This window comes from Diabrotica undecimpunctata, chromosome 10, assembly GCF_040954645.1.
Source record: "Diabrotica undecimpunctata isolate CICGRU chromosome 10, icDiaUnde3, whole genome shotgun sequence".
NCBI lineage: Eukaryota > Metazoa > Arthropoda > Insecta > Coleoptera > Chrysomelidae > Diabrotica > Diabrotica undecimpunctata.
In genome coordinates, this window is record NC_092812.1 from 75,843,262 (window position 1) to 75,987,440 (window position 144,179).

Below are 144,179 nucleotides of genomic sequence, written 5' to 3' on the forward strand. Positions count from 1 at the left end.
CCCCATTTATAAAAAGGGAGACAGAAAAGAATGCGGAAATTATAGAGGCATTAGCGTAACTAGCTCGCTGGGAAGGTTATATGGTCGTATATTGAAAAGAAGAATAGAAGAGGAGTATAAAGAAATTGAAGAACAAAGCGGCTTCAGAGCAGGAAGATCGTGCGTGGACAACACATTTACCCTTCAACAAGTAATTGAAAAACGAACAGCTCGAAACCTCCCTACGCATCTGGTATTTATAGATCTGGAGAAGGCTTATGATACAGTTCCTTTAAAACTCTTATTTAGTGTCTTGACGAAAACGGACCTTAGTAAAACATATCTAAAAGCAATACTGAACATCTATAAATGTCCTCAAAGCACTGTAAAAACAGGAAATACTTTCTCAAGGGTATTTACAGTAACGAAAGGCTTGAGACAAGGATGTTGTCTTTCCCCCACCCTATTCAAAATATATATCCAAGAAGCACTGCACCAGTGGAGACAAAAATGTGCGGGAATGGGGTTGAAGCTTAACAACCATTATCTGACAACGCTGTTCTTTGCAGATGATCAAGTACTAATTGCAAGCTGTGAAGAAGATGCAGATTATATGCTTAGAAAGCTCAAAGATGAATACGAAAAATGGGGGATGAGTATGAATATGTCTAAAACAGAATATATGCGAATAGGCAGTGAAGACGAAGACCCGGATTTGGAAATTAGACAAATGAAAAGGTGCTACGAATACAAATATTTGGGAAGTATTATCTGCAGTAAAGGAACAACGGAACGAGATATAGACTATAGAGTGCAACAAGGCAGGAAGAGTGTTCAAATTCTGAATTCGATACTTTGGTCCAACAAAGCTACTATGAAAACTAAAATGACTATCTACAAAGTAATTGTAGAGCCAATTCTTACATATGGAGCAGAATGTTGGAAAATGACAGCAAAAGGAAAGAAAAAAGTTGACATGGTTGAAATGGACTACCTAAGAAGAGCTTGCCGTATATCAAGAGTAGAACGTATACCTAATTCTGAAATTAGAAGAAAAACAGATAGAGTACCTACATACAACTTCTGAAAGAATAGAAACTAGACAGTTAATATGGTATGGACACGTACAGAGGATGGACGACAACAGATGGCCAAAAAGAGCTATGGAATACAATCCAAGTAACAGATGGCCAAAAAGAGCTATGGAATACAATCCAAGTAATAGAAGGAAACGAGGAAGACCAGCCAAGTCTTGGATACAAGGTGTTATGGAAACCATGAAAGACAGAGCCATTGATGAAGACACCTGGAGAGATAGAAAAAGATGGCGATCGAAATGCGGGAAGCGGCAGAAGCTGTAGGATCCCTGCTTATATATATATATATATATATATATATATATATATATATATATATCCATCTTGCTAAAAACATAGTTTTAAATTTAAAGAAAGATTTCTAAGCGCCGCGCGCCTGTATCGCCGAGACCGTATCATATAACTACAGCGATAGATTGCTGAAAATGCATATTCGAAATATTTGGTTCCATGTTTTGAATAAAATAAAATCCATTTATCCTTGTCAAAATATTCTTACTTGTACCTACTTGGTGTAAAGATTATCAAGCTTTTTACAGAATTGCAATTCATTCAGTAGTTGTTTAGAAACAAACAATCGCAAAAAATCACTAATTAAGGCATTTTTTCAACAAAAAATTGCAAATAACTCGAAAATTAAGGATTTTTCGAAAAATTGACAAGACATAAAAGTATTTATTTCGATGAGATACATCTAAAAAAATTACTCAAAGCGATTCGGGTAAATTTTTTTGTTATAAGTTATTTGTTAATAACAATTTCCGGTCCACTTGGATAAATTTAAAAAAAAATACATTTGAACTTGAAAAACTCTATAAAATCGAATAAAAAAGGTTTGGTTGGTGCGGTAGAAATGCAAAAAAAACTTAGTCGGTTTATGTTCTGTTTATAGCAATAAACCGCTCGCCCATAATAGAACACGGAAATAATCTGAAATTTTTGTTGTGTAGAGCGTTGCTACCAAGTAAACTGCTGTGGAGAACAATGGTGTCGCTAGCGTGATCTAAGCCGGGGCTAGGGCGAACATTTTATAGTTTCGCAAAGTGTATATTTAATCTTCACCAAGAAGCCAGAAAAATAGCGGAAAGTGTTAAACCGAGGATACTCACAGTTTGTTCTCAAGGAATTTATTGTTGACAACTAACAGCATTAATTAAAAAAATCATAAAACATGAAAACATATATAATCAAATACTAATCCTACTATTAAAAAAAAGGCGATGAAAGACAGCTAGAAATATACAGAAATCTTTACTTATTAAATACCACCCTGAAACTTACAACTAAAATTCTGCAAGAACAAATAAAACAGGATAAGTTAAAAGATGAACAAAGATGTTTTAGTACTGGACGATCATATACAGATGGCTCTATTCGTCATCAAGTAAAATACCAAGAAAACCATAACAACTATTGAAAACATCTACCGAGACAACACGATGGAAGTTAGTCGAAATATATGGATAATTTTCGGAATCTATAGATTTAGGGAACAAATAAGTTAGGAACTCAGTTGTGTTAAAGACGAAGTTATGAATGTTATTTCAAATTTTCACAACGTTAGTTATCAAGACTTTATTTTTTTTTTACGATAATGCAACTCCGCACCAGTCTCTCACTGTAATAGAAGCTTAGACAATATCAAGATATTTCTCATTTGACATTACTAAGGTCTCCCGATTTCAACTATATCAGATGCATAAGCATGCATCAGATCGACCTCAGAAAGTATTAGAAGCACAAAAACCACTCTGAAACATTTGCCGTTATGGCAAGCCTTAATATTGGATATAAATCGTGAAGATGTGATTAACAATTTAGTACCTTAACCTAAAGGAAAAATTATTTAAATGGCTCGAAAATTAAGGTTTAGATGTTAATGGTTTAGATAATTAATGGTTTAGAGTTGAAAAATAAGTTTCAAAACGAAGTTGAGACTATCAATCAATAAAACTTTTTAATTATGGTGCTAGATAACTACATTGAATATTTCCTGGAAAGGCCAAACTGTATTTCGAACAGTAGTTGAGAAATTCCAAAGCTATATATACAAATGTGTATGGGAGGCTGCAATTTTGAGTTTTAGTCTCTACAATTAACCTGGTATTCAGTGATCCATCAAAATAAACAGATTACGATGGAAAGAAATGTAGAGCAAAAAATTGTAGAGCAAAGAATAGTGATGATAATGAATATTCTAATGAGTCTGTGGTAAACGAAGTCAGAATTTCGAATTATATTCACTGCCACGTAAATGTCATTAAATAGTCCACAAATTGTACAAAGATTTTATTTACATTTTTTTGAGTAGACTGAGTTTCTGGTGTTCCGCCCATTTTATACATAAAAATATAATTACAACTAAAGAAATAATGGTAAATCCTGATTTATGTGGAGATCAAAGTCGATATTTTCACCTTAAACTGATTTTGAATTTATCCTAAACTTTACAAAAATAACAGAAAACACAAGCTTAATAACAGTCAAGATGTGGTTTACGGCTCTTATATATCAGCGACGGGACCTCCTGTGGTAGAAATGCTTGTTGTCATTGTCTTTCCAATGTTTCTGAAAAATCTTGGGTTAGGAAAATGTACAGATAAATACTTGTACAGTGTACTCAAAATTTTGCAACCAAAAAATGATTTTTAATGACATTTGTTAAAGTTTGTATAAAATATACAAGTGAAATGTATATTATCTATAAATTTATATTGTCATCGGGATTCAAATGGAGTAGTGATGCTCAAAATATAAAGCTGTATCCTGTTAGCGTCACTAGTCTCTCCTACTCAATTCCGACTTTCACCTTCACGTGGTGTCCACGTGGTGAACCTAGATACCCTGAGCAACTCTATGGAAGATTGTGGCAACCAACACCAGTGGGAAGGCAAACGAGAGGAAGAAATGGTCTTTCAAATATTAGATTGTTGGGCAAAAGGTTAACGACCTCTTCCCATAAAACTGTTATGAAAGTACAAATAGGAAAAGCAGGACTGTTTAATTCACGGCGAAATAGCAAACGACAAAGGAATAACGATTTTCGAATCTGTGCATGGAACGTACGAACCCTTTATGGTCCATGCGCTGTTAGGTTGTTAACACAAGAGCTGGATAAAATGAAAGCCGATGTAATAGGTATTCAAGAAATGAGATAAACGGGTTCAGGAATTACTGAGAGAAGAGACTGCAATATATACTATAGCGGACATATCACCCGACACGAGTTTGGCAGTGGGTTTCTAGTCAGTAAAAAAGCAAAGCAACTAGTCCTTAACTTTAAACCCATAAACAACAGAATATGTTATCCACGTCTTAAAGGAAAATTATTGAATTATATCTTAGTCGTGTAAACGCACTGACGGAACAAAAGGAAGACGACGAAAATAAAATGATACAAAAAGGAATATTGAAATTCCCTGACAACGAAACCGTTAATTAGATAGATCACAACCTGATAGATGCAAGGCATTCTTTCGATCTCATAGAGGTCAGAAGCTACCGAGGTCAAAACATATGATAGCAACTACTTTCTTCTAATGGCAAAAATCAAAGGCAGTAACCGTTGCGAAAAAGTATAGGAGATAAATGGATAAGGAAATGGAGATCCCGAAGGCGAGAGAAAATGTGGACAATATGTAGAAATACAATAACTGAGAAGGCAACGGAAATAGGAAAAACAAAACCAGTTAAGAAAACAAATAGTTTCATGAGGAGTGCCAAAAAACAACAGATGGAATACCTAAAGACAAATCAAGCAGGATGTACAAGAAGAGCAAATAAGAGGAATACCGGAACCTAAGAAGAAAAGAAAAAAAAAGCATTGAAAAAGAGGCAATTTGAAGAAAAGTAGTTAAAAAGCACAGAAGGACTAAGAAATCAAAATGAAACTCAATGGCCTCAATTTTGAACACATGGGTTAAATTTTTCGAAGCAAAATTTAATGGCCATCATTTCGAAGAAGCAGATGGACATGATTGGAATCTATTCAACCCAAACGAAAGACCACCTACCACTGAAGAAGTTTCCCAAGCCATTAAAAAGCTTAAAAATAATAAATCACCAGGAACCGATTAAATTTGCTACAAACTCTACAAGAATGATGGCAACGCCCTGCTACAGATACTGCACAAACTTTTACTTCTGGCAAAATAAGAGCATGCCCTGTGAATGGTCTCAACGCGTGATATGCCCTTTACATAAAAAAGGCGATCAGCTACAGTGTAACAACTACAGAGGTATAATCCTGTTAACAACTGCTTACAAAATATTAGCAAAAATTATGAAAGACTACAAGTTTACATAGTGGCCATAATAGGAAAATACCAGGCTAGATTCACTCTAGAAAAATCAACAATTTACCATATTTATTCAATAAGACAGATCCTCAAGAACACATTAGAATTTAACATTGAAACCCAAGGCCGCATACTACAGTGTCAAGAGTACTATTATACCAATCAGTGAGTGAGTGTGGTATACCAGAAAAACTTAACCGATTAACGATAATGACTATATTAAAAGTCAGTGTTAGGATACAGATAAAGAATTATAGAACTTTTGAGATAAAGGATGGACTCAGACAAAGGAATGCCCTGGCTTGCCTTCTTCTTCTTCTTCACGTGCCATCTCTGCGCTGGAGGTTGGCAATCATCATGGCTATTCTGATCTTAGATGCTGCTGCTCTGAATAGTTCAATTGATGTGCATCCGTACCATTCCCTCAAGTTAAGCAACCATGAGATTCTTCTTCTTCCTACACTTCTCTTGCCCTGGATTTTCCCTTGTATAATCAATTGAAGTAGGTTGTATCTCTCATTACGCATAACATGCCCCAGGTATTGCAGCTTTAGTGTCTTGATGGTTTCCAATACTTCCATTCTTTTGTTGATTCTTCTCATGACTTCGTTGTTTGTTACATGCTCGGTCCATGATATCTTCAGGATTCTTCTATACACCCACATTTCAAATGCTTCCAACTTTTTAGAAGTCGACGCGTTAAGTGTCCATGCTTCTATCCCATAAAGCAGAGTCGAGAAAATATAGCACCTTGCCAGCCTAACTCTCAAGTCCAATTTTAGTTCTCTTGCACAAAGTACCTTTCTCATTTTATTGAAGTTTGTACGTGCTTTCTCTATTCGAACTTTGATTTCTTTGGAGTAATCGTTTGTGTGATTAATTATTGTGCCAAGATAGTGGTAGTTTTCAACTTGTTCTAAAGCACTACCGTTAATTGTCAGGCTTTCGCCATTATTTTGGGTTTTTGATATCCTCATAAATTTGGCTTGCCTAGTTTTTAATATTGCATTGAAAAATGTAGTCCGAGACACACGAACTAGAAACGGCAGTACCATTTACAATAGATCAATACAAATCTTAGCATACGATGGTTACATTGACATAACAGGTCAAGTACTATAGACTCCAAAAACAAAAGTTTAGTCAAGAAATATCAAAAGAAGAACTAAAATTATATTATATACAAAGTGCTGTTGAAGCCGATCCTCAAATATGGGGTATAAACATAAACGCAGAAGGATAAAAACCTTTTGGGAATATTCGAGCGCGAAATACTCCGCTAAACATCTGGAGCTATAAATGACCAAGGTCTGTGGCCCAAAAGATATAACTTTGAATTAAACAAACTCTTTAATAAACCATACGGCGTAAAGTTCTTTAAAAGAGAGTGACTTAGATGGGCTGGATAAATAATACGAATGACAGACAATACGACTGCTAAAAAGCAAACCACAGGAACATCTGTAGGGAAAAGAAGCGGAGGCCAACCACGAATTATTTGGTTAGATGTAGTTGAGACCGACTTAGGGATATTCAAAATCAGAAGATGGCAACAAGTCGCCAGAAATCAAACAGAATGGTGACGAATCCTACATAGAGTAGGTCTTAGATAATCTGTCTTTCTCTATTTTTCAAACTTGACTATATACCGTTGACATTTACCTTTGGTTTTTTTTGGTTTCTTCTCTCTTATTTTTCTCAAAAAAAAAATTATTTATTCCTCAATTTGTCTCCTTCAAAATAATCTACCTCAGATATAATACTAGATCAGAGAAATAAGGATTTTTCCGTGACATTCGTTGATACAGGTATCTTACAACCGCTTTTGATAAATTTGGTGATAAAAATATGTACACAAAATATAATACACAAACTATGCAAAAGACTAAACATCATTTTTTACTTATAAACAATATATATATAAACAATGTAAGATCGCTATTTGATTTTAAATACTAAAGGTGAAGACCGGTAAATTATTTGGAAAAGTGACACAACTGTACTGAAAAAGCATAGACAGTCCTTTAAAATGAGGGTTTGTAAAGTTATTTTTGTTGATTTGATGCTTAATTAATGCAAAAACTTTTCTAAAAATGCACAAAAAGCTTTGATTTTGCTTAAGAATGGTGATTTCAAGAAGTTTCACTTAATAGTTATTGCAAAATTGAAATTGTTTATCCCAAAAAGATTTATCTACGTTATTATGCGTAAACAATTAGGTCTACATGATTTCTGAAACCACCAGATCGAAGGAAAAGGCTTATTTTATCAAATCAAATCATTTAATGATCAAAAAGTTTATGTTAAATAATAAAAATTAATTAAAAATTAATATAAAAGTAATCAAAATTAACTAAATATGTTGATGCGTCTGAGTTATTTTAAATGTTTATAAGCTTAAAATCCACAGTACTATTCTAAATCTATTTTACAATATTTAACATAAATTTTTTAATCATTAATTGATTTGATAGTATAAAATAAGCCTTTTTTTTCAATTTGGTGCTTTTAGAATTTATGCAGACTTAATAGTCTATATCATGTTGTAGACAAAAGCTTTCTGGAATAAACAATTTCAATTTTGCAATAACTGTTAAGTGACCATCGAGCAAAAAGACAAAAGAGGGAATCTAATCGTTATGAAAAGGAGACCAAAAAAGTGGCCTCTGATGGCGGACATATCCGGAAATGCGAATGCGCCAAATTTAAATTTTCCGACACTTATTAACAGTAGCTATAAAATAGTGTTTAGAATGTGTCTTAGACGAGAAAATTTTAATTAAATATTAACGATAACAGTCTAAAATGTGAAACAATTGTTAAAAAACTTCAATATAAATAAGATTTCATGTGACAGTTGGGACAAATAATAACATAACCCAACTAAATTTGATTTCTTAAACAAGGAAAGACTCTCTTTCCTTGTTTAATTTGGCCTCTCAAGATGGCACTTCCTGTCTAACAATATTTTTGCCCCCACTACCTTTACATTCCCTCTTTTGTCTTTTTGCTCGATGTAAGTGACTTAGCTGAATGAAAACTTCTTGAAATTTTTATAGCTCAATACATGTGATATTGTCCCTATTATCACGCAAAATTAAAGTTTTTTGTGCATTAATTAAAGATCAATAATTTTCAGAAAATCAAAGTCATTTAAATACAAAGTCTCATTTTAAAGGATAGCTTTTTACTAAAATTGAGTCACGTTTCAATATAATTTACCGGTATTCACATTTAGTATGTAAAATCAAATAGTGATCTTAAATTGTTTATATATTGTTTGTAAGTAAAAACTGACGTATAATATTTTGCGTATTTTGTTAATTACATATTGTTATCACCAAATTTATCAAAAGCAGTTTGCTAGACACCCGTATCAAAGAGTGTTTCAAAAAAGGTTTTTTATTTGCTAATTTCTCGTATATGCAGTTACTGTTTATAGCGATATCATTCATCGTTAGAACAAACATATCGGTTATATTCACTAATATCCAAGGTCCAGAATGCTACATATCTTATCAAATATATTTCTTTTTACGACATTACTGATTAAGCGACTAAATTTATGTCTTCGGAGAGTTACATAATAGAATGACCAGCTCAGTTATTATGTAAACAGTTTGAATGAGAACAATATCAGCTATAAAACAACAAGTAAATAAAAGTATTAAGTAAACAAAAACTGTTTGTTAACATTTTCAATTTAAATTTAAAAGAAAAACCAGATATTCTATCAGAGAACAGGAGAAATCATTGGTGATCAAGACCAGATACTAGAAAGATGGGCAGACAATTTTGAGGAGAGACTAAATCTAAGAAGTGAGATGAGGTTACAAGAAGCAGAAATCCAGCTGGAAGGCGTGGGAAATAGAAAGATAACATCCCAACAGGGGCAGAAGTCATCAAAGCAATACAACAATTGAAAGAAAAAAAAGCTCCTAAAACATGGTGCAAAAAATCTGACCTGTTATATAAGTAGGCTATTAAAACTAAGACTGGAACGTACCTATTCACAAGAAAGGGGATCAAACAATTTATGATAACTACAGACGAAATACCGCCCTCAACATGACCTACAAAATATTGGCCTACATTCATTACGATCGACTATCGGGATATTGTGAAAATATAATAGGTAAATACCAGTGTGGGTTTCGCAAAGAAACATCAACTATCCATCAAATATTTCTTCTAAGACAAGCTTTGGAAAAACATATAAGTATGGAATTGATACTTACCATTTATTTGTGGATTTTAGATGTGACTATGACAGTGTGGACAGAAGCGAACTATACACGGCCATTAGAGAATTAAATAAATTGGTAAAAGCAACCCTCTAAATATTCGAGTGTAAGGTGAGAGTACAGAACTGAGTATCAAGAATTTTCCAGACACAGATAGAACTTTGACAGGGAGATGTATCGTGCCTTCTATTCAACATTGCCCTAAAGAAAGCTATTAGAGAATCTGGAATAACAACAAGAAGAGATAACATATGCGCATGACATCGATATCATAGCAAGAAGGAAGGCGGACCTGGTCCAATCGTTCACGGCATTGGAAGCAGGAGCAAAAAGAATGGGGCTACACGTTAATACTAGTAAAACTAAGTATATGAACGTGAAAAATAATAGGTAAGTAGCAAAAACGAAGATCTAACGGTTGGAACATATACTTTCGAAGGAGTAAGAGAGTTCATATATCTAGGCTTACAAATCAATCAAAGTAATTAATAGACATATATATCTAGCAAATAGAGCATCCTATGGATTAAAGAAACTTTTAATAGCAAACAAAAAGAACGAAAATATCGATAATCGCCAGTCTTCACTTACGCGTTACGCGTTTTGAGCTTTACCACCTTTATAATAAACCTAGTATTGGTAAGTCCACCAAAATAAACAGGCTGCGGTGGCTAGGACACTTGAGAAAATGAACGAGATGGAGCCGTCGAAACACATTTATAACCAAAGACCGGATGGAGTGAGGAGAAGAGGCAGCTGTAAAGCACGATTTAAGGATTAGGTGAAAAACGACTTACGAGTGTTGAGATTACAAAATTGGAAAACCAAGGCGAACGATAGGAAGGAATGGATGCTGATCCTAGAGCAGGCCAAGATCCACTATGGGTTGTAGAGTCAATGATGATGATGAAATATCGACAAATCAACATGAAGACAAATAATGTCCCAATAAATGGATCAATTCTCCAACAAAAAGCAAACGATTTTACACAGCGTTCTGGTGAAGCTTTCGTTTACTGGTCTAGTTGGGTTAAACGTTTCCAAGCTCTGCACGATATTTTCGGCGGGAAAATGAGTGGTGAAACTGCCAGTGTTGATAGTAGTACTGTAGAAGAATGGATGAAGAGAAAGCGACCTACATTATAAGAAGGCTACCGATCAGATTTTTAACGTAGACGAAAGTTTACAATATGATACCAGACAGGGCTTTAAAGTTCAAAGATAATTGTTCTGGAGCAAAAATGTCGAGACGAGACTAACTAAGACGAGACTAACGATTATGTTTGCAGGAAATATGACAGGTTTCTATAAAAGCAAGCTTTTAGTTATTGGCAAAAAATCTAAAAAACTATAATTTGATCAACGGAAAAAACTAGCCTGCTATAGGCATATCAAAGGAGCAGACTCTGAGTAAACAAAATTACACAATGGAAATAAAAAAGAAGTATCGAAGAGGGTTGAGGGAAGACAGAGTAAAAACTATGGAAATCCTTATGGGTACTAGTCGTAGTACTAGAATCAGCAAGCTAACTTTGAAGTGGAAGATAGATATTCAAAGAAATAGAAATACTTGCGTCTTATCACCTTGTAAGTCATCTTGTAAGCAAGCGAAGGAATATCAGTCAAAGTGGATGTTATAAATAAAATAGATGATACCGAAGCTGTTGCACATAATCTGGATGATTTACAAATTTTAATGAATCGCATAACTCAAGTCAGAAATATATAGAGGATAGACATTAACATAAAAAGCCAAATTTATATTTGGAAAACTAAAAACTTGAGCAAGTTGATCAAATTGTTTACCATGGATATCAGATAAATTGTAACGCAGAGAGTCATGGTGAATTAGATCCAGAATTGAGCAGGCTAGAGCCGCTTTTAGAAGGATGTCTAAGATATTATGTACTTCGCTGCTACGTGTTGTCAGCCTTACTTTATGGTGTAGAGTCTTGAATGCTAGGACTGTGAATTAAAGTAATATAAATCACCTTGAGCCTTTCGAAATTTGGTGCTATAGAACAATTTTAAAAGATTCTTGGGTGGAAAAGATTGGAAACTCCAGAATAATAGTCTCAGCAAGACTACTGAGATTATAAAAAGCATCATGAAGAAAAAGCTGGAGTACTTCGGACATGTAATGAGAGGTCCCAAATATAGGTTGCTACAATATATTATGCAATGCAAAATAGCAGGCAAACGCATTTCGACATGGTACATGAAGAAGAAGAAGTCATGACTTTACTAGGGGTACTGTATGAATCTGTAATGCAGTGTGTGTATAAAGAAGAAGAAGCTGGATAAACGATCCGCGGAATAGCTCAGAGGCTACTTTTACTTTTAGGTACATTTGTAACTCTGTGTATAAAAAAGATTACAATATTCTCGTGATTCGGTAAAGATCCATAAACTTTATTTCTTGGCGTATTATTGATCAATCCAATTCATTGATAATTTCTTTGGATAAGGTTATTTTGATTGAAGTATTGAAATTACTTCGAAACCTTTACGAAAAATTAATATCACGTTACGAGGTCGTTGGTATACACTTTAAGACAATGTCAAGTAATTTAATTTATTATTTATTTGTATTGATGTTGCACCCTATATCAGTACATTCTCTTTATTGATTCCTTAAACATAAGTAGAAAGAACAATTCCGACTTATTTACCATATACATAAATAAAATTAAAAAGTTTATAGGAATAGAAGAAATATTTCTTATGTTCAAAATCACAAAAAAAGTAACTGTAAAATGACTAAACAAACATTTAAAAGGAAATATTTGGAATAAAAATAGATACGTCGTTGGTATAAGGTGGTTGGTTATAGGTGATTTAGGTCACGAAAATTTATAATTTATACAGCCCCAATAGTTCCGACTTAAATAACCTTTTTCGATTTGTTTTTCCCTCTCTCCCTCTTTTAGGTTTTTCTTTTCTACATGTAGGCATTAAGCACACATTTTTTGGTTTTTCTGTGTCCACACTTGCATAATTTTAGAGCGGCTTTTTCCAACATTTCAATATAATGGCCCCTTCAAAATGTCTTTTTTAGGCTACTATCATCCAGTGCCTTATTTGTTACATCAAATCAATAGATCTTTGGACGTTGCTAAAATTCTTTGTTTTGATTTTGATTATTTACACCATTTGCGGTTTATTCTACTGCATTCCATAGTTTTGCAGATTAAGTTACTAAGATCGTGCGATGAGTATCGACTGAGAAACATTTCATAATGTATTTTAATAAATGTTATCTTCCAGTCTAGCATCTTGAATGCTATTTAAATTACTATTGGCAAGTTTGGTGATATAGTTTGTAGTCCAGAGAAATAATTTCAAAAAGAACCCTGTTGGGGACTTTGACCCGATATGACAAGTTTTTTTTAAGTTTTATGTTCCTGCAGTAGGTTCGATCTTCTTCTTCTTCTTCAAGTGCCCTGTCCGTTGCGAACGTTGGCTATTAACATGGCAATTCTGATCTTATTTGCGGCGCTTCTGAATAGTTCGACCGATGTGAGCCCGAACCACTTCCTCAGATTTTGGAGCCACGAGTGTCTTCTCCTGCCTGGCCCTCGCTTACTGTCTATTTTTCCCTGGACAATCAATTGCAGTAGACGGTACTTATCGTGTCTCAATATGTGGCCTAGATATTCAAGCTTTCTTTGTTTAATTGTATTCACGATTTCTTTCTCCTTTCCGATTCTTTGGATTACCTCTGTGTTGGTGACATGTTCGGTCCAGGATATACGAAGAATGCGTCGGTACACCCACATTTCGAATGCTTCTAGTTTTCTCGTGAGCGTCTCCGTCAGCGTCCAGGCCTCCACACCATACAGTAAGATCGGAAAAATGTAGCATTTAACTAGACGTAGTTTTAGGGGAAGAGACAAATCCCTGCTTATGAGGAGCTTTTTCATATTGCTAAATGCTGCTCTAGCTCGTTCTAATCTCGCCTTAATTTCTGTGGCCTGTTCCCATTTTGCATTTACGTTGGTGCCAAGGTACACATAAGATTCTACATGGTCAATTAGCATGTTACTTATCCGTAACTGTCGAGCAGGCTGTTGCTTCCTGCTTATCAGCATCCACTTTGTCTTCTTGAAGTTGAGGCTCAGGCCGTATTCCTCACTAACTGAATACACTCTTTCCATTACCTGCTGTAATTCGTCTATGGTACTGGCAAGGATCACCGTGTCGTCGGCATATCTTATATTGTTTGTTAACTCGCCGTTTATTTTTATGCCCTCATTTGCATTTTCCATACATTTATTAAATATTTCTTCGGAATAAATATTGAATAGGAGTGGGGATAATATACAACCCTGACGGACACCTCTTTTGATCTGCACACTTTTAGTGAGTTCGTTGCCAATTTTTGCTCTTGCTGTTTGACCCCAGTATAGGTTTGCCACAATTCGAATGTCCTTGTCGTCAATACCTGTCTTTCGCAGAATATCTATCAATTGTTCATGATTGACATTGTCAAATGCTTTTCTAAAATCCACAAAGCACAAATACACGTCCTTATCAACGTCTCTACACCGCTGTATAAGCACCTGGAGAGCGAAAATTGCTTCTCTAGTTCCAAGTGCTTTCCGAAAGCCAAACTGCGATCTATCAATATTTGACTCACATTTATCATATATTCTTCTATGAATGATCTTAGTGAACGCTTTAGTGACATGATTAATCAAGCTTATAAGCCGGTAGTCATCACAGATCTGGGCCTTTGGTTTCTTCGGGATTGTAATAAATGTTGACTGCAGCCAGTTCTCCGGGATTTTACCGCTATTATATATGTTGTTAAAAAGTTCAACTAGATTATCAAGGAACTGTTTGTCTGATTTACATAGGATCTTTAATATTTCGCAGGGTACATTGTCCGGACCTGCTGACTTATTGTTTTTTAGTGCTGCAATGGCATCTTCTATCTCCGATTTAAGGATTGAAGGTCCTGTTTCTCCTTTTCCATATAGGTGATCATCAGTCCTGTCAGATGCAAATAATTTTTCTATGTATGATTTCCATGTTTCTAAGATCGCTGATGGCTCCGAGATAAGATTTCCATCGCCATCTTTTATGCTGTTGGGTGACTTATTGAATTTCCTCTTGTTTGTCATTGATTTTATTTTTTTGTGCATATTGTAACTGTCGTATTTTCGTTCGTATTGTTCTATTTCCCTGCATTCGTTGGAAAACCATTTTTCTTTGGCTTCTCGAATTTTCGTTCTTATGATTTTGTGGATCTGCTGGTATTTTTCTTCATTTTTATTCTTGAATTTACGTCTTTCATCCATCATATCCATTATCTCATCAGACATCCATTCGTTCTTCTTTCGTCTGTCACGCTTTAATAGAGTCGCGCATGTTGTTTGGATTGCTTCCCTCGATTTATCCCATCTCTCTATTATGTCCGACGTGTTCTCGTTAATGTCGTTTATTTTCTTTCCTAGTTGTTCTCGTACTTTTATTTCGGTTTTTGGGTTAGTGAGTTTCTTAATATCAATTGTGTTTAAATTAGATCTTTTCTCGAGCCGTTTTACTCTCATGACCATTCTGCATACCAACAGATTGTGGTCCGTAGGAACATCGGCACCTGGGTACGTTTTTGATGATTTTATCATGTTTTTATATCTTGTTGGTACTGCTATATAATCTATCTGATTCCTTATGATGTTGTCAGGTGAGTCAGCGGGGGATTTCCATGTGTAAAGTCGACGTTGAAGTAGGTTCGATGGACTTTTTAAATTCTTAACAATTTAAGGCCAAAATTGCACAATTTTAAGAATTTTGTTCCGCCAGTAAAAAGTAAACCGTTTTAAACGGATTTGGAAGTAATTATTTAATAAAACACGTTTAAAGCTTTAAAATGGCCATTTAAGAATTTTTAGTTTTCCGTAAATTTTAATAACTAATATAAAAATAAACCTACAACCTTGAGAAATACTTTATTTATAAGGAATATATATTTATAGGAATACCTTATTTCTCTGGATTATCGATAGATTTTAATACTTTCTGTAAGATTTTTATGCATATCAATGACGGATTTTGCTTGTTGGTAGATTATATAGATCAATATGACGTATTAGTTCAGCTAAAATTCTGTTAATACGGAACTTGCAATGGTTCTGACAAAAAGTAAAAGCCATCACAAGATTTTTTTTATATTAAATTAAAGATTTGATATTTAATAAAATGCACAAGACACGAATATCTGAATATCTGCTCGATCAATGAGAAAATAGAAAAATATAGAACAAAATAAAAACAAGATTTGCAAAAGTGTAGCTTCCCCATGAAATGATGGAACCATGAGAAAGGTTTGTTGTCGGAATAAACAACAAATCTCTAAACCCTGGATTGAAAAAAGGGGAAAATAAGATTGCCTTAGTTCTTATTAATGCTAGTTCGTTCCTATTTTTACCAAATAGGTACTACAAAATAAGGGCCTATCTACCAACCTCCTTTAAATTCTGCTTAAATCATTGATCAATTTACAGTGCATATTGAACACTGTAAGTTAATTCTTCTGTATTCTCCATTTTAAATATGTACTATTTTTCAGAGATTTCATAAAATAAAACTTTTGTCATGAGTTTGAATATGCGCACTATACGTAGTACTAAACTCTGTCCAGTGAAATTACAAGACATGGAAAATTATATGATCAACAAAGAGATTAAGAATTTTTTCCAAGAAGTCAAAGTCAATAAAGCTACAGGAAGCTACAGTAAGATGCTGCTGCAGAAGTAAAGAAGGCACGCTAATAGGTGACTTACCAAGAAAACTAGAGAGGTGAGCAGAATACTTTGAGAAACTGCTGAAACCGAAGGAAAATAGCAATGAAATATAATCACAAACCGGATCGGAGCAAAGCAATAATGAGGATGAAATAAACGAACCATCAGATCAGGAGATAGAGGAAATAATAAAGCAGCTAAAGAATAACAAGAGTCCAGCAGAAAATGGTATAACAGCAGAAATATTCAAGGAAGGTGGACAGCTATTTCTCAAACGGATAACCAACCTAATAAAATTTATAATAGAAATTTACCTAATAGAATTTGGAGTAATGAGAAATTACCACAAGGCTGGAACAATGCATCCATATGTCCTATCCACAAAAATGGAGATAAAAGCCTATGCCTATGATAAAAATTATAGAGGAATTGCTTTATTGGATATAACATATAAGATATTTATTAATAAGAAAAATCGACTAACAAAAAATAAATCTGAAATAATAGGTGAATTTCAGGAAGGGTTTGGAAGAGGAAGTTCTACAATTGATCAGATTTTTACGATGAAACAAATATTGCACAACAACTACGAACAAAATCTAGTTTTGCACATTCTGTTCAATACGAAGCAATAGATCTGTTAAAAGTACCTAATAAACCTATTAAGTTAGTGGAAATGGCCTTAAATAAAGTGATCCTGGAAGGAAGGTAAAGACTTTCACAGTAAGGATGGGTTTAAGACAAGGAGATCCACTGTCCACAACTTTATTTAACCTTATCCTAGAAGCTATCCTACGACAAAGTGGTGTAGAGTAGAGACAGATGATATAATATACTACAAGAGACAACAAGGGATCGCTTTTTCAGACGATATTGCATTGATTACGAAATCAAAATCAGAACTCATAAGAATATTCAAAAAAATGGAAACAATATTGAAAAAGTTCGGACTATGTTTAAACGAAAATAAAACAAAATACTTTAAAATGAGATCAAAGAAAATAGAGCCCGAAGTTAAACTAAAAATAAGTAGCGGAAGTCAAGAATATTATTTTGAAAAAGTGGATCAATTCGAATACATTGGAGTGACACTTAAAAATAGAGCCGCAGAAGATATTGAAATAGAAACAAAAATCACTAAAGGAAGTAAGGCTGTAGGAGCACTAAACAGACTGATTAAATCTAAGTTAATATCAATGAATACGAAAATTGGGATTTTCAAAACTATTGTGCAACCCTCGGTTATGTATGGCAGCGAAACCTAGGTATTAAGCCAGAAATTATAATGATGAGAAAGAAATATATTACGCAAGATATAAGGAAGGACAACTACGGCGTATGGGGAAGAAGAACAAATAAGGAAGTAATCGAGCTCTACAACCAGCCAAGCATCATACAAAAAGTAAAAGCACAAAGAGCACGTTGGATGGGACATGTTAATATTATATTCACAAACAGACATGCAAAAAAAGTATTAGCACATCAGAGGGTGGAAAGCGCAGAGGAGAAAGACCAAAAAAGAAGTGGTTAAAGCCGATGTAAGAAAAATAAGAATACCGGACTGGAACGAAAAGTCGAAAAACAGAGGTGAGGGAAAAAATAGTAAAGAAAATAGAAGCCATAGGCCTCATGGCCTAATGAGCTGTTATACCACGATAGGAAGAGAAATGGGTCTAAAATGTCCAGGATATGACGGTTTTCAGCTCAGAATTCTTTTTATATGCATGGATTTGTTCGAAATTTTGGCAGTAGGTAGAAAACCTACTGCCAACAGCAGTGGTGGTTACCGGCCCAACTCGTGGGTAAAAAAAGTTTATGAAACAAACATGGTAGTCGCTAAAATAGTAAATTCTAAGATAAAAATCCCCTTTCTTTCAAAATAACTCAACAGCTAAAAAATATACAGAGAAATACTAGAATACAAAAAACCGATTTTAAAAACCAAATTTAAAATTGAAGTAACTCGCACAAAGTTTCTAAAAATGAAATCATTCTTCTGTAACCACAGCTTAAACCTAAAATTACGTCAAAGAATGATCAAATGCTACATTTGGTCAGTGATGTTACATGACACCGAGATCTGAACTCTGAAAGCTGATACTATCAATCGCCTAGAGGCGTTTGAGATGTGGTTGCATAAAAGAATCCTCCGAATACTCCGGACAGCGGTGCAGACCAATGAAGCTGTGTGAAATAGAGCAAAGTCCGTTCGTGCGTTATTGAAAACTATTAAAATAAGAAAAAATTCATACCTAGGGCATGTTCTTAGAGGAGACCGGTACAGAATCCTTCCTTATCAATTAAGGTAAAATGGAGGGCCGCAGAGGAATTTAAAGGAAGCAGATGTAATGGCTCAAGAACATTCTTGATTGGACAGTAATACGCACTACCCAACAACTATTTCCAATAGCTGAAGACCGTGAACAACTCGTCAACGTTAGGGGGACCCAATATGGCATCGAAAGAAGAAGACAGACAATTTAAAAAAATTGGAAGTTTGCTGATATTTACTGCTTTACATAACATAAAAATAGAAACTTAGAGCAGGATGGACAAAATGTAAGGAAGTGATTTTTGCTTGTGTGCAAAATCCACGAAACTGAAATATAAATTTTGTAAGACGATGCTGACGTTATCCAAATGACCCAAGATAGAAACACATAAATATATGTGTAATATTTTATAAATCAAAAGTAAGGATATGATAAAATATTGCAGAATTGATATACATTCCTTGAACGGTATGTACAAAAAAATCTGGTTGGCCACGAAATAACAGAAAACTATATAAGCAGCATTGATATTCTCGATTGAATAATAAAGTACTGCCACGAACATAAAATAACAAAGTAGGAAAAATGCTTAACATGCTATTTAACGTTTATAATCATAAAACATTCGCGATAGTATGCAGAGTTCCCGTTGATTGGCTCACTTAATCGTAATAGCACAAATTCCTTTTATAAAATTTCTATTAGCCATTTTAAGAAAGATTTCTACGAGCAATTAAGAAAAATAAAAAGAAAATTGTTCGACAAATAGTCGGATCAGCAGAAATAACATTAATGTATTAAGTAACGAACAAAATAAGAGATAAACCAAACATATACAGTATATTCTGTAGTGTATGTTATCAACAAAATTAAAGTAGAATTATTGCTTTCAGTTCTAAAATCAATAGTGTCATTTTATTACGTACAAATATTTCTAGAGTCAAATTTTTAATTGTGTATTATCCAGTGATCTTTTATTTAATAAATATCATAAGTGGTTTGCAAAATTTTGAGTTGTTTTGTAAATTAAACTTTTTGCTTACCCTCCAACTGAAACTGAATTGATGACCCCATCTGCTAAATTTTCTCGACTTATATCATCTACCATAGCAACTTTAAGGTGGTGTCCGAAACTGGCTAAGTCTTCCCTAAAGGCTTCGCTTGCTGGTGTTAAGCCCCCACTAGCTGAGGGTATTAGTGTTCCATCTGGCCCGCTTTCTCCTTCCATATCAATATCTTCAGCATTTTTCTTTAAAGGGACCTCTTCTTCGTCTTCATTATAAATTTTGAAATAAGCTATAGCCAGATACACTACAGATATAATAAATGATGGAATAGGTATTGCCATGGCATACACCAAGTTCATATAAACTTGCCACATGTCCAGGTGGCTAATCACCAAATTGGGATCTACTCTACTATAGTAGCACGAAAAATTGGATCCAATTTCTTGGTAGGCTTTTAAAAAAATTGAACAGTTGAGCATTGGGGGATAACCACAACCCTTTACATTAGGAAAAAGTCTTGCTTCCTGGAAGGACCAACCGAGGTCATCATCTATACCCGTCGATTCGTCATCGTAATTATATTCTTCTACGATAGCTCTGGTTTCACGTTGACGCACTGGCTGTACAGTTGACGATACCGATATGTTGGAACGGATTGTAGCTTTATAATTTACAAAAATTTGAGTGCATGTATAAATATCTTTGGTGCAACCTTCTCTACAAGACGTCCAACTACAATTTGATGCACCTAAGCGTCTATCGGTTCTTACGGTCACACAATAAGCAGGTTCTTCGTCAAACTCCATGAAAATCGTTGTAAAAGCCGGGTCGATGACAAAAGGCACAAGGAATAAAAACGAAAACAAGCTAAAAATACCAAGCAGCACGAAGAAAGCTGTAGTATAAAATAGTAATTTTTGTTGCCAAGTTTGTTTGATTTCCTCTTGATCCATGGTCGCAATCTAAGGGCAATTTGGAGATTGGACCCCAACATTTGCGTCCACAGGCTAGCGCGAGCGGCTTGGGCCAGCTCACACCAAGGATGTCCTCTGCAACTTGGCAGCTATGAGGTTGTATGTAAATCCAATGACCTTTGGATCCATTTTTTCAACCAACACATATCTTTCCTTCTCCGTACGTAGAAGTGTGCACGACGCGACCTTTTACATTTTTATAGTCAATTTAAAAAATATAGTTAAGTATTAGAATCGTTTAAGGAAACACTTAGAATTAATCACAGACGTTACAGTTTTAAAACTTACTCCGCACAAACAGAACAAATTTTGTGGAATGTGTGCCTTCGACGGCAGGCATTGTGTTGTGAACACTGCAGTCCGTGTTTACGGTATCGATTTTGGCGCCGATTCCGCCAGATGACTGGAATAACGCTGTCATATCGCTCTCCATAAGAGGAGCCACTTGCAAGCCTCGCTCTACATATTTTCATCAAAGATTTCTGTGTTTGTACCTTTTTGTAAGTAATTTTTAAATAATTTTCCGTATATATGTTTAAATTATTTTTATATATTAATTTATAAATGCAATTTAGTAGTGTAGATTTTAGATTATTGTTGTGATAAATAAAAATGTGCGGGCAGGCAGTGCGCCTTCTATTATTAGCCTCGCCGCAGTAGAATATTGATCAGAAGACGTGCGCGTTACCATCTGACAATAACAGACTGCTTGTCGTTGTTCAGTATTCCACTAAACACAAGAACTGAATGGGGTGTACAATAATCACCCCCAATTTGTGTTGCCAGCAGTATGCAAAATAGTCATTCAATATGCCCAAAAAGAAGCCGACACCCGTTGAGGATCTTGTTATACCTCCTCAAAATACTAAAATTTGCGGAACGATTTGTTTATGTCAGTTAACTTTAATTCTCAGCAGTGTAGCTATAGTGTACCTAACAGTCGCAATTTATGTTCCTTCAACTCGTGCAATGAAGTCAGGAATCTCAGAAACGCCAGTGATGTGTACGACTACTCGGGCCGTTCAAGTGGAGTCTTGTGATTGGGGCTCGTGTGGGGAATGGTGTTTAAGCAAAACCTCAGGATCTTGTATGCAAATTTACGTTAATCTTAGAAGGAATGGTTCAAATTTATTATTAGTGAACTGTACAAGTATAGCGCAGAAAATTTGTTATGGTAAAGATCAAGAAAACGCTAAAAGAAGTAGATGCATTGCAGATGAATGTAAAAATTTGACAGGAACCTTCAACTGCTCAATGGGTATGTGCCTAGATTTGACAGATTCTTTTGAATGTATTTATAAATATACCGATCCACCTTTAAAATGTTCTGGTAGAAGGGGTAAAATTACTTGCATTGATTTAAATGGATTGTATAGCTGTAATCGAGGTACCTGTGAAAGAATTCGCACGCCGTACAACTGTGATCGTCATTGTGGAGGTGCGGATATCGTTACAAGAAACAAAAATGTTATAGTGCTTAGTGGAGATGAGGTATACTTATCGCAATGTCAAAGATGTATCGACAGTGATACAGGACAAGAAGTTTGGAATGAGTCCCAAGACAACGTTATGATGGCTTCTTGTCATTCCATTTTAAACACTTCAAGAGGCTTAGAAGCTACAGATTGCGTGAACGGTTCATTGTTAGCAAATAATATGCTACCAAATGTAACAAACTTTACGTACATTAGTTATTTGAGTATTTTTAGTACTGTTACTTTAGACGAACGACAAATAGTTGCTCCTCCTGAACCTGATTTATTGATTGCAAACGACAGTAGATTACTCATAAATCTAGAAGGTTGTGTTAATACTCTTAGAGATGAATGCAGAGACTTTTTAAAAGTTTACGGTAAAGACGGTACTGATCATTTTGCTAGAGCTCGGTTTCCTTGTTTCTATTCCCTGGATAATCCAAATGTAGTGGTAGCACGCTTCGATTTGGCAACAACAACAAAACAATTTTTAATAGCATCTGTCCTGCCCGTAGTACTATTGGTAGTATCTTGTTTAACACTTATTCTTTGCCAGCGTGCAGTTGTAGTGGGCGATGATGCTAGAATGCGATTCCAAGGTTGCGTAAAATCCGAAGCTCAGCCTCTCGAGAAAACTGCTTCGACAAACAATATTAATGACAGAGGTGGTGATAATTCAATTATGGCACTTTGAGATCAAGCACGTAAGTACTATATATATATATTTTTATTACTCTAGATGGTTTACTCTATAAGGCAATGTTTTATGTAATATAAATTTCAAAGGAAATAACTAGGATTATACAACATCTATCATATTTACAGGTAAGCTCGACATGTTGTACCATTTCTCAGTATCTATTATTTTCCTCTTTCTCTCTACTTCTATATATCCATATCACTATTTTTTTCTCAATGTCATCGATAATGGTTCCTTCAGTACACATAAGTTTTTATACTGTGACTTCAACTCTATCTGTTCTTAATAAATCCTGAGTGATCTTCTGATTGCGCCTATTTTAAGATCTTCTAATCTTTTTTATATATCTGTTAGTTTTTAATTATCAGATCTATATAATTTTTATTAAAGTTTCATATATATTAATTTTTTTCTTTGAGTATTTTTTTATCGCATCTTTAGAATGTGTCCTCTATACAGAGATATTTGTCTCTTGTATGCTGACCCTTAAGGCTTTGTTATTATTATGTATATTAATTTATATATCATCGTCATTATCATCCATCCTGTTACGTCCACTGTTGAACATAGGCATCCCTCAAAAATAATTATTCTCTCTTTGATTCTGAGCTGCTTAAATCCAGTTCGTTTTAACTCTGTTCAGATCACATATCTCTTTGTTTACTCAGTGGCTAGCCAGTAATTGTTTTTAAAACTTTGTAGCAATTTTATTTTAAGTGTTCTAGGGTAAGGCTATTTGGATCAAAATATGTCTATTGGACCAAATGTGCCTTATATATATATATATATATATATATATATATATATATATATATATATATATATATATATTGAATGTTTTTTTGCTGTTTTTTAACAATTTTACTGTATATTTATAAATTGTTATTCAATTTGGGACAAGCATAACTTGGCAAGGAATATTATTTTATACTTTTGGTGACAATCTGCCATCGTATTCTGAACTAATACTATGCTGACCTATATTCTAATAAGACTATTATATTTACTTGATAATACTTTTACTATTTATTAATTACTATTACTTAATAATAATTGGCAAGAAAAATATATCAGAAGGTCAACCTTCAGTACCAGAAAGCGTGGTACCTCCGCACCATAATAAATAAATAATGGACCAACAACCAGGAGATGAGATCGCGCATCGGAAAAGCTAGATCCACCTTCAACCGAATGGATGCCTTCTTCAAAAACAAGAATCTCTCGCTCTTCTCTGGAAGCATTAGATTTGTGGTTATATCGGAGAATACTTAAGATCCCGTGGATTGGCCAAGTCACAAATGCGGAGATCCTCAGAAGAATGAAGAAGAACCGAGTGGTACTAAACACATCAAATCTCGAAAGCTACAATACTTGGGACATATTATAAGAAATTAATCCAGATATGCCCTCGTACTAGGAAAAATATTTGGAAAGTAAGGTCCAGGAAGAAGAACATTCTGGTTAAGGAATCTCAGAACCTGGTTTAACACAATAAAGTTTATGCAAAATAATCTTAGTGACATTTTTAATAATCTGTCACTGGTTATAAGAAGAAAAATGTGGTTTATACAAGTAAGAAGTGATTTTAAATGCCCACCAAGACGTTCTGAGGATAACCCGCTTGATTTTTATGTTTGTGGTCATATAGAGTTCTCCAAAATACAAAATGCTGCTGCAAACATTATTTATCGTCGAAATAGAAGCTTTGAAATTTGAAAGTGCCGAGTTTGAAAATAATTTATAAATATATAGTAAAATTACTGAAAAATAAAACAAAAAAATCAATTTGTTTAATATAATTCAATTCCACAACATTTTATAAAGGCATAGTTAGTCAGTAGCCATATTTTTGTCCAAATAATCAAACCCTAATCTATTTCATAATAGTTGATTTGCTAGTCTAAAATTCTTAACTAATTTTCCAATTTTTTATATAAAAATGACAAGGTTACTCAAAATATACAGCAATTGTTTTAATTTTGATTTTTTATAGTCAAAAATATTGTATTATATGATAAAGTACGAATTAAAAATCCAGATTTTTTAAAATAAACAAAATATATCAGCGAAACGTAAGTTTCATAATCTCCATCTATTTTCCGCCTTTCTTTTCCACTGTGCTTTTAGTGCAGAGTGTGTGTTTACCAGTACCGTATTGGACAGTTTAGATGGGATTGTAAAAATCAATAAAGACGCGTACAAGGGGCTTGTCATAACTCCACTGTTTTTTTAGTAGGGTGTTCATGCTTTGTAGATGGGCGTTAGTTCCGTAATCTTTTCGGAATCCTCGCTGCTGATAAGATTTCAATTTGTTTTGACTCTCTTGAATATAATTTCTGATCTACATTCTATTTTTCTATTCAGTAGAACATAATTTAATATATATTTTGACCTTTGTTTGTAATTTATTTGCATTACACGTCCAATTTACAATTTTTACTGGGAATAAGCCACAATTTTGCTTTAAAATAAATTTTGGCGGCTCTAGGATTCTATTTCAAAACAATATTACATACATGACAGTAACATAAAATTTTGATTTATTGTAGTTGTGTTATAGTATTAAAAACATTTGCTGTTTTTTGTCCCTCATTTCTTCATTTGTTAGTGATTTTAGTAGTTCATATATATGCTATTATTAAATAGCCAACATCTACAACGTTTTTGTTTTTCTCCTTTATCGCCATTTGGATTCTGATCGATATAGCTTTTAGCTTCTTCGTCACCTATCAGTGAGTATTTCCTTTCTTATCTTTGATGTTGTTTTGTCAAATTTTATATTCACATTGGAAAAAAAGTTATTACACTTGATCTGTCAATAAATTTAGCTAGGTTGGTTTGTGTGTCTCAGGACATATTATCTCTCTTAAATTTTACTTTTAGGTCAGTCCATTTATGTGGTTGTTTTCTGTGCCTCTTGACATATTATCTGCCTTGAATGACAACGTATTTTCTTTGATTATTTCCTTTAGAAGTAATCACGATTTGTTTTACCTTCCCTGATCTTTGTTTATTTTTATCTGTTTAGCTATATTCTCCCTTTTGGTTTACAGTTATCGTGAACATAATTATTCTTATGTGTTTGTCTTGTATCTTATATAATTTCAATATTTTCCTTTCAATAGACCAATTAAGTTAGTTTTTTACTCGACACAACTGTATACGTAGATGGGTTTGACAGTAGAAATGTGTAGTATGAGATATTAAAAAATACTCTCATATAGGGATTCATCAATTTTTTAGTGGAACTATTTTTAAATAAATAATCAAAACTTATTATTTTGAGCATAACTTAAAAACTTGTCTATTTATAAATTTGACGTCAACAGACAACTTTTTCAGAAAAAAAGGTAAGTACGCAAAATGAGACATGCTAAATTAAGATCGGATAATAAACAAAAAACTTATTACAAAATGAACAACAAAATCGCTGTTTTTGAATATTATTAATAACTTTATTATTTATTAAAATTGGTTTAATTGTGCCTGAACTTGAGGATCTTATCGAGTTTACATTGTGTGCAAAAGATGAGCCAGATCGGTTGAATAGTTTTTGCAAAATTTAATTTGTTTATAAGATTTTATGAAAAATGAGCTAATCTCTAAGGCTGGTCCAGATAATTTGAAATTTATATATTTATAAAAAACACAACTTTTAAAACAAAAAAAAAAGTTGTACGGCCTTAGGAGCCAATATAGCCCCTATTTTAAATCATTGTTACGTTAATTAACAACATTAAGGGCTGAAATTAACTAATCTTTTATAAGAAAGAACAAAGTACTCTTTGTTTATAACACTCCTGTCTAAACAATTTTTAATAATTTTGCTTGCTAAAACTTTTGTTAAAAATTTTGACTTTTCTTATAAAAGATTGGTTAATTTCAGCCCTTAATGTTGTTAATTAACGTAACAGTGATTTTTTTTTAAAGTGGCTATCTTGGCTCCGAATGATCCTTGAACATTCATTTTTGGTTTAAAAAGTTGTGTTTTTTAACCAGGTTTCCAAATATACTTTAGCCATTCAATTTGAATTTAATTCTAAATTATCTATTTATTATTAAATAATTTTGTGTAGATAAATGTAATGTTTTTAAACTTATTTTCCATAGGTTATTGGTTACGTCTTAGAGAAGAAAATAACCCGGATTATTGAGATCAATTCAGTCAAATTATCTGGACCAGCCTTAGAAATTAGCTCATTTTTCAAAAAATATTATAAACAAATTAAATTTCGCAAAAACTATACAACCGATCTCTCCCATCTTTTGCATACAATTTAAACACGATAAGACCCCCAAATTTAGGTACATTTAAACAAATTTTAATAAATAATAAAAAAGTTATTAACAATATTCAAACACATCTATTTTTTTGTTCATTTTGCAATAATTCTTTTGTTTATTATCCGATTTTAATTTAGCATATCTCATTATGTGTGTCTTTTCTGAAAAAGTTATCTGTTGTCGTCAAATCTCTAAAGAGACAAGTTTTTAAGTTATGATCAAAATACTGAGTTTGACGTTTTGATTTTTTATTTAAAAATATTTCCACTAAAAAATTGATGAATCCCTAGTTGACAGTATTTTTGTAATATCTCACATTACATATTTCAACTGTCAAACCAGTCTATACCGTTGTGACGAAAAAAGGTTTATTTTTTACTAACTTGATCGATCTATCAAGGCATTATTTTCCTTCCAATACTATCTTAAACCTTTCCTTGCATAATAAATTGACATTGAAACGATATAGTATGTAACCGAAATGGCAAAACGCTTCTCCTACTGTGATACACAAAACTCTTATTGTAAGTACTCTTTCAAAAAATATAAATGGCAGTCTAAAACAAGAACATGACCTTTCAGTCCGAAGCACCCCTCAAATGATGAGAGGGTTTGAATAATACCCCTGTCGCCTACCATAAATTACGAACAACTCCTAGGAATCTAAATATAATCCAAATTTAGGCTCTAACAGGCGACCAGTGAAGTCAAAAATCGAAGAGTTTTGTAGTAAAATAGATGAAATAATGCTAATGACAAAGAGAGGTGTGGTAACAATACAGGTAATAGGATTCCAGCGATCTACATTTTGTGCCATACAGATCTATATTACTGAGATCTAGGAAGTAACTCTTTTATGCGTTTAGTCCACCAAGGATCATTGTGATGCTATATTTTCGAGAACATCCGCAATCTCTGTGCTGATCATCAGAATTATATTTGAAGCGATAATCTCCAGGGTTCGCTGGGCCACTCTGATTTTTTCCACCGATCTTTTGGTAACAGTTTCTACACCGTAAGTCAACAATAGGAACACATATAGTTCAAAAACGTTTCATTAGTTAGGATTTTCCTTAGATAATTATCATGTTTATCATTTACTTAACGATCATCAATGTTGATTATTTTTGTTGTTGTTTAAAATACCTTATATGTTTCAGGCATTCCCCTTCTATTGGACCGAGACTGAAACGCTTCATTAAACTTCGAAACCATCTTGTAGGGGAAAGCGTATTTTTTGGATTTTAGCACAGCTATTTATTGAATACTCGAAAACTTGTAATTATGAGCATCACAACAGAAAAAAACCAACTCACTCTTATTTCAATCGTGGAAAGCGCCAAATTTTATACGTCATTATGTCTCGGAACCACAGCTATTCTCTCGGTATTCGCTTTCTTATTTTTGATACCGTTTGTAGTTGACCCGGCTATTACAAGTCTTCTAGCTGATTATGAACCAGAGCCTGTGACGTGTATAGCTACTCAGCATATTTACGCTGAAGGGATATCGAACTGTTCCTGGTCGTCATGTCGTGAAGGCTGCACACGCGAAGCTACTAAATGTCATCAAATCTACGTCAATTACTCAAAAATACCTTTTCTAAAATATCAAAGTGAGATGATGGGGATGATACAATGGGACGTAGCGGATACTAGATTTTTAATCAATACAGAGGGTTGCGGTTACCCTCCATCTGTCAACTGCTCTGAGTTTGCTCATCAGTATGGATACAAAACTGCCGGTACTCCCTTCCCATGTTATTACAGCAGAGTTTATCCCGAAATGCAGGTCGTTGCGAGATATTCATGGGATGATACTCTGCGCCACTTGGTACTCTCTATCGCCATTCCAAACCTGTTATTTGCTGCTTCCATAGGGGTACTCAGCTACTGGTATTGTCCTGGATGCGGCAGATCCTGCCAGAAGTACATACATCATTTTCCAACGCAGTAAGTACCTTGATCCATGTTATTAATGTAAAACTCGAACATATAATGCCTATGTCAATTTATACATTTAGTCCAGAGAAATAAGCTAAAAAAGTTCTCTGCTGGTGACTTTGACCCGGAAGGATATCTGATAAGTTTTTTTGAGTTTTATGAATTTTACCAGTAAAAAGTAAAACATTTCGAACGGACTTGGAAGTATGCGGTTTACGCCTAAAAATACTCTTAAGAAACGGAATATAAAGACTATGATTTTATGTTCTAAAAACAATTTTTTAATGCTAAAAAACTTTGTTCAAATTTAATAAGAGTATATTAAAAAATAGTTTTTACATAATAATTTTATAATGTATATAAATACCATATATTTAATATAAGTAATTATATTTAAACAAATAAATAAAAATAATAATAAAAAGGCGGCTTAAGAAGAGATTTGTACATCCCCTAGTCATTAACTGCTTTGTTTTGGATAATTTTGTGCAATGAAAATAAGATAAATGTTATTAGTTTAACGTTGTACCCCAGTTTCAAAAAAGAAATAGCAAATTTGGTGCAGTAGAACCCGAGATATGTCATTTTTTTTTTCGAGCGCTATATTTTGAAACTGTGTTGGATTTTTTGAAGAGCGCTGCTGACCCTTCAGTGGCTACCATCACTCCTTTTACTATAGTCGAAATGTAAAGTCTCTTTGTTTGCAACATCCCTGTTTAAACAATTTTCAATAATTTTGTTTGCTAAAAGTTTTGTTAAAAACTTTCGAGTTTTCTTAAAAAAGATTGGTCAGTTTCATTGCTTAATGTTAAAAATGTTGAAACATTTTAGTGGAGACAGAACAAAAATTAGGAAGATGGAAAGAATATATAGAGGAATTATTCCATGACCAGAGACGGGAAAATATATATAAAGATAATCAGAGTAAAGACGAGGGACCTGAAATAACAAAGTCAGAAGTTATGCATACAGTAAAGTCCATGAAAAATAATAAAGCTGCTGGTCCCGATGAAATACCAAGTGAATTGCTAAAACTGGTCAATGAAAAAAACATAGATCTTTTAGTTCAACTACTGAACACAATCTATTCCACAGGAATCATTCCACGTGAAATGCTGACATCAACATTTATTTGTCTACCAAAGAAAGTAAATGCCAAAGAATGTAGTGATTATCGAACGATCAGTCTAATGTCACATACCTTAAAAACCCTGCTAAAAATCATCCATAATAGAATACACGCTAAGCTGGAGATGAATATTAGTGATTACCAATTTTGATTTCGGAATGGAGTGGGCACAAGAGAGGCACTATTTTCTTTTAACGTGCTGACCAAAAGATGTTTTGATGTTAATCGAGATCTTTATGTATGATTTATAGACTACAACAAGGCATTCGATAAGGTAAAACATGATCGACTTATAGAAGTACTCAAAAACAAGAATCTGGATGTGAGGGATGTAACATTGATATCAAATTTATACTACAGCCAACGATCAAATGTGAAAATTGGAAGAGAAGTGTCAGAAGAAGTGGAGATAAGGAGAGGGGTCAGGCAAGGTTGCATACTGTCGCCGTTATTGTTTAATGCTTATTCTGAAGAAATCATACAAGAAGCTTTGGTAAACGAGACAGTCGGCATAAAAGTGAACGGAAGTTTAATTAACAACATTAGGTATGCCGAAGATACAGTCATATTAGCCGACAACTTGGAAGACTCAGAAAGAATAATGAACAAAATATTAAGATACAGTGGAGAATACGGACTCTCTCTTAACATCAAAAAAACCAAATTCATGAAAATTAGCAAGAACAATACAAACGAAATATTAACGGTAGGCGGCCAGCAGATTGGGAGAGTAAAAAGATATACTTGCTTGGGAACGATAATCACAGAAAATAACGATTATACTGCAGAAATGAGAGTCAGAATTGAAAAAGCACGTGCCAACTTCGTGAAAATGAAAAAGATTTTATGCAGCAAAGATCTGACATTGGCCCTCAGAATAAGGCTAATTTAAATGCTATGTACATAGTGTACTCTACTATGGAGCTGAATCATGGACATTAAACCAGAATACAATAAATCGACTTAACGCGTTTGAAATGTGAACATTTAGAAGATTGTTAAGGATTCCATGGGTAGATAGAGTCACGAATGCAGAAGTGTTAAGGAGAATAGGCAGAGAGAGGGAAATGGAAAATATAATAAAAGAAAGGAAATTGCAATATCTCGTACATGTGATGAGAGGCGAAAGATACAACATCTTGAGACTCATAATTCAAGGAAAAGTAGAGGATAGGAGAAGCGTAGGAAGAAGACGCGTTTCCTGGTTGAAGAACCTGAGAGAGTGGTTTGGTTGCAGCTCAAGGCAATTGTTCAGAGCAGCTGCCTCGAAGGTCAGAATAGCCATGATGATTGCCAACCTTCGTCACGGAGATGGCACTTGTAACAGTGTTTAAAAAAAATGGGGATATCTTGGCTCCTAAGGGCAGTACAACCTTTTTTCTTTTTTAAAAAGTTTTGTTTTATAACCAGCTTTCCGAATATATTTTTGCCATTTACTTTTAACTAAATTCTATTTTGCGTACATAAATGCAATTTTTTAAAACTTTTTTTCCATAGGTTAATAGTATAAGTATGTCTTAATAAAGAAAATATGCCCCGGAATATTAAGATCCATATAGACAAATTATCTTGATCAGGCTTAGAAATTAGCTTTTTTCTAAAAATCTTATAAACAAAATAAATTTCGCAAAAATGATTTAACCAATCTGGCCCATCTTATGCACACAGTTCAAACACAGTAAGCCTCAAGTTTACGTACATTTAAACACGTTTTAATAAATAATAAAAAACAGCAATTTTGTTGTTTATTTTGCAATAACTTTTTTGTTTGTTAACTGTTGACGTCAAATCTCTAAACAGACAAGTTTTTAAGTTATGAGCAAAATAATGAATTTGACGTTTGATTATTTATTTAAAAATAGCTCCACTAAAAAATTAATGAATCACTAGATAAGATGTAATGTATTTCTATAATATCTCAAAATACTTATTTCAACTGTCAAACCCATACAGTTGTGTCAAGTAAAAACCTAACTTAATTAGCCCAATAGTGTGGAAACCACATATACAATAAAATATTTCTGTCCTTTTAAAAAATTTAAAAAAAGACCCGTCGACTTTTATATATAAATATTCGCTTTTTAAACGTAAATTTAAATGAACAGGGTGACACAAGCAATCTTAGCATAGTCCATAAGTTTTATTCTTAATGGAACATCCTGTATATTTTTAAAAACTTCATAACGACATCTCAAAAAACTATATCGTGTAGGGTCTATTACTCCTATGAATATTACAGGGTGAAATTTTGAAATTATACAATTTGGAAACTACATATTATGGTATAAAATTATTTGTGTCCTTTTAAATTCAAATATGCGCTTTTAAACATAAATTTTACATCATCTTTATTTTTAATGAAACACCCTGTATATTTTTATGTTTTTAAAGCTCCTGATCTTAACAAACTATATTAAGTAGGATCTCTTATGAATAATACAAAGTGAACTTTTGAAATTATGTATAAGTTTTGTCAAGATATTAAATACAGAACCCAATATGTTGATACTTAGTTTAGAAAATTGATGTCTGTATTTAGCTAAAAGTGGAAGTGAAAGTTGAAAATGAACTGACTGAGGATATCCAGATTCGCCGTGGGGTCCGCCAAGGGTGTATTTTATCACCCTTGTTATTTAATTTATACAGTGAAGCCATCTCAGAATTAGCGCTTGCCGAGGTCATTGAGGGCCTTATAATAAACGGTGAGCCATTTAATAACATAAGATATGCTGACGACACCGTCCTTCTGGCAGGAACAATAGAAGAACTGCAACACCTTGCTAAACAACTAAATATATATTGCAACGATTATGGACTAAAAATAAATTTGAAGAAAACCAAGTTCATGGTATTTACAAAAGCACAAAACATCAAAGTTAAGCTAGTACTAGATAATACAGAAATTGAACAAATATCTTCGTACAAATAACTTTTAGCATGGATCAGATACTGATCAGACAAAAGAAATTAGATGCCGCATTGAAATTGCACGGTCAACTTTTAATAGAATGAGACTTTTTTGTAATCGCGATATCAATATATCGCTCCGAATAAGAATGCTTCGATGTTATATTTTCTCTACCCTTTTGTATGGGGTTGAAGCTTGGACACTTAAAAAATCCAACATTAAAAACCTAAAAGCATTCGAAATGTGGTGTTACCGACGTATTTTGAAAATATCATGGATGGATCGCAAAACAAACGAACAAGTTCTAGAACAACTAGGAAAACAATGTAAAGTTTTAAATTCCATAAAAATCAGGAAATTAGAATACTTGGGGCACGTCATGAGAGGTGAAAAATACGAACTACTAAGGAATATAATGCAGGGAAAAATCAAAGGCAGAAGAAGCGTAGGAAGACGTAAAATCTCGTGGCTACGCAATCTCCGTGAATGGTTTTGATGCAGTTCAATTGAACTACTCAGGCGCGTAACCAAAAGAATTATAATTGCCAGAATGATTTCCAATCTCCGATAGGAGCGGAACTTGAAGAAGATTTAGTTAATTAAAAAAAAACATTATTTAAAGTGTGATAAATTATTATTTTCAATTTTTTATGTATTTAATGTCTCGACGAAAATTAGTGATGTAATAAAAAACGATTTTTCGTTGTTAGAAATATTCGTTACTTTTGGCAGATAACCATTATAGGAAACTAAGCGAAATACCCGGATGACGTCAACACAAAACAAAACAAATTCTTTAGCATATCAGTAATCAGCACTTCGAAAGATAAACCGAGGCGGCACCGGTGAAGCGGTGTAATATAAAAGACCAACGATAGAGTAGGTATGTTATATTATTATATATGTTATCAGTGGTAAAGCCTAATCTGCCGAAATGGGGGGCGGTTTCTTTGATATTTACACTATTTGTTACTTGCAACTGCAATAAAAAGAAACCTACTGTTTTTTAATCTAAATGAAAAGATATTGGCAGAAGGATGGCCTAGAAAAAGAATATATTTCACTTTGTTTGAAAGTTTGAAATATTTATTTGCTTTCTCGATTTAAGTTGAGAACTAGAACTGAGAGGCTTCGTTTTGCATTTAATTATTGGTCTTATATAATTTGTTTGGATTTATTTTTTCAAACTATACCTACTCAAAATCAAATGAAACCAGACGGAACCCCTTTAAAGTTGATTAATGATGTGACAACAAGGTGGAACTCGATATACTATATGCTTGAGAGACTAGTTACATTATCGGGATCTTTGGCTGCAACAGTTGGTCTTTTGCTCAATCCTATTAATCTTCTGAATATAGATATTTTAGGAATCAGCGATGTCCAATGGCCCGACCCAGGAAAGATAAAAATCAACAATAAAACAATATATTATTCAGGAAGTCAAGACGGTTCACACAGATATGGTGTCGGGATAATATTAAACAAAAACATTGATGAAGCTGTAATAAATTTCACTCCATACTCCAACAGAATTATACTCTTACAATTAAACCAGAACAAACCCAAAATAAACATCCTACAAGTTTATGCTCCAACTGCGGACAAACCAGAGAGAGATATTGAAACTTTCTACGAAGACCTAGACAACATTTTAAAATGCATTAAAATGCAAGGTGTAACAATTATAATGGGAGACTTTAACGCAAAGGTTGGGGAAGAAAAAGTAGAAGAATGTACAGGAAGATATGGTCTGGGCAACAGAAACGAAAGGGGTGACAGGCTTATCGAATTTTGCCAAAACAATAATTTTGTTATAGCTAATACATTATTCAAAATGTCAAAGAGAAGAATATAGACCTGGAAGTCACCAGCATATCAAGAAGAGAGAATTGTAAGAAACCAAATAGACTATGTATTAGTTAGACAAAGATACAGGAACGCAATTTTATCCGCAAAAACCTATCCAAGTGCCGACATAGGATCAGATCACAACCCAGTAGTGACCAGAATTAGGCTCAAAATGAAAATCATAAAACGAAGAACAACAAATGCAAAAATCGATACAAGTAAATTAAGGAACCCACACATAAGGCAACGCCTGGCAGATTAAATCAACAACGGATTAATGAATGTTAAAGAACAAATTCTACAAAATACTGAGACGGATAAAAAATGGTTATTAATAAAGACAGAAATAGACAACAGTCAAAAAGAAATTCTAATACCAACCAGATATAAAAAGAAGCAATGGAAGCAAAAGAAGAATACCCTAAGAATACGGAAGAAATTTTAGATTTAATGAAAGAAAGACGTCAATATAAAAACAAAGATAATCAGATGTACAAAAAAGTGGATAAACAAATAAAATACAGAATTAAGAAAGCGAAAGAACAATGGTTTAAAGAACAATGTGCAGAAATAGAAGAATACCAGAAAAGACATGATAGTTTTAATACACATAAAAAAATTAAAGAATTAACTCACAACAATAGAACAAGAAAACCAGGAATACTGAAAGATACAAATGGGAAACTTGTGTTGAATACTAACGACAAATTAAAGAGATGGGCAGAATACATCAATGAACTGTTCAAAGACAATAGAACAGAACAGATTTAGATAGAAGTAGAAGAGGATATGGTTTTAAAGATATTAAAAGGGGAAATTAAAATGGCATTAAAAAACAGCAAAAATGGTAAAGCAGTAGGTCCAGACCAAATCCCAATAGAAACCTTAAAATGTATAAATGATGAAACCTTAGACATTATAGTAGACTTATTTAACTCAGTATACAAAACAGGACACATACCGAAACAACGGTTACTCTTCACCTTTTGTGCTATCCCTAAAAATACAAACGCTAAATATTGCAGTGAATACAGAACAATATCACTAATAAGTCACATTCTCAAATTATTCCTGAAAATAATACATGGTCGTATAAATAAAAAACTGGAAGAAGGAATAGATGATAGTCAGTTTGGGTTCAGAAACGGACTAGGAACCAGAGAAGCGTTATTTGCTTTTAATGTGTTAGCTCAAAGATGCATGGATATGAATGTTGATGTGCATGTTTGTTACGTTGATTTAAAAAAGCATTTGACAAAGTAAGTTAGGCAGGGATGTATTATGTCCCCATTACTATTTAATGTATATAGTGAAGCAATTTTTGAAGAAGCATTACTATCTCAAAGTGAAGGAATAATAATTAATGGAAGATTTATTAACAACATAAGATATGCAGATGACACCGTGATTATGGCAAGCTCTGCTGAACAACTCCAATTACTGCTAAACAAAACAAACAGTTTCTGTGAAAAATATGGACTAAAAATGAATATAAAAAGACTAAATACATAATAAGAAAGAAAACAAATATACCAACAAACATACATTTGGGAAATAAGACTATAAAGTGTAAATGCATGCCAAAAATAGATCACTTGAGCAAGACACTCTGCAGAAACAGCTGTAGTGATAAGATTTTATATTAAATTTTGTGGAAGTTTTGAAAACAAGCTTTTCAGTGTTTTATTGTTACATAAAATGAATTTCTATCAAGTAACGGTCGAATCCATCAATCAAGAATTTATCATTGTGTAAAAAAGAATTTTGAAAACATTAACTGGATCTTTAACAAATTTGAAAACTACAAAGAAATAAGTCTATTGAAGGCAATATACAAAATCCACTATAAAATTATAAATAATAGACTAAAAAATATTACAAATGTCATTATAGGGTATGAACAAGGTTTTCTAAAACACTGGTCTACTAACAACATTGTTAGTACAATAGTTAAAAAATACATTTAGGCACAAGCTATTAAAGAGACAATATCAAAAGTATGTACACAAAAATACAAATACCATGATTGAAATGCAGTTAAACAAAAACAAGTTGAATAAAAGTAAACCAAGAAATAAAACAAGTTATGACATTTATTTACTACTTAGTTACTACTAAGTAAATATCCCATAAAAACAAAAATAGTGATTGACAGTAGTTCACTAAAAAAGTGAATAATTTCAATTACCTGGAGTGTGATACTAGTTACAAGAAAGATGTATACATTGACTATGAAATTGAGAGACGTCAGTAAATATGCGAACAACTATTCATTTTAATAGAAAATAATTTGGTACAGTCTCTCTACACTTCTTCAATTCTAATGACCTTTGAATTAAAATGTATAAGAATGTCATAGTACATGTCAAGAAAGTTATAGTAAATCTAAAGCTAAATACTGTATAAGAACCACAATTATCTATTAAAACAAGTGGTGAGTTTCGAAGATAGAGAAATTGATGAAACAAAAGACAGGTTTCAGTACATGGATGGTTCAGGTACATGGATATGAAAGTTGAGTAATGATATACAGAGATAATGAAGTCCCAACGAAATGAAGTTACAGTAAAACCAAAACAAGTTTAGAACAAAATATACTTGATTAATTAAGAATTAAAACAATACACAAATATAAAGATATATACAGATATGTATAGAATGGAATCGATCAAACTTTGATGTTCGAGCAGGCAACAAATCCCAAAGTCTACACAAAAACTCACCCTTCTGTCAATGTTGTAAAACTTTGTGTAAGAGATATTAGCACCTATTCTCTGAATAAACATTTCAAAAAAACAAACCTCATAGAGAAACACTGTGTTAAGGAGATCTTATTTTAGTTACATTTACACCATTGAAATCACTAGGTTTTGTAACTACTTATTTAAAACACTACAATAAAACACTGAAAACTTTGTTTTTAAAACTTCCACAAAATTTAATATAAAATCTTATCACTACAGCTGTTTTGGCAGAGTGCCTGCATGCAAATGTTGCATGACATATGCATGTGCATACACGATATCAACGAATAGAAAACTAACTTGAGTGGTCCAAATAAATATAAATCAATGTAGGTTGGAATCCAAAATAGCTAAAACAAGGCAAACAGCAGAATTTATCATTGTAACAATAAAACACTGAAAACTTTGTTTTCAAAACTTCCACAAAATTTAATATAAAATCTTATCACTACAGCTGTTTCGGCAGAGTGCCTTTCTCAAGTGAACTATTTTTGGCATGCGTTTACACTTTACAGTCTTCAATGAAATATGTTGAGGAGGGTAGAACTGTTTGTCTCAAGTTCGTCATTCAGAATTAAATCTGTGTTTTTTAATTTGTTAATTTCCATAAATTCTAACTTTATTAGAATCTATGGAAATTAACTCTGTTAGAATCTATGGAAATTAACAAATTAAAAAACACAGATATAATTCTGAAAGACCAACTTGAGACAAACAACAGTTCTTCCCTCCTTAAATAATTTCATTAAAGACTATAAAGTGTAAATTAATGCCAAAAATAGATTACTTAAGAAAGGCACTCTGCCGAAACAGCTGTAGTGATAAGATTTTATATTAAATTTCGTGGAAGTTTTAAAAACAAAGTTTTCAGTGTTTTATTGTAGTGTTTTAAATAAGTAGTTACAAAACCTAGTGATGTTTTTTCAATGGTGTAAACGTAACTAAAATAAGATCTCCTTAACACAGTGTTTCTCTATGAGGTTGTTTTTTTGAAATGTTTATTCAGCGAATAGGTGCTAATATCTCTTACACAAAGTTTTACAACATTGACAGAAGGGTGAGTTTTTGTGTAGACTTTGGGATTTGTTGAGTGTGCGAACATCAAGGTTTGATCCATTCCCTTCTATACATATCTGTATATATCTTTATATTTGTGTATTGTTTTAATTCTTTATTAATCAAGTATATTTTGTTCTAAACTTAAGTCTTCGTTTTACTGTAATTTCATTTCGTTGGTACTTCATTATCTCTGTATGTCATTACTCAACTTTCATATCCATGTATCTGAACCATCCATGTACTGAAACCTGTCTCTTGATTCATCAATTGCTCTATCTTTGAAACTCACCCACTTGTTCTAATAGACAATTGAGGTTCTTATACAGTATTTACCTTTAGATTTACTATAACTTTCTTGAAATGTACTTTGACATTCTTATACATTTTAATTCAAAGATCATTAGAATTGAAGAAGTGTAGAGAGACTGTACCAATTATTTTCTATTAAAATGAATAGTTGTTCGCATATTTACTGACGTCTCTCAATTTCATAGTCAATGTATACATCTTTCTTGTAACTAGTATCACACTCCAGGTAATTGAAATTATTCACTTTTTTAGTGAACTACTGTCAATCACTATTTTTGTTTTTATGTTTCAACATTGTTAGTACAATAGTTAAAAAATACATTTAGGCACAAGCTATTAAAGAGACAATATCAAAAGTATGTACACAAAAATACAAATACCATGATTGAAATGCAGTTAAACAAAAACAAGTTGAATAAAAGTAAACCAAGAAATAAAACAAGTTATGACATTTATTTACTACTTAGTTACTACTAAGTAAATATCCCATAAAAACAAATTTAAAACAATTTAAATTTGTTTAATTTAAATTTAAAACAATTATGAAATTGAGAGATGTCAGTAAATATGCGAACAACTATTCATTTTAATAGAAAATATTTGGAACAGTCTCTCTACACTTCTTCAATTCTAATGATCTTTGAATTAAAATGTATAAGAATGTCAAAGTACATTTCAAGAAAGTTATAGTAAATCTAAAGCTAAATACTGTATAAGCACCACATTTATCTATTAAAACAAGTGGTGAGTTTCGAAGGTAAAGAAATTGATGAAACAAAAGATGGGTTTCAGTACATGGATGGTTCAGGTACATGGATATGAACGTTGAGTAATGACATACAGAGATAATGAAGTCCCAGCGAAATGAAGTTACAGTAAAACGAAGACTTAAGTTTAGAACAAAATATACTTGATTAATGAAGAATTAAAACAATACACAAATATAAAGATATATACAGACATGTATAGAATGGAATTGATCAAACTTTGATGTTCGCACAGGCAACAAATCCCAAAGTCTACACAAAAACTCACCCTTCTGTCAATGTTGTAAAACTTTGTGTAAGAGATATTAGCACATATTCTCTGAATAAACATTTAAAAAAAAACAAACCTCATAGAGAAACACTGTGTTAAGGAGATCTTATTTTAGTTACATTTACACCATTGAAAAAACATCACTAGGTTTTGTAACTACTTATTTAAAACACTACAATGCTGATGACATTAGCATGGATAGTTGAAATAGTTTTTTTAAAACGTTGGCATAAGCAACATAACAAATTTATTGGTTGGGGTATTGCTGAAATTACTGTTTTTGGAGATGAACAGCTACAAAACTGCAGCTGTAGTTTTAAAAGATTGTTTATTCTCAGTATATCCATCAATTTTCCAATATCCCACATGGAATAACAGTACAATATATTATTTATTATTTTTGATTTTGTTCAAAGCAAAATACATTGACAATGTCATGTCATGTCATTCAGCAAAAATTTCTCTATAAAAAATTGAGCTGGAGTGAGTGGAGTGTCAGCACGGTGTGGAAGCCATAGAAATAAAAAAGAAGAAATCTATAGAAGTAGTCTAAAATTGAATTTATATACTCTTAAATTAAATAATTGGGTTATTATATTTAACTAGGCTCATTAGTCACTTCAGACAATTTTTGCAAAATATTTAAAAAGTGCTATATATGAATAAAAATTATGAAATTAAACACCTCAGATCTGATAACATTACAAGAAAAAACAAATGCCATCAGTCAAATACCACTAATATGATATTATCTAGACGATATAATCTGAATTCTAGACAGTACAAAAAGAACTGATATAAAGTTGTTAAAGGCATGAAATTAAAGTACCAAACAAAATAATAAAGTAGCTGTTTGTAGGAAGATCCAAACTTAAATAAGTACAGGAAAAAGTGAATAATGTCAACCACAAATACAATTAAAACATATTCATAAATTTTGGATGAAATCGAATATTGTGTTTCCCAGTTATAGTTTTTGACGCTAAACTACAAACTGAGATGTAACGTTTGATTTACACTGAAAACTATATAAATACATAATTATAAGTTTACTACGCGTAAATTTCACTAATCCCAGTGAAAAACCAAAAAAATACATAATATAATTTACCATTATGGTATTTATAACCACGATCTTACTAACATTTTATATAAAACTAATCAGTGCATATATAATTGTTATTAAAGTTCGTGCATAAATTTCTCTAATATTAAAAACCAAAGCAAAATATAATATCATGTTCCTTATTTAAACAAAAAAATTTTTAAGGTGACGCTGAATCATGTGATCGGTTGAAATCATGTGATCAGAATTGGCGCGTAATGTTAATATTAGTATATCAAAATGGCGCCAAAAGAGATTTAATATTCACATAATTTTATTATTATACTATTACCTATTAATAAACACGAAATATTGTTCTGAAACTTTATCCTATTGCTATTTTTAGTAACATTTTAAACAGGAATACTGTTTCAGAAATATATTTTTTGCCGCCAAGCTACGGACGGTTAAAACGTTTGATTTATACTAAAAACGACATAAATAATTATTATAAACATTTACACGTAAATTTTAGATCACAGTAAACACCATATTAGTAAATAATCATCTATATAATATATATTTATACAATAAAACACTTACCTTTTTGAAAGAATTTTTGTGCAGACGTCCATCCACTTACATCACCTACAGGTAACTGAAACTCTTTCTGCCCGCGCCCCTGCTTCTCCCTTCTCCTCTACAAACTTCTTTGTCTCAATTCTGAAACAAAAGAATTATCGGTTGCCGAGCAGAAACGATTGCTACAAATAAACCTTGAAACAGTGTTGCCGGTGGTAAAAATGGATGGTGTTATGTAAAAAGAACCACACAAGTCTGATTTTGAGCTTTAAAGTCTAAAATTTGTTGGAAATCACATATTTTATTATAGTATACCTATGATATACTATTATATAAGTAAAACTTTGAATTATATCTTATAGGCGAGCGGTTTACCCGTATAAACAGAGCAAAAACCGACTATTTAATTAATACATTAATACATACCCAAATTTTTTTTGTATTTCTACCGCAACAATCTTTTTTTATTTAATTATAATTATTTTTTCAAGTTCAAATGTATATTATTTAATTTTTCCAAGTGGGTCGGAAATTGTTATTAACAAATAACTTATAGCAAAAAAATAATTTCTTAAATAGATTCGAGTAAAAATTTTTTTATACGTAGCTCATCGAAATAAATACTTTTTCTATCTTAGTACTTTTTCGTTATTTGCAGTATTTTGTTCCAAAAATGCCTTAATTAGTGATTTTTTTCTAAAAACATACTAAATGAATTGGAATTCTATAAAAAGCTTTATAATCGTTAAACCTTCAAGTATAAATAAGAATATTTTGACAAGGATAATGGATTCTATCATGCTCAAAACATGGAACCAAATATTTCGAATATGTATTTCGAGCAATATACTGTGTATATGCAGAAGCCGGGCCCTTAGAAATGTTTACTTAAATTTAAAACTATATTTTGAGCAAGATATAAACCCCTTATCCTTGTCAAAATATTCTTACTTATACGTGAAGGTTTAAAGATTAAGCTTTTTGTAGAATTGTAATTTATTTAGCAGTTTTGTAGAAAAAAAAAAAACAAATCACTAATTAAGGCTAAAATCCAATATAGAAGGTTTGGAGCAGTAGAAATGCAAAAAATTTAGTTGGTTTATTCCGTTTCTAGCGTCTTTTTAGGGGTGAACATCTTGCCTCCCAACACAATTAAAACAAAATACCGTAAAAAAAATTGTTGGATAAACCCTTTTAGCTTTTTAGGTCATACAAGAAAGTAAGTTTTTTTGAAGTGAATACTTCTTATAGCTCGGTATGATGTTTTTGTCCGGGCCCGACAACATGTTTAGTAGTGTGCCTCGAAAAATAAGACGTGAGCCGTAACCTTGTGGTGTACATAATATACATATATATATATATATATATATATATATATATATATATATATATATATATATATATATATATAAGTAGATATAGTAACGTGACGTGTGTAAAAACAAAGATGGCGGCATTGCTAAATAAGCGCTATAACGTATCTTCGTCGCTATTCGCCTGATTTTGACGTATAGGGTGTCAAATGAAAGCGGTGGTGGTACACACAGAAGCCAACTGTTTGGCTTCTGTTAACGTTCAATATTAAGTGTCAATTCTTCTTCTTTTCCGTATAGCGCCTAACAGAACGTGGCATTCGACGCAGGACGTAACGTGAATGACGTGACATTCGACGTAGGACGTGACATTTATGTGACAGTCGACTGTCACATAAATGTCACGTCCTTCGTCGAATGTCACGTCATTTCACGTTCTGTGTCGACTGTCACATAAATGTCACTTCCTACATGAAATATCACGTCCTGCGTCGAATGTCGAACGACACCTCACACGTCATCCTACGTTAAGCCGTTTGGCATTTAAGAGCAGGGGTTGCGATTTTAGGGGTTGCGCTAGGAACCTGTACTATTGGCGATGTCAACGAACTATAGGGGGCGCTTTGGCAGATGATCAGCTGATCACGCACGTAGGAAAACAAAACAGAGCTTCCATAATCTTTGTAGGTGAATCATTGTTGTGTGTAAAAATTATCTGTATTTATTATTTTTTGTTAATGCAATGGCAAATAAAGAAATTGAAGTTAGTCTGCTCGATACTTTGAAATATATAGGAGACACAAAAAGACCTTTAAAAGAAGGCGAGGCCTTGTTAAAGGCTGGCCACGTTTTGTTGTGTGGCAAATATAATATGATATATTATTTCCTAAATATATATAAATAAAACACTTGGTTGTTTTTATATCACTATTATTCCAAAATGGTACAATTTTTTTATGTTTGATTAGCATAAAAAACAAGCAATATTACGATTTGTTTACTGATCGAATAATAAGTAATTTATTTCTAACCTAAACTAACTAACTTTTTCTAATCTAAAGTCTTACTTAGCAGTTTGTCTTTAGTTACTATTATGACATTTAATATATTTACATATTGTAAATGTCCTAATAGTAACTAAATTATACAATTTTATATTTACATTTTACTACTGATCACTTCTGTACAATAGGAGAACTTAACTTTAATATGAACATTGGTAAAACAAATATTAATACATTTAAGACTAGTTACATTAATTACAACAAATTAAGAAACTAAAATTGTGACACTTCAAAATAAAATAAAAGAATGTACTTATGAAAAAAAAACGAAGGAATGTCATGTACGATTTTGTAGATTTTCGTCACGAGGAAAAAAGTGCATACTTATTCTTTCCGATCGATAATTACTGCATTGCGGTGCAGAACAATACTTTTTAACATTTTGTTACCTTATTGTGCTTTATTTAATAATATTTAAAATGTTTATAACTATGTCATGTGTGTATAAATAAATACAAAATGTTTTGTTATCCTACGTGCACTAGTTCAAATTTTTACCGCACCGTGCCGCCTCTTTCGTTTGACATCGCCAATATCTACTTATAATATATATATATATATATATATATATATATATATATATATATATATATATACACATATACATACTTATTATAATAATAACCTGATGATTTTATTTCTTTTAAAACTTTGTTATAAGAACTCTAGAAAGACCTTAATGAATTTGATTTTTAAAATATTTGTATAAAATAAAAATAAAATAAATAAAATGATATATTTTAATACATACATACAATACATTAAAATACACATAAAATACAAATAAAATAAACTAAAATTAAATAAAACACATATAAAATATAAATAAAATTAGATACAATACAAAAAATTAGATAAAGTACACAAAATTAGATAAAATTTGATAAAATTAGATAAAATATATAATTAGATAAAAATTAAATAAAATGTAATGAAACTTAATAAAATAAATACAAGTAAATAAACTTAAATAAAATATAAAATTAAACGAAATGAAATAAAATTACATAAAATAAGATAAAATAGGATAAAATTAAATAGAATTAAATAATATTTAATAAAATTGGATAAAATTAGAAAAAATTAAATAGAATTAAATGAAACTATATAAAATTCGACAAAATTAACAAAATATAATAAAATTCAATACAATTAAATAAAATGAAATAAAATCCAGTCGAATCGAATAAAAGAAAATAAATTAAAAACCATCCTGGTATATCCTGGGAATAAGAATCATAAAGTGATAGAATAGAGAAATGGATGATTATGCAATGTGTGCATGTGCATCAATAAAAGTACTAGATTAATACTGACTACGGCTTTGACCACTGTAACAGTCCGACCACAGAAATAAGTTTTTAACAGGTGGATTAAAATGATCTTCTATATACTTCATTAAACATGTTGAAAGTTTGTGGTTTCTACTCCCAGCTTCATGTTCAAGCCAAACATTAAAAAACTCCTTTCCTGCGTCACCAATATGGATGCCAATATTGTACAATTCAATTGTCGTTTATAATATGTTATCCCAATCGACAACTTTGGAAGAGGATGGATCTTTTTCAGATCAAATGATAAAGTTTCTAATTCAGGATTCTTTTTTGCAGATTTGAGATGTTTTCTCATTTTCTCCATTAAACCTTCTGCCTTTTTAATATGTTTGGAATGTTTTAATTTTAGATTACCTGCCGCTCCTCCGCTTTTTTTGTAAGTGGAAAAGTTAACTGGGTTATTAATTAATTAATAATTACGCGTTGAATATTCACAGATTGTGGGACAAACTTTCACTTGTAAAACTCTTTTAAATGTTGATTAGACTTATTGTGATTCTGATGTGATATCATTTTTGCATAATTTAAATACAAATATAATCTATGATGTGACTAGAATAACTCAAATTTTAATGTTTTGTAGTTTAACTCCTTTTTGTATAACACCATCCACTGGGTCAAGATATTATATTTGTTGGCCAGACCGCAAAACAAATAAAAATCAGATTGCCCACTGTCACATGACGCCTATAAAGTGTGTCAGTACACGGTTGCCATATGAAAACACAGGGTCGGATTGAGAAATTTGTGACAAGTTACAACAGAAGTGTAATTTAAATTTTAAGTTGTTAATTTAGTAAATTTGAAATAATTTAATGCATTCTTCGACTAAAAGTAGAACACAAAATATTGCATATTATGTCTACGGCTACCGTAAATAAATTAAACTGGGTTAATTTTTCTATTCCTGGATTAACATATTATTATACTTGGAATGTACCTACTGAATTAGAATATAGGATAGAATAAAATAAAATATAGTCTCCAAATTTTTGATAGTGTGAAGTCAACATCGCCTAAGATAAAAACTTACGGTTACACGACATAAAGACATAGGAAGATGTTCTTCTTTTAAACAATTGCACTGACATGCTTTTAAATTGGAAATACAAATATAAGTAATTCTAAGCTTTAAAATCAATAATCAACTGATAACGGAATTTATTAATTGAGTGGAAAATTACTAGAAATAAATAACAAATGTCATTCATAAATGGTTTATTTTTCATTTTCACATAACTAATAAACAAATATAATGTATAAGATACTCGGGAAACACTGGTTCCCTTTAAAATATGGCTGATTCCGTCAGCGGGTATTTATCCCGGTAAGCAGAGTGGGCATTCTAATTACTTTTTTATTATGTGGCCAAGAACAGCAAACAGACCAATATTGTTTTGTATATGTAAAATATTCGAAGGTCTTATTTATTGAAATTATTATTCGCATGAGCGAAATTTTGGATCGAAAACATTATCCTTGTGGTATTTTTATTTGTCGAAAATAATAAACATTTAAAATATTACTAATTATTCTATTATGGCCTTTTCAGACAGTTAAATATTTGATCAAACTAGTTTGACCAAACCAAAAAATTGACAGCAAATCAACGTCACATCCTGAATTTAATCATATCGTCTAAACATAGAAAATCTTCTTTGATTGGTCGAAAAATACTTCAAGGCAAATGACAAGTAGCTGTTAGATATAACATGAAGAAATTCATTTTCTTTTTCTCTTTGGTTGACAGTGTCTGGTTTATTTGTCTTCTTATTTTGTTATAAAATAAAAGTTTCAAATATCTTGGAGCCAAGAACAAGTTTCTATATAATTGATTTATATAGAGACATAAGCTGTTTATATAGTGTGAAGACACCGCATTATTATAAAAAAAACCTTTCAGCCTTTTTATTTTCATTGTGGATGAGAAAATTTGAATCATAAATAAAACACAAGCAACTAGGTAATAAATAAACAAAAAAGACAATTAATTTCATTGACATACGTCAGTTTTTTAATATTTGACCGTTTGACACGGACTTTTTACAGTTTTTTCAAATTTTAAAAATCTACCTGTCACAGGATCATTCAAATTTGATCAAACTGACTATGTCAATGAAATTAATTGACTTTTTTGCATATTTATTAGTTGCTTGTGCTTTATTTACGATTCAATTTGTTTTATCCACAATAAAAATAAAAAGGCTGAAAGGATTTTTTATAACAAGCTGGATGCTTCACACTGTATAAATAGCTTCTTTGTCGATATAAATCAATTATGTGGAAACTTGTTCTTGGCTCCAAAATATTTTAAACGTTTATTTGTATTTTATAACAAAATATGAAGACAAATTAAACACACTGTCAACCAAAGAAAAAACGAAAATTTATTTCATCACGTTATGTCTAACTGCTGATTGTCATTTGTCTTTAGATATTTTCGACGAATCAAAATTAAAGTTAGTTGTAACTGACCTTGAAAAAAGAAGATCCTCGATTTTTAGATGATTTGATCAAATTCAGGATATGACGTCATATGCTGTCAATTTTTTGGCTTGGTCAAAACACCGAACTAATTTGATCAATTAGGTAGGCATCAGACTGATCAACCGACCACGACCAACCGTCCGACGGCGATCAACCAACTTTTGTATTTTTATTTTTAAACTCACATTACTCGTTCGTGTTCCATCGACCGACCGTCAAAACCACTTCAAAACTTCAGGAAGCTGTAGCAACATAACCACATTTTTGTAATATTATTTTACCGGGTTTTTTGTAGAAAATTGAATTGTGAATAGAATTAGCAGCGATAATTCTACTAATAAATTGTTTGTCACTTATTTATTTTAAGACGTCTTCGTAGGCATAGGGGACAGTTTGGGTGCGTGACATTTTTTTAAAAAGACACCAATAAGAATTCTTTGTGTTTTATCCCATTTTATTAAATTTCAAAATTATTATAGCATGAGCACGCCCAAATTTTATAGGTTAATTACAAATTTTGAAATGTCAATGGTCAATGTCATTGCTTACAACAGTATAAATAAATGCGAAATGTTCCATATCCATCGACGAACGGTCCACCAGTCTGACTTTGCGCGTACATTTTCATCGATCGTGGACGGTCGGTCTGGTCGAGCAGTCTGATTCCTCCCTTATTTTTTGACCGTGTAACATGGACTTACGATATCTTTCCAATATTCGGATAACTTATTTATTCAAATTATTATTAATATGAACGAAACATTAGTCTGAAACTATTTTTTTGTGGTATTTCTATGTTCTCGGAAATAACAAATACTTAAATAACTAATTATTAGTCTAATTTATGATGTATGTCTTCTGTACTTTTTGACAAAAAATCAATTATTTCATTGCGATAATTTCCTTGAAATCGAAGAACCGATTCGATTATATCGAGACGTAATCGGACGTGATAGTAGATCATTCGAATAAAAATCGATACTCTTTTGACATAAGACCAACAAGACAATGGTGAAAATATTAAAAATAAACAAATAACAAATAGTAAATACACATTTTGACTAATGTTCAGTTGGCAAAAAAGAATTTAAGAGTATTACTGAATTTTCTGATACCTTATTTTATTATTTTTCACTGAGGTGTAGTTTGGAAATGAACAGAATGAACTTCTAGATGTAGAAATATATTTGAGATGTGTGAATGGCAAAGAAAGATACAAAATATAATAATGTCTTTTAGTAATATTTGGGAATGTGCAGCTTATGAAGCTATAATTGGTAATGTTACATTACTCATATATTTACAGGCCAATAGGTAGTAATTTGTGTAAATTGTAAACAAAAGATTCATGACAAAAAAATACATAGCTTAATGGGATAATTAAATATAAACAATGATCACCAACTACAGATATCAAGAGATAATGTAACTATTGCAAACTTTTACCTAGATAATATTTCGGATTTTATCCTATCTCTAGAAATGATATTTTTTAATGTGAGCATACAAATATTATGAAAGTAACTATATTTTTGAAACTTATATCAGAAGCTAAACTTACTGATATTTAAGGGAAATTAAAATGTGAAATTGATTATTTCCTGGCCTGTTTAAAATATCTTATATACAATCAGTCTTAAAAAAACTACAAAGTCAAGCAAACTCTCAAAATAAATAAGGATAATAGTGAAAGCAGGTCATATGCGATAGTAACTAATACAGGTATACTTTAAGATTTGTCATCTACATTAATGATTTGGTGAATATCACTCTACAAAATGATCAAGTTATAATAAACTATGCTTAAGATATAAATATTGCAATAAATTCCATAGATATGATGTGACTCACTTTAAACACAGAAGCACAATAATTGCAAAGAACAAAAAGTGGTTTTTATCCAATAGATTAATACTAAACCAAGCTAAAACAAATATACACTATTTAAAACCAAACTATGCCAAATTTATAAATTTAAATGGAGTTCATTTTGACACCAAACATGTCAATAGTATTCAAATTTGAAATTTTATACATACATCCTTATTTTATCCATATTTAATTCCATACCTTTCCTTCAAATATTTTCATAAAGATTTTACTTTCCCTCACTTTGAACATGACTTGCTTGAATTGGTTTATCATCCATGTTTCACTGGCTGATAATAGTGTAGGTCTTATAGTAGAGTGTTATGATAATTTTTTATTTCTTAATCACTTGTTTAGACTCCTGGCAAATATTGCTCCTAGATACTCCTATGTACTTACATATTCTTGTTCTGTTCATTCCATATATTTGTTCTTTTCTTCATTTATGTATATTCCTTTCTGTCCGCTTTAGGTTCTAATCTTTTTTTTTTATTTCTTTTAATTCTTGCTTGCTTCTGTAAGCTTATTTTTTATATATACTGTAAATATTTTGTGTGCAACATTTAGTAGTGCTAATCCCCTGTGGTTATAGTAAACTTCGTCGCCTTGTTTTGTGAATTTGTCACTGTGTCGCTTCTGTCCATTCTTTCAGTGTATGTTCTTGTTCCCGTATTTCTTTTACCAACTTCTCCAAATGCTTAATTAGTACTGGTCCTCCATATTTGAACATTTCAGCTGTTACTTAATCCATTCCTGGGCACTTATTGTTTTAGTTGTAATGTAAATGTTCACTTATTATTGCATCTTTTATTTTTGATTCTACTGTTGCTATCACACAAGCAAATGTCATTTCTAGTTGTCCATGTTCTGCTGTGTTTTTTCTGTATATTGGATTTAATTATAAACCATTTACCCCTTTTGAGAATATATTTTAAACCATATCTGTAGATGTATAAAAACTACATAGAATTCGCCCAAATGTACCCTAGTGCGTAGGGACTAATTCATGTCTTTCCCCAAAACCTATTGGCACTCCGCAGTTTTTTCCTACCTGGGAGGTAATTGAACATATGAAACAATAAAACCACTTTCATGTTGTAGTTCCTTTTAGCTCTATTTTTGAACATAATCAAAGGCCTATTAAACATTTGTGTTTGTGTGTTGCCTTTGTATTGTGTATGATTGAAGATGATGTGTTTGGGATTTTTTTAATCCGATATTGTTCATATTCTTGTTGACTTCATTGTATTTGTCCATTAGTATTTGTCGGTACATATATTACCCCGGCCAAGGAAGAAAAAAAGCTGAAAAAAGCTTATACAGCTATTTAAATGTTCTAAAAGGTATATGAGGGTAGCTGATGAAAAATCCCTGAAAACGTACATCTGATTTTGCTGTATTTTTGTTTGAAGTGAATACTTTTTATCGCGCAGTATGATGTTTTGCACGGGTCCGAAATTCTATTTAGCGTAACTCGAAAAATCGAGACGCGTGTAGTGTCCTTGCGGTATACCGTAATATACATATACATGTACACTTATTGAAATTTTATGTAATATATTTTTTAAAACAACTTAAGAACTATTGGATCACTCTGGCTTATTTTCATTTTAAAATATTTGTATGAAATAAAATAAAATCTTATAAAATTATATAAAATTGGTTAAGTCTACCGAAAGTACAAGCTGATTATAGCCGCAAATGTCAAACATGGAACAAAAAATTTTGGTTTAGCAGTGTTGGCATGTTTTTATAATGTATATGCTGTATGCTTCAAATTTAAAGAGATAAAGTTTTAGAAAAGTACATTTTGATTATATTATTTTATGAATTCTGTAATTTTTGAGTAATATAAATCAAGAATGAGTACATATTTCGTTTTTTGGAGATTAATTGCAGTTAATTATTAGAATTTTTTTTTGACAAATGCCCTTTGATAGATTTGGCAATCGTCAAAGCAGTTCCCAGATTCCAACAGATATTTGCAATTAATCTCGAAACAGACAAATATTTACTCGTTATTGTTTCATATAAATTAAAAATTGCAAAATTCATAAAATAGTATAATTAAAATGTACTTTTTAAAAGCTTTCTCTTTTTATATTTGAAGCATACAACATATATATTATAAAAATATCACAACACTGCCAAACTGAAACATTTTATTTTATAGTTGACATTTGCAGCTGTATTCAGCTTGTATTTTCGGTAAACTCAACCATAAAGTTAAATAAAATTAAGCAAAATTAGGAAAAAATAATATAAACCTTGAATCCGTAAAGTCCGTGTCAGACGGTCAAATATTTGATCAAACTAGTTTGACCAAACCAAAAAATTGACAGCATATGACGTCACATCCTGAGTTTGATCAAATCCTCTAAAAATAGAGGATCTTCTATTTTCAAGGTCAGTTTAATCAAACTTTAATTTTGATTGGTCGAAAAATATCTAAAGTCAAACGACAATCAGCAGTTAGACATAACGTATTTAAATTAATTTGCTTTTTTTCTTTGGTTGACAGTGTGTGGTTTATTTGTCTTCCTATTTTGTTATGAAATAAAAATAAAATATCTTGAAGCCAGGAACAAGTTTCTACATAATTGATTTATACCGAGAAAGAAGCTGTTTATATAATGTCAAACATCCATATTATTATAAAAATCCTTTTACCCTATTTATTTTCTTTGTGTATAAGAAAAATTAGAATCGTAAATAAAGCCCAAGTAACTAATAAAATAAGCAAAAAAGACAATTAATTTCCTTGACATACGTTAATTTGATCAAATTTGAATGATCGTGTGACAGGTAGATTTTTAAAATTTGAACAAACTGTAATTGTGACGTCAGTTTGCTCAAATATTTGACCGTCTGACACGGACTTATCAGACGGTCAAATATTTGATCAAACTGACGTAATGGCGTCACACGATCCTTCAAATTTGATCAAATTGACGATTGACGTATGATCAAATACGCCAATGAAATTATTTGTATTTTTTTGCTTATTTATTAGTTGCATGTGCCTTATTTATAATTCAAATTTTTCTTATCCACAATGAAAATAAAAAAACTGAAAGAATTTTTGTAATAATTTGGATTCTTCACATTATGTAAACAGTTTCTTTCTCAATATAAATCACGTTTCATTACATTTATAACAAAATAGTAAGACAAATAAACCACAGACGGTTAACCAAGGAAAAAGAAAAATTAATATCATCACGTTATGTCTAGTTGATTGTCACTTATCTTTAAGATCAAACTCAGGATGTGACGTCATGTGCTGTCAATTTTTTGGTCTGGTCAAGTTTGGTTTAGTTTGATCAAATATTTGACCGTCCGATACTGATTTAAATAAAATTATAAAAAATTAAATAAAATTACATGAAATTAAATAAAATTATACTGGCAGAATCATTGGAAACAATCCACTACATTTTTACACCAAATAGATCAGACGATTGAGCGGTTCATTATCCCTGGTATAACTAGAAATGAGATGGTTGTTGCTAGAAGATTACGTATCGGTCACACCAGATTTACACATGGTCACCTAATGAATTCTACACCTAAGCCAATCTGTCACTATTGCCAATCTCCACTAAGCGTTCTACACATCCTTGTGGACTGCCCTCATTACAATAAACGACGCCAAGAACTGGACATGAAGAGCGACATCACAGATATATTATCGAACCAGAGTCAAGTCATCACAGCTATCCAGTTCCTGAAGCTACAAAACTTACTAAATAATATATAACTATAGTATATTATAATATGTAATTGTACCTTATATATAATTGTATCCGCGGTGCCTCGTGCTAATGGCCGAAGCTGTCACAAACACGTTAAATTAAATAAAAAAAATTAAATACAATAAAACAAAAAAAATACAAAAAATTATAAACAATTATAATAATTAAATAAAATAAAAAAAAGGTTGAGTTTACCGAAAGGTGCCGAAAGTACAAGCTGGTAATAGCCGCAAATGTCAAACATGGAACAAAAAATTTCGGTTTAGAGTGTTGGCATGTTTTTATATGTAGATGCTGTATGCTTCAAATATAAAAAGATAAAGGCTTTAAAAAAGTACATTTTGTTTATATTATGTTGTGAATTCTGCAGATTTATAATAAAACAAGAATGAGTAAATATTTGTTTCTTTGGAGATTAATTGCAGTTAATTATTAGAATTTGTTTCAGAAATTACCCTTTGATATATTAGGGGATAGATTTGACACCGACTTAAAAGAAATATAAATATTATAAAAAAATATAAAAATTAATTAAAATATTTAAAATAATTAAAAAAAAAAGTTTATTTGAGAAATTATATAGTCGTTTATAGATAAGTATTTACAAATGGAAAGTTTCTAATGAAAATAATTAATATACCCTCACATTATTCATGATTATTTTGAGCATATAATGATAACCAATAAAATAATTAAGCATAAATACAAGATAATAGTGAAAATTTATATGATGCATAAATTCTAGTATTATATGTAACAAAAATGAGAATAGGGATGGTGTGATAGCTCATTTGAAAAGTTATTTAATTCTCTATTCAGTAACATTAAAATAATTATTTATAGAGTGGCCAAAAAAATATTAATTTTTGAATTATGTAGGTATGTAATTTGTTGAATACAAAATACATTTTACTGTCGATAGGAAACAGAAAAAAATGTTTATTTGGTATAAGATATGGGGATCTTGGGGGAAGATCCAATATTTGAAGTTTTGTCGGTTCTGTTTCATGTAAACAGAAGGTTCCTTCATCAGAAAACAGATTTGGCGTATGAAGCGTGGATTTGAATTACCTAAATCTTGCATTATTTCGCAAAATTGCATGTGGTTATCTGGATCATCTTCATTAATGTCTTGGACATTATAAATTTTACACGGATGATATTTCTCTTTCTACTCTTTTTAGTAGGTACATGTAAAACAGACTTTTTAGAAATGTTTGTAATTTGCCTTGGATTAATTTGAGAATTGTCTGTCATACTTAATAACAGATCAAGGGTTATATTACCATCTATTGCAACACTTTTCACGTGTCCAGTTTCTCTAAATTTCTTGTCAATTTTATTAACAATGAGCTGTATGATAGGCGTATTAGGATATTTTATATTAAATAAATTACCACGTACTTCTTGTTGGTTTTATCCCCATATCCAACTATAATTAATGCTTCGATTCTTTGCGTTTCCGTTAATAAGGCCATTATTTATATGTATTTCATACAATAAAGTCTATGTGTTTTTCAAAGAAATATTTTAATATAAAGAAATAGCTTAAAGGAAAATTGTGGAATAGGTAAAAGAAATAAAATAAGACTTACTCACAATTAGTTTAATTTTACTACCAAAACGACCGGTTTCGCTTTCTACACTTTGCAAAACATCTTCAGGTCAAACGATACACAGTAAATGAAACGATGCCGGTACAAGAATTATTAGTTAATGATTCGTGATACATAATTCAGACTATCCTGTATTGCTGATGATGGGCGATCTTCGGTTAATATTGTAACTGTCTGACAATTAGCAAAGGAGCTTCTTGAGGGGAGAGATGTTAACAAATGAAATATGAATAAGGTATATGTGATCGTTTGTTAAATGAAAGTGATGTTTTATATTATTTAAATTATTAAAAGTTATTTATATTTATTCAAGAGATATATTGTAGAGATGTGTGTTAATTTATTGAAATTTTTACAATAAGAGGATAGTTGTATGACAATGAATGAAATTAGATGTACCATTTTGTGGGTGTGCAATTTCTTTGACTTGTAATTAATTATCAAATTTTTTTGATAAAGTGCATTTGATTTATGTTTTGACAGAAAATTGTGATGTCATATATGTTAAAATTATAAAACTAAAACAATTAGGGACAAACAGAACACAATTAAAAGAACAAAATAGACATTAAATTTTAAAAAGGGGACTTATTGGCACTACATCACTTTGTATAAGAGGAACTGGTAAAATTAAGTTTTTTTGTTGTCTACTAGTATGACAGTCATACTAGTAGACAACAAAAACATCACTCTCATTTAACAAACGATCACATATACCTTATTCCTATTTCATTTGTTAACATCTCTCCCCTCAAGAAGCTCCTTTGCTAATTGTCAGACAGTTACAATATTAACCGAAGATCACCCATCATCAGCAATACAGGATAGTTTGAACTATGTATCACGAATCATTAACTAATAATTCTTGTACCGGCATCGTTTAATTTACTTTGTACCGTTTGACCTGAAGATGCTTTGCAAAGTGTAGAAAGCGAAACCGGTCGTTTTGGTAGTAAAATTAAACTGATTGTAAGTCTTATTTTATTTCTTTTACCTATTTGAAATGGACTCACACAAGCAACACATTCATGATTTGAAAATTGTGGATTTTTTCACCAAAATGGAATCTCTGTTAAGTAGTGGTACTTTTTAAAAACTTAACCATAGCTCCGAAGATGGCTTTGTAAACCGAAAGCGCTCAGCTAGGAAATAAATGTTTATACACTTCAAAAATACTTTTTTCATTTCCATTCTTTGATTTGTCATAAGTGTGTACGAAAACATATCAGTCTTTTCATTTTTTAAAAGTAAAACAGTTTTCCATATGGTGCACACTTAATTAGAAATGTGTACCTAACTTTAACCTCAAGAAATAGTGAAGCACAGTGGAAATCATAAAGATTGACTAATATATAACATAAACTGCGTTACCAATAAAAAAAATCAGACACAAAAACTTAGAAAAATAGTTTAGTGGTCATATGTTAAAAAGGCCAACACCTTATTTGATGATTAATAATCCTTAATGCAAAAATTGGCAGAGTAATGTTTCTAGCCGACTACAGGATGGGAGAGCTTACACAAAAAGTCAAATCATAACGGGTTGAGACTAATAAACTTTGCAAGCACCAAAAACAGTAAGAGGAGGAACAAGATTTTCCCACAAAAGAATACACATAAGAACATGAAAATCACCTGAAAACGAAACTGTTAACCAGATAGATCAGACACATCCTGATAAATGCAAGGTATTCTTCCGACCTCATGGACGTCGGAAGCTACCGAGGTTAAAACATAGATAGTGACCACTTTCTTGTAATGCCAAAAATCAGAGGAAGAATATCAAACTTAAAAAAGGATAGACATATGAAACACGACAGAATTAATGTTGATAATCTGCGCATGAAACCGTTGGGGAAGTATAGGAGACTAATGAATAAGGAAAAGGAGAGAATGGGGCGCGGAAAAATGTGGAGTAATTGTGGACAAAATGTAGAAATATAATAACTGAGAAGGCAACAAAAATATTGGGGAAAACTACACCAGTTAAACAAAACGAATGGTTTGACAAGGCGTGCCAAGAAGAAACAGATAAGGAAAATAGAGCTACCTAACGACAAATTAAGCTGGATGCACAAGAAGAGCAAAGGAAGAATACCGCACCCTAAGAGAAGAAGACAAAATATTAAATAGAAGAAAATACAATTTGAGGAAAAGCAGTAAGACAGCATAGAATGACTAAGAAATCAAAACGAAACTCGAAAGTTCTATAGAAATCTTAACAGAATGAGCAAAGAGTTTCAGCCAAGAATAGAAAGCTATAGGGATGGAGAAGGAAATACCTATCTTAAGTGATACGGCTTCAATCTTAAACAGATGGGTTGAATTTTTGCAAAATTTAATGGCCATCATATCGAAGAAGCAGATAACACTCTAGCAGATCGAATCTATTGTTGTGAATTTATTAAAAGGTTCAATATTTATAACACTTACGGATTTAATTTATTTCTTTATTTATATTAACTTATCTAACAATAATTTATTAATATCCGTACGTAACAAATTCGCGAGCGCGGGTGTTCAGAATTAACTGGCCCTCCATATAAAAATGTTGTATTTATATACGAAATCCTGATATACTAGAACAGCATCGAAAGATCGAGAAGCTTAGCCGGCTCATTCACCATAATTTTGGTTCTAGACTTCCACCGAAATTTCTACAATAAAACAGAATAATTAGTCATAAAAGTTAGGCCAGTATATTTATCGTAACATTGCCCCCCTCTCAAAAGATGGTTCCTCCTGGAACCTTGTCGGGACTGGAACCGGAACTGTATGCTGGTATCGGCAACTGGACCCTCTTTTACAACTTCCAGTTGTATAAAAATGACAAGGGACGGTTTTCTCTCCGCACCAGTAACTATGCGGATTGCAACAGACTAACACCTGGACTTCGGTGTCTTTAAAGATCTCCTCCACCATATTTCGGATAACCCTCCAATCTAATTGGCGGCACTCCAACTTTGGCATGGCTAACTTTTGCACGTCGGACTCTAGTACGTGCTCTCTCAATTGAAGTAAGGCTTCCCATACATCTCGGTAGGTAGGTTGGTCACGGGCAGTGTCTTTTGTTACCAGGTAGAAAAGGTAACGTGATGCATCTTGGAGTTTCAAGGTTTTACCGGGAGCTGGCACCTGGCATTGAAGTTCTGCAACTCGACCAAACTTCCTTCGAAAGACGGATGCCAACCCTGGTGCGTCTTTGATACTGGCCGGGATGGTAAGGGCCAGCGAGTAGTCATCGGGGAGCGCGAGTAGATCTTGCTTTTCTTCAGTGGTAACACCATGTCTTGCTTTACCGGTACCTCCATAGGCACCCATGAATTTCTCAAACGTGAGGTCAGACACGTCTTGGACTTGGTTTACTTCCACTTCTTCATCTACGTCGTGGTCACCTTCGAAAGACGCCAGCCGGTTATGGTGTACTATCATCGGCTTTCCCCTCGGAATCTTGCTTATTCGGTAGATGACATCGTTGATCTTCTCCATGATGAGGTATGGACCTTCCCAAAGCTGCTGCAATTTGGGAGAACAACCTTTTCGCTTCTTGGGATTATACAGCCATACTTTGTCGTTCTTCTTAAAGCAACCCTTTTCGGCTTGTGTATCGTACCGTTTCTTCATTCGGTCGCTAGCGATCTGAAGGTGGGAACGGACCAACTCATGTACATCGTCCATTCTTCTTCGTAATTCGATCACATAATCTTCACCTGCTACATCTTCTCCAGGTCGACACCCAAATTCTAGATCACAAGGTAGTCGCATTTCGCGTCCGAATAGGACTCTGGCTGGTGTCTGGCCCGTTGATTCGTTAACAGCAGATCTGTAGGCCATTGTGAAGAACGGAAGGTATTGGTCCCAGTCTCGCTGATGATCGGACACCATCTTTGTCAAATATTTGCCAACTGTCCTATTCATCCGTTCTACCATACCATCAGATTGCGGATGATATGCTGTAGTTCTTGTTTTCTTCATGCCTAGTCTATCACATATTCCTTGGAATAGATCGCTTTCGAAGTTCCTGCCTTGGTCACTATGGATCTCCAAAGGCACTCCAAATCGGCTGATATATTCTTGGATCAACTTATCTGCAACGGTGGCGGCCTTCTGGTCTGGAAGTGCGTAAATCTCGACCCACTTAGTGAAGTAATCCATTACTACCAGCATGTACTTGCCTCCATTTTCACTTTCTGGGAATGGCCCAGCGATGTCCAAAGCTATTCTTTCAAACGGGCTTCCAACATTATATTGTCTCATAGGAGCTCTCCTTTTTCGGTAAGGCCCGTTACTCGTGGCACAAATAGTACATTTCTTACACCAGTCTTTTACATCGTCGGAACTGTTCATCCAATAAAACCGTTCCCGAATTCGCTGAAGGGTTTTCCTTACACCAAAATGCCCTCCCGATGGACTGTCGTGTAACTGACGAAGTACTTCGGCTATTCTGCTCTTTGGGATCACCAACTGTCTTCTCTTCTCTGAACCGTCATCATTTTCCAGGACTCGTTTAAGCAAGCCATCTTCGATGATAAATGAGTCCCACTGGGCCCAATACGTCTTAACTACTGAGCATAGGTTTGATATTTCCTGCCAAGGTGGTCGGCGGTTTTCCTCTTTCCATTTTCGGATTTTCTGTATAACTGGATCTCTCTCTTGTTCTTCCCTGATCTTAGTAGGCGTCCAGTCGTCGTTGACAATCGTCGTTCTTAGCACTGCTGCTTCCTTGGATTCCGTTTTGTTGCAGTGGGAACACTCTGCTGAGCATGGCCTTCTGGAAAGAGAATCAGCGTTTCTGTGGCTAACTCCGGCCCGGTGCTCAATCTTAAAATCGTATTCTTGGAGTCGTTCGATCCACCTGGCTATCTGACCCTCTGGATTCTTAAACTGCATCAACCACTTAAGGGCGGCATGGTCGGTTCGGATTAGAAACTTTCTTCCATAGAGGTATTGATAGAAGTGCTCTACTGATTTCACTACTGCCAGAAGTTCTCTTCTCGTGACGCAATAATTCCGCTCAGGTTTTGAAAGAACTTTACTAAAATATCCGAGGACTCGTTCCTGTCCTCCTTGAATCTGAGACAGCACTCCTCCAATTCCCACGTTACTTGCATCCGTATCTAAGATGAACTCTCCTTCTGGCAGTGGATATCCCAAAATTGGTGCTGTTATTAAATGCTTTTTCAACGTTTCAAAGGCATTTTGGCAGTCTATATCCCAGCGGTATTCTCTTGCTTCCTCTGTAAGTCGCGTTAATGGCTTAGCGATATCTGCAAACTTCTTAATAAACCTCCGGTAGTAAGTACATAGTCCAAGAAAACTTCTCACTTGATGTTTGTCAGTTGGTTTTGGCCATTCCTTAATGGAATCGATTTTTCCCTTATCCACGGCCACTCCTTCTTTACTGACTATATGACCCAGATAATTGACTTTACCTTGAAATAGCTGGCACTTCTTGGGGTTTAGCATCAATTGGGCAGCTTTAAGTCGATTAAAAACGTTTTCTAAATTTCTCAAATGATCTTCGAATGTCTCCCCTAAGACAATTATGTCATCTAAATAAACCAGGCATGTTTTCCAAGATAACCCTCTCAACACATTTTCCATAAGCCTCTCAAATGTCGCAGGAGCATTACAAAGTCCAAATGGCATAACGTTGAATTGCCACAATCCAGATCCTGTGGTGAAGGCTGTCTTTTCTTTATCGACTGGGTCCATTTCTACCTGCCAGTATCCAGACTTCAAATCTAAAGTAGAAAACAATTTACTTCCAGCCAATGTGTCCAATGTGTCATCGATCCGAGGCAGAGGATAACTATCTTTCTTGGTAACGTTGTTCAGCAAACGGTAATCCACACAGAACCTCGTCGTTCCGTCTTTCTTCTTAACCAGGACCACCGGAGAGACCCATGGGCTCGTAGAAGGTTCTATCACCCCGTCTTTCTTCATTTCCTGAACAATCGTTTCAGCTTCCTCTCTCTTCGCCTGTGGTAATCGTCGAGCTGTTTGACGAATTGGCTTAGCATTACCAGTATCAATTTTATGCTTAACAACGGTAGTTCTTCCCGTCTTTCCTCCTTTCGGTACGAAAATATCACGATACTGCCGCAGAAATTCCCTTAATTTCCTTTTCTCCATCTGATTTAGAGACTGTCCTGCAACTGCAACCATTTGGTCGAATTTGTCGTTGGAATTATCAGATGTTGTCGCCTGACGGATTATGGATGTCACAGGTACACAAGTTCCTACTTTTGTCTCTTTCTTTATGGTCACTGGGTAGTCGTTGACATTGATAAGTCTCACAGGAATTTCTTTAGCCGAAGTCACCAATTCCTTTCCAATTATGATTCCACGGCCAACCTCATCGTCGTGGTTCCAAGGCTCCATCATAACAGGTCTCCCTTCGTCCACAATTCCCTGTAGCCGCGCTACTATGATCGTTTCGCTTCTCGCAGGCACGACTGTATCTTCTGTAATGGCTGCTTGCACAGTGTTGTCATTATGTGGATGGAGAAATACCTCCTCGTTGCCAACTTTGATTACCTTATTCTTAAAATCCAATTGGAATCCATGCATATTCATTACGTCCATTCCTAATATAACATCCTCTTCGATGTCAGCAACTATAACAGTATGGACGAACTTTTCTGCTCCAATTCCCAATTGTACCTGGATTTCTCCATGAATGTTGGCATTTTCACCTGTAGCGGTCCGAAGTCGCAACCTCGTTGGTAACAGTTTCTTACGGCTGTTTATAACTGTTGGACGTATAATGGTTCTGGTCGCTCCGGTATCCACCAACAACGTATGTCTTTTACCATTTATTTCTCCATCTACATATACACTATCTTCACGACACTTCAAAGAAGCTATTAGTATGAGAGGGTCTTTGGAAAAGTTTTGGGTCGAAGCTGCCCCCCTAAGGCTGACCCGTTCTAGTTTTCCTGATGGTGAGTTTCTTGATTTGCGTCGTACCTAGGGTGTTTACAGGAGCTTCGTACGTGTCCTATTTCGCCACAATTCCAGCATCTGATGGTCTTCGTTTTCTTATATGTCATGCTTTTCATCATATTAACGAGCTGGTCAAGTTTATCTTCATCTCCTTCCTCTTTTACAGTCCTAACTTTACTGTACCCGCCAGAGGCCTGCGTAGCTGACTCGTATTCGAGGGCGGCGGATAAGACATCAACCAGCGTCTTGTGACGAGCTAATCGTAGTGTTCTCTGCATTTCATGATCACGAAGACCATCAATAAACGTTTGAACGGCCAATTTTTCCATCATGTCTTCGGGAGCTGTTGGATAAGCATATCGTACTAATCTGGCAATATCTACCTCATATTCTTGAAGAGCCTCATCTTTCTTCTGTCTACGATTTTTAAGCTGCGACTGATATACATGCTCCAAATGTTCGTGGCCATATCGCATATTTAACCTCTTCTTCAGTTGTTCGAAATCATCGGTCTCCTCTACTGCTATGGTCTGAAGCACATCTAAGGCATCTCCTCGAAGAGCGATAGTCAGGTTTATAGCCTTTTCTTTTTCAGACCATCCATTCGCTCTTGCAGCTGATTCGAACTGTTTCATGTAGTTGTTCCATGACGATTTTCCGTCGAAAGTTGGGACTTTGACATGCACAGAACTTCCACTTCCTTCAAATTTCGGCCGTGTTTCCAACTTACATTTCGTCTCGTCTTCTTTTATCTCTACTCTAATTGGATTGTTTCCTCTCTCTGCTGTCCCTGTTTCCTCCATCTTCCTTTCCATCTCTTTCCATATCTTTTCTTCGAAGGCCAACATATCGGCAGCAACTTGGTTTTTTAACGAAGACACTCTATCGTCAAGAGCAGACATCTCAGAAGTGACTTTAGAGATGTTAGCAGAAACTTTGCTTTCCAGAGAAGAAATCTCGTTAGAAACTTTGCTTTCTAAAGAAGCGATGTCGCCGGATACTTTGTTCTCCAATGATGCGATGTCGCCGGAAACTTTGGCTACATCAGAAGAAACTTTTGAAATCGACGAGAGGACAGCATCATGCTTGTCTTCAAATATATAAGTTTCTGGATCTAGTCCTTCTTCTAGCAAAGCGTTCTTTAGTCGTTGGACTAACTCAGCCTTTTTTCCGGTAGAAGCTAATTCTCTGTCTTCTAGATGTCTTCTTAAATTAGTCACTGTCAGCTCATAAATCGTCGTCATTTTCACAATTTATTTTATATTCACTTGTATTATTATTATAAGTCTAATTTATGTTCGATCTCACTTCTGGCACCATTTGTTGTGAATTTATTAAAAGGTTCAATATTTATAACACTTACGGATTTAATTTATTTCTTTATTTATATTAACTTATCTAACAATAATTTATTAATATCCGTACGTAACAAATTCGCGAGCGCGGGTGTTCAGAATTAACTGGCCCTCCATATAAAAATGTTGTATTTATATACGAAATCCTGATATACTAGAACAGCATCGAAAGATCGAGAAGCTTAGCCGGCTCATTCACCATAATTTTGGTTCTAGACTTCCACCGAAATTTCTACAATAAAACAGAATAATTAGTCATAAAAGTTAGGCCAGTATATTTATCGTAACACTATTCAACCCAAACAAAAGACTAACTACCATTGAAGAGCTCTACAAGAATGGTGGCGATGCCCTGTTACAGACACTGCATAAACTTTTACTTCTTGTCTGGCAAAATAAGACCATGCCCTGTGAATGGTATCAAGGCGTGATATGAAAGTTACATAAAAAAAGCAATTAGCTCCAGTGTGATAACTACAAAAGTATAACCTTGGTAGCAACTGCTTACAAAATATTAGCAAATATTCTCTATAAAAGGCTACAAGTTTATACTGTGGGCATAGTTGGAAAATACCAGGCCGGATTCACTCATGAAAAATCAACAATTGACCAGAGTCATTCTATAAGACAGACGCTCGAGAAAACATTAGAATTTAACATTGAAACCCATCACCTATTCGTAGAATTCAAGGCCGCATACGACAGTAGTGTCAATAGAACATCTGGTTGTACACGACAACAATCAATGCGTGAGTTTGTTATACCAGAAAAACTTATCCGATTAACGAGAATGACACTGTCTTACTTAAATACCAGCGTTAGGATACAGGGAGAAAATTCTCGAATTAGAGACGGCGATACTATTTACAATAAATCGATACAAATCTTAGCATACGCTGATGGAATTGAGATAATAGGGCGTAGCAAGCGAGATGTTGAGCAATATTTCCTACAATTGAAAAAGGCGGCGAAACAGGTTGGTCTAGTTATCAAGAAAGAAAAAACCAAGTACATGTTGGTTCCTAAGGATCCTATAGCAAATGAAGAACAGGAAACAGTTTTTGGAAATTATATCTTTGAACGTTTATGTAAAACACTGCTGAGGCCGGTCCTCACGTATGAGGCGGAAACATGGACTCTAACGTAGAGGGATGAAAGAATTTTGGGAATATTCGAGCGTAAAATACTAAAATATTTGGAGCTATAAACGACCAAGTGCAGCATAATTTCGAATTATACTAATTCTTTAATGAACCAGATGTCGTAACGTTCTTCAAAACACAGTGACTTGGATCGGCTGGACACATTATACGAATTCCAGACAATACGATTGCTAAAAAGCTAAGGACAGGAACACCTTTAGGAAGAAGCAGAGGTCGAGCGCGAATTAGGTGATTAGTTGGAGTTGGATACTAAAAATCAGAAGATGGCAACATGTCGCCAGAAGCTGAACAGAATGGTGACGAATCTTAAAACAGGCCAGGATCCACAGAGGATTGTAGAGCCAAAGATAATGATGATGACTAATCATTTGAAGAATACATCAAAATCTAGATCTACTCTGTCAAATGCCAGAAGTTAGCATAAGTAGTATCCATCTGACTTTTATTATCCAATGCGTTTATATTTTTTGTTCAAAGAGTAATACATTTGTTACCGTTGATTTATTCTGAGAAAATCCATGTCGAGTGTGTATTGAGCGCTCTTTGCAATAAAATTTTAATTGATTGTGCAATACTCTATCGAAAAGTTTTGGTATAGAGGATTGTTTACACACGCTTAATTGGGCAGATATAAGAATGCTTCCATAAAGTTGGGAAATCGATGTCTTTAATGATGACTCAAAAAGAAGATGTAAAGGATTAGTGAATAAATACAGATCTTTAGAAAATAATCAGGAATACCATCTGGAACACTGCTAACTTATTATGTAAACATAAAATGTTGTTAAAAATAACTTTGACTGATATTGAAGAATTAGGTATAAAAAGATTGCTGTTTTCGTTTACTTCCAAGTTATTAATATTTGATTGTGGCGAATAAACTGTTGAAAAAAAAAATTACTCAAACAGCTTGCAAAAATGTTGTCCATTTGTTGCTATAACATTACCATAATACATACTATCTGGTAAATCAGTTGATGCTCTCTTACCATTTACAAACTGACAAAAGTACTTAGGATCACTGCATAAATTATGACTTACTTGATTCAGATAAGTGTTATAACATTGATTTGATAAATCTTTACACAATCTAAGTTCTGAGAAAATCACAATCCTCTCGATTACAGAAAGCCAAATAATTTTTATGATCAACTTTTTTCTGTACAACTAAATAACCTAAGTTGGTATTAAATCATTTTGGATAACTAGAAGTTCTAAATCTTTTCACTGGTACAAATAATGATAATGACATTAAGTATTTTGTAAAATTCTGTTAAAGCATCATCAACATTTGACACATTCAAATGGTCTTCTCAAGGTATCATTGAAAGATAGTTGTTGAGACCTTCATAGTCTGTGTTTACAAAATCATGATAAAATTCAGTATATTCAAATGACTTACCTTGGCGTTCACATAAACTAATATTGTAAGTCTTGCTCATGCGATTATAACTCTTTTTAAAAATCGGATCTGAAGCTTTTGCTACTTGTAAATCACAAACATTTGTACCTACCTAAATAATAAGTCTAAAAACACATTTCTTTCATTTGGAATAATAATCATTTGGAAAAAATTTAAGAAACCATAAAACTCAGCTGAGTACAATGCATGTGAACCTTGAGGACATTTCACCAGGACACCTGATCCATTGTTATCCCATGAACCTTCAGGAAGATTAAAGTTGCCGAATATATGTCTTATGATGATTATACTTTTGAGATATATCTTCGACTGATAAACAGTGTTGTTCATATATTTTGTTTTTTGGATTTTGGAGGAATATATACCCTTCCAATTATAAAATTCTCTTTACCAAATGAACATAAAAGAAAGATTTGTTAGATAGATTTGTACAAAGATTTGAGCACAGTTCCCTTAATATAGTCTTTAACAACAATCAAAATACCCCCCTCTTGACTTATGACTAATTTCACAATCTAAAATATCTTTGTGTAACCAACTTTCAACAAATATAAATATGCCTCATTCAGAACATAAAATAGAACTAATAGTTATAGATAAGATAGAATAATATAAGATAGAATAATATTTGGTGTCTTACCAGAGAATACAGAGTACTGAGGAAAAAATTAAACTCCTAACAGAAAAATATAATAGTGAAATAATATTATAAAATATCTTTGATATCCTAACACCTTGCATAACCTACAGTTCTGTTAGACAGAATTAAAAACTGCCTTATATTACAAAATTAGAATATACAAAAAAGATTCTACCCCAGAAATGGATGGAATTCTATCCACTATGACTAAAAAACTATCCTGTAAAGCAATAAACATCCTATGTAATTTAATTAAAATAATAAATATCCATGAGAGTGAAGTACAACAGAATTGTAAAAAATCTTAATATTGGCCTTTACCAAACCCAACAGAAACCCAGAATTATCCTCAAGCTACATACTAATAAAACTACTACAATGCATTGGAAAATGAAAGGAGTCCATAATTAAGGACAAAACAAAAGGGTATGTGGAAACAAAAATATCTTCTTACCATCTGAAATGGTTAAAAAAAGGATGAGCAGACTGTACTGACCTTTATTTAGGATGTGTTTTTAGTCATTTATATATTTAAGTATCTCCTTAGAGTTAGCCTTTGATAGATTAAATGTCTAAAAACTCAGCTAAAATTACACACACACACACACATATATATATATATATATATATATATATATATATATATATATATATATATACATAGCTAGCAGTAAATATATATTTACGGTCGTAATAAGTATGGTGAAAGTTAGAATAGAACATAACTTGGAAAAGGATCACTACAGAAGCAATGCGATCAATTTGTGGCAATGTTAGAAAAAAAAATGTTTTTTTCATGGTTGCGAGATATGCCAAAACTTTTCACCTTAGTCATACTATTTACTTATATTAACCTTTTCCTTTTGTTTTAAACATTCTATATGTTTGGCATTCCTTTTCTTAGGTAGCTCCCTCTGTCGATGTGTTAGTTGGTACTATGAAAACTCAGAGTCTTCTAACATTTTGCTACAAATTGGTCACCTTGCTCCCGTAGTGATCCTTTCCCAAGTTATGTTCTATTTTAACTTGGCTGCACTGTAATGATGACAACCAAATTGTTTGAAATATGTATTTATGGTTGCCTTCCACCTTTTATATTTTTCCTGGTTGCAAGATATGCTGCTATTTTTTACCTTTACCTTAACGAAATACCTGAATTAACATTTTCCTTTATATATATATATATATATATATACACTGATCCACGAAAGTAACAAGACACTAAGTTTATTTTAAATAAAATAAACAGTATTTTAGAAAAACTTTAATCTCAATAAATTTTTATTGTCTGTTCAATAAGAAACCATAAAATAAAAAACAAATTTCAAAATATTGACTAATGTAACAAATAAACATTTTTCCTAAGACATTTTTCAAATTAATATCATGAAATATTTCTAAAATATGGATATTAAATCAAATATTGCTACCTTGAACTTGAATAACAGCTATACAGCATATACTGGATCAAAACAGCAATCTTGTTTGGGGTATCTGTTCCCACTGATTAATTAGCACATATTCTAATGCTACTACAGTTTCAAACTTGCCATAATATTGTTTAACTATCCTTTCCAAGGTTTCCCACAAATGCTCTATCATGTAATGGTCTGGACTTCCAGAAGCCCAGGCTAGTAACTGAATACCAACATCTGTTAGGTGTTGCATTGTTATCTTGGCTATGTGTGGCTGAGCATTATCCTGCATTAGGACAAAATTTTCACATGAAAAATGCAAATAAGGTAACACATGCTCTTCCAGACCAAACATTCTCTAATGTACCTATTAGCATTAAGGCCACCTGCTCCTAAGATAACAAGATCTCTATCTGCTTCCAAAGAAATATCACCCCATAACATTAAACCTCCATCACCAAACTGTACTCTAGGAGTTAAGGAACATTAGCAATATCTGCATGAGAATGACAGAATTCTAAGTGTTGTCTTCGATCATACCTCAGAAAGTTATTTTGAATCCTATTCAGTTTTATTTTGTGTGTTGAATAATGGGAACTACACACTGAGGAGCAAAAATCTAGATCTGACCAACAAGAGAACAGTAGAGAACTTTAATTGATGTGATGTCAACAAAAAACGAAAAGAATGAATTCTGGGACAAATTACAAGTGATAAATGATTTTACAGAGAAAATTGTGATCACAGGAGACATGAACAGTAGAGTGGGGAAAGAAACAGAAAAATGGAACAATGTCATCGGACCTTATGGGGAGGAAAAACTAAACAAAAATGGAAAATTACTACTCGAATTCTGTCTAGACAATAACCTGGTGATTATGAACACACACTTCCAACATAAAAGGATACACAAGATCACAAGAGAAGTCAAATCAAGAGACGAACAATCAATTATAGACTATACTATAGTGCAGAAAACAGAGAAGAACTGGATAAGAGACTTAAGGGTAAAAAGGAGTTATGAAATTGGTAGTGACCACTATCTACTAGAAACCACATTCAAAAGCAAAAGAAAAGAAATAAAAAGAAATGAGAACATAAACAGAAAACACAAAGAAATAATAAAAATTTATAAACTAAGGGAAGAAACAACGAAAATAAGATACTCAGAAGGACTAGAGAGAGAGAGATGGACAATGAACATGAAATAACAGAAACAATAGAAGAAGAATGGGGAAAATTTAAAAATGCGATGATAAAAACAGCTAAATCAATATGTGGAACTACAAGAAATAACAACAGAGGGAAACAAACATCTTGGTGGAACGATGAAGTGAAAAGAGAAATAAAAGAAAAGAAGAAATTATGGAAAGAATACATACAAGACAAAACACAACAAAAATATGAAAATTATAAGAGACAAAGAAGAAAAGTTAAGGATATAGTTAAGAAAGAGAAAAAGAAAAGTTGGGAAAAATTCGGGGAAAAATGGAAGAAAACAGCACAGAAAACGTAAAATTATTTTACAGAACACTGAAAAACCTAAGAAGCAACAAAGAAACGAAACTGAAAAAAATAATGACCAAGGAAGGAACAATAATAAACGACGATAAGACAATAATGGAAAGATGGAGGGAACATTTTCAGCTGATACTGAATGGAAATCAAGCGAATACAATGGAGAAGGAAAGCCACAACAAGAGAGTATCCATGAGAAACACGGAAAATCCAGAAATTATAGAAAAAGAAGAACTGGAAGAAGCAATAAGAAAGATAAAGATTGGAAAAGCACCAGGAAGCGATGAAGTAGAACCAGAAATGATGAAATATATAGGAGTAAAAGCAAAAGAAAAATTGTTATACATATATAACCTAATATGGAAGAGAAAAGTAATACCCAGAGAATGGACAAATGCAGTAATTATACCTATATACAAGAAAGGAAACACAAGAGACTGTAGTAACTATAGAGGTATATCACTACTATGTGTAGCAGCAAAAGTATACGAAACCATAATAGAAAGGAAAATTAGAAAAGAAATAGAACATAAATTAGAGGATGTACAAAGTGGATTCAAGAAAGGACACAACACACAAGACCATATATTCACCATGCAACAAGTAATAGAAAAAGCCTTAAAGAAAAATAAAGAAATATATCTGAGCTTTATAGACATGGAAAAAGCATTCGACTCAGTCAAAAGAAAAGATATATATGAAAGCCTAAAGAAGAAACAAGTAAGTAAAAAATTGATAGAAGCAACAAAGAGTATATACATGAAAACAACAAATACAGTAAGAATGTTAAATATACAGTCAGAACCATTTGAAACAACTCAAGGAGTTAGACAAGGGGGAAGTCTCAGCCCAGTGCTATTCATAAATGTAATAGATGAGATAGTGAAAGAATGTAAGAAAACATTTAAGAAATACTGCATCAGCTGGAACAGAATGCAAATGATAAATGCTGAGATGTGTATATTTGCAGACGACAGAGTATTAATTGCGGAAACTGCAGAAAAACTGAAATACAACTTAGAGAAATGGAACCTAGAAGCAAGCAAATACAACTTAAACGTAAACAAAGAGAAGACTCAGATAATGAAAATATCAAGGAAACAAGGGACGGAAGATCAAGTAGAAGTAATGATAGACCAACAAAAAATAATACAGACAAATTCATACAAAAACTTAGGAACAGTAATCAACAACAAAGGAGACATCGAGGACGATATTAACAACAGAATGGAAAACACAGAAAAACTATTCCAAGCACTAAATATAGGATTCCTTAATAACAAAGAAATATCAACAAAGACCAAGATGACAATATACAAAACAATATATAGACCTACAGTGACATATGGAGCAGAAAATTGGATATTAAACAAAAGACATCAGAGCAGAATTCAGGCAGCAGAGATGAAATACCTCAGAAGAACGATAGGAGTAAAAAGAACTGATAGAATCAGAAATGAAGAAATAAGAGAAAGACTCAAAATCAAACCGATACTGGAGTCAATCAAGGAGAAAAAATTGGCATGGTTCAGACATCTAACCTAGTTGGACAATAATAGACAAGTAAAAAGAGTGTTAGACGCCAAACCAATAGGGAAGAACAGAAGAGGAAGACTCATTAAAGAATGGAACAGTGACATCTCGCAGATACTGCAGAGTAAGGGTAAGACTTGGCAGGAAGCAACACAGATGGCATCCAATAGGAAGGAATGGAGAAAGTTCGTTAAGAGCTAGGACACCTCAGAAGACTGTCAAATATTGTAATTTAATGAATTGTATTTAAAACGGCCCAACACCAAATGGTACAAATGGGTCTACTGATTAAGTAAGTAAGTAAGATTTGTGATATCAGTGATTTTGAAAAACTACTAAATAACAGTGTGTACTACAAAAATAGGCACTACTCTGTTTAGCCAAACCCATTTCCAAAAGAGATGGCTGTACTGTACTCAAAATGCATGCTTTCCATATACAAAAGAAAATTGTAACATTTCATTAAAATGTCACAAATATGAAAGAAAAAAACACTTCTTGTGATTTCCCACTCCTACCTAAATGTGCAGAGTGTGGTTCTGCAGAATATGAAGACAAGAAAATGACAAAGACCAACTGAATCAATCCAGGAATAGCAAATAATAAAATAAAATTGTATGGTAAATCACTTATATTTTCCAACACACAGTTAACACTACATGTTTTCTTAATATACATACACCCTCACTCACAGATATAATAACCAGAATTTATAAATCAGGCATTAATAAAATTGTTAAAAGAGAATAAAAATAGAAAACATTGTGTGAAAATATAAAAGATAGAAAAAAAGCTACTGGAATGAAATTATATCTAGATATAAAACAAATAATTGAACTGCAGATGTGGCAATCAACAAGTCCTTTATGACAACATTGAGAAAAAATTACAGTTGTTTGCAGAATACTATCCACAAAATTTTAAATTTCAAGAAAGCAACACCTATGAAAATGTACAAAAGATTCTTCTTCTTCCTATGCCGTCCCCATTAACGGAGGTTGGCGACCACATTTTTAAAAGCTTCTCTGTCTTTTGCAACGTGGAATAATTCGTCTACAGTCATGTTTGTCCAGTCTCGTTTGTCTACAAAAGATGAAGTGGATAAATGACACACTTTTTTTGTAGCAGGCTAATAATGACAGTCATTGTACAGGGGTCTCGTATATAAATTGCATCAGATGAAGTCTTATTTGGCCAATTAAGCAATTTCTAGAAAGAAGACAAACAAGATTAAAATAAAAAAGATCCTTTCTCTGAGTCATCTACAGCTTCTTATGGCTCACCTCTTTTTGCTTTCTTCTATTTCTGCTTTCCGCAATATGCAGATGACAACTCTATTGTGTTTCATGACTAAGTACGTAGTAGAACAGAAAAATGAAATAATTTGTGTGAAGGCTCAAAGTATGGTTTAAACAATGGAGATTACCATCAAAACTTTACAACAAATGTCAGCTCCTATGGCATAATAAAAAAATTAAGCTCTTCACACCTACTGGTATTCTATCTAATTTCAAGGAATATTAATAAAATCAGAAAACTATAATAAATATCTAGGAATAATAATTAATAATAAACTAAACTTTAAAATGCATATATTCCAACTATGAAACATTAAGTTATTTCAAGTGCACTTCAGAGGGTTAATATACAAGAGCCAAGGCACTGATATTAAAACAGTTGTGAACATATACAAATATGTCTGCAGATCATTGGATTATAGGAATATTTCGTTTTAAGGACTAGAGTGTAACCAGTCTTTGAACAGATGCACTACCTCACACAAAGTGAGATGTTGCAAATGTTCAAAGAAAATCGACATAATATGAACATGTTGAACAGAAAATGAAGATAGCCAGAATTAACTATGCACAAACAATATATTCAGCACCATAGACAATAATATAAGAGATATTTTAGATTTCATTTTAACTGCTACTATTTTTTTTGTGTATAAATAAAATATTATATTTATGTAATGCATTAAGCATTAACATATGGGATAGTTACTAGGATTTTGTAATTTCTTGGAACTAGTTCTTGAAAACACTACAAAATGATGGCATGGATAATTGCAGCACTTTTTTCATTATATGTTGGCATGTACATTAATAATTCCAGCTGTATATTTAGAAAATTGCTAATTCCTAATTTGAATTTATCAATTTATCCATCACTTTCAAATATCGCATTATTTATGATTTATTCAAAACCAAACACATTGACAATGTCAAGTCACAAATGTCATTCAACAAAAATGGGTAACTATTGAAATTTTGAAATCATCCACACAGCATAGACACAAATGTTGAAAAATAATGTGGAAGTATACAATAAAACTGTAGAAATATTTCAAAGCACAAATTCAATTAAGCAAAATAATGTTTACAAATTTTAAAATCGAATGTTCTGTTTTTTAGATTTTTGCACCGTCAAAGTACGGACGGACAAACAATGTTTAATACATATTATATACTAAAAAGTTTCATATTACAGTAAACAAAAAACATTAGGTAAATAAACTCACCTCTGTGAATAAATTTTTAAGACCACGTCCGTACCTTCACACCATCAACAAGACAAGTAAATGAGTCTAATGTCTTTTATCTCTTCCCTCTATCCCACTCAGTTCTAAAACCAATAATTCACCTGTTGCCAATTTGAACTGTTTTTACTGATATAAACAAATATACATATTCGTTTTTATTAAAATTTATGTCAAAATTTCAATAATATTACTAAAAACCAAAGCTTTTTTCATTTACCTTATTTAAGTAGAAAAATTTTTAAATCAGCGCGTACAAAATAAAATATTTTGACATATTAATTTTGCAGCGTCGTTTGTATGACTTTCGTTCTACTTCGATGATAATCGTTAGCCGATTCAGTCGATAGGACGTGTTGTAAAATAAATATATATATTATGTCTAATATTCAAATGATTTACATAATATATTGAAATTATTATTAATTTGAATGGAATATTGTTTTGAAATTCTGTACTTGTGATATTTCTATATTCTAGAAAACAATAAACATTTAAAATATTAGTAATTATTCTATTATAATGTTTTATTTTGTTTCTAAATAAAATAATTATATACAGGTGTCTCTTGTCTACAGTTGACCAACAAAACACAGTTCGTTAGTAGGTATTGGTAGACACTAGACACAGCGGACCAGACAAATATTGTGTTGTGAAATATAAAATAACATAAAATATTCGAATGACTTAATAAAAAAACCTTTTTGTGCAATATTAATATCCAAGTATTAATTGTATTTTGATCAAATATTTGAGCATTCAACCTTGTATCAAACTATTAATTGTACAGCAATAATTAATATCTTAATATTTTTCAGAGAAGAAGACTTCGATGAAAACAACTACTAGCACACAGCAAATTCTTGAACATTTTAATATCTTATGACGTAGGCTTTGACGAAAACTTTCCCTTAAAAAGATTACCTTTACATTAAACTAGACCGTTTAAAGGCGTTTACAAATATACTATCACGCTTTTTAAGGGCCTTGTGTGAACACAGCTTTTTGGCATTTTTCTTTAATTATCTGGAGTTCAGGCACTATCAAAAGCTGTTGAACCTGTAACAATATCTGGATAATTTATTAAGAAAATAATGTAAGGATACATTGATGTAAAGCTCCATGGGATTCGTCTTCATAGAACCCGAGATCTGTCAGGTTCGAATCGATATTGGTATTTTCAGTGCCTCTGGGAAGAGGTTTTGTGTTTCATAGTACTGAGATCATCTTCTTTATGATTAAAGTTGACCAAGTGTTTTTGTATTTCGATAGCATCTCTGAACATATGTTGATAGATGTGTAAGTATTAAACGCAGCAACAAAAGACCATAAATAAAAAAGGAGAAAAAGAGCAGGTACAATGAAGAATGGATTTATTTCTTGTAAATACGTTTTACAAGAAAGAAATGAAGCGCACAAGAAATATGTGGAAACAGAACTTGAGAAAGAAGAACAATTTTGTGAAAAAGTAGGCACGACGGTGGACGGAAAAAATATTCAGAAGAGAAAAAATAAAATTATGAAATATAGAGAATAGAACCGAACTTTTAAAGTAACGATTTGGGAGAATCATATAAATATTTTCGAAATCTAAAATAGTCTAACCTTAAACAGGATTGTGTAGAAACGAAGAAGGACAGATAATTAGCGAACCAACAGAAGTAATCTCAGTTTGCAAATAAAAACCTATTTGCAAACTACTGCAAACACAAGAAGATAACCATTTTTGGATTTGCGACAGAACGAGGAAGGGGATGAAGAAATAAGGAACTTGACTCTTGAAGATGTCAAACAAGTACCTATCTTACAACACAAGCGCAAAGGAACAGGAATTCGACGACCTTCTCTACGAAGTGTTTAATTTTTATATATTATCTTCATCAGAGTAGCTTCTTCTCGATAATAGTTACCTTTCTTTGGTTTCTTAAGGGTTTGATGTTTCTCGTAATGGCGGTGATTAACAATGTCAATATGTTAATTTTATCGAGTGTGAGTTCTTTCACTAACAATATTCAAAGGTACAGTAGGAAACGGAAAGGGAAATTCTAAACTGTTGAATTTCTTTTACCCTAATCATTTTAGATCTAAATGTATTAGAAATTATTTATGGAAACCTAAAATCTGTATTAAATATAACTGTTGAAACTTTTTTCGACATTCAGTACATTCCAAATATTGTAAGAATTAGGTAGTTAATTTTTTTAAGAATATTTAATAAACACCAAAATAATCAATGAAAGTTTTGATAAGCCTGAAGCAAATAAGATAATTCAAGAAAATTATCAGTAAAAAGACAAGATCTGCTTATAAAGATATTTAAAAAATAATAGTATTTTAAACTAATCGAGTTGATACAGACTATTTAGGAGTTATGATATAAGGTTTTACTTCTTAAAGCGCTTATATTAGCCTTAAATACTATATTCAAAAAAATTTGTAAATAAATAATACATGAAATTCAGTATATAATAATAATACTGTTAATTTTGTTTCTGTGTATTATTTCTAACCAAATACGTAATCCCGAAAAAGAAACCGCAATAAATAAATTAAAAGCTAGAAAAGCTCAAGGGAGGAAGGAATAACGGTATACGCACTCAAAGAAATGGGAGATATGGGGATTTAAATGATGTTTAAACTGTGCATGAAATTTAGAACACAGGAAAATGGCCAGATGATTGGTGTAAGTTCACTTTCATACCTATCTACAAGAGAGGTTCACATTGAACAAAGATTCATAAGAGATTGTAAAATATTCGTTATCTTTAACTTTAAAATTGTGACTGATGTACATACATCAGATAGATACCTCTCATTGTTATGGAAATGAGAAAAACAAAAATTAATTCCAAACTGCATAAGATTAATTCTTGGGACCGTAAATGAAAATGGGCTATGGCGTCGAAAATACAACTTTGAACTGTATCAGTTATACATCGATCCAGATATTGTGAAATTCGTTAAAGTGCAGAGACTTAGATGGGCTGGACACATTGCTAGGATGTCAGATCACGAATACACGAAGAGATTAACATTTTCAAAACCAGAGGGCACAAGAAGCAGAGGCCGACCACGAATGAGATGGATTGATGATGTGGAAAAAGACCTACAGATTCTAGGGGTTAGAAGATGGAGGGAAATTGCCAGGAATCGACAGGAGTGGCGACTTCTTTGTGAGCAGGCCAAGATCCACAACGGATTGTCGAGCCACTTATGATGATGATGATGATGATGATAAGATTAATTGTTATTACTGGTTGTATATTGCTTAAAATGAGTTCTAACATTGATTACTTAAATAGTACAGCAAAATCGCGGTGTTAATACCGCAAACATATGAAAACCCTTATAAAAAAGAATACAAGTTCATTAAATGGATGGAAGAGCAAAAGGTAACAGATACAGATGAACGACTTGTGCTTGCTTAGCTTCAGAAAATGTCGGAACAGTACAAGCCGTCGATTATGTGGGCTATCCATTCGAAATTACAAAGTATGTTGAGAATAAACAAAGGGTCGATTTAAAATCAATTGTGAAAGTGCATGCTTTCATGAAGGCAATTAGCAAGAATGACGTGGCCAAGAAGGTGTATTCAAGGAAGACGATTTGCGGAAGTTTTTCACGTATGCTCCGGATATTAAGTACTTATTTTTAAAGGTGGTAGCCATTTGTGGTATCTTTGGCTCTTGCAGAACATGTAAATTGTGCGATTTACGCTAACATGACATCAAGGAAAAAGGAAGCGTATTGCTTATTACTATCCGACCATCTAAGACTGTGATGGCTCGACGTTTTACAGCTGCTGATAGCTATGTAATTAATTATGTGCGTTTGGTGAAGAAGTATTTATAGAGTAAAAGTAAAACTCCGCCTGCAGTTTTGTTGGGTGAATCGAGTAGTTCGGCAGACCTGTTGCCGGTCCCAATCCCGGATAAAGGAGGAGGGGGTCTACAACCAGGTTAGCACCCTATTGATAGACTTTAAAACCATACAGCTCAAAGAAACAAGATTATGCATCGGAACAGGAATGATTTCATTACGACGACTAACGCGAGAAAGAGGACAACGAATTTATGGAAAACGAGAAATATACTTCGCATCGGTACTTGGAACGTAAAGTCTCTAAACACAAGAGAGCAGGAAATTACAAAAGAGCTTCTAGAAAAAAAAAATAGACATATATGCACTACAAGAGACGATGAAAAAAGGAAAGGGTCAAATTATGCTAGATGACTATCTGATGATTTACAGTGGTGTTGCGAAAGAAACCAGAGCCAAAGAAGGAGTCGCCCAAACCTCTGAATGTGATAGCAATCTATGCACCAGAGAACAACAGAGATACCACCACAAGGGAAAACTTCTACGAACACCTTCAGACTGTTATAAACGTGATGATAAACGATGATAAATGATGAATATATAATCATTATGGGCAATTTTAACGCCCGTGTTGGCAATGATATAATTCCAGGAATAAAACAGCGATATAACGAAAATATCAGAAATGAAAACGGACAGACCTCTGCAGCATAAACGAGATACATATTAATAATACATTTTTCCCTCACAAAGAACAATAAAAATACACTTTTGAAAACAGTAGAGGACAAAGATTTATGATAGACTATATTCTGTCGAATAGAGAGTTACAGCCCTCTCAAATCTTGGATATAAGAGCACCAACATCAGCAGAAATAGGAAACGATCATTATTTGGTATTGTGCAAAATCCGAATGAAAACACATATATGTGATAACAAAACACCAGAATAGGTACACCACAAAGATAAAAGTCGAAAGTTTGGATGACTCCACAAGATACCTCTTCACAAAAAGAATAACCGAAAAAGCAGAAATACATATATCACAGAAAGTGATGGAGTCGAAGAAAGCTGGACAAAAATGAAGTCTAATATCTTAGTCACAGCCAAGGAAGTTCTTAGTGAAAGAAATATAAATAAAAATAAATCGTTCCTAAGACAAAGAACTCCATGGTTTGTACATAAGGGAAGGAAAAATGTAAAGAAAAGAAAACAGCTTACCTGAAATACATGTCAACCAAAACACAAGAGGCATACCATAATTACAAGACAATTAGAAACGAAACACATGCACTTGTAAGAAAAATAAAAAATGATCACTGGAAACGTTTTTCGAAAGAATGATTTTTATGGTCTGCAAAATGAAATATGGCGCTTCATAAGAGGTCAAAGAACGGAGGTAAAGGAACTAATAGAACCAAAACACATAGAAAAGGATACTCGAATTAACTACCTAAAAAAGCTATATGCAGAGAGGAAGAACGAACGACGCTAGAACCGGAAACACCAGAAATTACCACAAATGAAGAACTTAATATAAATGTACAGGAAGTTCGGAAAATACTTGAAAACCTGAAGAACAGAAAAGCAGCAGGTAAAGACGGGTAGTTACTGAAATATTGTGGAGCAGCAATGACAGAACAATTAAGAACATTAATTAATAAAATTATAAAACACAATCAAATACCGGAAGAATGGAGAACGAGCGAACTAATTCTACTATTCAAAAAAAGGAGATAAAAACAGCCAGAAAACTACAGAGGTATAAACTTGTTAAATACTTCGCTAAAACTTACAACTAAAGTGCTAATAAATCAGAGGATAAGTTTAGCAGATGAACAACAGGATTTTCATAGTGGAAAATCGTGTACAGATGTAATGTTCGTTATAAAGCAAATTACTGAGAAATCACTAGAGTATAATACACCAGCATATCTGTGTCTGATTGACGTAAAGAAAGCGTTTGACAGAGTAAGACTCAAAAATGTAATCCATCTTCTGTTTAATAGAGAAGCTCCCCTAAATATTATAAAAACTATCGAAAACATCTACCAAAACAATAAAATTAAAGTCAGAATAGATGGACAACTTACAGAACCTATAGAAATAGGCAGGGGAATAAGACGAGGGGATTCATTGAGCCTCATACTCTTCAATTTGATCATTTCAAAAACGTTAACACAGAAAGCCAATTGCACGTTATCTAAAATTGGACGATCCTGAGAAATACACGGGACATGCGTTTCAACGTACGCCCGCTACAAATATGCCGAACAGCAGCATGACAATAGATCAAATCCAATGACAAGTAGGATGGAAAAGGGCCAGCTGTGACGACTGGTTACGTTGAAGGGAGTATTACCAATAAGAAGAATGTTTCAAACATTATTGGGAGTGCCATTAATGGAAGTAAAACTAAGCGTCTATATTCTTTGGTAAAACCGTATTGGCTTCCAAGAATGTCGGTAATATTAATTTGAAAAGCATTTGTTTTTTTTTTCAGTTTTTCAATCTGTTTTTCAGTTTTTAGATCCGATGTTCATTTTCACACACTATAATTTATTACATAAAATAAAATTTATTTTTTTAATGACATTTTAAATATAGTAATTATTCAGTTTCCTATACTATACTAGGCTAAATACTAATTACTAATTAAGATTACTAAATAAATTAAATACTAAATAAACTTTCAGGTGATGTTTGTGTTTGCATATTGGTATAAAGTGAATAATAATTTTATATAATAGTTTTTTTTTATGGCCTTGACATAGCCAATTGACCAGACTATTTTGTAATTTGTATTCACAGAACAACAATCAAAGTTCGAGGTAGTACTAAATCTAAGTTTTAATTTTTTTTTTTAAATTTTATTTATATTTATTTTTCTTTAATTTTTTTTTTATTTCCCTATATTATTTTTTGATATTGTACGTAATATGTATATATATTTTTTATTTTGTTTTGGTCATCTTTTGTAATAATTTTGTTTTACATTTTTTTTTTCTTTTTTTTTATACTTTTTTTTTCTTTTTTTTTTATTTTTTTATTATTTTTTTTTTCGTATTAAAAGGTTTATTACATGATTGGTATGTTCGCAAATTGCTCAAAAGTTTTATCTTAATTCTATGGTTAGTACATTATATTGTTTAAAGTTTATATTTACAATTTCTTATTAACTGATAAATACAATTAAAGATTTCTACGTTTCCAGAGAAAACTAATTCATTTATGTGAAATGGGAAACAGACATTAAGTTTTCGTAAGTTTTCATATAAACATGTAATATTTCCTTGTTGGTTTACACATTCTAATAGGACATGTGTTAAATCTCCATATTTACCACAAGTACAGTTTGGAGTGTCTGCTAAATTCATTTTGTACATTCTTGAAGGTGTTAGAACATGATTTGACCTTAGCCTATTAATAGTTTTAATAAAACTTCTGTTGGACTCTGAATGAAACCACCTTTTGTTAAGAAGTGTGGGTTGCCAATATTTAAAGGATGACTGACTTTCGGATTCCGTATAATTGGCTTGCCATTTTAATTTGAGCCTATCTATGTTTATTATATACATCTATATCTGACACCGGTAGAATATTGTTGTCTATGGTTTCTCCGCTTGATAATGCTTCTTTTGCCAAAGCATCTGCTATTATATTACCCTTTATCCCAGAATGGCCTTTGATCCATGCGATAATAACTTCTCCTCCGAGCTTTGAAACCTCGTAGTACAATTTTAAAATCTCTATATCAAGATGAGTCAATTGCTTGGATTTATTTGTTACACATAATCTTTCTACTGCACTTTTACTGTCTGTAAATATTACACAGTTCTTCATTTCCTTTGTCAAAGCGTGAGAAAGAGCAAACTTTAAACCCAGCATTTCGGTTGTGTAGATGGTGGCTTCATCAGGTAACTTATATTTATGCTGTAGTCCAGAATTCTGTTGGTATACAGCGCAAGCAGTGTTATTTCCTTTTTTTGAGCCATCAGTAAACATATAATAATAATTAGGCCATCTCTTCTGAATTTCTGCGTTAAACATGGGGCCTTGGACATCATTGAGAAATTCTGTCTTGACTTTTATTGAGAACAGTACATGAGGCTTTTCAGTATAAACTGGTGGAAGATGACCCTTATAAAGTACCTCTTTGAATTTAGACAGATTTCTATAGCTTACCGCCACGAGTGGAGATTTTTTCTTAAACCAATACCTTTTAGTCAAATCTAAAACAGCCACATTGTGTATATCTTTGAGAAATACTTGGTCTCTGCTAATGGTACGAGCTATATATTTGTCGGTAAGATACTGCCTCCGTAAATTCAATGGCGGTTCAACAGCTTCAATTTCGATTACATTAATTGGTGTAGATTTCAGATACCCAAGGCACAAGCGTAGGCACTTATATTTTTGTAGCCCAATTTTTATTAAATGGGTGTTCGATGCGTTTTCATACAAGTGACAGCTATAATCGAAAACTGGTCGTATCATAGATCGATAAAACATTAAATTAATGTTGGGATCTGCACCCCAGTTTGTTTTACAGAAAGCTCTTAGGATATCATAGCTTTTTCGGTTTTTTTAATGATATGTTGAATATGATCTTTCCACAAAAGTTTTCTGTGTAAATAAGTTCCCATGTATCTGATACAGTTTTTAATTGGAAATTTGAATTGACCACAATTTATATACCCTTCTGGAATTCTATGTTTTCTAGAAAAGAAGCAGATTTCTCTTTTGGATTCTGATAATGTTAATCCATAATATGCATGTATTGTTGAAATAGCTGTTGTTAAATTATTTTTAGAAACATCGATTGATTTGTCTGATGAATAGAGTACCACATCATCTGCAAATTGTAGTATTTTTGTGTTAATAGGAACAATGACTTCTAAATCTATATTATATAAAATATACATATAAAAGTGGACTTAAAATACTTCTCTGCGGCAGGCCTGTATTGGACAGTCGAGGAGAAAAAAATTTCTCATTTATTTTTAAGTAAATCAATCTCTCTGAGTACAAAGTTTTTGTACTCAGAGAGATTGATTTACTTATTGAGATTTTTAGGATGTTAGGAACTTTTGTTCAAGGATATCCAAATTTATATTATCAAAAGCAGATGATACGTCCAGAAATGCAGCTGCAGTGGATGAGTTTTCCGTGAAATTGACTTGACTGTTGTTACGAGAGCAGTTATGGCATCTTGCGTGGATTTAAATTTGCGAAAACCAAATTGGGAGTGTGGGAGAATGTCATTAAATTCTAACCAATGCTCTAATCTCTTTTTAGTTAGTCTTTCAAGGGTTTTAAGAAGACAAGAAGCTAGAGATATTGGGCGATATGAATTGTGATCGTCATCACGTTTGCCAGGTTTTCTTATAGGTATTATAATATACTCCTTCCAGCTTTCTGGAATTGGTTCTTGTTAATGCCAAATATTATTTAGAATATGAAGTAGATGAATTTTATGTTCATTTGTCAGGTTAGAAATCATAGAATAAGATATATTGTCTTTACCAGGAACAGTATTGTTATTTTGTTTGAGGACCCTTCTTATTTCCCATAGATAGAATGGACGATCTAAGCAAAGGTTATCTCTAGAATGTCACCTCGGGGGAACAATTAAGGGTCTAACCTTCTTCTGTCGTCTCCGGGTGCTCTGTAGAGGGCTTCGAATATACTGTCCATTTTCGGGTTATGGACTTGGAAAATATTTATCTTCGGTGTCTTGCCTTGAAAAAGGCAAGATATTTCTTACATGACAATTTCTTCTTTGAAATAAAATACCCAGTTAAGTTGAAACAATTCTCAGCCACAGAGTACGGAAAATAAATGCAGGAAGCAGAGCGTCGAGAGCACTAAGCTCTTGGAGAGCCCGTGAGGGACTGACCTGCTGACCTGAAAATCGCCAATATTTATATGCGCTGTTCGAGCGATAAATAGGGATTTCCAGGTCAAGAGCCAATGGGAAAATGCGAGGCGGGGCGATGCGCATCGAAATGCGTACTAGTCCACAGACTATGGCATTCGATGACAAGAAACAGTGGCTACGGAGTTGGTAATATCATTCGGAACCCAATCTGGTGAAATTTTTTGGTAAAACTCTGTTATCCATGGTTCGTCCGGGTCAATAGCTAAATTATTGGATTGTTTGCGATTTTTGAAGCAATTTACTTTCCTCCATACCTCCTTAATGGGAGTATTTTGATTCAAACTTTCACAATACTCCCTCCAGTTTTTCCTTTTCTTCTCCTTAAAGGTTTTCTTCGCTAATGCGTCCATCTTTTTATATTCTATTAGGTTACTTATTGTGGCATTTTGCTTATATTTAATATACGTTAATTTTCTGCGTCGGGCTGTTTCCTGGCACGTTTTGTCCCACCAAGGTTTTGGAATGTGATGTTTGTTGGTAATATTCGTGTATTGTGGTATTGCTGTATTCGCTGAGAAGTAGAAGTTTTCAATTAGATCACCATACGTCCTGGGTTGGTTTAGAGATGTAAAGAGTGATGAATACAAATTCCAATCTGCTTTGTTGAAATTCCAGATTTTGTGTAGTCTCTTGGTTTCTTTTCCCTTCGGGCGATAAATTGAAAAGATAATTGGTAGGGGGTTTGATCCGTGGGGATCTTGTAAAACATTCCAATTCAGTAGCGCTATAATATCTTGAGTACATATTGTGAAGTCTATTAGAGATGCTCGTGAATGTGTGGTTAAAGGAACAAGAGTGGGTGAACCGTCATTTAAAAATACTAGGTTACACTGCTCGATAGCATCCAACAATGATTTACCAGATGTGTCATCAACTTCACAGCCCCATGCGACATTGTGCGCATTAAAGTCACCTCCCAAAATAAAGGGTTTTGGTATAATTTTAAAAAAGGATAGCCATTGCTGTGTTGTAGTTTTGTTTTTCGGTTCATTATATAGGGATACAAGATGAATGGTTTTATTTGTTGATGGTAGTTTAAAGGAAATACATGTGTATGTAATAGGAATATTTATGTTAAATCTAATTTCTTGACATTTAATATTTGTTTTTAATAAAATAGCTGACCCACCATATCCATCTATACGGTCTGTTCTAAAGCAATTAAAGTTTTTAAAGTTATAATACAAACCAGGCTTAAACCATGTCTCCGATAATAAGGCAATATGAATTTGATTTTGATGGAGTAAAAATTCTAAATTTACTGTATTTGAGACTGCCGAACGACAGTTCCATTGCAAAACATTTAATTTTGAGTTTAGGTCTGCGAATTTGATAACACATCTGGATTTACATGTTTGCTAATTAGTTGGATGATTTCTGATTTAGAAACATTTAAATTATTTGTTTGTTGTAGAGAATTAACAATTTTCATAACCAATTCTAAAATTACATTAATTATACTAGGATCTAGGACCTCTGACTGTCGATCTGTGATAATTGTTTTTTTGTATTGAGGGCTACTTAATATTCCTCCCGAAGTACTGGGGACATTAACCTGAGAAATAATTTTTTTTCTGATCTGTTCAGATGGATCAGGAGTATTTGGCCTTGGCCTTTTATTAGATTTATCTTTTAATTCGTTTGAGTTACTGTTATAAAGCAAATGGGAAGCAAATTGTTTTCTAGAGGAGTTGACTTTTGGAATATTCTGAACAGAAGTAGAGGAAGAAGTAGATTGTAAATAGGTAGAAGAAGTGGGTTGAACAAGTAAGTCAAATGGATGGCTCGTATTGCTTTTATTTAAAATATCTGCATAGGAAGTTTTGGGAACCTGTTTATTGGCATCAAAAAAGTTTATAGTGGAAAAACTCATAGCTTCCTTAATTAATTTTTGTCTCTTAAACTCTGGACACACTGATAAATTTGTTGTATAGTGATTTCCGTGGCAACTGAAACATTTTGGGATAAAGTCATTTATTCGGCATTCTTTTGTATTATGTGACTCTTGGCATTTACATCTTGGGCGACCTTTACACTGACTACCTAAATGCCCATATCTGAGGCAATTAAAACATATTAAAACTTTTTGTGTATAGTGTTCAACCTCTTTAATAACTTTATTTATTGAAATATAACGCGGTAATATCTGAGATTTAAAGGAAACACTACACGATTTTGTGGGAACGTAAATTATTTTTTTTGAATCATTTTCAATTACTTCCTGTTTGCGTTTAATTCGCCGAACGTTTACAATTTCAAAGTTACAATGACTATCATATTGTTTAATTTTTGATTTTACATATTCTTCAGAAAATTCTGTATTAATATCTCTAATTATCCCTTGTCGGAACAGAATGAATTTAGGTATATACATCTACTGATGAATTTTTTTGATCTATTAAATAATTTGCATTTTTGTAGTCTGTTAATTTAATCCTAATTATATTACGACCTATAGAATCAATATTTGTAATTTTTGAGTCCAATTCAGGAAACGCAGAAAGAATAATGTCACCAACTCTTAAAGCATTTAGCTTACCGGTGAAAGATCCCGAGCAATTTTCTACGTAAACATGATATGGTCCGGTATCTTTATTTGTATATAAATAAACCTATCTATTATTTACCTTCTCATTAACTTTAGAAACATTTCCGTTTTTTCCCAAAGAATTAGACATTAAATTAGTACTTACATTCTGGTTCTCTTGTTTTTGTGAAATTGTTTCCTCCATATTTGTAAATTCCATCATACCAACCGGATTTTCATCTTTATCATAAGGGGGAGGGTCAGGGAGCTTGCTGCCCCCATTTAATTAACTCGTCTTTATGAAAAAACACCTATAGTTTCACAAAAATTAATTGTTTATAGGAAAACAACAAAACAAGTAGGAAAAAAGTTTTGTTATCGATACTATTAACGTCGATCATTTACACTCGTCCGATCGATTTGAATTCTACCGAACAACTTATATAATAGTTTTAAAAAATAATATTTTACATAACATGTCGATTGACCATTATTTACCGACTATATAATTCCCACTAAGATATTAAATAATACCAGATCATTTAATTTTTAACCCTCAGCAAAAATGTAATATATGATGACAAGTATTAGTAATTTCATGGTAATAAGATCTTCAAAGATATCGCCGCCGCAGTATAAAAAAATAACGACAAAATATTTCTTTGTCGATAAGAGTGTTTATAATAGATAATGATATGTGCCTGAATGGAACCTTATTTTTCTAATAACAATATGTTCTTGTAAAGGCATAGCTTTTATTATTGCTAAACCTACATTACAGGTCACAAAAATTTTAACAAAAATCATTAAAACATGTTTGTTAATAAATTCACTGTATGAATACGATATGTTGTATTTCGTAGGTCCCGAATAAAATAATAAATCGAAAACTTGTTGAGCAGTGCTGATTGATACAACAGAGCAGTTAAATGTTATACATAAAGATGTTGTAATAGGTATCTACGCTTACTTGGTCCACTAGTAATAAAGTTATCAGCATTAAACGGCAAAGAGGTCTTCAGTGGCTTTGACTTATTTTGTTTCTCTGCGACGGTTAAGGAACACCTTTTTTATTTCTCTGCCATTTTGTTAAATTTTTAATTTTACATTAAGTAATTCAAAGAATAATGATTGTCTTACGAGATATTGAACATGTCTGATGCCGCAATAAAGAAATTAAAAACTAGAAAATCTCAAGGGAAGACGGAATAATGGTAGAAGAACTCTAAAGAAATGGGAGACATGGGGATTTAAGATTTAAATAATGTTTAAACTATGTAATGAAATCTGGTACACAGGAAAATGGATTGATTGTTGGTGTAAGCTAGCTCACTTTCATACATATCAACAAGAGAAGTTCACCCTTGCACAAAGGTTCATAAGAAAATATTCCTTATCTTTAACTTTAAAATTGTGACATATACAGCTGCGGTCATTGAATAGCTTACACCCTTACATATCTAGTCGATAATTTTTTGAATTCTTATCTCAATTAAACGCTAATTTTATGTCAAAGTGACGTTAATTATCAATGGCGGACTCAGAATAGGTTGATTAAAATTAAAAAATGAAAATCTATTTTACAAAATCTAACAATGGAAATTATAGAAAGGAGATAAACAGTAACACAATTATCTAATATTTGGTGGAAGTCCCATTATTTTCAATACAACTTTGCAATCTTCTATTCATAGATAGAACCAATCTCCTCATGTAATATTCTAAAAGCTCCTCCCATTCTTGCTCAATTGCTTCTAGTTAAATTCCATTCCGTGGCCTAAAGTTTCTTTTATTTAAGTTTTTTGTCAACTCTGTCCACACATTTTCGATGGGGTTAACGTCTGACCCTGGGAAGGGCACGGAAGAACATTAACATGAGTTTTTTGTAACAATTCTCGAACAATTCTACTCGTATCAACCGGGCAATTGTCATGTTGAAAGATCAAACAAAAAATTATTAAGAAACCAATATTAATTCGTAGATAGCAGCTGACGAGAGCACCACAAGACAAAACCAATCTGAATAGAGCTACTGTACAGTTAAAAACGTCACTAAAAAACCACAAAAACAATGGTACACATTCTTATCTCAGACATCTTTCGTCTACAGAAGCTACTGAGTATTTACTCTGGAAAGCAACCATGCAAATATAAGGTCCTCAATTCTAAAACCCTCCAATTCGGATTGAAGATGGCGCATGGGCAAAACGCAATAAAGAGAAAGCCGAAATTTTCGCTAAACATCTTTAAACGTGTTTCTAGCCTTTTCCTACAGATGAACGTATGAATATAGATACTGGAATCCAAATGTATCTAGAATCTCCCTATCAACTTTAAATCAATATTATTATTCACACTAAATTCAACCTCAAAAAGTCTCCAGGGTATGACCTAATTACCATAAGAATTTTAAAGAAATTACCAAGAAAAGCCCTACCTTATATTACACAACTGTATAATGCCGTATTAAGAGCAGAACATTTTCCTCTAGTTTGGAAATTAGCCCAAATAATATTAATTGCAAAACCCGGAAAATCCTTGGAGGAAATAAAGTCCCTCAGACCTATAAGCCTACTCTATTATGTCTAAAATAGCGGAAAAACTGCTGTTATCTAGAATAGACAAACACATAATACCACGTCACCACTTTGGCTTTAGGTCACAGCACGCTACCACTGAAAGAATTCACTGGGCTTACCAAAAAATACACCAATCACGGGAAAACAGAAAATATTGCTCCGGAATCTTCTTAGACATCTCCCAGGCATTTGACAAAGTCTGGCATAATGGCCTTTTATACAAAATCAAAAAATCCCTTCCCAACAATTACTTCGAAATCCTAAGGTACTACCTGCAAGACCGCCATTACCTTGTAAAACATTACGATGAGTATACCAGGCTTTACCCAATTATAGCTAGAGTCCCTTAATTCAGTGTTTTCGGGCCAGTGCTGTACTTGATATTCACTGCGGACTTACCTACATCACCAGAAGTCACAACAGCAACTTATGCAGATGACACAACAGTAATCTCTTCTCATGAAGACCCAGCCTTAGCATCACACAGAGTAAAGGCTAACCTAAATACAATACAAACTTGGCTAAAAATGTGGCATCTACGAGCCAACGAGGCAAAATCTGCGCAGGTAGCATTTAAAAACCGCAAGGGAAACTGCCCTCCAGGAATGCATTTGGATCCCAGGCTCACATGAAGAAAACACATATTTACCAAGTGAAAACGGCTGTATATAGGATTTTATCTTTTTGTTGAAGAGTCTTGTTTGAAGCATTTGGTCTCTAGAATTTTTTCTCATCTAGTAAGTAACAGTACATATTCAAATGTATCAAGTTATTTATGTAAACCGGCAGCTTCGGACCTTGTTAATGGTTTTTCATCTTTGTTTAAGGAAAAATGAGGTAAAAAATATTTAATTTCTTTATAGTTTTCCTTTAAGGATTTCACAGCATCGGAACAAGCAGACCACCTGGTGTCACAAATAGATTTAATACTCAAGTATTTGATCTTTCAAATTTTTTGAAAATCGCGTAGCCAAATTAAAGGGCGTTTGGATGCTGTGTACGGTGACTCTTCTCCTTCGATAGCAACTTTCAAAAATGGTTTAATGAATTTTAACTTCAACGCACTTGATAAAAATTCACGATCTCGTGTTGGCAGACCGCTGACTAAAGGTGAGATAGCTGAGACAGTAGGCATATCAAAAGACCGCGTATGTCATATTCTGTATGAAATTTTGTGCATGAAAAACATGTTTGCGAGATGAGGGCCACTTGTGTTCACTCTGGACAACAAGCGCAATCGTGAGACCACTGTAGAGGTAATGGAAAAATGGATCCACAGTAATGGAAAAAATGGACGGCATCCGGCGAACTTGCTCAGAAAAATACAAAGACTGTCCTATCGACCGAAAAATGATGGTCACCATTTTCTGAGATTCACACGATGTGATTTGTATCGACTACCTGGAGAAGAGCAAAACAGTCACAGGCTCTACTATGCCAAATTATTGGGCCCATTCGACATTGGTCGAATTGGGCTATGAACTATTGCCAATTCCACCGTATACTCCAGATTTAGCCCCGTGCGACTTTTTGTTTACAAACTTTGCAGACCTCGAGAAAGCGTATTTTTCAGATGGGTTGTAGAAGTTGGAGGATCGCTGGGTCAAGTGAATCGAGTAAAAGGAGACTATGTTGAGAAATAAATCGCCACTTTTCCAAAATTTTCATTTTTCTTTTGTAGGCAAAGTACTTACTGGACACCTTGTGTACAGAACTTAAAAAAAATACGTACAATTTCTGAATAATATTGAAAAAAGTGGTCACTTCCATATTTCCATTACTTCGACCACAGACCCTAAGCATTTCTGATAATACCGCATTTGTAAAATTTTACATTCTTTTCGATAAAAGAAAAATTAATTACTAAAAATAATGTTATAGCACACTAAAAGCTTACTAATAAATAAATCCTAATTTGGCATTTCTTATTTAAACATTAGATAAATGTTAACACTAACTAAATAAAATAACTGACAATATTATTGTTGAGAGTAGTCTACTAGACAATGTATTAAATGAAAAATACGCGTTAAAATATTTTTTTTACATAAAAATAGGCAGGAAATAGACAAGAAAGACTTTTTGTCACAAATTAAACGAGAAATTTAAATGATTTTTAATTTGAAATATCTCAGTGGCGTACATTCTGTTTAATTCACACCATTAGCCATATGCGCTTCAGTGATGAATATAAAATTCTTAACTTTGATAAAATAAATGCAGATATCGAGCAGTTTTATTAATTAAATCTTGTCCCAAGTACTTTCGCTCACTAGAGCATCTTCAGGGGCATCTGAAATAAGCCAAGAAACGTTTTTTTAAATGAAGAAATTGATTAACCTCGATAAAAACTCGAAGTTAATAGATGATAAAAGTTTTTTTATGATTAACGTTTTAGACTTACGTTTCACATATTCACCCATAGCTCCCTACCTACCAAGTAAAGTCTTCCCTCCCAACGGGACTAATCATGCAGTAAGTCCTCTCTGGCCCGGTGCATTACATGAATAATTAGTCTTCTCAATCCATCTCTCTCTTATTTTTGCTGCAGATCCCTCTCTAATATTTTCTTATTTCTAACAAATAGGGTTACTGCCTCCAGTATTGCTTTGTATTCAGCCTTTTCATATTTGCATCTCTGTTTCAGTTCACACAAACCGATCTATATATGTTTTTCTGTCTATAGTTCATATATAATAAACAACCAATTCGTTATTCCCTTCTTCTTTATTCCAGCTTCAAAAGAATAATAGGAACCCTGGAAAATACCAACATTCATGGTCACTAATTATTTTCTAAGATGTACTAATTAAAGATGTAACGGTACTCAACAAGTTTGCCACAACCAGTGACCACAGAATGATACGAGCGAAAGTCCAAATCAACATAAAAAGAGAAAGGAACATAATGATTATAAATAAATCTCATGGTATCTGGACACCCCCATTAGATGTCAACCAATATCAGGCACATATCAATAATAAGCTACTACTGCATGAAATCTCCGAGAACGATCTTAACGACTTGAATAATTGCATCATAAACACCTTACAAGAAAGTCACCAAGTGCACTGTCCCAAAAGAAAATCAGATAGTAAAATAAGTCCATATACTGAAACGCCGCAGGATCAAAGAAGACAAATGAGAAGCGATAAAAATGCATACAGCCACACTCTAAGAGAAATGAATAAAACTGTTTCGAAGGCAATCAGGAGAGATTTAAGGAAATTTAAAATCGATAATATTAAACGCACTACAGAGAAAAATAACAGCCTAAAAGTACTACATAGAAAACTAACGAATGGGAAATGCGAAATTCATAAATTAAGAAACAAGCAAAATAAAATAATATCATGTAGAGACGAGTTAATACAGGTCGTCGAAGAGTTTTACGAGGAATTATATGAAAGTAGACGATAAGATCAAACAGGAATACAAACAGCTATTTCAAAGAAGATCATGAATCAAGTTTTTCACTAGGTTAGTGACATTAAGATTGGAGAAAAAATTAGATTTCCACCAACCGAGAGAGCAGGCAGGATTGCGTTCAAATTAGGGTACCAATGATTACCTTCATACAGCAAAGACATTCATTGAAAAATCTATAACATACAACAAACCTCTTGTCCTCACTTTCACAGATTTTCATACAGCGTTCGACACGATCGAAATAGACAGCCTTATAGAAGCAATGAATGACAGCAGGATTGATCATAGGTATAGTGAACTTATTTACAATATTTACAAAAATGCCACTATGACTGTTAAGATACACGATAAAACCCGAACAATAAAAATAAAACGTGGGATAAGACAATGAGATACATTGTCACCGAAATTATTCATAACGGCATTAGAGATGGTCAATTGGGACCACAGAGGAGTAACAATAGACGGCGAAAAGCTTAACCATCTCCGTTTCGCAGATGACATTGTCCTTATCACAGATAATTTAGGAGAAGCCACAGATATGTTAAATGAATTGGACTTTGTATATTCGAAGGTGGGCCTCAGAATGAACTTGACCAAAACTAAGTTTATGACAAACGTGGTCCTCAATAACTATAACTATTTAACTATTCAAGATAAAGTGGTAGAACTGGTGGAGAAATATACGTATTTGGGTTATGAAATAAGAATCAGCAAGGATAACCAAACATGCGAAATCCAAAGACGAATTACTTTAGCGTGAATAGCCTTTGGAAAACTGCGAGTCTCACTTAGGGCCAACATACTAATTAGCCTCAAAAGAAATGTATTTGACCAATGCGTATTACCGGTCATGACCTATGGGGCGGAAACAATGACTCTAACCAAGACTACGGCTTCGAAATTGAGAGTGGCACAGAGACGAATGGAACGGTCTATGCTGAGAGTGACGTTGCGGGACCGAATAAGAAACGAAGATCTGCTAAGAACGACTAGTATTGCTGCTGTTGTGGAACGCATAGCGGAACTGAAATGGAACTGGCCAGGCCATGTAACGAGAATGCATGACTAACGATGGATGAGCAAAATTCCAAATTGGAGACAAAGAGCAGACAAATGCATCAGGCGTATCACCAAAAATTACCAACAAAGAGCACAAAATCGTAAAAAATGGAGGAGTTTAAGGCAGTGGACGTGATAAATGAAGGCTAGATGATAATAGAATACAAGAACTTTCCTGTAGGTAATCATTTCGTATTCATCTGATACTTTCTGTATAATCTTTAATTTTACACAAAAATTCAAAATACAATAGATCGAGCTGCGATTGGTAGTTCGAACTGATCGGGATATTCTTAGTACCCTTGTCACATTTAAGTAGCTTCATTACTCGGGGCATTTGTATTTATCAGCCACTACCATAATGTTTCATGTGAAAGTTAGCTACGTTGTTCCCCGTTGTCTTCTTAGATTGCATAGTCGAAAGAAAATTGTACCCCGTCTACCCGAAGAAACAAGAGTTAGCAAAGGAATGCTGATAGGAAAAATTAAAGATATTTCACTCAGGACAAGTTGAAAAAGAGTAATAAAATGTGGAGGTTCTTATGATCCGTCAGATGTATTTAATAAGCGTCTAAGGACACATTGTGTTCCCCCTCATACCTCGGAGTGACTCGTCTAGCATGCTATAGCATTGGAGGAAAGGGGCACATTATTTTACAATGTAGAAGCATCTACACCCCAGATCCATGGCCTAGTACGAGTAAATTAGCTACAAAAAACAGAAAGTGAAGCAAGAGAAAGTTTTAAAATCTTTATTTCATAGCTTAGTGTTTTTTAAAGCTATACATATATATTTGTGTTTATAAACATACAGTTATGGTGAGTATTTCATATTTAAATATATACACCCAAGGCATAGATAAAACACTGCAACAATTTTTGATGACATTGGTTCCTTCATTTAGAATTTTCATATATCATATACAAATTTTATAATTTTTGAAAATATAGTATTACATTTGATTTTAAAAAAGGCAACAGTGATGTATACACCTGGTACAGTTTAAGCGTATTATTGTTTTACATATATAAAAAATAGAGTCCTTTTCTCATTTGTTAACTCAGTTCTTCTTGCTTGTTTCGACTACTGTTGAAAGGCACATCAGATTCAGGAGAAGATAGTTCGTATTTGCTGTGAAGCATTTCAGTCATATCCGAGTTGTAACTACTAAAGCAGTATTTGCAACGCATCTTTGTGTCATCATCCACCCTCACTGACTGCATGATGGTGCACAGTGTTACAAAGGAAATTACAAATAGCACTGATGGTATACCTATCGCTATTAACAGGTCTCTCCAAGTTCGCTTCAGATCAAAGCGACCCACTACCATAAAGGAATTGTTCTAAAAAACAAGAACATGGTTTTAATATCTAAAAACAACATGGTACAAATCAAACAAAATTATTCTAGGAACAAAAAATATCAATATGTATATATTAAATCGGCCTTATAGCGTTATACGCATTTCCGTTCCTAATCGCCATTCCTTTCTATTGTGGTAGTCTTCATCTCTACTACTAGAAAATTCTAGTATTTTCAAAGATACCAACAAACGTACAGTTGTATGCCAAGGGACAAATAATAGAACATGAAACTTCCATCAAATATTTGGGAGCAAATATCAACAGTCAGTGTAATCCAAAAAAAGAAATCCTGTCAAGAATCGAACAAGCGAGGAAAACACTCATGAACATGAAAACATTTTTTACAAATTCAGACCTTAGTCTACAGCTCAGAATTCGAATGATCAGATGTTACGTTTTCTCTGTTTTGCTGTATGGCTGTTAAAGTTGGACAATGGACTCTGAAACAGAAAAAAGAATAGATGCCTTTGAAATGTATATATACAGACCGATGCTGAGAATTCCGTGGATACGAAAGGTTACCAATGGTGAGGTAATTCGGAGCATAAGTAAACAAAAAGAATTACTTAGCGTAAATAAAGAGAGAAAAATACAATGCTTGCGTCATGTGTTGAGAGGTGAAAGATATGAATTACTCCAAATCATATTGGAAGGTAAAATTCAGGGCAAAAGATCAGTTGGAAGACGCCAGAACTCGTGGCTGAAAGACCTGAGGAGATGGTTTGATCGCTCATTCACAGAAATCTTTCATGCAGCAGTTTTCAAAGCTACAATTGCCATTTGGATCGCCAAACTTTGAAAGGAGACGGCGCAATAAGAGTCTTCATCTCTTAAATTTCTTTCCGACATCGTCTTAGATATAGTCTTCATCAATGTGGTTGCTGGTCTTCCTCGTTTTTGTTTTACTGTGGAGGTCCATTCTAACACTTTTTTGGGAATTCTCCTTTCCTCCATTCATCTTACGTGCCCGTACCATACTAGCTGTTGTCTTTCGATGTCATCTATTATTGTTCTTTCGATTCCCATTTGTTGTCTAATGTAATCGTTTCTTACGTGTTCTAGTCTAGATCTTTCTGCTGACCTCCAAAAATCCATTTCAGTAGCTAATAATTTAGCGTTGTACTTCTTGGTTAATTGCCAAACTTCAGCTCCATAGGTTAATACTGGTTTTAATATTGCGTTGTAAATTCGTTTTTTATTTTATGTTCTTATATTTTTTTGCTAGAGTACCGAATTCAGGGCTCCCATTATCTGTTTTCCCTTTACTATTCCCTTTATTCCCAGAAATACATATTCATTGCAGCTTGCAACTGTCTCCTGTTTCAAGTTCAGGTCTTCCGTTCCTTCTCTTACGATGCTGTACGGACTATGGCATGGATGCTGTATGGAGGCTGTGTATGGCTAGTATTACTCAATATATATATATATATATACATATATATATATATATATATATATATATATATATATATATATATATATTGAGTAATACTAGCTATACACAGCCTCCATACAGCATCCATGCCATAGTCCTTTAGTGACCAGGAGTATTTATATAGTTCTTTCATCGTCTGCATGTCTGTATGGTAGATATATTTATTCTGGTTTTTTTCTAGTGCTTCCCATAGTCTATTTATGGGTACCGCGTCATATGCCTTTGTTAGATCTACCATATGTGATTGCAACTTTTGAGCTCTTGACAGCCTTTTTCCTATTACTTGGGTTATACAGAAAATGTTGTCTGTTGTGGATCTACCTGCCCTAAAGACGCTTTGTTCCTCTGATTCGTATGGATGGTACTCTTCATGAGATCTTCAATATTCTTCCGATATAAAAATATCAATAATGAGTAATAAAATTAGAATGAAAGAACTACTATTTTAGATTCTTCTTTATTTATCCAAAAAGTGGCTCCGAAATTTCCTCAGATGGCATTCCAGTCTATCTATAAGAAAACCGCAGAGGATTTCAAAAAATAAGATAAAAGGTTTTACCCCAGAAAATATCAACCGTTGTCTTGATATCCTGGAACCAGCTATGGAGCAGATAAATTTCAATTCCCTGAGAGTGTACCTATAATGTTGATGAAACAGGTATCATCACCGTACAATCCAAAATTGCTAGGGTCATCATCCTGGAAGGAAAAAAATAAGTAGGAGCGGCAAATGCTGCAGAAAAAGGGGCACTCTGTAGTTACATGCATTAATGCTGCCGGAGGATTCGTTCCTCCTTTGTTTGCATTCCCACGCCAAAATATGGAGGTGGAGCTATTAGAGCCGGAGCACCAGCTGGGTCAATTACTGATTGTCATCCTTTAGAATGGGTACAGAGTCACGTCTTTATGCGATTGATGCGACATTTTATCAATCATGTAAAACCTTCAGAAGACGATCCCGTGTTGAACATCATTGACGGCCAATAGAGCCATCCATGGAATCTGGACCTTATAGACTTAGCTATAAAAAATTATATTTCTATTATATGCATCCCTCCCCATAGGTTAGATAAAATCCAACCGTTATATTTGTGTTTTATGTCTCCATTAAAAATATACTTTTCAAGAGAAATCCAAAATTGGTTAAAGAATAATCCTGGTCAAAACATAGGACCCTTTAAAATGCTCATTCTGCCCTGCTATTCAACTGTCTATTGAAAAAACCCCCTTGAAACATTAAATGGGTAGCAGTGTGAAATTATTCAGTTATCAAACATTGTAAAAGTTCAAGACTTTTCACCTTTACCATCCTGCAGTTTATTGATACGTACTTCAAACAGGGGACGTAAAACCGGGTTTTGCGGCGTTAATTATAAGTACGCCCTACAAAGATGATTTAAAAGGTACCATTACAAAAAAAAAACAAAGAAAAGAATCACTTAAAAATAAAGAACTGTTGCCAAAATTAAAAGTTTTAAGGAAAACTAAAAAGAATACGATGGTCAAAAACAAAATGGTAAAGTTATGATGGTGATTCAGATATGGATACCGATCAAAAAAGTGATGCGTGTATTTTCTGCACTGAACATTATTCAAAGGACCAACATGGAGAAAAGTGGGTACAGTGTTCAATTTGATTCAGATGGTCACATGAAGAGTGTGTTGGTAGTGATAAAAAGAACACTTACGTGTGTGGTTTTTGTATTGAAAAATAGGTTCCTAATTTTGGATAGGCTATCCAATTTTCGGAACTTTTTTTTTTATTTGAAAAGTGTCATTTTTTACTTTTGTTTAATACTTATATTGTATAATGATGAAATAAATATTCTAGTATGCATAAGTTGTTTTTATTCACGTTACAGCACATGTTAAGTTCAAAACAATTATTCTAAAATGTTTTTTTGGCCCAAAAAAATTAAATTAAAACAGAATATCCAATATTATACGTCTTTCCCTATCATAATTGAAAAATTTAAGGGACTGGTTTAATTGCAGTTCAATAGAACTTTTCAGAGCTGCGGAAGATAGAGTAAAGTAGTGATGATAATAACAGCAAGCCCATCGTAGATTATTTTATATATTTATTTCTTAACACCAAATGCTTTTAAATGTCCATCGTACACTAAGGCAAAAGATCGTATGTATAATAATCAAAATCTCGTTTATCCAGACAAAGACCTGAAGGTTGGTATGTTTCCTAATACCACCAATACACACATGATGCTAAAGGGTTTACTAAAATCCTTGGTGGGATTGGGTAAAAAAAAAGCTACAAGACCTTCAGTTATGTTTATGGTTGTAACATTCATTGGAGCAGTCAAAAACGAAATTGTAATGTAGCTGAACTTCTATTTTCATCTGTTTATCCATGTGGCCTTGCTTTTGTGGTATTTATGATCTTTTTAATTAGATTTAAGAAAATCAAAAAAATTAAAAATGTGAACTGGTTAAGAAATAACAAATAAAACTAATTTGTGTTTACACAACAACAAATTTTACGTGCCTATCCATCCATTAAATAGCAACTTTAGTACAAATATTTGCCCTTCTAAGATTACCACGACTCATATTTTTAATGACATAAGGTAGCTGCCCAATAAACTTACTGCCGGCCCAGACGGAGTGCCTAATTTTTAAATAAAAAAGTCTGTCTGCACCCTTGTAATGTCTTTTGTTATATTGTTTAATGATATCTGGAAACCTCTATATTTCCTTCTTCATGGAACGAAAGTTATGTTGTTCCTATATTTAAAAAAGGTCAGAAAGACAACAATTATCATTGTATTTGTATAAAATATGCAATCCTTAAGCTGTTAAGCAATAAACTTGGATTGCTATTAATCTGATATATTATCTCAAATAGAAGAGCGTAAACAGGTAGATGCAATATACACAGATTTTTCTAAAGTATTTGATCGTGAAGAAGAAAAGATCGAAATATTTGTCCTTTTATTCAATCGCATTTATGATACAGGTAAAATACCCCAAGATTGGCTGGAGTCAATATTCATCCCACTACCAAAAAAGCCAAACCCACAACACTGCAATGAGTTACGTCTGATAAGCCTTATGAGTCATGCAGTAAAAGTCCTACTAAAAATCGTACATAATCGTATCTATAGAAAGTGCAAAACGATCATCGGAGACGATCAGTTTGGACTCAGAGCCGGCATGGGAACGAGAGAAGCCCTGTTCAGTTTACTAATTCTCGCCCAAAAATGTTACGACCAACAGAAAGATATATTTATATGCTTTATAGACTTCGAAAAAGCATTTGATAGAGTAAGACACGACCTACTATTAGAACGTTTGCAAGAAGTCGGTTTAGATGGAAAAGACATCAAATTCTTAAAAAACTTGTACTGGAACCAAAACGCCAGAGTTAGGATCGAAGGTTCCACATCCGCAGAAGTAGAAATTAGGAGGGGAGTTAGACAAAGATGTGTTCTGTCGCCTCTGCTGTTTAATATTTACTCCGAGTTTCTATTTAAAGAAGCATTGAAGGATTCCAAGGATGGAGTCAATGTGAATGGCGTAAATATCAACAGTATCAAATACGCCGATGATACAGTGTTAATTGCGGATTCCGACTTAGGTCTACAACAACTCATCGACAAGACCAACTCGACCTGTGAGCAATTTGGTATGAAAATAAACATTAAAAAAACCAAAGTGATGTCAATCCGAAAAAACCAAAACGTACCTCAACCTTGCACAATAAATGGGCACATTTTAGAACAGGTCAATAGATTTAAGTACCTGGGATGTTGGATCGATAGCAGCCTAAATCCTGATCTAGAAATAAGATCGAGAATAGAACAGGCCAGAAAATCTTTCGAAAAAATAAAAAAACTGCTTTGTGATTCTCGAATAAAACTCGAAATTCGACTACGTTTATCAAAATGCTACGTCTGATCGACTCTTCTATATGCAGTTGAAACGTGGCCCCTAAAAACATCAACCGTAAATAAATTGAAGGCCTTTGAAATGTAGTTCTACCGGAGAATACTCAAAATTTCATGGACATCGCATACCTCAAACGAAGAAGTGCTGCATAGAATAGGCAAAGGAAGAGAACTTTTTAACACAGTAAAAGTTAGAAAAACATCATACCTAGGCCACATACTGAGAAATAATAAGTACCAATATGCCCAACTTATAGTGAAAGGAAAAATCGAGGGAAAGAGAGGCCTAGGAAGGAAAAGACTATCGTGGCTTAGAAACATCCGACGATGGACAGGGCTAAATTTTTAACAGCTAGTAAGAACAGCTGAAGATAGAGAAGAGTTTAAAATTGTAGTAGCCAACCTCCATTGAGGAGAGGGCACTTTAAGAAGAAGAATTTGATCGTGTAGATCGCCAAATACTCTCGGGCAAATTAATTATTGGAGTCTTTCATGTCAGGTTTGTTAAATGGATTAAATCTCTACATCTGGTAGATGTCAAAGAGTCAAGATAGGTTACGATCTGTCTGACAGTATCCCAGTAATATCTAAAGTTCCCCAAGGTGGCCACACTTCACTTCTTTTTAATATCTTCAATAACGACATTACTTCTTGTTTCCTAAATATCAAATCTCTAATGTTGGCAGATGACTTGAAATTTTGGAAAGTTATAGATAGCCTTGTTGCGAGATGACTTACCGACAACAAAATTGGTGCAATCAGAACAAACTCCACCTTAATGTAAAAAAATGTTATTTTATTGTAGTATATTATTGTGGTTTTTGTAGATTTTTTCGTAAAGTCAATAGAATCGAAACAAGCTATACTATTAATAAGTTAGAAAAACATCATACCTAGGCCACATACTGAGAAATAATAAGTACCAATATGCCCAACTTATAGTGAAAGGAAAAATCGAGGGAAAGAGAGGCCTAGGAAGGAAAAGACTATCGTGGCTCAGAAACAGCCGACGATGGACAGGGCTAAATTTTGAACAGCTAGTAAGAACAGCTGAAGATAGAGAAGAGTTTAAAATTGTAGTAGCCAACCTAAATTGAGGAGAGGGCACTTTAAGAAGAAGAATTTGATCGTGTAGATCGCCAAATACTCTTGGGCAAATTAATTATTGGAGTCTTTCATGTCAGGTTTGTTAAATGGATTAAATCTCTACATCTGGTAGATGTCAAAGAGTCAAGATAGGTTACGATCTGTCTGACAGTATCCCAGTAATATCTAAAGTTCCCCAAGGTGGCCACACTTCACTTTTTTTTAAAATCTTCAATAACGACATCACTTCTTGTTTCCTAAATATCAAATCTCTAATGTTGGCAGATGACTTGAAATTTTGGAAAGTTATAGATAGCCTTGTTGCGAGATGACTTACCGACAACAAAATTGGTGCAATCAGAACAAACTCCACCTTAATGTAAAAAAATGTTATTTTATTGTAGTATATTATTGTGGTTTTTGTAGATTTTTTCGTAAAGTCAATAGAATCGAAACAAGCTATACTATTAATAATCAGCCACTAAATTATGTTTCTTCCGGGATTTGGGTGTTATTTTCGACGAGAAGCTTACTTTCTGTGACCACATAAACACTATTTTAATAAAGGCATCTAAACTTCTCGATTTTGTTACTAGGAATTGCAAGTATTTCTCCAAGTATTTCTCCATTGATTCAATAAGATTAGCGTATTGTTAAGTTATTTGGTCACCATATTTTCAGAACAATATGAATACGCTAGAAATAGTCCAGCATAAACTTTTAAGGTATTGTTCTTACTATGTTCACATTACTATTGAAAATCATGATTATTCCCGTATCGAACAATAATTATCACAATTATCTTTACCTTCACTTAAGAACCGTCGTGATATGTCAGGAGCTATATTTATATATAAGATCATACATGGATTTATTGATTGTCCAAACCTGTTAAGCCAGATTAACTTTAATGTTCCCCATCAAGCTCTATGTTACCACAATGTTTTCAATATTCCTTTTCACAGAACAACATATTATGGTATCCATAACCCATTGGATAGATCAATAAATTGTTGCATTTTATTCTTGTTATATTTTGTTTCTTTTTTCTAGTATGTAAGATTTTTAGTCTTATTTTTTAAACTTTTTTATATTGATTTTATATTATAAGTAATTTCAAGTTTTGAATCCTAACTGCGATATTGTATATTGTACTTTAAACTGTTAATGGGTTATATAAATAAATAATCAGAAAAATACTACCTTATTATAAAAACATGAATATCTAGATATCGCCGTTTGATTTCTGCCATCTCTGCCATGCGTTTGAAGAAAATCAGAACATTCACCCCTCAATGTGTTAACACAGCCATCCAGATTGATAAATAGTCTTGAAGCATTATATATAAGTAATGAAGACTGTTCGGGTACGAATTCATTTTTTTCATCTACCACGTTTCTATGTTTTCCAGTCAAGTTCCAAAATTGTTTAAAAGTTATAAAAGGTTTTGGAATCGTTTCTAAATCGTAGATTGTTCCGTTGATACAGTCTGTGGAGCTGCAAAATATATCAATATAATTTAATTATTAACAATATATATGAGGGAATAAAACATTAAAAAAATTATGTGGTAAAGCTAACATACAATTTTTTAAATAGGACACCCTGTATATTTTCTCATATTTAAATTCCTCTCATAATCCCTGTTCTTACAATATGGGTTTGGTACTACTATATAGGATATTTAACGAGTACTGACCATTTTTATTTCGATATCGCTATAAAATAAACACCCTTTAAACGAAGAAGGAAGAAGGAATACATAAATAAGTATTTATTTTACATAATAAAATAAACAGCATGTTTAAGTTTTTAAATTAAGTTTAACAGAAATTATTGACGAATATTCGTATTAAGGGTGAACTACAAAAGAAAATTACGATTTTCTTGTATTTTTTAAATGTACATCTCTATATTTAAAGGTTTTTAAATATTCCAATTATCCTTTCATTTTATAAACCATTCCCTATACTTAAACTCATTATTTTCTGAGATATTTTTAGTTTTCGGGAATATCTTCAATTTTTGTAAGTAAAAAGTAGAAGTAACTTAGACTTGTGTAATAATATAACAAAGTTATTCGTATTCAATAAATAACTAATACCAAAGAATAAATCAAAACAATGTGCAATAAATGTATCAGTTTTTAAATTAATGTTATATCAAAAGTATTCTAAGCCAAGAAGTTTTTAGTAAAACATTTATAACTGTCGATTAACCTGCAATAATTATTAATAGTAATTATCAATAAGTAAAAGGCCATTTGGATTAGTCAACAACGGTAAAATAGTAGGCTTTGAAGAAATGAGAGTTTTTATATTATTACCTTTTTAACCCTTTGTGGACGGACTTTTTTTTGTTTATATTTTATGGTGAATACTTTGTTTTTAGGATATAGTAGGGCAAACAATAGACAAAATAAAGGTTTTTTATAGTCTATTTTTGTAATTATTAGAAAAAAATAGTACCACGTGGAACCACTAGACCACAACGAATAAATTATTTAGCGTGAAATGGAATGAAACAATTTTCAGATAGGCATAAACTGACATCAGATAAAGTACAGTGCCATCTTATACGATGAGGAGTTGCCCTGGTACTGCAGTATGTGCAACGATCTTTGGTTTCCTGCTGAGGTATGTGGGCATCTTTCTCAGTTCTTATTTCTATAAGAACTTGATTTCTGAACCTGTTACTGGTGCTTGATTTGTAGATGGTTCTTCTACAAAAATTAGGCATTTGCGGACCTGCTCAAATCAAACCGGTGGCCAGAGCAACTTTAAATTCATTCAAAGACATTCACGTACCAGTTGAGTGTTTGTAAATTATACATGAGTTTAGTAATGTTGGGTCAAAAAAATTCCATGCCACCACTTTCTGAAGTTTTTATTCAATTCGTAGTAAGATACTTATCAAAATTATCTAATCTACAAAGCTCATGTATTTGTGATCTTTTCCTAATTTTATGTAATAAATTTCCACTGATACCCCACCCTTTTGTTTCTTCTTCATAGTGACTGTTCCTTAATTTTGTGATAATTGCTTGGAAAATGAATGGGTTTTTTAACCATCCGTTGCAAAGCTAGCACGCTATTTTCACTCATTGTCCAGTTTGAGTCATCCCTTTTAGTTTTTTTATTTGTTTTAAGTTCATTTGGAAAACCCTTTCTATCTTTTCGAGCTGTTCCACATACGTAGATCTTGTCGCGTTGTAATGCAACATAATTAAAATAGTTATCGAAATAAACATAATAATTTTTTCCAACTAAATCTTTTGTAAGATCTTTTATTACTCTTACACCGAGGTGTTGCTCCCTTATATCTTTTACTTTTCCGTTGTATATTTGGAATTGTAAAACATATCTTGGATGATCACCATGTACCCATACTTTATAACCCCTTTTTATGGACTTCATGGGCATATATTAGCTTAAACTACTTCGTCCTTTAAACGTTATCATCGATTCGTTTATTGATTGTTGTTTGCTGGGATACAATAAACTCATGTAAGTGGTTGAAAGTTCCTCTAGCAATGGCCTCATTTTGTAGAGTTTATCATAATCGCCATTACCTTTCTTGGGTTCTAATGAATTGTCATTTATGTGAAAATAAGTAACCAACCACTACCATCAAAAGGTTTATTAAAAAAAACACTTTATTTCTTCAACTATTGTGTGTGTTTTTGTTATTTTTTTAAACTTCGTGTAAATTCATTTGGAAAACAAGTATATTTAACAGGTGCCCTCTAAACAAATGAAACAGGAAATCAAGGGGAGCCTCTAAAGTATCAGGAACATTTAGTCCAACGTTTTCTGAGAAAGGACGGAGTTGCAGGGCATTATTTGGTCACAGTCACTGTCATGCACATCGTCTACATTGTCTGAAATATCGTTTTGTTCATCTAACACACCTGGTTTTAAAGTAATGTCGATATCTTCATCCTTGTTCTGATCAGAATCGGATACATCAGATTCTTCCGATGGGATATCCCTTAGTAAATCGTAAGCATCATTACCTAATATTTTACAAATCGAGACGTCTTTTCATTTCGGAATTTTGTATCAAAACATACCTATCTGTTACTGATCGACGTAGTGGTATCTATTAGAACCACCAATCAAAATATCAAAATTCACTTGGTTATCTACGCAGTTTATAAAGAACTAATACGATAATAAATAAATATATCTATTTATCAGCAAATTAACATAATACATACCTTTTACCATTCACTTGCGAGCGCACAAAATGTATGATACACTATGCATAATTGCTCCTGCTCCTAGAATTTTGTAATCGCGTGTAGTTTGTTTAAAGGTGGTTCCACCCTGGAACCACTAAGAGGCAAAGAGATAATCGGTCTGTGAGGCTTGTCTTTAATTTTTAAAATAAATTTTTCTGTAAACGAATTAACAGATATGATCGCTATTTCGAGAAATTGCCTACTTGCATCCAGATTATATCAACAGCTACATCCTGAATGGAAAAAGCCAAACGCAAGAGCTGTTCAAAAATTAATGAATCGTTTTGTTCGTTAGGGATTAGTTGCATATAAAAAAAAATGAGGGAACCAAAACTGTTATAAGTGAAGAAAAGGAATATGATGTACTGCTAGCTACTACTGAGTATTCCCATCTACCTCATACAATTACATCAAGAATTGACAGTCGATGATTAACATTGCAGATTAGCTTTTTGCCACATTTACAACACACTACATTTTACAAAAATGGAACAGTAAATCGGTATAATTTTCATTGCTATGCATTATGCAATCCCTACTTTATTAATAGTCATAATCAAACTAGGTGGTCTATAAATAGTTGGGGTGGTATTGTTGGGGACTATGTGATTAGCCCACATTTTTTTGAGGACCATGTGCATAATATGCTATGTATTTGGATTTTCTGAATAATCTTTTGCCATTACCACTGAAAAATTTTCCAGTTAATATTCGACAAAGAATGTGGTTTTTTCACGACGGTGCTCCAGTTAATCACATTGGTCTTATTCACAATCATCTAAATAATAACTCTAGTGTGATCTAGATAGGCAGAGTAGGACCAACTGTTTGGCCACCGCGATCACCGGAATTGTCACAGAATAAAATAAGAGAGCCTTTTCACAATATTGACTTCAAATTTGAATATCGGTTACAAACATGGATAGACGTTGGAGGTGGACATTTTGAAAATTTATTTAAGACTTATTTCCCTAATATCACATTAAATAAATACATTCATTGCATATTGTTATGGTTTATATTTTGTAATCGTTATTTATTGAATAATCCCTACACCCTATGGGTAGAAGTGAGTTAGATTATATATACAGGGTGTTTTATTTATAATTGGAAATATTTTAATTGTAGATTCCTGGGCTCAAAATATTAAGATTTATCCCAAATCCCTTAAATAAAATGTGGTTCCTTACAGAGTCACAGGGTATTTTATTTAAAAACTATTTTATACCCACTACTTTAAAACTATTTGCCAAATAACCCAAATAAAACTGTTAGGGGAAACCCTACCCAAATTCTACGCCACAGGCGGAATTGTTATTTTAGCTCAATTTTTCGATTCTCCAATACTTTCTATGTAAATAACATGCTCTTTATTTGTAACGATAAAGTCATTAGGTATTTTTCGAGATACTTAAAGTTAAGAATGAAGCGGCATAGTTATTTTGATTAATGTATTAATAATGTCGGTGTTTTTGGGTATTAGGATTGCTTTTTTTACGCAAATGAAATTTTAATCGCTATTAACAAAAAAAACATAATGTTATTCATTGAAATTTCCTAAAACGAATAGGTACACTCAACATTTCAAAACAAATTGTGGTTCTAAAAAGAACCATTTTGTTATAATTTAAATATAAGAACAATTTTAATAACACAAACATATGAAAAAACACATTTTGACTAAATCTTTTATAACAAATGTTCAATGTGACTCGTATTTCCTCAATAAGCTTATCAATTCTTTCTTTGTAAATAATTTAAAAGTTGCTTTGTAGTAGGCTCTGGTTTGAATTAATCATTTCGATCTAGTAGAATGCTGTTGTTGCTGTTAGTTGTTGTTACTATCACTATTCTGATTGTTGTAAAATTTAAAAAGCTGATGCAGTGAAAATGCCGCGTCATAAAAATGTTACTAATCTGGAAATTCCAGATATGCTCTGTGTTTATGTACAAGAAAATTATTCCTATCTTGCTACTGCACGAAGATATCGAGAAATGTATCCAGACACATTTCAACTCAATCGCCAAACTTTCAGTAATATTTTTAGACGATTAAGATATACTGGACAATTTACGCCTAAATGTGACGTTAGACGACCTAAAATTTTAACAGTTGATCAGAGTTGCTGAACTAAGTACTCCGTGTTTATCAGTAATGACTGGAGTGAGCCACTGTTCAGTTTTTCGAGTACTGAAAAAAGAAAATCTACGACTTTCCACCAGTAGAAAGTGTATTACCTAGAGATTATCCTTTACCATTGAATTTTGCTCAGTGGATCATAAATAAAAAACCAAAATCGTAATTTTATTTAAAAAATTGTTTTTACTGATGAGGACACTTTTACACGTATATGAGTATTGAACTGCAGAAACAGCCACAGTTGGTATAGGTATTGAAAATCCCCATCTATATCGAAAAACACATTTTCAACATGAATTTAAGATAAATGTACGGTGTGGTATATTTGATATATCTCTATGAATTACCAGCAAATTTAAATGGTCGTTGGGGAGAGGAGGTGTCGTTGGTAACCATGTCGTGGTACCATATTTTTTTGTAAAAAATCGTAATGGTGAGATTTAGGTTATGATGTAGATTTAGAGAATGGTAGTATTTAGATTTTATAGTAAACCAAGCCCATATTATTGGAAGACGTTCCACTTCATAAATGTGGTTTTTGCATGACGATGACGGTGCACCTAGTCATGCATTGATTCAAGGGGAACTTTAGAATCAGTTTTCTAATAGATAGATTGAAAGAAATGGACCGGTTGCGTGGCCACCCAGATCAACAGAATTTATTAAAATGTTACGTTAAGAAAAGAGTTTATAAAATACCTCTAACAACAAGGGATGAGATTAAACATAGAATACGAAATATATTTCCAAGTGTTACTGTACAAATGCTTTATAATATAAATGACTCATTCAATGATTGTTTTTAGGCGAATTATAACTTTGTGTTTTGAAAGGGAGTTTTTAAAAATTATTTTATTTACAAATTTACAAAAATTAACAAACAAAAGTTATGAAACAAAAACTATGAAGCAAAAGTTAAGTAGCAAAAGTTTACTAGCAAAATATATGAAGCAAAAGTTATCTTAATTAAAAAGTCCCTCTATTTATAATATTCTATTGCGTCGTTTCTATTCTCCTATAATGTGCAGATTCTGTGGAATCCAGTGGCGTAACTCCTCCCTCACTGAGTCCGAAAAATAACGGAGTTATTTTTGGGATGCTGGTTTGTGGAATCTTCTTCAATGCCGGAATCTTCTTGTAATTCTATATCATGCTCGTTCCGTTGCTTTGATCTTCTTTGTTTAATAATATACAGAATGATCAAGATTAGAATAACTGCTATGACTGAGGTGGTCACCAATGGAGTCGTATGCGAAGGAATATTTGTTCCTCTAATTGGTACTAATTGTTTGGCCATATTATTAATTGCGTAAAGATTTTCAAAGTCAATTTTGGTAATATTATGGCTCTGGAATTTTTGTATATTTTCTGTAGAAAAATATTTTATTTTTGGTAAAATTAGAGCTTTCCCTCTATGAATTTTGATATTATTATTGAATTTCAGTTGATTGATTATCACTTCACAATCTTCTGGTATACTGATGAGAGATGGACTGTGTACTTCGAAAATTTGGTCTCTCTTGCACTTTGATTGGACTCGTTCTGATGTTGATGGCATTATCAATACTTCATTATTAGTTACTTGTTCGATAATGGATTCTTGGAGAGTGACTTCTGTGGTAAAGCATTGGGTTGAACTTTGACCATTGAGGAAACGCAAGGTGCAATTGTCTTGTAGTATGGTATCTTCTTTGCAATAGTATGTTTCTTCTAAAATGGGACATTCTTCTTTCTGTAGGTGCGTCTCGTCAGAGGTTCGTGCCAAATAAGGGTATGTGGGAGTGAACATCTTGTTCTTTTGAATTATTGGGTAGATATGGTAAAAATCAAGGACAGTTGGTTTTAGGATAGGAATGTGAGTAGCAAAGATCAATTTTGAACTTGAAAAAGTTACTTGTGTCCCTAATAGCATGTAATACGTTAAAATATTTATAAATTTTGGAATTTGAGAAGGTTGGTAAATACTGTGCAAATATTTAATCATATCCTGAATTTCCTGACTCGAAATAATTGAACTATGTAATGTGTTTAATTTTGAAAACATAATTCCATTTGCTATATTTTCAATAAAATCTATCATATTCTGACAATCTAAATTTATCTGACTTATGGTACCTTGAAAAGTAATATAATTTCCCAAACTGTTTATAGTACTTTGAATTTCTAATTGGAACTTCTGTAAGTTATGTTGCAGTTTTTCTTGGTTTTGCCAAAGTATTTCTAGAGATTTGTTATAATGATCAATTAGTTTTTTATATAAAGATATTTGTAAGTTCGTTTCATGAATAATTTGTTTCTGATTATTTTCCAGTACTTCTATTGCTTTATCATATCTATCTCCGTCTTCTGAATCTAAATTTCCAAATAAGTATTTATTAACTTTACCTAGGCCGTCAATTAAGCCTCTTTTTGATCGAATATGGGGATAGATGTTTTCTAATTTTTTCTCTAATGTATTGATTAAAACTTCTGTTCTTTCTAACATGTTTTCTGCCAATCCATGATATGAAATGGGATTTGAGGCATTAACTTTCACTACATTAGTTTTTATTATTTGAAAATTAACTTTAAGAGATTCTACTTGTCTAACTATTTCTTTTAAGTTTATATAATGGATAAATGTATGTTTACTATAAATTAATCTACATGTACCTAATTTAATTGGGAGTAAAAGGTTTTCAAGAGGTGTTATATTAATGTCGATGTCAACTTTAACCTGGTGGGACGTCTGGTATATCATCTGTATCAGAATCAAGACGATTATTTTCTTCATTTTGTTGAACCTGCAAAAAGTTTCTTTTATTAGATCTGGGTTTGCGAACTGTGCTTTTATGATACAATCCTTTATCTGTTTCCAACAACAAGCCACGATCGTTGACAATAGTTGTTTCTTTAAACTTAGGAAGTGCTTTATTGCGACTTTTACTTTTAATGTATGCTTTGTTTTCATTTGTGTAATCGTGTGGGTCTGACCTTGTTAAATTGCGTTTTTCTATCTGTTGGTATTTTACGTTTGCATTTCGTTCATGTATTTTATCGTATAATATTTTGCAAGATTCTTTATGGTTCTGCACATATTGTGATAAAATTAAATGATCATTATTGTCGAATGGGTCTGGATTGTTTATATGCCCTTTAATAATTTCAAATGGCGTAAATTTAGTAACAGAATGAATTGAATTATTATATGATAATATGCAATGTTTCATTAATTGTTCTACTGACATGTCTTTATTCGTTTCTCTAAGGCATCTAAAATGTTCTATTAAAGAAGAATGAAAACGTTCTACTGGAGAATTCGAATTGCTGTTCTTAGGAGTAGTAAAATGTAATTCTATTTTATGTAATTTACAAAAATCTTCTAAGTCATAGTTTTTGAATTCAGTGCCGGAGTCAGTTGTTATTTTATAGGGTAGTCCATGATGTGTGATATAGTTTAATAAACCATCGACTATTGAAATTCCACTAATACTAGGAATTTGATATGCTTGTCCGTATCGAGAAAATGCATCAATTATTGTAAGAAATGGTGTATTGGATATTCTAAATACATCCATATGAATATGATCAAATGGCTTAGAAGCCGTTGGTGTAAGATTAAATTTAATGACTGGTGGGTCTCTATCATATTTATTTTTTAAACAAACTTGACAATTATTGACATACTGTTCTATATCTTCTGACATATTGGGCCAGTAGTATCGTGAACTCATTGACATTTTTAGCTCATTTATACCACAATGTCCTTTTTTGTAAACATGATAATAGTTAAGTTTTTCTTTTTGTTCATCGGTAGTCTCAATATCGTCTAATATTTTTGTACAGTGCACAAATTTGAATGCAGAATTTTTGAAGTAATTTTGCAATGCAACTACAAATGTTTCAGGTGATAGTGGTGGTCTAAAATACAAGGCATATAATTTTCTTGGGTCTATATAATTTTTAACAAAATTTATGATTCCTTTTTGCATATCTCTTTGAGGTAAAATAACAAATAGTCTTGTGTTCTCAAATATCTTTTGTGTTTTAGTTTTTATTTCATTGATTTCTCCACAAGTTAATAATATTTGATTTTTGTATAAATTCAAGGCTCGGTCTGTGATTGGTATACTAAGAATTGGATTTTCAACTGAAGTATGTACTGTATTTCCATCAGTATCTTCATTTCCACTTGGATTAACATTTGGGGGTCTAATTTGTATATCTGATATTATGTTTATTCTTTTTTCTTGTTCATTCTTGTCATCTAATGTTTCAGAAATTTCTTCATTGCTTAACTCAGGAAGATAAAAGTCATTTGGATCAAACAATTGATCTGTAATTTCTTGATTTGGAACTGATAAGTTTTCTATTTCTTTTTGTATTACATCATCTATGTCATCAAGATTTACACACAAAGATTCAGATTCTAGTACATTTATTTCATTGTCGGTGTCTATTCGTGAAAGACAATCCGCAACTTTATTAAGGGTTCCTTTTTGGTATTTAATTTTATAATCAAATTCTTCGAGTTGTAACCGCCATCTCACTAGTCGTGAATTAGGTTCTTTCAATGAAAACAACCATTGTAGTGGTTTATGATCTGTAAAAATTATAAATTCTCTTCCAAATAAGTATGGTCTAAAGTATTTGCAACTCCATACTATAGCTAATAATTCTTTCTCTATAGTAGAATAGTTTATCTCTGCTGAATTTAGGGTCCTTGACGCATATGAAATAGGATGTCCATCCTGTGATAATACTGCCCCAATGGCATATTTGGATGCGTCTGTCATTATTTCAAATTTTTTGTTAAAATCTGGGTAGGCTAGAATTGGTTCTGATATTAACAAATTTTTGCAAGTATTAAAGCAATCGATAAATTCTTTTGTGTGTTCTATTTTATGGTCTTTCTTCAGGCAAACTGTTAACGGTTTTGTTATTTTAGCGAAGTTCTTTATAAATTTGCGATAATATCCTAAAAGACCTAGAAAAGATTTAATTTGTTTTTGTGTTCTTGGAATTGGAAAATTCTGTATAGCTAATATTTTGTTTTTATTGGGTTTAATTCCTTCTGGTGTAACAACGTGACCAAGAAATTCAACTTCTTTCTGTAGAAACTCGCATTTATCCAATTGAATTTTTAAACGTGCTTCCCGTAGTTTATGAAATACTAGTTTTAAATTTTGAATATGTTCCTGTAAGCTAGTACTAAATATAATTATATCATCCATGTAGACCATGCATATTTTGTTTTGCAAATCTTTTAGTACTTCGTCCATTACCCGTTGGAATGTTGACGGCGAATTTTTGAGACCAAAAGGCATTCTTAGAAATTCATAATGACCGTTGTCTACGCTGAATGCTGTTTTCTCTACAGATTTTGGATCCATTTCGATTTGGTGGAATCCGCTGGCCAAATCTAATGTGCTAAAATATTGTGCTCTTCCTAATTTATCCAAAATTTCTGTAATATGTGGAATTGGATATCTATCAGAAATTGTTTTTTCATTAAGCTTTCGATAATCTATGACTAGACGGTATTTTTTCTTGCCTGATGCATCTAATTTCTTATTCACTATCCATATGGGTGAACTCCAAGGTGAACATGATGACCTTATGATTCCTTTATCTAACATTTCTTGAATTTACCTTCGAACTTCTTCTTTGTGGCAGTAAGGATATCTATAAGATCTACAATGTATAGGAACTTCGTCTGTAGTTTTTATGATGTGTCTGACATTGGAAGTAAATGTCAAGGGATCTCCTGCTTTTAGGAATATATCTGAAAATTCTCTACATAGCTTAATTATATTTTCTCTTTCTTCTGAATTCATGTGGTCTGTCCTTATAAGGTTTCCTAAGTCTATTTTGTTTCTCTTATTACATTTCTCATTAGGTTTTTTGTTAAAATAATTAAAGTTGTATAATTCATAATTTGCGTTTTCAAAGGGGTATACGTCTATTGGTCTTAGTAAAGTTATCTTCAAAGGTTTGTCTGTTGTGTTTATTATTTCCATTATAGCATAGCCATTTTTTGCTACTGTTAATGTTTCAGGTACATAAACTTCTTCTAAATATGTTTCTTCAATCATTATTTCTCCATTAGGTATACTGACAGGAAGAGGATAAAGCATTCTTTCCTGTGCACCTATAGTAAATTCAAATTTAATATCCATTGGTCCTCTAAATTTTATCGGTATCGTTACATTGTTATTATACAGTTGTTTATTAGTAAAATCTATAACTAAGTTCATTCTCATCATATCTTCTAATCCTAAGATTCCATCAAAATATTCGTGAAAATCATATAAGATATAATGAATATAAAAGTTACTTCTGAATTCTGGAAATGCTGGTATTTCAGCTTGATATTTAATAGTCTTAGTATAAAGAGCTGTTATAATATCTACATTTGACTGGTATATGCAATTAAGAAAATATTTTTCGGCGATACTTGGTCGTAGCAAAGACCTAGCACTACCGGTATCAATTAGCAATTTTATTTTTGAATTTCCTACTTCAATATATGGTAGGGGATTATTCGAATTTATTTCTATATTGACTGTTTCCTTTCCGAGGCATCTATCTGAAAATTTTGATCACCTTGACCGTTTTGTGGTAAATCGTACTCAGAATTTCTAAAATAGCTATTTACTTGTTCATGTTGTGGTTCTCTTGGATTATTATTTTCGTTTTGATAATTATTTGTGTATAGCTCCTCAGTTATAGTATCAGGAATTCGTCTAGGGAAATAATTTCTCCGATAATTATTGTATTTATTGGGATTTGATCTAGCGTTTGAATTTAATGTATTTCTGGATGCTATTGACATAGGTTGTGGCTTAGGTAACCGATCATTAGGAATTCGGTTGGGCCTGAATACATTACTTTCTGGTCGAAAGTTTGTGGAACGATTCTGAGATGTGAAATGATTCTGAGAATGTTGAGGTGTTAAAGAATTTTGGTTTTGATAACCTTGATTTCGATATAAAAAGTTAGAATTAAAAGGGTTTTGATTTTGATATGTAAAATTTGGGTTTGTTTGATATTGATGTGTGGGATTAGAATTTTGGGGACGATAATGGTTGCTAGGCTGATTTGGCCTGTAAGAAGGATTAAAGGAATTGTGTGACTTAAAATTATGATTATTTTTTGGAAAATTATTACTAGAATGTCCATATAAATTTTCAAAATTATGAAACTCGTCGACATATGCAATGGCATCTTCAAGAGAACTGGGTTTCTTAAGGTGCATATTATTTTTAAGAACACCTGTACATCCTGCAATAAAAGTGTTCAGTGCGATTTTATCACAATGGTTAATTTGGCATAGTTTATCTGCATGCTCTATACTAGTATCGTTACTTATTCTTTGGGCTACATTGCTTTTTAATAATTGTATTCTTGTTCCAAAATTATGGAGTGTTTCATTTTTAAATGGTTTAGTTCGTGTTAGTTCTTGCATTAAGCAGTCTAAATCACGTCTATCTGCGAAGCATTGTTCTAATGCTCTCTTTATACTACTCCATGTCGTTAGTTCCATACGATTTCCTACTAGTGCTTCTGCTTTTCCAACTAATTTATCTTGTATGCATTCCAAAATGTGTTTATTTAAATCTGGATCATTATATGTAGAATATGTTTGTATTAGTTCGTTGCATCTAAAGATAAATTTGTTGAGAGTATTGGAATCTCCATCGTAGGGTTTAATATTTTTTAATTTTGATTTGAGAAAGTCCCAGTTAAGGGGAGTTTGAGTTTGAGTTGCAGTAGCCATATTTTCAAATAAAATTATTTGTCAAAATATTTCACAAAATTGTATAGAATTATGTATTATAACAAAATATATACGCAATATAAATATTTTCAAATATTTCAAAAATTATTCAATAAAAATAAATATTTTCAATAACATAAATATGTATTAAAATGGATAAAATATCAGTATTCTTATTCAAAAAAAAAAAAATTCAAATTCGTATTCAAAAATTAATCTATCTATCCTCACAAATGTATGAAAGGAAAGGCGAAAAGGAAAGGCACTTACAGTTATCTGGAGCACCTGCTTCTCTTCTCCGAACTTTTGCTTCCTCTGGAACTCTGCTTCTTCTCGTTGATACCACTGTAGGGTAGAGGTTCGATTTGGATACGTACTACGATGTTGAAACACCAAAAACCGAAAAAGTTCTATCACTTGATGTGTAAAATGTTCTTTTCCGATCCGCACGTATCCTACTGACTGCGCCAATTATAACTTTGTGTTTTGAAAGGGAGTTTTTAAAAATTATTTTATTTACAAATTTACAAAAATTAACAAACAAAAGTTATGAAACAAAAACTATGAAGCAAAAGTTAAGTAGCAAAAGTTTACTAGCAAAATATATGAAGCAAAAGTTATCTTAATTAAAAAGTCCCTCTATTTATAATATTCTATTGCGTCGTTTCTATTCTCCTATAATGTGCAGATTCTGTGGAATCCAGTGGCGTAACTGGCGTGTCGTGCATAAATATTTTAGGTCATTTTGAATACTTTTTTTTGTAAAATTTATTAATATTAAATTTTCTTCCCTTATTTGTTACATTGTAGCATTGATTACGGGAATAATAATCAGTTATGGTGAACTGTCAGTTTTAGACAATTCAATCATAGATTATTTAAAATTTATAAACATTTAGACACCTAATTAATAATTTGCTTTGAAAAATATCTCAAAAACTAATAAATTTAGACATAGGGAATATTAAATAAAAGTGGAAGTATGGTAATGGTACTTTTCTGTGTTCTATTTAAAATTACTGAGAAAATAATGTACTTGCGGATTTGCGTACTTTGTATTCGATATAAAGAAAATTAGCAATATAAATCATTTTTAAAAATTTTAACAATCAATAAAAACATGTGGCAGCAATAGACGATCGTTATTGTGTTTCTTTTTAATTATATAGGGAGTTGAATTTAATAATAAGTTAATAGTTATTACTTAGTAAATACCCTGTATAACATATTAAAACTTTATACAGTTGCGATAGGTAAGTAAAGAAAATTTTGAATATTAAATAAAATATTAATTAATAAAATTATAAAACACAATAAAAGAAGAATGCAGAACGAGTGAACTAATTCTACTATTCAAAAAAGGAGATAAAAAAACAGCCAGAAAACTACAGAGGTACAAACTTGTTAAATATTACGCTAAAACTTACAACTAAAATTTTAAAACTGCTAATAAATCAGAGGATAAGTTTAGCAGATGAACAACAGGGTTTTCGTAATGGAAGATTGTGTACAGATACAATATTCGTTATAAATCAAATTATTGAGAAATCACTACAGTATGATAGACCAGCATTTCTGTTTGTAATTAACCTAAAGAAAGCGTTTGACAAAGTAAGACACAAAAATGTAATCCATCTTCTGTATAATAGAGAAGTTTCCTTAAATATTATAAAAACTATCGAAAACATCTACCAAAACAACAAAATAGATAGAAGTCAGAATAGATGGACAACACTTACAGAACCTATAGAAATAGGCAGCGGAATAAGACAAGGGGATTCACTGAGCCCCATGCTCTTTAATTTGATCATGGATGAAATCATCAAAACCGTTAACAAAGAAAGAGGATACAGAATGAGAAACAAAGAAATCAAAATACTCTGTTAAGCAGACGATGCAATCTTGATAGCCCAAGGTGAAGATAGTCTGCAAAGACTGGTTCACAGATTTAACATAAGAGCAAAAGAATTTAATATGACAATCTCATCTTAGACAACAATAACAATAGGAGTTAGTCAAGAACCAACCAGATGTAAAATAGAGATTGATGGCATCAGTATTGAATAAGTAATGGAAATAAAATACCTGGGAATTACACTGTCCAGCTATGGAGACCTGGACAAAGAAGTGAGAGATCAACTACAAAAAGCAAATAGAATTTATAAAGCCAGTATAAAACCAATAATGACATATGCCTCAGAAACAAGACGCGACACAGCCACAACGCAAAGGCTACTGGAAACGGCAGAGATGAGAGTACTGAGAAGAATTACAGGAAATACGCTGAGAGATCGAAAGAGAAGTGAAGACATTAGAAGAAAATGTAACGTATATAAGTGTATAAATGAATAGACACAAAATAGAAAAAAGAGTGGAATAACCACATAAGCAGAATGGAGGATCAAAATAGCAAGAGATAAGTCACCAATCGGCAGAAGAAGTATCAGACGATTGCACAAAAGATGGAGTGGCAACCTTCCATAGAGGTATTAATCCGCCTATGAACAAGTAAAATGGCTTATAAAGAGGAAGAAGAGGAAATAAAATACAATAAAATACAGATTGTTTCATTTAATATAAAAACATAAGTTTGGGCTGCCACTATGTTATCAAACACCCTGTAAACATTGTAACTAATTTTGTAATATGAACCTCAAAGTTGCTTACAATTTTTGTTATCAATGTTTACTGCTATTATAGGATCTACTGAGCTTTATTACACTAATCTATCACCCTGTTATATATATATATATATATATATATATATATATATATATATATATATATATATATATATATATATATATATATCTAAAGTATTCAACTAGTGAATTCAGAGGTTTAATCGGTCATTCAGGTTGGCAAATAAAAAAAGAAGTCAACTACTTCATAAGTTTATCGAAGACGTTTCGCTTTATATTTCTAAAGCTTCATCAGTTCTCTAAAATATAACAAATAACATAGAGTTTATAAGAAATACAGATGTTTATAGTTCATAACTTACAACTCAATATGTAGTACTATGTGTATACTTATTATACAGAATGAATACTTATTTATTTATTCCTTCTTTACATTTTTTACATTTTTTTCTAAATAACTTTTTGGTATTATTTTTCTGTACCATAATGGAATTATACTAAAAACCTCTATAATTTAAAATTATTTTCTATTAACAGGGTCAGTCACAAAGGAATAAACGAAAAATGTGTGTTTTGTTAGAGGAACGCCCTATAAATTAAACCATTCTTGAATATATTTCTAAAAATATGAAGAGTTTGTATAAGATTCTATAGGTCTAAAATTAATAATTGTCGAATTATTTACACTTTTATTCAGAAAAATGGTGAAAAAGTTGTGAAATCATTTTGGCAAAAGTTATCAACAATTTATTTCATTTTTTTTACTTCTTTAGGGTTTATTAATAAATAAATTCGCCAAAAATTCTTAATACCGCGCGTTTCAAAGATTTTGATTAAATATAATGGTTTTAACTTACAGAAGAAAATTCTAAAAGTAGCCATGTTTCACTTAAATTGTTACTAAATAAAAATAAGCGAAAAAAATATTTGAGGAATTTGTATAACTTTTGTTTTTCTACCCATGAAACTAAAACAATTGTGGGAGAACTTTTAGGGACAAAAAATATGAGTAGGTATTACCTTTTTAGTATTTTATTTCCTCAAATTATTTTTTATCAAATATACTTTATTTTAAAGAGGAAAATGTTTTGATTATGTTACTTACTGTATAATTTGTGTAGGTTCATCATATTCAACAGTGTGACAAGAAACCATAATGACCTCATTGGGAAGTTTGGACCAGAATTGCGTAGGTGATATTTCCGAACCAACTTCTTTGCCTGCAGCTTTGGTCGTGGCTATAGCAGACTCACAGTGGGCAAACTTGACAGCATCCTCAATAGTTATATAAACATTTACATTGGTAGAAGTAATATTTTCTTTACAAATACGATCACAGGTGAATGGTTTTTTAATTTTTGTGCATTTTGTTCCTCGGCATTCGAAGAAGCCGTTTAATTTTACATTATCCTTATCACTATCAACTGTAAATCCATCCGCTTTGTAATGGCAGTCATAAAGTTGGGACATATTGGAACAATGCCCCAAGGAGCAATTGAAGAGGCCTTTGAGAGATGCGCATTCTGTTCCATTATTGCAATTGTGTTTTTTCAGCTGGTTGGAGTTGACTGGTGGACAAGTTGATGATTGGAAGTTGGTACAGTTTAGGAATTGGACCCTAGTTCCATTTTGACGGGTAATGGCGTGGATCTGAGGACAAAATCCAGAGGTTTTGGTCAAACACCACTCTCCACAAGAAGCCCAACTGCAATTATTTTCTGTACTAATGTTAATTGTTTGGCACATTACAGGTGTTTCATCGAATCCACTATGGAATGCCCTATATGAGGGAATATATATCGCCACTGTGAGATAAATCAACGAGACGAAACTAAATACAACTATTAGTTGACAGAAGCATATAAATCCACATATTCGCTTGTCTTGTTGGGGAATAATACGCGGCTTGCATTTGTTTCTTCTACTCATTGTAAATTCTTGTTTTTGTTTAAAGGCACTTTTTTACTTTTTGGTGTTCTAACTCTACATCTTAAGGATTTTTAACCTACGTTACACTTTAATGTTGTGAAAGGACTAGCATATTATGGTTGTGTTACATTACAAGACGTTCACGCAAGCGTGTCAGCGTTTGTCCGATAAAAATATTAAATTTTCGCAATATACTTATCATAAAATGATCTTTCGACAAATTGGCGAACTTTAAGGACATTGTATTTTTATCATAAAAAAATACGCTTTAGATTATATAAAATATCCATTCTTTATTTAAAACAGGATTGATTTTATTTTATGAGCTAGGCTGGTATCGATTGTGTACATATAATACGCTTTTACAGCGCAACGTCTATTGATACAGATTGTCCAACAAACAACTAAATATGGCCCAAATGTAAAATTACAGTAAACTTATTGATCTTTGATAAAATTTTTTGTTTTTGCAATTAAACTTGCTAATATTTGATTTTTTTGTCGATTATATTACTATTTAGAGCTCGTACTTTTTTCACATCTTTCAGGATGTAAAAGTTTTAATTAAATTTGAGAAATTAGTACTACTAATAATAATGTCTCTGCGACTATTCTGTGTTTCTTCCTATCCCTATTTCTGTTAGTTTTATTTATTTCTTACTTTCATTGTTTTTCACAGTAATATGATACGTTTACTCCTAATTTATGATTCGACTTCTCCAAGAGTTGTTTTTTCTCATCTAGTTCCATGCCCGTTATCGATCGTTTGATATTACGTTGGCTACTATACTCGCTATCAGGGCTTTATTGATAGAAGCTCTCAATAATGATAAGTTCGATTTTTGGTACCATTGTCTCAATTTTTTCAGCCATGATGTCGCTCTGGTACCAGGACTACGTCTACCTTGAATATTTTCCCGTATAATGAGAAGCAAAAGTTTATATTTTTCAGGGTGTCTCACAATGTGACCAAAGTATTCCAGTTTGCGTCTTTTTATTATATTAGCCAGTTTCCAGTATTATATTAACCAGTTTGAAAATAACTAAATGCATGATCATGACTAAATCAGCAGATTCAATCATACAATTGATTGTTGAAGATACTGTAATTGAGAGTGTGGATACCTACAAATACTTAGGAACATGCAATTCGTTAAATAAGTTTAACGAATTGCATGTTTCTCATCAAAAAGTTTCTTTGTTGTCGGGATATAAGGTTAGGACTACGCCAAAGAATGCTTCGGTGTTACGTATTCACTACTCTTATTTATGGCTTGGAAGCATGGACATTAAAACAAGTGGCCGCAGTTGAATTTTGGTGTTACAGAAGAATCCTACGAATATTATGGACTCAAAGAATGTCAAACGCAGAAGTTACTAGAAGAGAAGGAAATAAAGCTGAAATAATATTGACTATCAAAAGAAGAAAACTTGAGTACGTAGGCCATGTTATGAGAGGGCATTAAGAGGGAAATAAATGAACGCATCCTACTGGGTAATAAAACCTACTGGAACTACCAAAAATTTCTGAAAGAAAAGCACATTAGTAAGAAAATCAAATTAAAAATTTACAAGACTGCAATCAGGCCAGTGATCACTTATGGTGCAGAGACGATGTGCCTAACACAAAAAGATGAAATGAGGTTGGAAATCTTCGAGAGAAAGATAATTCGACGAACAATGGGACCGGTGAGGATAAGTGTAGGCGTATTTAGAAGATTAACCAATGAAGAAATTAAAGAAGTCATCGAGGGTGAAGACATAATCAAGTTCGTGAAGACGCAAAGGCTCAGGTGGCTGGGACACACAGAAAGAGCTAACCCAGACTCTACGCTAAAGCGAATAACTGGATGGAGACCAACAACAAAGAGACAAAAGGGGAGACCCAAAACAAGATGAAGAGATCAAGTCTTAGGAGACATAAAGAAGCTGAGAATCTACAATTGGAAGGAGCGCTGTAAGGACCAAAAAGAATGGAGGAAAATTGTAGACAGGACCAAGTCACACACGCTGCTATAATAATAAAAAAAACAACAGCGGACTGATTCTCCGCAATAAATTAATCAGAGAGCCCAAAAGGGCGGCAAACACTCCGCCAGGAGTGAATAAGCCATGATGATGATGATGAGAGGGCATTATTGCAGCTTATGCAAGGCAAAATTTGAAAAAACGAAACGTGGGAAGACGAAGAATATCGTGGATTGAGAACTTGAGGGAATGGTTTGAATGCAGTAGTGAAGAACTATTTACAGCGGCAGTCAACAGGATCCGCATAGCCATGATGATTTCCAATCTTCAGTAGAATATGGAACTTAAAGAACAAGAAGTTTCCTGGTTTAGGTGGCCATCTAAGTACGTCTTTATTGCCGAATCTGTCCTCCCAGCTTATCTTTAACAGTCGTATATATACTTATATTGTGAGTGCTCCAAGCGTTTAAATATGGTTTCGCCAGAGGCTAAAAAAAAATGTCTTGCAGAAAATTGCCCATTGACAATGTCCTGTGTATTTTTGACTGCTTCTTCTAAACGTGACCCATCCCCAAGGATATTGGCGATCATCATAGCCCATTTGACTCTATCTGCAGCCATTCTGAAAAGTTCTATTGACGTTTCCCCACTCCATTGTCTCAGATTCTTCAGCCAGAACGTACGTCTTCTCCCCGATCCTGTTTTGTCTTCCACCTTTCCTTGTATGACCAGCGGCATCAATTCGTATTTCTCGTTTCTTAGTATGTGAGCAAAGTAGCTCATTTTTCTTTTCTTTATTGTGTTGAGTATTTCTTTATCTTTTTCATTCTTCGTAGCGTTTCCGTATTTGTTATGTGTTGTGTCCAAGATATTTTCCACATTCTTCGATAACACTACATTTCAAAGTTAATGAGTTTTTTCTCTGTCGCCTCTGTAATTGTTCAGGCCTCAACTCTATACGACAGGACCGAGAGCATGTAGCATTTCAATACTCTAACTTCTAGCTATCTCAATACGCCGTTTTATTTCCGTACTTCTATCCCATTCTTCATTTAGTGGGTCATGCCCATAGATGGACATCTTCTATCCCCATTTAGTTCTATCCCGTTCGTTTTTCAAACGTTTATTTTGTAAATAATTTCGATGAAAACGCAATATGCATTTAACTTCTGAGATAGTTTAAGTCTTAAAGAATCCTATGAAAATTGTGCTAAATGTGCTAGCATCATTAATAGAGCAAGTTCAATTGAAGTTAAATTAAATAACTTTTAAACTATTTGACCGATCGGGGGGAAATTTCGCACAAATTTAAAAGACGGTGATTCATCGATGTTCAAATTTATTAATAACATTTTATTTTGTTAATAAAAAAAAATAAAATTTATAAATAATTAGTGTAAAAAAACTTTTTTGCAAATATCTCCGTAAATTATTTATCAATTTTAATTTAAAAAACGGGAAAATAAAGATATTCTTGAATATAAAAAAATGATATAAATATTGTTTATGTATAATACAAGGGAAAAAACTTATAGACAAAAAATCAAATTGTGACCATCAATTATTGTTTAAAAAAAACGCAAGGTAAAAATACGAGTACTTTTTCTTCTATTCGTCATCTAGTAACCCCCACCTATGTCTTAAAAGCTTCAGATATAAGTATTCGAAAAATTTTGCGACCTTTTTTTTAACCAGACTGGGCTAAAAATCAAAATGCATGGTTTGAACAAAAAATCCACTAAGATAATAATTGAAGTTGGAGAGACAAATACCCAATAGAACAAGTGATAAAGTTGTCTATTTTTGTTCATTCCTGGCGACCTGGCGACCTAAAAAATCAAGACCTTCAAGTTCTCAAAGATATTGTGAAATCTACTAAGATTCTCTCTCTCACTATCTCAGCTTCTCGCTCCGCTAGCAAATGGTCAGAAGAAAAGAAAGAGGAGCATTCGATTAAAATGAAAATCTATTTGACAGAGGAGTAAAACTCAGTTATGAGAAAGATGAAAAAATCTTCGTAGTGCTTGGTACATCTATGAAAAACTTCGTATGCAGATAAAATATACTTGAAATTAAAAAAATACCAAAGTAATTTTAACGCTTGTTTATTGAAAAAAAAAAAAAAATATAATATAAAAATCTTTTAAGCCAAAGTATTCAAATTTGCATATTTTTACTTAATGTATTTTGTCTAACCAGAAGATATATCGTTCATAAGAAAAAAATTAAAGTTACAGTTTTTGTTGTTAGTAAAATTGTTTTTTGTCATCGTCCATAATTTTCTAGCTATGTTACACCTCTTCAAGGCATGTTCACTTTTATTGGCTTACCGGTTTATCAAATAATATTTCAGCTTTACTCATACACCTTCAAAAAACTATACATTCAACAACTATTCGTTAGTGTGTGACCAGTAACACACAGACATACCTAAAATTATTGATTCACCAATAAAAATGTAAGAACAAAACTAGTTTTACTAACAGAGCGTTTAAAAACCTGTCCTAAATGTATTTGACTAATAGCAACCTTTGGGTCGATTTATAACTGGTTTTTATTTGGACAAATCACATTGGCAGTTACTGATTTTAAAATGACTTATTTCAAACAGGAAATTAAATAGAAATTTCTGTTAATTTAGAAGCTCACTGTCGTATTAAAATAATTTTTTTTATTAACTCCAATTAAAAATACAATCCATCCAAAAATAAAGAATAATAAGTAATTTGTTTGTTTGCATAGCGTGTTGTAGTTCCAGTGGAGAGTTCCTTTTCTTTATTTAGCAACTATAAAGGTTACTAATTTATTATGAGTAGTTTAATTAAAAGTAGGTAAGTAAAAAGCAATAAAATAATAATAAACAATCACAATACATATCACATAATTGAAGACCACAGGGAAAGAACGTGATAAGTCACATTTTTGACATTTCTCGTTTTAATACCACTTTGTACCTTTCATTACATAGTTTCCAATAGTAACACAATACAGAGTAATAACTTGATAAGTCAAAAAATATAAGTATTTAAAAAACCCTGTACAGGGAAAGAACTTGACATGTCCATTCCAAATAGAGGAAAACGTTGATAAGTCCAGGTAATCCTAGTAGATGGCAAGAATGGCATGCGACATGGAAAACTGGAATTATATTGTAAAATGTTTTTTTTCTGACGTTTTTTTAATACTTTCTGCATTAAAGTATATTTGCTCTACTTCTATTTTTTTTTTGAAAAACTTATTATTATGTTATGTAGATGAATAAAAAACAATTAATACCATTAATATGCGACATAAATTTAAAAAATCTAAAACGTAAACCAACAACCAATATAGCAATTTTTTATATTTTTATTACTGATTAATTATAAAATGTATTTTAACATAATCACAGAGTTTTAAACTTTAAAAATGTTCTCCTGAACAAAACCAAAAATGTGACTTACCTATCGAGTTTTACTGTTGTCTTCAATTAAGATTAAGAGTTTAAAATACAGTTGGTTTTGCCTAAACAATAAATCTGTTTGTCTTTTTTAGATCATTTGGTTTAAATCGTTTTAGCCTACGCACTTCATTATTGTCGTCGAATAGCAGCTTAGCGAGTTCATTGAGATGCAAGTATTTTTATCCGTTCACCATATTCGACACTGTAACTTGTTATAACTTCTTTTACCGAAGGTACTTCCAGATATTTTTCTATGGAAGATGATGTATCACACCGTGGGGCAATGTTGGAGGATTGCAATATTAGAATTGCTAGCGGTGCCCCATAGCTGAATACCATATATCCAGATGGACTTAAGGATCATCTTGTATATGTCGTAGTTTCTTAGAGAATCAGCTTTTTAGCTAAAAAAACTGGCTTCTTAGCTAAGTGGCGCTTTTTAGACTAATGATGTAAATTTGATGTCTTCTCCCTCCTTTCTATAAAGCTGAAAAATCCAGCTTGATCTATGCCATACATAATAAATGCTGTATTGTCGACTTAGTGTGGAAAAGAGGCTACTAACGACCGCGACGTGAATGAAATTAGCCAAAATGATAATGAAGTCAACGTCATTAAAGTGGAGCAATATTTCTGGGCATCAAAAGGTCATGAGATCTTTTACACTTATTACCAAGTCTTTTGTGGCATTTGTAGTAACCACATTAAAGACGAATCTCATACTTGCAATAAATGCGAACATGCGGCACACTTTTAATCGAAAATCCATTCATATGTCACCTTTGTACGAGAGGAAAAATATTATTCGAAGTGCAAAATAAATGTTACAAACGACAAAAAATAGAAGCAGCCAAAGTGCTCAAAGGTTCTGACGATCAATTGCTCTAGGTGTATCAACACTTTCTCTAGGTAAAACAGTATTACTTACGCTATATAAAGTTCACCGCAATCCTTTAGATTATCATAATATATTTGGTGTCATAATGGTAGTGATTTATATCAAATTTTAACAGTTTATAAATCATAAATCAGTGTTTATTAAGAAGTGCCTTAACATTTTCTAAATCTGAATGTGTTAGCATTGATGATGTACCTAAAAATGCAAGTTATACTTTGCGGCAAGCATTTACGCTTCGGTCATCTGTAGGGGGACAAGGTTTTAAAAATGCAATGCTTTAAAGAGAAATTGAAGTGTAATTCTAGATGTCATGCAAGTTCTACCTGTGCAAATAAAAACTGAAAATAAAAATCAACGGAAAATTTCTAACATAAACATTAGACGCCACACGCAGTGTGGTTTGGCCCTTGAAACCTGAAAGACCTTAAACCAACATTCAAATGAAGCCATTGGTCAAAATTAAATGAACAATAGTGCTCTTTTACAGTTTTTCTTGTGTTTTTTGTTTCTTTTTTCTCGTGTAGTTAGTAAGTTTTAATGTTAAGTTATCATTATGCAATGAAGTAGTTCACGACTTTCATTTGCCAATTATTGACCGATCAAACCTCTGCTATTCAACTATTAAATATAATCTATATATATATATATATATATATATATATATATATATATATATATATATATATATATATATATATATACATATATATATATATATATATATATATATATATATATATATATATATATATATATCGAGAAAAGGAGTACGACCGTCAATCCAATATAAACTAAGGTACACTCGAAGAGTGGTGGGTTTATCGGTCAAAGTGGAGAAATAAAAGACAAAGACGATGGCTTTATTATTGGCAATATTTGAACCTTTGGACTGTGGAAATTTTTATTAATCTTCACCTGTTAGCTGGCTAACTAGTGACGTCATAATATTACAATATATGATATATTGGATTGACTTCTCTTGCTTTGTTCTTTGTTGACAGATCAATCACTGTAGGGTTAAATGGTGATCTTAACCACCTTTTCCTTTCACTGCTTGGTTTTTTAACGACAAGTTGTCAACCAAATTTATCACACTCTTTGAATATACCGCCTTATACATAGAGGTTGGTAGCTTGCCTTGCTGTTTATGTCATTGTGACTTCAAGGCCACTTCTACTCACGTTGTTGTGCGTGGGTGTCAAAACTTTTAAATTCATTTACCAACGAGCCTCAGTAAGCTAAAGACTGGTAACTTCATTTTTTTTCTTTATTACTATTAATCTTTAATAACTTATAATGTTACCTAAAGTTAAAATTAAAATATAATTTTTAAATAAATTTGTTGGAAGTGCAATCTAATGATCTTTCTAGTTCTTTACACTTTAAAATAAACCTTAATGTTTTTTACTAAGTTTTTATAAAATTTTTTTTATATATACATGTATTTTTATCACATGTTCTTTTGCTGTGCTAACTTTGTCAAATTGCAAACTTTACCTAGTTTCAATTAATTGTTATATACAACGTTAACTCTGAATGTCCAGCTTTGTAAGCTTTTTCATATTTTTTACATCACTGACTGCTACATGTCTTTGTAAGGTAACACACTTTGGTTATAACTTCTCTATGGATGTTTGGTTTCATATTGTTCTTTTTAGATGAACTGATGATGCTTTCTGAGCAGAAAGCGAAACGTCTTCAATAAATAGATGAAGTAGCCATCGTCTTTGTCTTTTATTGCTCCACTTTGACCGATAAACCCACCACTCTTCGAGTGTACCTTAGTTTATATATATATATATATATATATATATATATATATATATATATATATATATATATATATATATATATATATATATATATATATATATATATATATGTATATATATATATATAATCATAAAATGCGGAATAGAAAAACATATTTTTCTGTATCACAGATGACGCAGCAACTGGCTCAGCGTCCTTTACAAAATGGAAGAAAGTCGACTGTAGTTAAAATAAAATAGCACCATCCTGCGGGGGACATCTTTCAAGTGTAACGTGGTTGTTATTTTAAATATTATTATTATATATATATATATATATATATATATATATATATATATATATATATATATATATAAACTGTGAGTTTTTACGCTATCACTTGTCAAATAACATATTATTAACTTGTTTTACTACAAGAAGAAGAATACTTATTAACGTCATATTCATGCTCCCCATCTGCTAATTGCGGAAACGAAATAGTGCTTAAACTATCATAAAAACCATATTTAACACCACCACATTCTTATCAAAGACGACATTACGAAATAATAACTTTAAGCGATCAAAGCAATTTAATCATAGTAAATAACAGTAATTTAGTCAGCCTCAGAAATCTAAAACAATAGTCATCAGCAAAGAACCAACCAGACGTAAAATAGAAATTGATGGCTTCAGTATTGAACAAGTAATGGAAATAAAATACCTTGGCAATACACTGTCCAGCTATAGAGAGCTGGACAAAGAAGTGAGAGATCAAGTACAAAAAGCAAATATACTGGCAAGATAACTTAATCACGATATGGCGAAACAAACATATTAACACTGAGATGAAGTCAAGAATTTATAAAGCCAGTATAAGACCAATAATGACATATGCCTCAGAAACAAGACTCGACACAGCCACAACACAACGGCTACTGGAAACGGCAGAGGTGAGAGTACTGAGAAGAATTACAGGAAATGCGCTGAGAGCTCGAAAGAGTAGTGAAGACATTAGAACAAAATGTAAAGTACAGTAAATAAACGAATTGACACAAAATAGAAAAAAAATTAAATAACTACAAAAGCAGAATGGGGGACACCCGTGTCGTCAAAATAGCAAGAGATATTCGCTAGCGGGTAGCAAGCTAGAGATAGCGGGCAATTATACGAGCTATTTTGGTGGATGGGAATTTGTTTTCGGATAGATTATCCTCGATGATTTTTTGAGATAGTTTTTTGTCGACCCCGGCAATTACTAAATGAAAGTTTTGTTGATGATTTAGATAGAACGAGTTGCGAATTAGCTGGGCTTTTAGATTTGAAACCTGAATTTATGGAAATATCGTTCTCTCCGGTGATTTGTCGAAGTTTTGCCGTGAGATCTTTGAGGTCTAGAAGATTGATGATTCGTACGGAAGCTGTCTTTTGGGTTGGAAAGACTTTTATTGAGTCCAAATCTGGGATTAGATTGTTGTCTTTGATAAGTCAATAGAATGGTCTTCGCTGACAGATGTCTGGGGGGATGTCCTCGATTCTCTAATTTTGGGTGATATGTGGTGATTGTTGTGTGTTTTGTGTTGTGGGTTGTGTGTTGTTTGTTGTAGTGTGGTGAGTGAGTGTATGGGTGTGTGTATGGGTGATGGTGTTGGTTGAGTGTGTGTTGGTGAGAATGTGTTTTGTGTTTGTAGGGCTGTGTAGGTACGGGGGTTTTAGGGTGGAGGACCTTGGTAAGGAGTGGATGCTTTCGATGTGGATGAAAACTATGTGGAACGAAGGATAGAGCTGTTAGAAGTTGATGGAAGGAGGGGTAGAGGAAACCCGAGGAGAAGATGGAAGGACTGCGTGGCAGAGGACTTGAAACCCCTGAAAAGGGAAAAGCTGGGGAAGAATAAGAAGGATAGGAGGTGTAAAGCTTTGCTTCAGGCTACGTGCCTCTTTAAGGTATAGAGTTTTTGTATATGTTTGGGACGATTTTTTTGTTAATGACTTAAAACCGTTGTAGGTGTCGAGGCAGGAGTTTGATCGGCGCTTATCGTCGGCCGTGTCGATGTTCGGTGAGCAACTTCGTCGTGGACCATTTGAGGTGGCCCGTTGATAAAAATGCTACATGCATCTAAAAATGGAGCGATTACTTTGAGCATTGTTTGGACTTTCTTTAGTAAGAAACGCGTGGAGGTTAGCTGTGACTAGTTCCTCACCTAGTTACAGGTATCGGTATGCAATTCGATTGGGAAACCATAGAAAACCAATCTCCCCTGTCCATGCGTAAATTGAATAGACTCTGAAGGAGTTATTTGAGGGGACTGACTTTCCAATTTTGGGATATTGGAATATTTTGAAAGATCTCATTACAGAGATGTTGGTAAGAGTTTTTTCAGGTAAGACGTTGAAAAAGATCATAGACATGAGGTTAATTATCGACGTTATGTATTCTCTGTTGTGTTGTTCGCTTTGGCAGCATCTAGAAAAGTATTTTAAGCGTAGGGGAATGACGTTATTGGATCCAGGGATCTCACAATGTATAATCTCCCCGTTCAGCTTAATATGGTACTATAGTGCTTCCGCGAACTTTTGTTTTGAGTTATTATATAGATTATATAGATATAATTCTAGAGGGCAATTATTCGTACGAGTTTAGTGTGAGGGAAGAGGTCTTATGATAGACGGTCTTCAATGTCTTCTTGTGAAAGATTTTTGTTAACGCCTGTCATGACGAGATGGAGGGAGGTTTGATTGGATTTTGTATGTTGTTTTAAAAGACTTTTGTGGGTGTTGTTTGAAATATCTGTGTGTAATAGTGATTATGTTATCACCGATGTTGTTTCTTAGTTTTATCTGGAATTCGTGGATATTTAGGGGTTGGAATATATTGTCTGATGAACAGATTTTGAAGTGGGCTAGGTTGTTGGGAGGAAGTTCGTTTGATTTTAAAATATTGTTAAAATACTGAGGTTATTTTGTGTGTTTGTGTTGCTTGTGTGTGATGGCTGTTTGAATTGATCGTTCTGTAGATTGAGTCGTATGTGTTTCATTTTGAGTGTGTTGGTTGTAAGGCTGCGAGTAAAGTTTCAGTAGGTATTGTTTCTGTCGCAGTTTCATGTTGTGTATTATGTGTAACTGTAATGTTATCGTCTTCGGTATGGGATGTAAGGTGTTTTGCAAGGATGATGTATTGGTTTTAGATCTGGTTGTAAGTGTGGCAGATTTGCCGGCAGAGTTGACTGTAAGGGACTCGAATTTTAAATCGGGTAGAGTTTGAGTTTTAAATAAACGATTGAATCTGAGTTGATTGCAGAATTGTGAAGGAAAGCGTTTGTTTAGGTATGTTTGTGTTATTTTCTGGAACTGAAGTGGGTAATAAGGTGGGTGTTTTTTGGTTGGATCTGTTTATGATAGTAAGGTATTTGGTTCCGGTAAGAACTTTGAGTTTTTCTTCAGAGATTTGGCATTAATGGGGTTTGTTCTGTAAAGGGAGGCAATTTCTTCCAATTTGCTCACCTAGACTGCAAAGAAATAGTTTTCGTCCATGCCGATGTGTGTGGGCATCCATCTATAGTAATGGACACTCGGGATAAACGGGATGAGCGTTTGCATACCGACTGATTATCAACTTTCTGTTCAACGACTGTAAATATTTCTATGGGCTCTAAGTTGAGATGAGAGTTTTGTAACATAAAGTTGTTTATGTATTCTACTATCTCTTTTTATTTATTTTTTCTCATTTCCTGCCTTCCATGCCTTTGAAATGTGTTTGTTTGTCGAAGGAGGCTAAAGATTTTGTGGACAGAGCACGTGACCAACAACGAGGTGCTGAGAAGAATGAGGACTGAGAGAGAACTCCTAAATATTGTAAACAACAAAAAAACGAGTTATCTAGGGCATATTTACAGAGGAGAAAAATATTACTTTCTACGATTCATAATCGAAGGAAAAGTAGAAGGAAAAAGAGGTCCAGGAAGAAAAAAATGCTCCTGGCTGAAGAATGTAAGAGACTGGACAGGCATGGACACTAATTCGACACTAAGAACAGCTCAAGATAGAGAGCAATTTGCTGCAGTTATAGCCACCCTTCCGTGATGAAAAAGGAACCTTAAGAAGAAGTGTAAACAGCATTTTATTTAAATTAATTTATTCAACAAAAAACATAATATAATTTAAGAATAGTTATTTTTATAATTAGGCATATTTGGCTATAAGTAAGTGAAATATTTTTTTACTTGGTAGTGAAATTTTTCTCACGAATTGTCACCAACAGTCGGCAACGAGTGGTAAATAAAAATTCAGTAATTAAAAATACTATAAGAATAAGATAATTAAATATTATATAATTTTATAAAATATATTCTTTTCGCCTATCCGACTTAGCAAATCGCTCTATGATTGCATCAACATCTAGAGAAATTTCGGGATGCACATTGATGAGTGCTTAACCAGTTAACCTTTCCTCCGAAGTTCTATTTCTAAGGTAAGTCTTTAGAAGCTTAAGCGTAGAAAAACTATGCTCTGCTGTTGCTGCACTGACTGGCAGGGTAATTAATATTTGCAGAAATATTCTGATATTTGGATACATATGAATATCGCAGTTTTCTAATAGGAACTTCTAAAATAGAATCAGGAAATCTAAAATAGAATCTTTCCACTTTTGAATCCACAGTGAAAACTCTTGTTCTAGTGTGGAATATGCAGTAGATGGTCCAATAATATCCTGGAAAATGTCAACAATTTTTTTTAATGCAATTTTATCTTCTGGTGTGTTATTAGTTTTAGGTAAAACAACTCGAAGATTAAATAGATTCATAACTTTCGGTGAAAGTCGTTCTTCTAAATCAGTGAAGATATTGTCTAATAGGGGTAAATAAATAAATCTTCGGAAATATTCTTTGCAAGAGTTAGCAGGTTGGTTTTGACGACAGGTTTGTTTGTTCAGCTATTTCCTTTACTTTATAGTAAAGTTTGCCAAAAACAGATTCAGCATTTGATCTTTTATTTTGAAGAATGCATTTAGTGTCCTCTATGGCCTCAGTAGCTTTCTTCTAATTTTGGTAACTAAAAGAACTAAAGAAGACGACGTGATGCAGTTGTACCTAAAACATCATGTTCAATTTTTTCACATGCGAAAAATCATGTCATTTTTTCGCTGTATTACTAGCTACCATTCTACCACAATTTTACAATTATTTCCCGTTCTCCAACCCTTCCTACTCACATTTTAACCCCACTCCATTAGAAATACAGACAGTTGTAAAATAGCAAAGAAGAAAACGCTCTCTTGCCTGTTGTCTCTCGATGATAACGGACACTCTCTCTTAACTGCTGACTGTTGCTAGAAACAGTCGTCGTCTCTTTCGTCTGCTGAGTCCTACTAGGCAGACGTATAATCTCTCTATCGCTACCTATCGCTTGGTACAGACTTACCAAGCTTTTTCTCCACTCTAATTATCTCTCTCGCTTATAGTTACGCGAAAAATACCACAAGTACTATTTTAAATCGTGTACAGACGCAAATGTGCTCTACATCGTGATTTAAGTGTTAATACGCGAAACACGTGTTCAGAAACCGGTAACCGGACAGTTTCCCCGTATGAAGAACAACCGCGACTGAAAGCCTCTAAATACGCGAGTGTGTGTATGTGCAGCAGAAGAATTGGTAAGACTTTATATTAAACTTAATTTGCTATAATCTGTATAACCTTTTACCACATTCCTAATTTATTTGAACCAGCCCTATGTAATACAGTCCTCATTAACTGAAATTATATTCATAATTTCACATATGTACACCCTTTTTGTACACATCACTAAGACAACATACTGAAATGAGAAATTCTGGGCTTCTTATAGTTTGCATTAATGAAAATGCATCAGACATTTTACTGTCCTTTCACGTAGAAATTGTTTCAAGAGTGTTGTATATTTTGATGATGGAGTCGCCCTGGAACTGAAGATGACCTTCATGCATTTCAACCCGAGTTTCACAAATACCTTGGACAGTAGCCCCCAGTTCCTTTATTTGTATTCACTAACATATCAGACAGAGCTAATGCAACAACAATATTCACTTTGCCACCTAGAGTCTTAGAACTCCTAGACAAGGAAATAAAAAAATAATATAAATTTATATAGGTATTTTTATTAATATTTTACACATTAATTTTTTGTATAAAGTTAATAAATAAAATCAATATACTTAATAAAAGCAATAGTTCATAAAAATTTACAAATTTTACAACGCTATTAAGCACACATTCTAGAAATTAGATTTCAAATATTTACTGCAGCATTTAAATATTCTTTTTTTATATATATGAAATAACATTAACAAATTTAAATAGAATATCTGAACTAAAAGTATAAGGTAATAAATGAAACAACTGATTTTTTAAATATTTTTTTAGCATTTTGGAACAGTATCAACTTCTTGGTTTTATAATAAATAAGCTTAAAGTATTTAGATATAAGCATGTACATATTATATTATTTGCTTTAAAATGTAAATGTCAATTTTGGAAGTATTAAACGGAATAATTATCCGTCATTGTCAAAAAGCAAACTCAAATTTCGAACACTATTATTATAGACATGATTTTCTGGGTGATCCGTCATTAATGTCACACAAAGCAACCACATATTTTCTAGCTTTGTTTAAATTTAAATACTAAAGGCTGTTAAAATGAGCCGATTGGACATAAGCAAACTGGACTGCTGCCAGGAAAAAAACAGATCAGAAACTCCCAAGGTATTGTACCGTGTTGAAACCTGCATTACAAAAAAAGAATGGTCTGCTAGAGGCACCAAGACTTAGTTAGCCCTTATACCTACATTGGAAGCTCTCTAGGTATAGATCCTTAATTCTACATACTCCTGGGACCAGAATGGACCTAATTATTAATAGTATCATAACAAAAAACGAGGAATTTTGAGAAGAACCTAAAGACTAACAAAACTACTTCCAACAATGATCTCCAGCAGACCAATAAAGAGCTAGAGCAGTCTCGAAAACATTGGGACAAAAACAGGTATTATACGACGCCGACGATTAAGTACTCTTATAGAAAACTCCGAGAGACTTGAAGTATCTCTCCAATGCTTATCATAATATCAAAGAAGGAAGCTTACGAGATATCACGGAAACCTCCATGGAAATAGTCTGATGATCCTGGCTGCCAAAGGGATTGCCTTCACCAGAAATACTACAGGAAACATGAAACATGGAAGTTTCTCAGCAAAAGATTGTGGTGGCTTCCTCAACAGAAGATTGTGGTGGTGCAAGTTATAAAATTGTTGTAATGACAATTAAGATTGCAATTCCCAAGAATTACTCAGAGAAAATGGTGTCAGCGAATAAAATAGGGCGCATAAAAGATGATCGAATAAAACGTATCACCAGAGCTCTATGAGCTCCTCAATATGAAGAATAGATATAGGGGAGAGTAACCTAAAACGGGACGGTAACCTAAGATGAGACACGTAATTTGCCCGTCTATTCTGTGAGGCTACTGACATCTACCGTCCCGTGCGGAAACCTTCCTTCAGTATGAACAAGTTTTACGAATATCGGCCATCATCGATCTCGCAGTGTCCTGTGAGAAGCCGTTGCTTGTTATCGTGCCATTCGTTAAAATATTCTGGTTTATTCGAGGCGTGTTTTTACTCGGAAAATGTAAGTGCGTTTTATTTCTTTATTTGGCATAACATTAGGTACTTTATACTGTACATATTGCTATGGTTGCATGATTTTATTTTCGACTGCTGATAAGTAGGGTTATGAAATTTTTTTGTATATTCATTATTCCTAAGATGGGACAGAAAGAAGTTTCCTAAGTCGAGACGTCCCATCTTAGGTAACTTATTCTATTTTCTTCTCTTATATTTGGTATGCATTACAATAAAAATAAAACATATTTTTATAAAGTGTTATCGGTTAGTAGGGTTATTTAAAGAGTTACTATGTGAATAGTAAACAGCATTTTTTCTTGTTTCTAGATGCCCAACTTAGAAAAATACAAATATGTTAGAAAAACCAATCGCGGCAAGTGGTCTCAAACAGATATGTCGCAGGCGATTGTCAAGGTCCATAAAGGAGAGCTTTCCATCAGAGACGCGGCAGAACGTTACAATGTGCCAAAAAGTACCCTCGCAAGAAGAACGGGAAATAAAAATAAAACGGTACAGAACAGCGAAAAACATCTGGGCAGATTTCGTAGCGTTTTCAATGAACAGCAAGAACAGGAAATTATAGCATACGTTTTGGAAATGGAATCAAGATTCTTTGGAGTTTCCTATAAAGAACTTCGTCGATTAGCCTTCGATTTCGCTGCAATTAACGGCATCCCCAACAACTTCAACCAAGTGACAAGAATGGCTTCCAAAAAATGGCTCTATTGTTTCCTGTCCCGTCATTCGAACATTTCTCTTAGAAAACCAGAAGCAACGTCCTACGCAAGGGCGACGGGCTTCAACAAAAATGCTGTCTCGACATTTTTCAAAAATTTAGAAGCCATCTTTGCCAAGTATGATTTGTCTCCTGATCGAATATGGAATGTGGATGAGACAGGAGTAACAACAGTACAAAAGCTGTCTAAAGTACTAGCTCAGAAAGGTAAACGACAGGTAGGAGGGCTAACAAGTGCCGAACGAGGAGTGAACACCACACTCGTCTGTGCAATGAGTGCGACGGGAAATTTTCTAGCACCAGCATTTATTTTTGCTCGTAAGAGGATAAAACCTGAGCTTATGGATAATGCTCCCAATGGAAGTGTAGCATTTGCTCAAGATAAGGGCTGGATGGACCGCGACGTTTTTTTGAAATATTTGAAATATTTTGTGGATAATGTAAGACCTACTGCCGAAAAACCAGTCCTATTAATATTAGACGGTCATGTCTCGCACACCAAAAGCTTAGACGTAATCAATTTTGCAAGAAAAAACCATCTTATCCTTTTAAGCTTGCCTCCTCATTGCACGCACAAAATGCAGCCATTAGATGTGTCATTTTTTAAACCTTTTATGACATTCTACGACGCTGGGCTAAATAGATGGATGAAAAACCACCCTGGACGTACTTTTGGCATATATCAGGTTGCTGCAGCGGTAACTGATGCTTTTTCACAGGCAGCCTCTGTTAAAACTGCTATGAATGGTTTTAGAGCAGCTGGCATATGGCCATACAACCCCGACATATTTCAGGAATACGAATTTGCCCCAAGTAAAACGACAGAATTACCTTTGGAAGAAAACGACAGAACTGAAGCCCCTCCCCCTCTAGTTATTGAAAGTAACACCAATGAAGTGTCCATTCTGGGTAAAGATCAGTCACTAAATATCCCGAATAAGAAAAAATCAAAGGAAAACGCCGGAATCTTAAATAATCCACAACCTTCAACATCAAAAATCCAGGACGAAAGTGAAAAATCTCAGAAAAAGCATATCAGCATATTGCAGATAAGTCCTGTTCCAGTAGCCCGGAGCAGAAAAAAGAAAATGAATTCTAATAGGTCCCTACCATCAACCATTCTTACTGAGTCTCCGTATAAAAATGAACTTGAAGCGAATGAAAATACAAAAAATAAAAGTGGAAAAGGCAAAAGAAAGCTAGACTCAGAACAAAAAAAAGAGCGCGAAGAAAAGGAGTTGTGTGCAGTGTGTAAATGTATTTACGCATCTAGCAAAGAGGACTGGTATCAGTGCAAAAACTGTTGCCTTTGGGCAAATGAAACTTGTGGAATTTTAGATGAACTTTATTTCACATGTATCAACTGTTGTACTTAGTGTCCCTTTTTGAGTAACCCCATGTCCCATTTTAGGATATAGGTTGCCTAAAATGGGACATTTGCAAAGTTTTTTGCATTTTAAATTAGAAAAAAAAGTTTTGTTTTTTTACATATTATCTATGAAAATGTTTCTTGTCAATGTTATAAAGTTTCTGTTTCCATATTTTGTTTTTTCATTTGCCTTAATGATTGTTTAAAATTCGTTGGAACAAAAAAAGTGTCCCATCTTATGTTACTCTCCCCTATTACATAATAGGCGTATAGATCTCATAGATTATTACTCTGACTTTGCTGAAAATAGCCTTCCAATATAAAAGGGCCACATATATATTTGGATTTTCATACTATTAGAGACGTTCAACACAAGAATATGCAATATTTCCCAAGCTCTTCATTAAAAAATATTGTAACGAAATAGCCCATCTCCGATGCATGTTATGTGTCACAATTCGTAGAATCATAAATCTAGAAAACTCGAAGAGTTGGCATTTCAATAGCGCACGTTTTCGATGCGCTTTCGATGAGACGAATTAGAGGTGGGCTACTCCAGAATGTTCTAGTACATAATTACTTTTATATATAAGCATACCTTCTATGAGTTAAGTTGAGTTGATAAGATATTACCGAATTGTAAACTTATTAATAAATATATTTATATAAATTCGAACCGCTCGTTTTATTTAATCTCGCTACAATATATTCCGGAATGAACTGGCAGAGCAAAGTCCTATCTACTGATGGAAAATACCTAAACATCTTAGATTTGTAGACGACATTGCTCTGATGGCTAATATTCCTGGTGCAGCAATTCCAAAGATGCTCCAAGAAACAAGCTTCAGAAAAGGCTATTGATTTTCGTAACATAGTTTAAGTTAATTTAGTTTGTGCCAAATCGAAAGTAGCTCAGATGAAACAGATTACTATACCTCAATTGGAATTTTTAGCTGCTGTTCATTAAGTCAAATTTATGTTGTTTGTGGTACAGTCGTGGAAGAATATAATCTTTCGAAATGTGTAAGCTTGATTAGACTCTCAAATAGTATTACACTGGATTAAATGTTTACCTTCTAGGTTTAAAACTTTCGTCGCAAATGGCATTTCGTAAAATATATATGACCGTAGTCAAAATTATTCTTGGCAGTAAATTGAATCGGAAAATAATGCGCCTTCGCGAGATATTCTAGCGATTGCTTTTGTACCAAAACTAGAATAGTTACCAGGTCTTTCGTTTTTGCATATTCCTTTAATTTTATTGCCGTTAATTTATCAATCATTGCAGGAAAAATAATCTTTAGAAAAGGCAAAGAAAACTTGTTTCTACACAAATTGTTTGTTTCCACTCGCGAGGAACATTTTTTGTCTTATTTTCTAAAAAACAAATCCTCCATTTTGGCTTTTGTGTTGCAATCTGTGCCCAATTTTCCTTATAAAAGATCGAAACGGTCAGGACACTTGAATTCGGTAGAGTTGGAAAGCAAAACACCTTTTTTCTATTAAAAAATCTCGCCTTACTATTCGCTTAGTTCCTCATTATCATGTATTTACATGTTGGATTTATGAATGCTCAGTTTTTGCTTAGTCCAAGGTTTTGGATATTGTTTTCTAAACAAACCATCAATTCAGTATTGTCCAAATATATTAGATATTGAAAACAATCTCCCAAAACCCTACAACCTACGTGAGTATTTTGCCTAAATTTCGTCTCACTGTCATTAAACCTTTTTAGATTTGTTACTTAGATTATGGTGGACCGTTTTCGATAACTATGTCTCGCTATAAAGGAGGTAAAACTCAAAATAACTTACAACAAAAGTCCAGATGGTTAGATTCTGGCTTTGTACCTAAAATCGGTGCCTCAGTTGTTTTAAAGGAGGATAATTTGGCTCTGTGTAAGTAGTCTGAGTGGCTACCGTTCGTACGACTACCGGAACATTAAAACCCTCCCTTGTTTGAATCTGTCTCTTACCGATAGATGAAGATTATTCGAAATATTTTTGTTTCGTTTAGATTTTGTCAATATAACTGCGACATAACCATCATTTTAATTTTAATCTTGACTTAAGTTCAAAAGTTGAATATTTGTTTGGAATTTATATATGGTTTGCTGCATTATCATTACTTATTGCTCAAGTAATGATGGCATTTAGTATTAGTTTTGCTTTATGGATTTTGAATCGATGAGAGTGGGGGACGATCGAAGAGAGAGTTGCCTTTTGACTGTTAAACAGAGCAAAGATAGAAAGTCGTTAATGTGTGTTTGTATAAGTGTAAAATGCCACGTTGAATCCAACTCGTAAGTCCAACCATAGTTTCCTTATAGCGTTAACGATGTTTTGATTGTATATTACAACCATTAAAATTTCATTGGTTTATGGCATCTATGAATTATTATAACATTTATCTCACCAGTGCTATCGAAAAGAGCTATAGTGGATATTTCAATTTATACTCATTAGAACATACCTAATCATAAAAGAAGAACTCTTATAGAAAAATGAGGAATTATGAGGAATTCTTAGTATAGATATTTATATATATATATATATATATATATATATATATATATATATATATATATATATATATATATATATATATATATATATACATATATATATCCAGGAAAAAAAGTGGAATTAACACTTTTTAATTAAATAATAATTGTTTCGTATAAGGTAACGTGGTTTCTCTGTGTTCCATTAATAACGTCAGTAGTTTATATAGGGGTGACACTGTCAATATGAATAAAAGTAATAAATAGTTAATGTTTTCAATTCGGTGATACATGAAGGTGTAATTAGTTAGGCGGGTCGAGATTAACACGTAGTTTCGTGAAATCAGGTGAGGTGATATTTTATGACAGTGAAAAGCGTAGACATGTAGAAAATACTGGTACTAGTGTTAAAAAGCATTAAAAAATACCAAAAAAATTAAAAACGTTTTTTGCAACGATTTTTAATTATTGATACTGTTAATAATACTTTTTAAATGCATCTTAAAACTTTTTAACTCTTAATGCTCTTTTGTACTCTCTATCAAACTCTTTTAATAACTCTTTTAACTTTTAATGTCGTTTACGCTTTTTCATAAGTTCTTACCACGATTTTTCTACACTTGTCACGCTTTTTAATGTCTTTCTACAGTTGCCGTGTACGGGTCAAAAACCAAAGTAAACAAAAAGTCAAAAACCAAACTGATTGTGTACATTACCTACTAAATACAATACATTTGTCGTTTATATGAGACACCAACCGTGGACTTTGCATTTGACTAATATGCCACTTGTAATATACGCACAGTAAAAAGCAGACACAAGCAATCCATTCATTCGATTTTATAAATATACAAGTACAGAATAACGTTCGTATATGATAAAATTTAAATAATTGAAAAAGGGGAGAAATAAAATGACTCTATATGAATTTTTACAAAAAAAATGTAACCTTGATTGGATGAGTTGTAGTGGAAAAATCTCCAGATTGAACTTTATCAGAACACCATTTGATTAGAATTTGTACTAAAGAAAAAATAATTTATTAAGATTATTTTATAGTTATTTTACACTAGCTTTATTTAAATATATTTAATCCACCAAATACACTGAGGTATAAAAAAGCGGACTTGGCAACAGTGTGTGAGCAATATAAGGTGATAATGATTTCCCTCCAACGAAAATTCGAAAAATAGTACATATGCACAGCAAGCATTAGTGAGACAAGAAAATGTGCAGTGAACAGTAAATAACGAGTAAAGCTCAAAAACCACCAAACTAGCCAAAATACATAAATAGCGTAAATAACAGAAAAAAGTAAGAAGGCATTTTATCTAGATAATTGAGAGATAAGGAACGGTAGGTTCACGAAACCTAACCAGCCAGACGGCGACGTGGCCAGATTGTGAGAGAAATCCACAGTAGCCTAAGATTTAAAATACAGTTGAAATTAAATTTTTGCAACCTAAGAACTCAAGGAGAAACAAACCTTTCGACAGGATAACTAAAGGTAAGTTTCTATCGTTTAGTAAATATGGAGTAACTGATGTAAACGATAACAGAAAAATTAAATAGTATGGAGGAAGGAGGTATAATAATAAAACAAAAAATTTTTGAAGTTCTAAATGATTTCCATCTAACGAAAGAGCTGCAAAGAAGGAAAATATTATAGTATCTCGTCTAATAGAAAAAGAAGGTGAACTATTTTCAAGAAATCTTTCGGATCCAGGAAGAGACATCTACTTTATATTGCGCGATTTGAGCAGTAGATACAACACTGATTAAACCGATGGAATCATAAATGCGCAAAAACCACCTGACTGGACGAAAAAATGCCCGCTTGGATGGGTAAACCTCAATACAGGAGACATGAAGTCAATCAGCGCGGCGTAGAACTTTTGGTTGACATCAGAAAAGATGCCATTCAGGATTAGTTTATTCCAACCAAAAATTACTCGAAATATATTATCATTAGATCTTATACTAGTTAATAAACTAACTAGTCAAATAACACAACGAAGAAAATACAACGAAAAGATTGCCAATTACAGAGATATGGACATTTAAATACGAAGACAATGGAGAAAGGACAGTACCTAGACAATACCTATTATTCTCTAAAATCTGAATGAACATCTCTTTAAGACCATGCAGAAGGCTGTACTGCTCTCAACGTTCAGATGTGTGCAAACGTTTTTGGGAGGTACTTCACTATACCAAGTCACCTAGGGCTCGATAACACGGAAACAGTTCCACCAGAACTCAATCCTTTTGATACCGTTGATATCTGGGATGAGTGTGAGCAGTATGACTAAATCTGGATATATCTTATGGCATTTTTGCCGGGAGATCCTTTCTGATTGTTTCGGCACCAATTACATCTTTAATGCTGTTTCAGGTACCCAGTGTCCATACATAATGATCGACGGCTTTACGTGTTCTCTACAGAATCACGGTGGAGGCTAGTTATCATTTTATGTGATGATGAAATGCTAAGAGGTGCAATAAGCGGATAATATTCTGGCGGGAATACAAGAGAGCAAGAAGAATACCTTAGATGAGATGAAATGGCGATTTTAAGAAATAAGCTAAAATAGGATGGATAACAACAGAACTTTATAGAGACCAGTAAATTTGACAAAGGAAGGCCTTTGTCCAAATGTGGAGGGAATTAGACACAATTTTCGAAATAGTAATTATTTATTATTAACAATTATTTTGCAAATCGTGCTCTATACCCTCCATTTCTGGATATTCCCTTGTTCGCTTTATTGGCCTCGATTGAGTATTGTTGGCATCCATTTACTTAAGATCGATATCTCAAATTGTGAAGCTTGTTTACATCAGTTTAGTGCACACTCTGAACATAATCCGTTATACAAACTGTCGCCAAATAGTTAGCCGAATACGAAGTTTAATATTATATATCAGTACGGGAGGTAGCGTTACATTTGAATAGGTCATTTTATATCAACTAAAAATCATAAAAATAATACTTTTCCTATCATATTTAAGAACTCTTTTCATCAGCTAGTCCAATAGTGGTAGAGCTAAAGGTGACTTAAAATGAATTAATAAATAAAAAAGAGCATTTAAAAATAAGAACAAAACAGAATACGAGAAGACTAGAAGAACTAGAAGATCCAGAGAAAAAGTATAAATTTATGAATATGATGAATTCAATATATTCAAGAAATTAAAAGCTTGGAAGATTTATGTGAAGGAGCTCTTTGATGATGACGAAAGAACAGTGCAACAACCAAATCATCCAAACAAAACTCGACCACCAGTTATAAAACACTTTGGTGATAGTGTGTCATTCACACAAAACGCATCCAATAATATCTGGAATATGCTCAAAAGAAATAGATAGATATATTTAGAGAGCTGGCTTTTTGGCCTATCCCACTGCGATCTTTCAGATCTATTGTGGTCCTCTAGTCCTAGAAAACATTCTCTAGCCTGGCCCTTTTGAAAAACTCGAATAGCTTCGAGATGGCATCTTCCATGTAGCTATTTGCCGGTGGATTTTCTTTTCCTAATGCAAAGAACCGCATATTTGCCAGACTGTCATACTGACATAGAATGTGCTCTACTGTTTCTTCTTCAAGGTGACAGAATCTGCACAGTTCATCATCTGATAATCCCATCAGCTTCAAGTGCCTATTCAGCTTACAGTGCCCTGTTAGAAGACCTACTATGGCTTTGACTGTTTTCCTGTTTTTACTTAATAGGTCTGCCGTGAATTTTTTCGAATGTTTTGTAATGAACTGTTTCGCCTGTCTTTGTCCTGGTGAATTCGTTCTCCATTCCAGAGATTTGTGAGCTACCCACTTCGTTGTAGCCGTTCTTGTTACTGTCTTTGCAACCCCACAGGCCGCAGAAGGGTTCCGGTCCAATGAATGGCATTGATGAGGCTTGTTTGGCCATTTTATCTGCTTTTTCATTGTCCTTAGGACCCAGTACCGAGGCTACCTAACCTTGCTACGGTCTTCTAGTTTATTTAGGGCACATACACAATCCCATACTAGCTTAAAATTGACCTCTACAGAATTGAGTGCCTTAAGCGCTACCTGACTATCTGTGAAGATGGCAACTGAACGGAACGTTCTTTCCTGCCTTTCTATTTCTTCCACGCAGTGATGGATTGCCGTTATTTCCGCCTGGAAAACTGTCACAACCTTAGATAGACTTACCGGGAAACGTTTCCCTTAATTTGTCCCTACTATACCGCCTCCTACACCCTCCGATGTTTTTGAGCCATCCGTGTACCAGGTAGCAGCAGCTTTTATGGGTGCACCTTTATTCCAGTCTTCCCTGCCTGGTAA

At 32.9% G+C, this 144,179-nt stretch overlaps 4 protein-coding genes across 4 annotated transcripts; 2 read left to right on the plus strand and 2 right to left on the minus strand.

The window, feature by feature from the left end:
* Nucleotides 1–1,921: 1,921 nt before the first annotated feature.
* On the minus strand, nucleotides 1,922–20,894 carry tipE (temperature-induced paralytic E). The gene is made up of 2 exons (XM_072546774.1): nucleotides 19,684–20,894; nucleotides 1,922–3,644 (listed from the first exon to the last, which is right to left on the minus strand). The coding sequence occupies exons 1-2, from the start codon at nucleotides 20,598–20,600 to the stop codon at nucleotides 3,581–3,583; spliced, it is 981 nt and encodes a 326-aa protein (XP_072402875.1). The 5' UTR covers nucleotides 20,601–20,894; the 3' UTR covers nucleotides 1,922–3,580.
* Nucleotides 20,895–21,308: 414 nt separating this feature from the next.
* Nucleotides 21,309–22,790, plus strand: Teh3 (tipE homolog 3 phospholipid transfer protein). The gene has a single exon (XM_072546773.1). It carries the CDS (start codon nucleotides 21,432–21,434, stop codon nucleotides 22,788–22,790), a length of 1,359 nt encoding a protein of 452 aa, XP_072402874.1. The 5' UTR covers nucleotides 21,309–21,431.
* A 5,574-nt stretch (nucleotides 22,791–28,364) lies between these two features.
* On the plus strand, nucleotides 28,365–76,152 carry Teh2 (tipE homolog 2 phospholipid transfer protein). The gene is made up of 2 exons (XM_072546775.1): nucleotides 28,365–29,032; nucleotides 74,482–76,152. The coding sequence occupies exons 1-2, from the start codon at nucleotides 28,365–28,367 to the stop codon at nucleotides 74,510–74,512; spliced, it is 699 nt and encodes a 232-aa protein (XP_072402876.1). The 3' UTR covers nucleotides 74,513–76,152.
* Nucleotides 76,153–93,764: 17,612 nt separating this feature from the next.
* On the minus strand, nucleotides 93,765–119,825 carry Teh4 (tipE homolog 4 phospholipid transfer protein). The gene is made up of 3 exons (XM_072546776.1): nucleotides 118,704–119,825; nucleotides 102,017–102,311; nucleotides 93,765–94,365 (listed from the first exon to the last, which is right to left on the minus strand). Exons 1-3 carry the CDS (start codon nucleotides 119,525–119,527, stop codon nucleotides 94,078–94,080), a joined length of 1,407 nt encoding a protein of 468 aa, XP_072402877.1. The 5' UTR covers nucleotides 119,528–119,825; the 3' UTR covers nucleotides 93,765–94,077.
* Between the last annotated feature and the right edge of the window lie 24,354 nt (nucleotides 119,826–144,179).

What these genes read in the sequence shown, in the direction of transcription:
- tipE (XM_072546774.1), bottom strand. Translation starts at nt 20,600, where the DNA reads ATGGATCAAGAGGAAATCAAACAAACTTGGCAACAAAAATTACTATTT. An exon ending in AATTCAGTTTCAGTTGGAGG is followed by an intron (nt 3,645 to 19,683) that starts GTAAGCAAAAAG and finishes AAGATTTTTCAG; the next exon opens with AAACATTGGAAAGACAATGA.
- Teh3 (XM_072546773.1), top strand. Translation starts at nt 21,432, where the DNA reads ATGCCCAAAAAGAAGCCGACACCCGTTGAGGATCTTGTTATACCTCCT.
- Teh2 (XM_072546775.1), top strand. Translation starts at nt 28,365, where the DNA reads ATGAGCATCACAACAGAAAAAAACCAACTCACTCTTATTTCAATCGTG. An exon ending in ATACATCATTTTCCAACGCA is followed by an intron (nt 29,033 to 74,481) that starts GTAAGTACCTTG and finishes AATATTTTTCAG; the next exon opens with AGAAGAAGACTTCGATGAAA.
- Teh4 (XM_072546776.1), bottom strand. Translation starts at nt 119,527, where the DNA reads ATGAGTAGAAGAAACAAATGCAAGCCGCGTATTATTCCCCAACAAGAC. An exon ending in GAACCTACACAAATTATACA is followed by an intron (nt 102,312 to 118,703) that starts GTAAGTAACATA and finishes TATATTTTGCAG; the next exon opens with CTCCACAGACTGTATCAACG. An exon ending in ATTCATGTTTTTATAATAAG is followed by an intron (nt 94,366 to 102,016) that starts GTAGTATTTTTC and finishes CTTGTTTTTTAG; the next exon opens with AACAATTCCTTTATGGTAGT.